This window comes from Drosophila mauritiana, chromosome 2L, assembly GCF_004382145.1.
Source record: "Drosophila mauritiana strain mau12 chromosome 2L, ASM438214v1, whole genome shotgun sequence".
Classification (NCBI taxonomy): domain Eukaryota; kingdom Metazoa; phylum Arthropoda; class Insecta; order Diptera; family Drosophilidae; genus Drosophila; species Drosophila mauritiana.
In genome coordinates, this window is record NC_046667.1 from 8,973,314 (window position 1) to 9,117,492 (window position 144,179).

Consider the following 144,179-nt stretch of genomic DNA (forward strand, 5'->3'; position numbering starts at 1 on the left):
AATTTGGCAGGGAATTTATATGTGAAGCTGCACTTCACATCTTCACATAGCGAAATCAATTCAACAACGGGTGGGTGGGCTTTTCGAGGATGCCACGGGGCGCTTATCCTGCAAAGTGCTTTCCATTCTTGTGGCTCGTGGAATTTTCCAGGACCACCCACAGTGAAAGCGAGAGCTAATTCCGTATGGAGTGGTGATGGGTGGGCTTTGTGGGGTGTGCGGCTGTGATCTCTATAATACCATTGCTTATTTAGTTGCCGCTGGTTCCGTGTTGTGTGACTGAAAACATATGCGTGCTTTTTGTTTTTCGAATTTAGTATTTGCTACATGCGCTTTAAATTAAGGTGAGCTATGGAAAAGTGTGAACAATTTATCTGATTATGGAATTTTTAATAAGAAAAAAGAGGCAAGTATTGATGGAAAGTACTCTATCCCATACAAATTTAATATTATTTCATATTTACAATTATTCAAGTGTTGAAAAAGACAAATTAACCAGCTTCTATCGGTGTTGCTAACACTTATTTAAAATGAAGTTGTTCTCATTTTGCTGTAATTCCTTAAAAGAATAAATTAAATAAAATCTATTAAGTTTATATCCTATTTCGCGAGAATTCATTAAAATATCTTTCCAAGCCATAGAGCTGTGATAAAGGCCTCCTGTTATCTTAAGGAATCTATCTGTTACATTCCATTTGATTTTCGTGTCCTGAAGGGTTCGGCTCTTCCAGTTGGGATGCTAAGTAGCTCCCTGGGTTCCCGAACCCAGCCCATTTGCCCCGGAGGACATCGCCCGGCACTCAGTAATGTGATTGGAAAGGCTTCGTCGGCTGGGGCTGCCAGTTGGATACCATGGCGGTTGGGGGGGATCACCATGGGCGGTTGATGGATTCCATTCACTGTGCCCTCTCGTATCCACTTAACTATTTCGATGGATTGGGGCACGTCGTTGTTGTTGCTACTGCTGCTGCCGCTGCCGCTGACATTTTCATTTTGCTACAGTAGGGCTACTGTTTTTCCCGCTGTCGCTTTTCCTTGTGCTGTATCATTGCCATGTCGTTGACAAATTGTCTAGATGGGTGGAAGTGTGGGTTCGATCCCTGGGATCCTGGCAACTCACTGAAAGTGGGAGAGGGAGATGCAGAATGGAGCCCTTAAATGTGTGTCAATAAATGTGTGTTAAAAATACCGTTAGGCAGTAGGGTCATGGTGATATATAAGGTTGCGAACAAGCGAGACTCCTGTTGCGCCCAACAATCCCAGGCGGTGGTCACCGCCTGCTCCTCGGAATCGCTTGTTCCGCGTCCAGATGCTGGCAAACAATTTTCAATTAAGCGCACAATCACGATAAATAAATCTCATTGTGCAAAAAGCCAGTTTCATCTACACGAGCTTAGCTTAACGTGGCTTTTCTCCCGATGTACAGCAATTTTCTGCGGTTTTTCTTGCCACTGCCAGGGCGATTTTCCGTGGGCGGTGGGAGGCAATAAAACTCCACCCAGGTAGCGACTTCATTGCAATCTTCACAAGCTTTTCCTCCAGCGATGCTAACACGCTTTTGCTTCTAGCTGATGGCTAATGCTCTGCCACACAAGCGGGTTTGTCGGTTTTAGCCAAGGGATTTAGTTGGTTGGTAACCCATGAATCAAACAATTAATTACTGGGTTATGGTGTGAAATCACATAAATTTATTCAACATTTGCACAAGAGGTGAATGCAATTAAATGAAATCAAACTGAATAATTGTATTATATGGAAAGGTTTTATTAAAAATTAAATATGCATTTTAGCACAATTTCGAAAGACATTTTCACACAGCCAAAGAAATAGCTTACCAAATATTTATATTTTTTTTATTTATTATATATTTAAAAATTCAAAACAGCAATAATAAATCATTAATACATGTTTTGTTATTATTTTGAGTTATTTGTCATAAGTGCGTTTGTAATTCGCATTGTTTTAGCCACTTCCCCTGCTTGTTTACGTTTCATTTCCTAGCCATAAATTCTGCGGTTAAAATGGCAAGTATTGAGAGAAATTGAGAGAAGCGTAGCGTTAGTGAGCAATATGTTTTTATAATGCTTGCATCTCAATTTATGGGCTAGCCCACAAATATTCATCTAACCGATTGCTGCGTGTGGTCCAAATTGACAAAATACAAGCGCACATATAATGCTATAAACCAGCGGTAGAAATAAAATAAGAAAATGCAAGCGCAAATTCAATCAAGCGAAATTTAACAAGATTTCCGTGAAGCGGCTGCCATTTCCCCGCATCCCCCGCCCCTCACCCGCCTAATGGATAGAAGCTGCTCATCCCCGGCCACAAATTAAGCAAAAGTTTATACACCCCCTCCGGATTTCAGATCCTCATAGCTGCCCTATCAAAGTATAAAGGCAGCCGAGAGCCAAACTTGATTTCGCTGCAGGAACATATCTTATAAAGTAAATAATAAATCAGCGACGAGACGATATATATATGAAAATGAAAGAAGTGTACATAATGCTGGGATTCGCACACATGCTTTTCGGGGATTGAGATGCTGAAAAGAGAGGCTCCTAAAACCTACCCATAGAAGATTTAGTGGCTTCGTCTTCTGGCTCTCGTTGCTTAGGTAGCTCGAAAGGAAGTAAACAGGATTTGAGCTTTACCAGGAATCTTTTCTTTCTTATTTTCGTGTTTTTTGGATATATATATATTTTTTTTTTTTGTTTTTGTGTCGTGTTGCCTGTGTTTGTTGTGTCTTTAACCTCTCGGACATTAGGTACCAAATAGTTTGATATTTGGGGGTCTTCTTCTCCCTTTCGGTTAGGATGGGTCTTAGCTTTGCCTTCGCTGGTATTTACTTAAGGAAATTCGATATATTTAAATATGTATATTATTTTATGGGGTCTTTTCTGCTGCTGTTGGCGCTACTCGCCCGGGGGTTCTCTTAATAAATTCTGTGAATTTTAATAAATGATAAGACTCGTGTAATTTGAAGACATTGTACATAATTTCTGTCATTTTTTCCCCCACTGTTCATGTGCTTATGTGTGAGAAAATTTTAGAAGATTGGTTTGGATATTTATGCGAACGCTAATGTATATTATTTTGGTTTGTATACAAGAGTCAGTCACTTGATGCCCTTGTTTCGGAGAATTTATTAGCACTAAAATTGGTTTATAAAGGGGTTTTCATAAGCGGAAACCCTAAACTTTATTTATTCGGCTAAAAAAAATTATAGAAATAATGTTATTATTATTTGTTGTAGCTAGCATAAGTGATTTTCTTCAAGCCAACTTAAATTTAAGCTCTCTTTCCTGCTTTTATTTTGCCCTGTTAATCCATTTTGAATTTATAATCACATTTTATAGATACGAGAAAAAAATGCAATAGGGGTGGCATTCCGCATTTGATCAATTATTCATTAAAATGCACTTTGGACTCGGTTTTTATGGGCATTTCCTATTTACACCTATCGTGTTGTTTTCGGTTTTCATTTGCCAGCCATCCATGCTTTTCTGCACAAGTGAGCAATTATTTGTGCAACATAATTAAAATTTTATTAATTCATAAACAAATGCGCAGAGAGCGTACACAACTGGGTTCCGAAGGGGGCAGGACTCCACATTGCAGTTGCCTTTCAGCACTTCATCAACGCCAAATGTTGCTGCACTTGCTGCTGTTGTTGCCTCTGCATCATTCATAAAAAATGCCATAAATGCAGACAGAGCAACAACATCAGCACGTAGAGTAGCCTCACCTCACCTCTTCAGGTGCGAATTTGCCACTCAACCCTTCGCCCTGCCCCTCCTGCCTCTCTCCTTGCCATCGGCCCCCAAAAGCCGCCTTATCCATCGGCCTCGTCACCTTGTCAATTTTACATGTAGAGCACGTGTCGCTGCTCGTGCTCAGTTGTTGCTGTTGCTGCTGCTGCTGTTGCACTTGCTGCTGGCAATGGGAATTTCTTCCTCGACTCTAATTAAAGAGCTCTTCAGTGGAGCTCCTTGAACCTGCAACACCATCAAATGAGTAACTGCCATATAGAAACTTTTAATTTGATACGAAAAAACGAGCAAAATATATATAGAAAATTTAAGAAGTCGATAATCTCGACTATAAGATACTCGTTACTTATCTAAAGATAATAGTGAAATCTCGACGGCAATACGGACAAACATAGGGACAGGATGGACACTCGTATACAGCTAGATCGCTAAACAGACTTCAAAAACTCCATAATAATTCATATTCAAAGAAAGTACTTTTTTAGTAATAGGTATAACGAGTACCTCGACTATCAGATACCTCTCACGTAGCAGAGGAGATGGCGATGTGCAAGCTTATACGTTTCTAGTACACCCTTACACTCCACATATTAAAAGCACAATAAGACATAAATACGCTTTTTCTATCTTTCACGGTTGCAACACCTGTCGAATTGTGGACATCAGCATAAAATAGAATCCAAATAAAACAGAGCCGGAGGAAATATATATAGTATATGAATATATTAAATATAAAGCTCGCTGCGAGAGCAGACACAGAGAAAACCCAGCAAAAAAAAGAAAAAAGAAAATAAAAAGCAGCGAACACCGCAAATACGAGCCAGAAGAAATGCACACAGCACAATATTAAACAAACGGCACGAACAAAATATTAACAAAATATAACTCTCGAAAATAGGTGAGAAAAAAAAGGATAGAAAGTCGAAACAAAACCATGTGTGCTGAAACTTAGACAAATACGAATATAAGCAAATAGAGCGAGATTCAATATTTACTAAATGCCAAATGGAATTTTCTGTCAGCACGAATTTGATACGCATGTGGGAAACAATCGTTTGAATAAATAATATAAAATAATTACATTTGACATTTGAAATGCAAGATTAAAACAACGTTCAATTGAAGAAAAGAAATATTGGTCATTTGCAGACTTAAAATTAAGAAATGTTGAGTCTGCACTACTTTAAAACGGATATTTTGCTAGTTAAGTTAAATTATTATTATTGATTATTATACATATTTGTAAGTATGTGTCGATTTTTGCCATCTAATATCCATGAAATAGTCCGTTCAATGTTTTCCGCAAACAAATTCAAGGCAAAGGCCCTGGCAAACAAACAATCAAAAAATAGAAACACAATCATTTTCGCATGAAGTTTGGCCAAAACGCCTTCGTTTTTTGGGTTCCCGGCTTTGATTTTAATTTTTTTTGCTGGTCTATCGTGGCCAACTGATGTGGGTCTGCGAGGGGGGTTCAAAAGGGGGGAAATTTATGGCGTCACGTTAGCAACTACTGGTTTTGATTTTTATTTTTAGAGTTTGCCTTCTCAGGCGCTCCAACAATTTGCGGCTTTTTAATTGCTTTTTTCAAATTCACTTTTTTAGCTGCTCTTTTTTTTCTGGGCATTTTATACTGGAGTCGAATCAGGTAAATGTTTAGATCAGGGCTAGGATCTACGAAAGCTTGAGGAAAACTAAACACACACCTTTCTGCACTCCATTATTGTTTTGAGTCATTTTGTATCTAATTGTTGGCCACATTAACAGAATAAAAAAGCCAGCGTAGACATAAAGAAAATGGCAAGTATAAAGTTTTTAAAGAGTCAGCAATTAAAGTAGCTCTTCATGTTGCTGACAGTTTGGCAATGGTTGATATTGTTGGCCATTATGTGCATAAAATTATTATTAAACAACATTGGGAGGTACCAGCGAACACAAAACGTACAATTGTCATGCATAATTACGGCTCGGAAAAATCCAAGGAAAACCTCAAGTGTTGACAAAAAGAGTTAACGGGCACAAGCTTTGCAAGGGTTTTTTCCAGAGGGCAAAATCTGAAACTCGCTTGCCATTTTCTCGGCTTATAGCTTCATTTCTAGAACTTTGAAGCTAGGGAATGCCAAAAAAAAAGTATCTAATGATGTCATTGGCAAGGGCAGTTAGCTCCATTTTCTGCTCGGTTTTGGCAGCGTTCTATTCACTTAAAAATTTTTTATAAAAAGTTTACACATTTCTGAGATCTGAATCTTAAAGATATTCACGAAATAGAAGTTTTACAATAAACGGAGGGGTATGGTAAATATAAATGCGAAAATGTGAATATATCACTTGTTAATATTTTAACCAAGAAACGTATTTATGTATGTAAAAGATAATAATGTACAGAATATATAAAAGTTCATGGAAATTAACTAATACTTCCCAAATACATACATATCTGATTTTTAATAAATTATCTTCTGTTGGGTTTTAGTTTGCAAGATTAGGAATTACAAATGAAATAAATTTTATGGACACGATTTGTTTACTTTTTTCAAATTTAGGAAATAAAAACCAATTTTTAAGTGAAACTAGGCACAAGAAATCCGTAAAAGAGCCGTAGAAGTAGCTAAGTATCTGCAATATATATAAGCTCGTTCGTGCAGATATACGTGGTCGGCAGTCGCAGAGCTATCTATATAGGTATTTGTGTAGGAACAGCTCTCTAGCACTGGCTGCTATTGAAATTGAAGGCGACAAGCTTTGCCATCTTTTTCTGTTTATTTTTGTGCTTAATTTTGTTTTGCGTTTTGCGCCGGCTACAAAGCTACAACTGAGAGTCCAAAATCGCCGCTCTTCGCTACTTTTTTTCTCTTCTTTGCGGTGAGCCCCAAACACAACATGTGTTTCGTCATCAAAATGGGTTTGTTGTGTTGCTAAAAAATCAATTTTTTATACGAATTTTATAGAAGTTGTAGGTGGTTCAAAATGTTTGTAATAGCAATGTAACAGTCTTGTTAAAAATTAATAATTTAAAGATAGTTTTTAGAACCAAATTTGGATATGTAATATATAGAAAAGTTGGTCACTAAATTTCGTTAAGAAGTATTAAAAAAACATTACATTTTATTAGCTATAGTTGTTACTTTATGCATATACATATGTATCCACACATTATATTGATACTGAATAACAATTCGGTAAACAAAACAGTTAAGAAATTAATTACTGTTTTGTTACTTGTGTAATAAATAAATTCAATTATTTAAAGACGTATAATCAGGAGTTTCTGAAAGTTTTATTCTATTATATGAAAAACTGGCATTATTAAAATGTTTTTACGAAATTTAGCACTTATGAATTTTGAGACAGAAACGTTTTTTAAAAAAAATTCCAAAACTGGGATCGGTTGTGGTTTGATTTCGCCAATCCGCCATTAAAAGTCAAAGTTACTTTTGATTTTGTTTTTGTGTTTATTTGTGTTTTGTGTGTGTTGGGGAGCCCAAGCGAAAATGCCGGCAGTTGAAAGAGCGCCAAAGAGCGCGGCCAGGGCCGAAGGCCCAACTAGCCGTCCCGTTCTAGTGGGGCCGCTCCCCGTCGGCTGAGAGAATGGGCCGGCAACAGTGCGATACCACGGTCTCCCATCTTGACACTTGACACAGCGCAAAGAGAGGGCGAAGAGAGCGATAAGAGCTAATCAAAGAGAGGGCCAGGCACGTCACACAGCTGGTGGATATGGATGTGCGTATCGGTGAGATGCATTTCAGTTCGAGTTTGTATTTCGTTTGGTGAGGTTCACTGTTCGCTACAGTTCGTTTTGTCCACTGTCGACGTGTCTCTCTCTCTCTCTCTCCGTTCGCCTCTGTTCGCCGTGCGTGTCTGTCCCGACTTTATTTACCTTTTAACTCACGTTTCACGAAGAATAAAGATCAACTCAAAAGTTGTAGCCATAGAAAAGTGCGTAGAAAAGGCACCGAAACGCAGGGGAAGAGTTGGCACAGCCCAAAAAGAAAGAAGAAAAAAGCAATGCAAAGTGCGCGTGTGTGTTTACGTGTGCGTCCGTGTGTGTGAGTGCGTGTCTTATCCGTCGCTCCCATTGTAAAAACAAAAAAGTATCTTTCAGATACACGACAATTATCCAAGACCAAAACAGCAGAAATCTAATAATCAGCTTAGGTTCTCCCGTTTATTTTTTTAACAATTAGGGTTTTGAAGAAAATTTCCTCGTTTCGTTGCGGAATTTTTGTGTGGCGTTCCATTGCCCAAACGTTCCCCGAACTCTCTTTCGCGCTCGCTCTCTTCTTCTTGGCTCTCTCGTGTCGCTTTGCCGCTTTCGGGTTTCATAATTTTGTCGCTTTTCGCTTGCGTATCTTTATTTATATTTTGTTTCGTTTCCACTGCGTTTCGCTCAGTGTGAATCTTAATTGCCCACTTTTTGGAAAATTCAAAATACGAAATTCCCCCCCACCACTGTCAAAAAATAGTTGAAAAAGCACACACAATATTAATAGTTTTACATTCTTCTCGTCCCCCAGCAGTTTCTCTGACAAAATACTATATGATTTACCCGAGATCTTGGTGTATATATTTTGTGCAAAATAAATACAAATAAAAACCATAAATAAATTCAAGCTAGCCTTGGTGAAGTCATTGAAAAAAAATATTAAAGAAAAAGAAAAAATACATAAAAAAAAGAGATAAAAACCAAATCGATTTAAAGATATATTTATACACACAACGGTTTCACTTTGCGAGTTGTATACAGAGTAAATAATAATGTAAAGATAAAACAAAAAGCGATTTACAGTTATCGACGCAAATTGTTTAATTGTTTGCCTCACGGTCTTTAAAAACCTCTCAATATAAAGTATAATACACAAAGAAGTGCAAATCAATGTGCAAAATCAAATTATATATTCAATAATTAACACGTATAATGCCGCCTAAAAAACTAAACAAACATGGATTAACGCATTTATTGTAGATTGTTATCTATTGGATTGAAGTCAACGAGAAAGGTTTGATCAACGTAAATCATCAACTGAAAGGTATTAACTAATTTTGACCTTAAAGATTTATTTTAGAAATCTAGCAATTTGTGTGGGAAGTGACATTTCTTAGCTTCTGAAAGCGAACCCTATTGGATTAAGACAACAAAGACCCTATAAGATAATTTTTTCAAATTAGATATTATTTCAATCCTAACTTCGTATTAGAGATTGGTTATATTTTCTTGAGTACATTCGTGTAAGAAACGCATTTGAATTGAAATTCAAAGCTTTCGTAGCTTTTAAAAGACTAATAACGTACTCATAATCAAACGGTAAGCGTGACATTATCTGAAAGATTTTCTTGGTTCTCCGCTGACTCAGCAACTGCGATTAATTCTTTGGAAAGGTAGCCATTTGTCCATTTGGGTTTCCCAACATTTCGTCATGAATCGTCTTTTGCAAGAACACTTATCAGAACTCTGGTTCGAACGGTAGATCGCCAATGGAAATAATAGTCGCAGTGTACAGAAGTGTGGAAGTGCAGGCTGTTACATAAGAAAACGTGAGTCGAGTCGCGCTGCTCGGTTCAGTTAGAATTCTTTTGCTAATACACGAGCAAACATTGTAAACTGCCTCGGTGTTTGTCATTCATTCTCGTTCGGTGCGATCCGATCTCTCGGCGGCAAACAAACCCCAAACTCAGTGCCCAAACGCAAACCAAAACCAAAACCAAAACCGAGACCTAAGCCCAAAAGAAACTTATATCGGTATCACCGGGGAGCTGAGAAAACCGACTGAAAATCGGCTCACACGAATCGAAAAGGTTTATTTTATTCTCCGTTGCGTTCTTGGTTCTTAACTCTGGTTCTCTCTTTCAGCGCTACGTATCTCACAGATACATTTGTCAAGCGAGCGAGTGCGTGTCGGCTGTTTTATTTTTCTTCTTTATCAACGCCAAGTTTTGCATATGATATTGAAATATTTATTTTGAGAACATTTTATTTATACCGTCAATGAAAATCCTCAGCTATTTTTACCTAATCACTCTCTTACATGCGAGAGAAGCGAGCTCTTAGAACATTTTGCGACGTATTTTGGTTTGATTTAATTAGTTTATTGTTGCTAGACTTGGTGTTTTTGAGTTTAGCTATTAACTGGCTGTCGGCAATTTGGTGTTTTTGTTTTGTTTTTTTTTTTTTAGACTGGTTAAACCAGTTTTCCTGTTTGGCGGCTCTACTCAAAATTAAGAAAAAGAACAGAAAACACCTCAAACATGCCACATTATTTCATAGTTTTAGATTCGTTCGCTGTGTTTCTTTTGGATTTTTGTATTTGATTTTTGGGCGCCCCTCAACCTAATCTTCGCTGCTCATAATTCAATAAAAGAATGAGGAAGAAACTAACTAAAATTGCTGCGCTTAGGCTTATCGCCGATGCCCCCACCGCTCACAAAAACCAGCAAAGAACCCCACACACACACGCAGATAGAAACGCTGGCAGTAAAGCGGCGATTAGATAATGGCATTTTAAACGATGTCTCTACTGTACAGTAGAGTCGCGAAACACACACGAGCAGTGACCAACCAACAATGGAAATGGACTTTGTTTTGAAAACTGAAAACGGCTGATAAGACAGCCCAATGCCCACAGAGACAGCCAAACTGAGAGAATCGGAGAAACCGAGAGAGAAATGGGTAATCAGTAGTGCGGACGAAAAAACCTATACAGAGGTTTGACCAATTCTAATAGACTACGGAGAGGAAATAGATTTTTTTGACATGGTGTGGTTGGGCAAATGCAATCTTGATTACCTCCAAATGGATTGTTGTAATTTGGGACCTGCCAAATAATCGTCGACTAATTTATGTGGTCAAATTATAGAGATTAGAGAGCGAGCAGGAATAAGGTTAAGTCTTAATTGGGATCAGTTTTGAATGTGCTTTATGTTGGATATATAATAAATTTAAAGAAATTAACAAAAACTAATGCAAATCTTAAACAAAAGCATAAATTTTCTACAATGTATTATTATTTTAAGTGCTCTTTATATCTCAAAACAATAATTACTGGACATAACTATCATATCCTGGAATATCTCAACTTTTCTGACTTTTTTTTCTGTGGGAAAAAGTCGCACGTTTTTTGGACATACTTGTGTTTCCCTCGCGCCAAAGTTCCTGTGAAGCGTAAATGAATTTGTCCCTTTGATGTTTTCCATGTTAATTGGGAAATTAAGCTTGACCATTCGTTCGCTTCACTCGAAATCTTCGTCGTGAATATAAGACATTTTTTTGTTCAACTTCTTTTTATTCTTTTTGTATCTGTTTTTGTTGTTTTGTATGTGCTGCACATGCTTCTTGTTGGCCGGGACTACGTTTATAATTACGTTAACTTCAATTACTGCTTACGTACAATATCAGACCAATTTTTGTTTCTTTCCAGGTAAAACTGGTTTCTGAATGCCTCATTTTGTTCGTATTTTTTTTTTGTAATTTTTTTCTGTATCTGAACGTACCGCTGCACGAGTTTTGCTATAATTTTAATTTCTTTTTGAAGTTGTGCGCAAATGTGCTGAAGATCTCTTAACTGCTATTTAAATAGTAGTTAAGAATTTTTTGCCATCTTGAAACTATTTCTGTTTTAAACTCATTACAGTTGGATACGCATGGATCAAAAATGTATTTGGAAATACAATTTAAGTTTAAAATAAGAATTTAATAAACCTAACAAAATAACACGTGATAATAGTTCAATCTCAAGAAATCACAATCAAACGAAAGATTAAACACATTTTCTCATGCAAAACCTAACAACAAATACGCTTTAAATTGCATATGATTTTCGATTGGAATTCACAAAAGTCTTTGGCAGTTTTCTTAGCATGTTAGTGCGATTGACATTGTTGGATATTTTGATATGTGGTTCTCTATTTCCTCCACACATCCACTTATCCACATTGTTGTGTTTTTTATTTGATTTTGCCTGCGCTTTTTTGTGTGCCTTATTTTGATTTGTTTGTTGTGTTGCTTTGCCGACTGCTCCTCTTTGGGGCGTTTGCCGCATTTGAATTTCATTTTTAGATTTCAATTTATTTTCGGCGTAGTTTATGCCAATTTGGTTTTTGGGTGCGATTTCTTTAATATTATGTATGCCATATATTGTTCCCCGCTTCTCAGTGTGTTGGTATCTGCGTATCTGTGTGTGAGTGCTTCTTCAAGCGAATTTGTTGAATTGATACTCATTTTTCTGTGCACCGTCGCTGGCCCCTGTATTTGTTGTATAATAGGTTAACCGGGGAACGCAAACAACAAAAAAATTAAATAAAATAAGGCCCATTAAATTGCAGTTTTCTGAGCCATACTGTACTTGACCGAAAGAAACGTGTGATCTATCGAGTTTTCTTTTCTTGTCATGTGCTTGGTTGGCTTAGTCACAGTTGAAATACTGAAATACAGCGAACCAAATATCGCTTGGCGGTTCCTTTTTTTAAAAGCATATTAACTAATTGACGTCTGTGTTTATCTATAGGCAAAAAAAAGAAACGAGCTTCCTCGACCCACAAATATTTGACGGACTGACATTTGGGACAACAAATGTTTCAACTCATTTCGGATATCCAACCATTCATTGAGGTCTGCACTCTTTTTCCCAGATCGCGCATCACTTGCTCGAGACCAACTATAATTATCTTAATTAAAAATCTAAAGTCAAAGTTGGCCCAGTAGTCGAAAGTCGGAGTCAGAGTAGCCCAGCCGGCGATTAGCTCATCTGGTTTTCTGGCGAATTGAGCAATCAACGTCGTTTAAATGGCATGGAAAAGCTTGAGACAATCTCGGCTTTTAGTCGAGAAAGAGCTCCTTGGTCCCCCCGGAAGCCCCTCTGACCACTCGTTACTTGCACATTGCTCTGTTGAAATTTGAATATACGAAATAAATAATTTTCAGCTGGCTTTTTTGGCCGAAATAATGTTGATGTCATAGGTTCGTTGGCTGGGCGTAAAAAATCGTTGGTAGGCATTCAGTTCGAAGCTGTGTGTGTGTTGTGTTGTGTTTTGTGGTGTGTATGTGTGCGGCTAATGCAAGCATCCAAAAGACAAAAAAAAAAAAAAAACAACAACATTTGAAAACGACTCAGGAATGCCCATTATATATGCCAAATATTTGTTTTGTCAAAGTATTTTTCTGGTTTGTTTTATGGGTATTAGTTGATTTCGGAGTGATTGAATGGGCCAACAGGAAGGAGGGTAGTGGGAAGTACGAAAAGTAGTGCCTATAAACTATAGCTTCGACTGATTAGGAAGTATGAGTCACGGATTCGAAAGCAGATACCGAAACCGGGTCCCTTGTAAGCCAAGATAACTGCGCATTAGTTTGAAGAGTTTGCAAACTTTTCAGTAACAACAATGCCAGAAGAGCTTAAGCTATAGCTATAAGCTATATTTTGTGAAAAGTTAATTAAATATTTAAATGTTTATCACTATTCAAAATTGGATTCCCTAATATGTATATGTGTAAGCTTAAATTACAAGACAACATAATTGTGAAATAAATCAATTTATGAGTCATGCTTTTGCATTTATTACCAAATGGTAGTATTTCTATTTCTAAGGGTTCGAGTTCCGGTTTTAACTGCATTGATATCGCTCAGATAGGAAGCCCCCCGAAAAGAGTACGTTTAACTTCTCACCCATCAACCTACCTACCTGTTGCCTAACCCCCAATCGAAAATCCACACACATAGCAATTTTGGGTTGCTTGGCCAAAGGCTTTGAACCAAAACTCTATTATTACCAGCACAAAAAGAAACCGAAACCGAAACCAAAAAGATGCCATAAAGCGTGAAAACAAGAGCGGCGTTTGACCATCGGAGCGACCACCTTTTGCCCAGATACTCTCGCACACTCGCAGATACTTTGGGAACCTGGGGATCTAGAATAATTATTATGTGCGGTTAGCCCATGCTCGGGGTCTCCAGAGAGCCAGAGAGCCAAAGAGCGAGAGCGAACGAGCTCCAAGACTTTACCTAACGCGTTATAACGCTCGATTCTCAAAGCCCCCTACGTGTGTGTGTGTGTGTGTGTGTGAAATGTAGGGGAAACGCCAGCGAGCCTGTGTGTGAGTGTTTATAAAGTTGATTGCACTCGATTTTTAGATAAAGCTTTTCAAGGTCATCAACGAAAAAACGACGAAACGTACCCAAAAAATAAAAGGCAGCACCATCCGAAAAAACGCGGGAGATTCTTCCAGCAGAATGAAGAATCTTGATCCTTCGTCTCTTTCGCTCACAGCTAGGATGGCTTTTAATTGAAAACTATGCGCTGCTCTCTTCAATGCGACACATCTCACCAAGTTATACAAATATATAAATCAAAACAAGATTTATGTCTGCGCTGCGCCGCTGTGTATTCAAATCTGACAGTGGAAAAAAACAAAAAAAAATGAAAATAATGCCGAGGAAGCCCCACTACACACACACAATAATTTGAATCCCGAGACAATGAGAGACGCCGCGTTTCGGTTCTCCAGATCTGCAGCCTCTTTACAAATTATTAGACGACAACGGCGACTCGTTTGCTGGCTCCTCGTCTTGTTTTTGCCTCTTTTTGGCATATGCGAAAATAAAAACACACATTTTCGGAATGATTTTTTGATTGTGATGGGTTTGCAGCTGTTGGAAGTGAGCCGGTTTGTCTTTTCCTCTCCATGGCATCGAATTATTTTCGGTTGTGGCAAAAGGAACCTGATGAGCTGGATTGCTGGTCAGATATTGGTATCCTGTAAGTTGAGAGCAGTTCTTCAAGTGTTGTATATGGATTTTTGAAACATTTCTTTCTAGATGTGTTATGGTTTTTGGAGTCATTATTACACATTTATATTGCAAAAATGTGTTTATTTATTGATAGTTATTTATAGATATCTCTTTTTAAGCATAAATGACTCAAATTTTGTTTATTTATGTTTCGGAAACTAATTACTCATGCGATCCAGCTCACTTTAGCTGAAGTAAGGTTGTGAAATACCAAGAATCATGTTTTCTGCAGACAAATCAGTTTCACACATGACTTGAGTTCAATTTATTGATTTTGACGAGTGTCCATGTAATGGCGCCTCAAAGTATGCAATTAATGGTGCGTATTTTATTCTATTTCGCGTCATTTCATTTCGATATAATCGAAATACAGGACGTTGTATACGCCCTACTAATCCGCTTTGAGCACTGAGACTGAGATGTGTAATTAAATTCAGCAACGTCCAGAAATAGAACAATAAAGGTAGGGCAGCACAACACCTGTTTGATTGAGTGGTAGCTCGATTCATTTATTTACTTTTTCTTCTGGCCCACAATTTCAATCAAATTTTGGCCTGGAATTCCGCGTGCCAAAGTGATATTCAATTAAAAATGTATAACGCGCAATAAGCACTGAAAAAAGTGACTATCAAATTGTTAATACCTCGCAGATGAAACTTGCAAACTTTATTATTAAAACCAGACTTTACTCATTGAGTTTTAAAACATGCACATTTAAAAGCGCTTTAACCCATTTATTTTTGGTAAATAGTGTTATTTTTTTCGCTTTTTTGCATACAACTATACCTTACAAAAAATATAGAGCAGATCGCCAAGCGAAAAGTATCTGTGCGCGAATAAATATTTCTGTGCGTCATCGCGCAGCTGAAGTAGAAAAAGAATTTGTTACTTTTCATTTTGATGACCATCCAACGTTTTTGAGAACTGGCGACGTGGTTCAGTTTAAGTCGAGTGCTCCATAAAATAAGTCCACACTTATGCAGCCATTGCAAATGGATTCGGATTCGTTTGTGTGCATATATATCTTGAATATGTACATAGTATATATAGTATATATACATATAAAGCATCCGCATTATGCAGAAAGAAACTGGCTAGAATCGAAAACAGTTTGGGCATGGAATTTTCTGCGCCATTTCGGGCACAAAACTAATTTGCATCCAAGTGTAAACAATGTGAAGATATATATACGAATATGAAGAGATATATATATAGACCGCAATTCGATTGCCTGATTAGTATCACAATATTGGCAATCTGAAATTTCCTTCGATATATTTTCATATTTTCTCACTGACCTGAGCTTTCCGCTTTAGTTGTTGTGAAATTGATTGTATCTTTAATAGAGACATCTGCAGTCTATAAACAAATGCCTACTTAGCTGCTCTTTGTGGTGGGCCTGTCTGTTATTTATTTAGCTTTTATGTAAATTTTATTCGATTGCTGAGTATTTTTTTTTTGTGTTTCTTGCTTACTTCATAAATTTACTTTTTGTTTGGTGTCCCATCTTGACGTTTAGCAGTTGGAGATGGCTCTTTTATCGAGGGCTTGCTGTTTTTTTGTGTTACTTGCTTGAAAAGTGAGTTATTTACGTTTTCAAAGAATGGCAATGGTTAAATGATGTCAGACCCGTGTAATTTATGATGAATGTATTCCTAATTTAAGTGAGAAATATGGAAATATAGGACTGTGATTTCTGTGAAATATTTTGGCCAACATATTTACATTTAATCGTGTTTTATTGCTGTATATCATGGTATGCATTATAATTATCTCTGTTTCCTACCAACTCTAAAACTTCTGGGTCATTTCCTGTAAAATGCTCGCTTGACTTACCTTCTAAATGTTGCCCAAACTAATTAAGTTTTATGACTACAAGTTAGCTGGCTTTAACAACGTTTCCTGATCCTTTACGACATTATTGTTTATGACAATTTACACACTCATACGTCGGAAAACATACTTTAATGGCGAACTAATAAAAATTTCCCGCAATGTTTACTGAGGGAAAACCTATAAAAATGTCGCTGATAAATGAAAGTTTCAAGCGTATTCAGGACAGGGAAAATGCGAGACACCTAGAGATAAGTATATATACATAGGAAAACTGTGCCTACTAAAAGGCACAAAAAAATGAGAAAAACGTGCATATGTATAAATATCAACACTTCGGTTTTGCTTCAATTTTCAATTTTAACGACCGAGACTAATTTTCACACCAGCAGCTAATGTCAACACAATCGTTGACATTTTGTCAGTGAGAGCAACTAGCCAATTTGAAAAAAAGAAAAACATTTCAATTGGCAAGCCAGCGAAACAGGAAGCAAAGTGCCCAAAAGGAAAATGAGTAATGGAAAATTAGCAGACAGCTCCTAGGTGAATCGCAATCCCGCGCTCCCTCCTCTCGTTTGATTTGATTAATTACACAAATTTGACATTAACACGTTTCGGGGCGCAAATGAAGCAGAAGGCAGCGATATAAACAGCAGCCTCGCCAAAGAACAAAAAACTCTTGTCCAGATTCTCTGGACCAAGTGATTAATGAAATGATTGAAAACAAAACGCACAGCAGTAGAATCTCGCTCCGTTTTGTTCTTTCCTTCTTTTTTTATTATCTCTGGACTTGGACCGAACCGAAAATCTGACCACCAAGGAACTAAAACGCTTCCGGGCATTTGTTCTTGAGGAGTTTCGTCTTTGCTTATCCAAATTTCTCTTGGGAAGACGGATGACAAAGGGAATAGAGAACCTAAGTTTCATTTGGTTAATTGATCATTTAAAGCCACTTTAGTAAAACATAAGCATGATTACCTAACTGGATTTTCAATGGTTTCATATATAGGTTTGTACGGGTTTGATGTTTCATACTCTAAGTAAGAACATGAAAAGATATTTTTCTATAATATTTGTTGTATTTCGATTTGTTTAAAGAGCATGCCCAAATTCGTCAAAGTTCTTGAAATATTATTCTTGTCGGATTTTCTGTTCTGTCCGTTGGATGGTTAATGATTCTTGTAGCTATTCGGCTTGCATGCTAATAAGCAGTTTAGGCCCGAACAAAATATATGAAAATTAATGCTTCGGTTTTGCCTAATATACGACCTAATGTTCCACACCGTGTCGAGGGGAATTTTCGTGGCTTTAACCGTATTGATTTATGCCAACATTGTTGCTGTTGGATGGGTTAACCTAAATTGATCAGTTCGGTGGTGGCGGGTAATTCCCACATTTGTGTTTGCTCAACTTGAACGCACATTTGGCCAAGTGCTGAGGATAATCTCGAGCTGCATATGTATGTATTTGGTGTCTTTCGTCGATCGTCGAAATAATACCCATGTGTATATGTTTTCTTTCGTCTTGCTGGCTTATCAGTGGCATTTAAACAGCTGCGTGGCAACTATGGAAAACGCTTAGAAACGGACTTCAAATGGTTCATTTTGCGGCTAATACATTCCAGGCACGTAAACCCGAGCATATGGATTTTGGCCACTTGTTGAAAAGACTCCACGGGCGGGTGTAACAGTACTGCTAGTCGAAGCTCTCTCCCTGCGATATGCAAAGCATGTGTCTGCGATTCAGATAGTTTCGGTTCGGTTTTATGTGGCCAGCCCCTATGGAACCTCCTCATTACTTCACGGCCCACAGCATTTGATAGCGGCAACATATATGCACATAAGTGGCTTCTTGTGCAATTCTCCCCATGCGGAGGCACTTTCCCAAAATTGATAAACTTCATACCACCCCAAACTACATTTGAAAATTATTTTAGGGCTGTTGTTTTAAGCCCAATTCGCAAACAACTGATGAAAAATGTTTCTTCGGGATGAGATCTTTCTAATTTCCGAAAATTCTAGTTATCAGAAAGAAACAAGATATGAAAATGGCATAGGTAGTCATCATATGATGATCTCTGTTGATCTTAACTTAACATAACTTACGAATCTTTTCGTATATGCCTATATTTCATTTGCCTTGACTGCCTATCGTGTGTTGATTTTATTTTCGTAAATTTCTCTATTTACTTAACTTTATTAATGTGTCATTGTTATTTTTGCTTTTAGCTTTACTTTTTTTTTTGCTGTACTTGTATTCCTTATTTGGGCCACACATTTTTGTACGTCGTCTTGCGTACGCGACAATAAAATAATTTTTACGCCGAATGTTTCTTTTTTACTGTTTGTGTGCACAGCCACGAGCTCGGCAAAAAATGAAAAAAATACGAATAATGAGTTTATGTATTTTAAAACTGACCTCATTATGGAGCAAAATTGTTTTTGCACACACAGCGTGGAAGGAACAAGTTGTTAACAAATGGCACTTTATAGAAGTTTTGGATAGCCCAAAACCAGAATGCCTGACACACAAACGACCGAGTACAGTAATGTTAATAATTATTCAGGGCGATAAGCTAACAAAACAATCGGAACCAATAGCTGTAAGTTAACTGGCTGATAAAGTGGGAATTTCGCTTATCGCGACACCCGATTCGAGGTCTTTTTTATCGTCAACTTCGATTTTATTCGGCAAACCGCATATCGGTTTGGCGCGTTTCTCGTTTTATGCTCGTGGTATTTTTGCTCCTTAAAGCCCAGGAGAAACCAAAGACTCAATTAATCAAGTGCTGAAAATCTGTTTATCTTTTAGGTGCAGAGTTCATAACTTACGCACGATTTACGGTACAAGTCTTTTCCGTTTGTACTTATATAAATAAATTTTATTTTCGTTTATTTATTTGTTTGTTCTGGTATCGGAAACGTTTGAAAAAAGTGTCACGTATTATTTGTGAAGTGAGTTGCAGGGAAAGAAGGTATTTTTGTGGTGTTAGGAGAAGCGGAGAGTCATAAATTAATCAATTATAATAAATTAAGAAACTGAATTATTGCACAATTGTTTTTTGAGTTTGAATGTCAAATGTGTGACAGGAAATGTGGAAAAGTGTTTTTATTAGTGATGGAGTTGAAACTTTAATTTCATCTTGATTTAGCTACCTTTTGGAAATTGCGAAGCCGCGGCATTATCTCATCTCCATCGACTTTTGCCCCAACTTTTGGCACTCACTGTAATTTTAATTTAATTTAATTCTAAGCACGTCTGGGAAAAAAATATAACCAACAACTGTAATTACGTTTTTGCAAAATGCGAAGCAGCGAAGAAAAAATGCTGAAAGAGACGAAGAAAAATTGGCAAGAACGAAGAAGCGAGGAGAATTCTTTTGAAATCTTTCCTTCCTTTTTTTTTTTGCCACGAGTTGGAGTCTTTCTTGGCCAAAACCCCGCCCACAACCTCCCCCTCGCAGCTACAGCGTCATCTTGGCGGTTTTCTAAACGGTGATTTAGCCATTATGTTAACGGTAAAATGTGCAGAATCTCCTGGCCATGCGAAATGGAGTTTCTTGTCTTCTCTTCTCGCGATGTGGCTACAAAAAAAAACCGGTCTTCAGGTAAAGGGGGCCTTTGGGCCGTTGGGGCTTTGGGCCTTTGTCGTCGTTTGCTTTGTGCAACTGATTCGCTTCTTTCGTGTGCGCGAGTGTGTATGTTGCATAACCCGCGTATTAAGTTGCCTCGTTGTCATCGCCATCGTCTTGGCCAAGTTATCGCGTCTCTGGGCTTCTGTTGTCACATTGTTGGAGCGCTTAGCACGGTTCTAAGCTGGTTTTCCAAGGCGAGGCGGCGGCTAATTTGCTACGCTGCACTCAATCACTTACACATTTTCACCGACAGTGGCGGAAATACAAATAAATATACTGTTTACTTACAAAAATCTAAAGGCTATAAATAAAAATGTGGAAAGAAGGAGAAAAAGAAGGAACGCCAGGGAAGGAAATGAAGATAAGTGAGCCAAAAGTAACATTTACCATTATCACAAATTCATTATTTCTTGTTTACATTTCGCTCTCGCTCGCTCTCCACAGTTGTGTCCTTGTCTGCGCTGATAAAAATAAAGTCCAGTCCACAAACAGAAAGAATTTCAACGCGACGCGTCGACAATAAAGTAAACAAACTGAAATTGTTTTCCTTCGTCATATTTTCCTTTCTCTTGTCGCGTCTGCGACTTGTTGAAACTATTTCAAGCGCAGAAATCAACTTAAGCCGCAGCTCCCCAGCTCATCAATAACATGGCAACGTCTCTGGCGTTCAATTAACATGCTTTTGTGAAAATTTATTGAATCCCTTCTTTAATGAAGTGCCGAATGTCCGAAGGCTGTTACTTCCCTTCCAGCCAAACGTGTTCATCGATTGGAAACACGGTTTATATCAGTTTAGTTGGGTGCTGATAAACCTAGATTCAGAATCTTTAGAATTACACTTTCTTGTGTAATTGCATTTTCTAAATAGCTGCTGTTTTGTATTATTCTACTGCCCAAATAATGAAAATTCCCAACAAAAACATGAGGAAGGCAAGGATATTGCTTCCTTGTTTTAATCAATCAAACGGCAAGCGGACTGGAAGAAGTGATATCAGAAATGCTGTAAGTTGTTTTTGCGCTCGCAGTCGTCACTTGACGTATCTAGCAGATACATGTGTATCTATGCATCTGCTAGGCTCGCACAAAGCAACAATTATAAACAATGACAAGAGCAGCAAAGCCAGCAGCAACAACAATGAAATGCATTATTATTATCAGCAAAAATACATGACAAAAGAATGGGCAGGCGAGAGGGATTTTGATGGAGATATATGTACTCGTATAGGGAGAGAATAAGACGGGAAGATTATGCTTCTGCTGCTGGCTTTTGTGCCACGCGTACAGGAAATTATATAAACAAGTTTCTGGAGCCCGAAAGGGGCGACGGCGACGGAGGGAAAAACAATGAGAAAAACGCAATGCAGTCGCAGTTGCTGCAGTTTTATCCACCTAAGTGTGTGTGTGTGTGTGTGTATGCGTGTTTTACATGCATATACATATACATCAACACATGCATATGCATGTACTTCGTATGGCAACAGAAAATGTTGTTGATGTTTAAAAAGCAAATACAATAAAGCATTCTCCTCATGCCACGAACACTTGCATACATGCATAAGTATTTCCCGGCCGAGAATGCTACATGCGTGTGGAAAACTCTTTTGGGTGGTGGCTGACGAGTTGAGTATACGACACGTTGGCCAAGTGAAGAATACGAACACAATAACAAAATAGCCGAGCGCAGAGAGAGGCAACAAATGAAAAATGAAACTTTAATTTGCGCAGAGTCTGCAGATTATATATCAGCTCATGGGCTTATAGCAGATAATTCTGTTTGTTTACAAGAAGCTTACGAAAAGAGTTCGCCAGGGGTAAATTTGATTTTGTCAAAGGATTAGCTAGATAGTTATTAACAGTTTTCAACTGTTATATAAAATGTCTAAAAAGATGCATTTAAAGATTGTTAGTAACAGTTACAGTACAAAAGTAATGAGCTATATTTTTGGTTTATCTATTTTTTAATATTTAACATATAATAGATACTTGTTATAACTGAAGAACGAATTTCGTTGTCTTCAGCCCCTCATTTAGGCTAAACCGTAACCCTTGCTGGCCGAAAAAAGCTCGGGGGAAATGGTGAAGATAGGGAACTTACACTTTGCCCTCGGCAACACAAAAGGGGCCTCAGTACCTGCCTCGTTTTTTTGTAGCCCCATTTTCCCTTCACCTTGCACAGACACACACTTGGCGCCTTTTACTCATTTCATGTCTTGGGTTTTGCTAGGGTTTTCTTCACTTTTTTTTGGGGGTTTTCATCATCAGGCGGATGGAGGGTGATGATGATGATGACGATGATGGAGATGGAGAAAGGGGGCTCGGCTCGGCTTGGCCCTAAGTGTTTCTTGTAACTTGAGTCTTCAAGTGGCCAGCTGGCATTTGCTTTTGCCAGTTTTTCTTGTTTTCTCGGGGTCCCCCCTTTTCTCTCTGTGTGTGTTTCTTTCAAGTGCGGCAACTTATGTCAAGCCTAGCGTTTTGTTTGAAATAATACTGTAAAATGCCCGAACAAAGCGAGATGTACAAAAATGTTAATAAAATTTTCTTTTATTTTCCCCTCTCTCTTTTTGCAGTGTTTCATTTACGTTTCGTGCGCGAATTTTATGTGTGTAGACATCAAATAAACGAAGGCAAAACAAATTAGCAGCATCATCATCAGCGGCACCAGGAACAACAATAACCACTGCAACAACAACGAAGGGCACATCTAACGCTGCGGCTAACAGATGAGCCCCAACAACAGATGTCAATTGCTGCAGCCGAAAATGCAGGGTAAGTTTGTATGGAGGGGATACGGATGTATCTGCATGGGGATCCCAATCCCGGAGGGTTCGAACTTGTGCCTTATGGCTAATGAGGTAAATTGGATGAAACAGAGGCAGTCGAATGTGGAAAGATCTAAGAGAGCTTTATTGCAAAGGGAAATCTTTAAGGAGGAAACTTCTCTTACTTTAAAAAATGTAATAATTGAAATTAAATATTCTAAGTGTGTAAGACACATTTCCCCATAGATTTTTGTTTTTTTGAAGACCCTCAAATGTTTAGTATTTGCAGACATGACTGCTGCCAGCCAGATTTCAGTGCGCAAAGTGAAAAAACAGCCATCATTTATCACAGAGGCGATAGCTTCTTATGTGCCCTGCCCCCCCTTCGGTCTGTCTGGGCTAGACATTTAATCTAAAGTGCTATAACTGGGGTCCTAACACTCATGTGCCAGTCATTAGGAGCTCATTGAATATTGCGACATCACGCCCCGACAAAATCATTAATTGCACGCTCTGGTCGGCGAATCTCTCGGATACAGATACAAATACAAAGATACAGACACAGAAACCAATATACCTCGAGGCATACCACGTAAAACTCGTGCTCTCCCCGAAGATTGCATTCTATCTCTAAGTGACCCCTATTTCCCCCGGTATTCCCCGTATTTCCTATAATATTTGGCGCATTTTTCGGCATTTGATTTATGGCCTCCCAATTTGCTGGCTGCTTCGTCTTTGGACTTTTTTGTGATGTCTCCGCTTTCGTTTCTTTGCTTCATAATTTCTCGCGTTTTTTCGGTGGTATTTATTTTACTTTGGTATTTTGATTGAAATTGATTTTATTACTCTTTTTATTAGTTTAACTTGACTTGAGTTGTGTGTGAGTGGGAATTATGTGGCTGGATTTTTATGATTTTATTTTCGCCCTCGGCCTGAGTTTTACTGTCGTACGAACTTGTTTGGTTTTTGGATATCCGAAGTGGAATCTATGACAAGTGCCATTTGTGATTTCAAAAGCAGTTGGGTCTGTAGAAAGGGCGCCTGGCAACCATGGGTTAATAGTTGGTTTTATCGAAGCTTTGGGTTAAAATTCCAATGCAGCCCAATAAGTCTTGCGCTATCCACTGACTTTCCAGGCAACTTACCCATTTTTCACCCACGGGTTTCCAACTTTTCCCTCCAATTAAATCCAAATCAAGAAGCACTCATGCAAATCATATTATATGCAACCGTTCAGGCCCAATAACTAATTAAAAGTTTTCCATATTTAAGTACAGTTACTCTTCATTTTGGGGAAACAATAATTGTAACACTAAACAGCTGGTAAAAAAAAAACAATTAAAATTATATTATTCAAAGCTTTGGCTTGCAATTAAAATGAGAAACGTGAATCGCTGTGGCTTCAGCTTGGTGTTTATGTTTTGTTGCCACTAATTGTCATTGAAAAAAAAGTGAAAGTGAGCAATAAGAGTGTCGGTGCGATACTTTTTTTTGTAGTCTAGTGTAGACGCATCACTTGAGAGCGAAAAAATGGCCACAAAAATGGGAAATCCATCAATGACTACGTTGCGATGAGCAATCGCCAAACATTTTTCTTTGCCAACCTGGTCTAAAATTAACTTTTTGCCTATTGTTTTAGTTTTTCTTTGCAATAATTCGTAGGCCTATACAATATATACGTATTTTTTTTGGTCTGTCAGTGCAGCAACCATGAAATGTAAAAACAACTTTATTTCATTGTCAGTGGGTCTCTCACATCATGGCTCTCTGGAAAACCGGCTCAAAAACGCCTGAATATCAAAAAGAGAAAAACCAAAAATGATTACGCTTGTAAGCCGAAACTAGAAAATGAAAGTGAAAGTAGGCCAAACTCATCAGCATGCTCGATTCCCCGACTTTGACTCCGACTTGAGCTCATCGGGTCTCCGTGTCGGTAGGCCTATCTAATATCTCCATGTACATGGACGCAGAAAACAATGCAATCACTCCACACCATTCCAATCCCTCTACTCCACTCCGCTCCAGTCCACATCCATATCCACATCACTCCACTCCGGTAACGGTGGCTTCGATGGTCGCTGGGGATTTGACTTTGCTTCACTTTCGTTTTCATCGCGTCGGCCTATGAAGAAAAGTGAAAATAATTTAGTGAAAATCGTTTCTTTCTGCGCCGCAGCGGGAAAGCGAGTTTGGTTTTAAGGAGCGCGTTGGTTATGAAATTGCTCTGCTATGGGGATTAGTTATAAAGGGATGTATGCATAACACATATTTGGATAATAATAAAGATTCTTTTGTTTTTATACCCGTTACTTGTGGAATAAAAGGGTATACTGAATTCACTAGCCGACTCGATCTGTCCATATCCGTCCGTATGAACATCGTGAAACAACAAAAGCTAGTCGAGACTTAGCATGCAGATTCCAAAGACATAAACTAAGCGCAAGTTGGTTTTCTGATGTGGCCACACCCACTTCCACGCCCACAACCCAACAAAAGACCACTAGACCATCGGTAATTGCCTAAGTGACCCCAGTTTTCCCACCATACCCAGTGATTAGGTCTATGCTCTAACCCGGCTTAATCCATCCTCTTTTCCAAAAGAGATCCCAAACTTTTCTCACAGCCCAAGTGAATTTGTTACTTTGTCCACTGGCCACAGAATAGGACTAACTACGTGCGACAGGCAAATAAATGGAGGGGGGCTACGATGGGCAAAAGGAAATGGCGGAGTGAGGACTGGACACACCATCTATAATTTACTTTTTAAGCGCCTGAAAACATACTTTTTCCATTTGGCAACAGCAATTTTCAGGGCAGCTTAACAACAACAACGATGAGCCATAGTCCATAGCTGCCCACACACAAACTTAACATGGGAAACGGCAATCGACACTTGGCTACGCCCGACAACAAAAATTAAATTCGTTTCCCCAACATCCGAAGACAGGCGCTCTCTCGGCGAGAAGAAATTATAAGCCGCTTACATAACAATCAATGCGACTAAAACGGCAGGCCCGCTTTTCCATATCTGCGGTCTCCATGGGGACAGCGGCGTCCTCGAAAAGGGGTTAGGTACAAACCTTATACCCCACCAAAAAATATATGTAGATCTTAAGTTAAAACATTCAGAACGGAATATTAAATAGTTGAGATAGTTTTGGGTCATATTGGGTACACAGATTTCAACTAATAACCTTAACTTGCCTAATTTAAGCATCATTACGATGGTTCTTCAGCACAGGATCGATAAGTAAATCCCCCATGGAGCACCTATGCGAACTACGCCCCTGTTTCGTAGGCCTCCAGTTGAGTGTGAGAATGTTGCGATGGTTTTTTGCTCGCCCTAATTGTGCTGGGCGTGGCAGGCAAATCAAATTTGTAAACAGATTTCGTTGCCACGGAAGGGGGCAATATATAAAGACCCTCACTGCGTTGTCTTGCTAAATTTTCCCTTGTTGGATGCAATCAGGCAACTGGCTTGAGGAAAATTCCTAACACACAAAAAGCGAAAATACCAAGAAAATGGGAGAGAGAGAGAGCGCTCGTCGTCTCGTTGACGCCTCATAGGAAACTTTTTTTATGACTTAAGCTTTGTTGTTGGCCAGATACTTTGTCATTCCGTAGCTGAAATTCTCCGGATCCCCCATAACCACTTGCTCCCCATCCCCAAACCCAAATGGCACCCACAAACTGTCCGTTCCATGAAAAGCATTGGCGCAAAAAGAGAAAAAAATTATCGCATTTTATTTTCATCCTTATCAGACGCATTTTCCCTCTGGCTCCACTGCCTTTGTGTCGCCTAACCAAAATTTATATGCAGACAGCGCGATATTGCAGTTTGCGTTCCTTTTTTCCCTGCTCGTACATTTTCCGCTGTGAGTTGGAAAAATAATTTTCGCTTCTGGTGATAGCATACATAGCTCTGTTCTTTATTTCTGCCTTTCTTCTTGGCAAATTGCTTTCAATTCCTTATAGTTTTTCCAGAATGCGTGTGGTGAAACTAGACAAACACTAGGCTACAAAAAACCATTGCAAATTGAGAAAAGTATGCTGCCAGTACTCCTTTTTAAATATTTCCTCAACATTTTTTTGACTGCAGCTTTTTAATGCATATAGAAAATAAATTCGTTTGTGACTCATATAATTATACTGGCTTTGTTGTAACTTCTATAACTTTTGGTTGCACAAAAGGCAACTAACTGAGCATAGCTTCTGAAAACTAACAAATTTTATCACACACATTTTCCATGGTGTTGGCATCCAATTGATTGAAAAGTTACATCAGAAGGAGCTGAGCAGCCAGCCAAACAACATTTGATATACAATCCGTCTATGTCATTAGCCTAATACAAATATAATTATTTTTGGTGAGAAAAACCTACACAATGAAATCGAATCTTATATATATATTGCCTCCCATTTGAGAGGCGGTGAGCTGCTACATGATAAATATGTCAAAATATTAATTACAAGCTGCTGGAAATTTGTTCATGCTGACAAGCAGAAAATTTGTAATGTGATCCTCGTTGTTTGCAGACAGTCAGCAGACGAGTTGAAATCCTTCAGGTGGAATGAGCTAATTACCCAAGCCAAAGATTTCCAATATTTTTCCCTCTGTTCCGACACTTAAACGATTTTCATGGATTTTGTTCAAAAACAATCATTTGTCGAAGCTCACACATTGATTAAGCTCAATCGAAACTGCAAAAACGTTTAAATATTAAACAGTGGCACAATTTGAACCCTTAAACACCTTACACTTCCGCAGGCCACTTTTAAATTATTGAATATTTTGACTTGAGTTACTGCGGTTCGACGTTGTATCTATCGATTTCCAACTCTGCCAATGCAGAGCATTAATTATTAATTCAGGTTTGCATGGCTAAACGGATAAATAGAGCTGTTTGGGGAAAAGTTTTCATTTAATTTGTTTCGAAATGCGCCGATGGGAATTGTAAATATTTAAGTACATTCTTATGTCATCCTTGGAAAGCAAAAAATATTGGTTAGCATTGGATAGAATTAAGCTTGGCATACTGAGTCACAGCTATTAACTTAAGAAGAGTTAGTCGGGAATCTCAGTCTAAGATTAAGCTTACCATTTGGTCTCTTAATGATCTTTTGTCCTTGCATTAAATGTCTCCCCGTATTTTTGCATGCTCTATGCTAATATTTACCTTTCCTTGGGTAATTTAGAAGGCTCGGCTCAACCTCAAGCCCAAGGTTTTGTGGCCAAGAGTCTGCTTAATTACCCATCGAATACGTCAGGTTTACTTCTCCTCGGTACTCCATCAGTTGGCATTCCTACCTCAATAAAGACAACTTCACCTTCAAATCCAAAATGTTTGCTTGTGCTTTTTTTTCTGCAAATCAAGTTTAAGCCCAAAACTAAAAAATAAGTTTTTTTGTCGTTTTCGTTGCGCCGCCAAAGTTTTTGATGTCTATAAATGTTGGTTAAGGTTGGTTTAACTTTGAAATCAAGTTTAGACTACCACAGCGAGCGACCGTTGGTGTAGTAGCTGCTATTAAATTATGGTTTCGTTTGAGGTTTTTTTCTGTTTTTTTTTTGGGTTTTTGAGGGGGTATGAGGTGGTTTTGGGTGGCAGGTAGCAAAACATTAGCTACACTTCTGTGCTGCTTCGTTTGCCAGTTGTAATTTAATGCCTTTGTCTTTATGGGCTGGCTTTCGTATCCGTGAGTGCGATCTTGCTGCCATGTTGGGGTTTCATATGGGATGTACTCTATAGCGACGTGGGTATAGATAAATATACAGATATACAGATGGTTCGTTTTCGGTATCATTGCCGGCATTAGACACGGTCTGATTATTTGATAAATGCACAGATATGTAAGCGATGGTATTAATATAATAGCAAATTATGCTCAAAATGTCATGCGTTGCAGTTCTTTTTAAATTTTCCATTGTTTATACTCATTATTTTTCCGGAAGAACGTCTATTTAAATGGTAAATCACATTTATATTATTTTCATTCTCTGTTAGTTGCAAGATTCAAGTTTCTTGCAGTTTTCTTAGTGCAAAAGTTACATTATCTCTTAATGGATATTTATCCATTGTGATTCACAGGACATGTTATGACCGAGCGGTATTGTCTTTGAAACTAACCAAGATAAACACATTTCTTGGCCAGCATTTCGGGAGACAAAGGTTCCTTCAGTCGTGTGCTGTGCAAACTTTGTTTTTATTACCGTATTACTCATTTATTGCTCGCTGCAGTTTGAAACAATGAAGTTGGGCATATGGGGGATATCGGGGTGGAAGGACTGATTGGGGAACGGAATGCCGTGGCATGCGTACATATATAACTTTACGGCTTCATTTCGGCAAAACCCAACCCAGAAAAGAGCGGAGAAGCCCAGAGCGAGAGTAATAATAAAGAAAATCATATAAATGAAAACGAGGGAACCAACAAAAAAGTATATATATATGGAATCGTATAAGAAGAAGAAGAAGAAAATAATAATAATTTTTGCCTTGGGGTAGGTCATGTCTCGTCTCGGTCTCCATCTTCTCCATCATCTCCATCGCCGCCTGCTGCATCCACACCAGCGCAACCATATGTAATAAAAGCTAAAAGGCATCTCTGAATCTCTCCACACAGACACACACTGCATTCTGAGCATCCGTATCTGTGTATCCGAATCTGCGAATGTATCTGTATCTGTGGATCCGTCTGTCTGTCTGTCTGTCCGACTGCCGCTTCGTTTCATGTCTCATCAACGCTCTGAAGACTTTTCGGTATGCATCAGCATCTTGGGGCCATTGAAAGCCCCAAGTCCGCAGTCCCTCTTCTCCCCCAAAATCCCAAAATCCCACCCATCGGTGCACATTTCGTTTTCGTTTATAATAAAAATCCATTCCATTCCCCTCCCCATTATCCCCATCCATAAACCGACAAAAACTTTTACGACAATGAGCCAGGCATTTAGTTTTTATTGTGACATGAACTTTCGAACGATAGTACATATATTACTTCAATATTCGATATGGAAAAATTAGCCACTTCTTCGCCAGGTTTGACTTTAATCTTGGTGACCATTAAAATATTAGTCTCAATTATGCAAATGGCAGCTTTCTGCGTTGGCCGGCCATCAATTAATTTAATGGTAGCAACAATGAGTTTTTATTGCTGCATAAATTATTATTAAATAAGTAGTTGACATCGTTAAAATCATAGCACGAGTCATATGTACATTTCGCTGAGTGCTACAAATATTTAAATAAATGTTTGTGTATGCAAATTAACAATTCATGAAATAATAAACCAATCATAAAAATAGTTAATTTAAAATTCTTCACTATTGCTAGTTTTTGGGGCACAAATCAATCAAATTTCCTCTGTAAATCAAAGTAAGTTTGCCAAAACTATAACAAATTGATAATAAACACCATGAGAATCAATTAGCTATTAACTATGAAACAATTATGCCAAGTAATCTATATACTTAACTAGAATTAGTTATAAACCATTCAACGCGCTTACAAATTGAAGGCTGGAACAAACCAGTCGATGTTCTCATTATAAGCAGTATTAATTAGTGTTTTTTTCAGAACCAAATCATAAACTAAAAAAAAAAATAACCTTTAATAACAAAAATTGCTATTGCTAATTATGAGTGTTTTATGGCCGATTTTTGTAATTTCATAGTTAATTTATTTATAGTTTCTTGCCTGCTTTTTGCCACATTTATTTGAACATTCATGTTAATTACTGCAACTTCCGTTTCACAGAACTTTCAAGTTCGACTCATTACCATTGTTGGTCTTTGTTCAAAGTTTTCCCTGTTTAATTTCAGCGGCGGAAAAAACAAACCGAACAAAAAACTTTAATGAAAATGGCATTTAATGCGAATTAAATTATTAATTGGATTTTAGCATGTAAGGATACTTTTGTCTTTTGTGACTGAAGTTTTCAGTCTTATTCAGAGCATTTTTGGGTGCGGTTTCATTCATTCCCTTTGATTAAACAGCGGGAGGTGGATTTTCTTTCTGCTATCCCCCTCGCGCTCTGGCTGTGCATTGAAATTTCCCCATTTTCCATTTTCCAACTGCACTTTGCTGCAGCTGTTTTGTGTCTTTCAGCTGTGCGCGAAATTTCATGAAAATTGCTTCTGTATTTTCTCTCCACCGTGGCATTGTTTGTTTGTATGTTTTTTCATCGTTTTTTTTTCGCGAGCGTTGTTTCTTTATTGCAATTAAACATGCAATTTGGGGCCAGACCATAAAGCATACATAGGTGCAGTCTGCCCATTGTATCTCAATTCGAATGAATGCGGGGAATGCGTTTCGAGTGATTCACAGATTTTACTTTCATTGTGAAATAAAGTCAGCTTGAATTCTATGGTGGGCATAGAGTGCTAATGAATGAAGCAATGTATAAATTTGAAACTTGCTCGCAAAACTTCATAAAAAATTAAATTATAATGTAAATTATCTCTTAAGTACTTTTTTTGAACTAAAATATGTCAAACGAACTTAAGAAACAAAACAATTAATTGCCTACGAATGCCCTATGGAATGTTACCAATTTAAATTTTCGAAGAAATCAAAAACAAGCGAAAACCAGTTTGCTGGGAAGAATGCCATCTTATTCTTCATTATAAGACCTCCTTTTTTTTATAAAATGCCAAGAGAATTCCTTAGTTTGTCTGTAAATTATTAGAAATGTGGCCATTGCCTGCCAGCTCTTTCAAGCGTCTGGGTCTGGGACACCACGCTTCAATTCCCGACTGCACACGCGGCGTATACGCAATGGCGAGCGGGGAATGAGTTCCTCTTGCGGATTTTGATGAAATGTCTGTGCTGTTCGGCTGGCATGATTTATGACGATACTATTGGCAAGATTATGGACACACGGAGACCGAGACAAATGTGCGGCAGAGCGACGACAGCTGCAATTTAGAAATTAAATTTGCCATGCAACATTAAAAGAACTTCAAGTGCGGGCAGCGGGGGGAAATTGTAGAAATTGGGGGAAGAAAAGACAGTGATTCAAAGTTCCTAAGAACTTGCAACGCCTTCGCCTTCTGTTGCTGCGGCTGTTGCACGTTGCATGTTGCTGGAGGGGCGACACATGTTGTCGCTTTGTTGGCAGTGCTCTAATATCCGGCAGATACAGCCCGAGATTCGGGATAAAGATACTCTGGCTGTTGCCCTGCTGTTTTTCGCTAATAATTCATTATCGCTGGCGCTTTGTATCTGTATCTATGTATCTGCAGCTGGTAGGTGTTGCCATCCAGAAGACGAGGCGAGCGCTCCCCTCCTCCCGACCAAACTTTTTACGTTAATTAAGTGCAATAAACTGTAAAGCTAAGACAATGAACTTTTTCGTCAGGGGTTGATGCGTTATTTTTCTGTTTTTTATCTCATATATACTTTTTTGTATATACCCCGCGGTGACGTCATGGGCGCCACATTCATTTGCTGACTTTTTGTTTTATCAAAAGGCGCAGAGTAGGTGGCTATTACGCTATTAAAACTTCAAGTTTAATGTCCTCTAAGAGGGCATAACAAAGGTGAAATATTTCTCAGTAAATTGTAATGTAATGTAATTTAATGGTTAGAAATATATATATCTTTTTGAAGAAAATCCTTACATTTTTTAAGAAGCTTTTTAAGAAGAAGAATTTAGTTCCAACGAATTTATTAGAGCTGCGATTGAATGAAAAAATAAATGCAATGGGTCGCAAAGTGAGCAAGGAAAATTTCTCTCGCTTGGCAACCGTTCAATCATAAGAAAAATTGAATTGCGAAATTCAGTGTAAATCTTTTGAATTAGCCAAACATCATGTTTCACTCAAAACGGCACGAACTGTAAAATATTCTAAGCAAATCGACAGAGTGAGTGTGGAAAATGGGGAAAATCGGAGCTCAGCGAGGACAGCCATCGAACTGACACAGCCTCAAAGCTTTTCGTGTTGCCATTATTGTCAACACTTGTGGAGCCTTGTTGTTGCCGCCGAACATGTTGGTCCTTAATTTATGCCAATGCCAGTTGTTGTTGTTGCTGCTGCTGCTGGCCAGGCCATCGTGTCCTTGTCTGTGTGTGCCAAAGGATTTTCGAGGGCTCGAGCTCGGGCTCACCTTCGACCCAATAACAATGCCAGGGACCAGGCTCCAAAGCCACCTACCAATCGACCACCCCTCCATATTCCAGTCTCATTGTCAACTTTATTTTTCATTTGGCCGCATTGGCAGCGTCTTGTTTATGATAATTTTTTATGGCTTATTGTATTTGATTACACGTGCAGGTGTAGGGCGAACAACAATAACAAAATCAGCCAGTGGCGACAACACCAATGTCGGTACTTACGTATATTGGTCTGTGGCTATTTGTGGGTTTCTCATTGTTCGGGTGCCTCTTCCAAGAGGTTTCCATTTCTTTAGAATTGTTTTCCCCCAACGCATTGCTAATTCAATTTGGTTTTCTTCTCATTGCAGGTATGTATCGAATGAATTCTAATAAAGTAAATGTTACCGTGATTAGTGTAAGTTCGTATAAGAAATCAATGCTTGGAGGTAACACTCTTAAAAAATATGGGGTAACTATTTAACTTTAGTTTTTAGTGTGGACTTATACTGCCTTTTCTGCAGCTTCAGCGAGGAAGCCTTAAATCTTTTTTGAAGTTTGTGCAACATTTCCTTGGCTAACTTTTTGGCCGCAGGCGAGGAACAAGTTCCGCCAACATCTGTTGGCAAAGCCGGCCAAAAGTTGTTACCAACTTTCAACTGGCCAATTGCTCTTTGCCGGCTGCGGTTGCTGTTTATCACAACTATAAATCTAAAATGGCATTTCCGTTTTTCATTAAGTATTGGCTCAACAAGAACTCATTTCATTCGAATCGCCCCCGTTCTTTGCCAGTTATCGGCGCTTATTAAAAAAGTTGCTCCAACCAATGCAATATGGGAGGAGCACAAAGATGGATATGGATACCAAGGCTCGGACAAATGACGTTATTTGTATTTGGTATTTGCATTGGATTTATGACGCGCGCGAAACTCTGAAAGAAACTTTGCAGAAAGTCATGCAGTAGTACTCTAAAAGTATCAGTGTTAAAAAATTATATACACTTTTTAAACATATTCCAAATAATATACCTACCTACACATATCTGAATATCAAATAATATCCCCCTGAACTTGGACAAAAGATACTTTTTGGTAAAGTATCTTGGGCAAGCTTGTTTTGATAATTGTTTATTGGACAACGTTTAAGTAATATTACCTTTAATTATATGTAGTCTAGGCAAATTAGTTTACTTATAGTTGTTGATGAATTTGCGTCCGGAATGGTGTTATACCCCTTAGGAGGAGAGAAGCCCCAAAGAGGACTACGCACACATGCGAGTCCCCCGTAATCCCCACTTCCCCATTGCTTCATTCCACACTCTCTTACACACACACACTCATACTGGCTCCATTCCAGAAGTCCACGCTTACGTTCGTCTTATTTTTTCGCTTCTGTTGGCTTGCATCGCGTTCCATTCCGGCGTTCCGCGAGAACAGTTCTGCGTTCTGTGGGCAAAAACACAAAACTGCGACGCAATTCTGACGCTGAACTGTACAGTGGAGGACATTGACATTTTGCATTTTCGTTTCGTTAGCGTTTTTCGTTCGTTTCTCTGAGCGAACCGGTGAGAGAGGGGAACGCTTGGGAAAGGCCAGAACACGTTGCCTTCTGACAGTTTTTATTTTCCTTATTTTCCTCTCATATTTTTATTTCCTTCCAGCCATAGAACAACTCATTAAAGTTGTGATAATGCGCGGGTTTCATGTTCTCACTTTTGAGAAATCTCGACACTTTTATGGAGCATTTTGTGGTGTACACTTCGTAGTGGGGAAGCTGTTAAAATCCTAATCCTCGTTTATTTCAGACTCATTCCCCCGATCTTTTTATGCGAAATTAATGGTATTCCTGTACAGATCCCAAGATCTGCGGAAATCCCTGAAACCAGCCGCAAAAATACTATATTCTATATAAAAAATAATAATCCTTAGAAAGATTTTGGATTTCTTTCTTAAAAACAGCTGTGTCCTATAAATTTTGCTGCGCCCACAACAAAAATTTCGTTAATCGATTTGTTTCCGTACTTCGTTTTTATGGTAATCAAAATAAACACCAATCCCCTAATGTGAATGTGTGAATAAATAATACCCATTTGCGTGCCTCTCCATCCGAATTTCGCATCTGAAAAATTCAGCAAACTATTTTCGCTCAATTGCTGAAAGCTCTCATTCTCATCTACACTCGTCAGTTTTGTGTGTTAATTAAAAATGCGATCTCGGGTGTTCATAAATCTTGCGGCTTTCATTAAAAAGTCTTTTACTTGATTTTATTGGCCCATTGAGAGATTTATGAATGGGTAAGAAATTGTGTTTGTAGAACATTTAATTAGTTCCTCGCTCTACCCACTTCATAATCGTGTGGTAACCTTATTTTGAGTGTACTTTAGTTTCCACGTTGGGTTATGATTGGGTTACTTGTCGTTTTTCATGTTGATAAGCTCATTGGCGGGGAACAAATACACACCTAATGGTTGTGGTTACATGTACATATTCGTATCTCAGCCGCAGATCGCCAATGTTTTCGGTTGCGGAAACCAGTGTGCAGTTCTTTGAAAGGAAACACATATTTATGATTATACGAATTTCACGTTTTAGACCTTCAAAATGACCTTCAGCTGTGGCTTCACTATAGCTCTAACCATTCCTTGCATTAGCATAAAAACAATTTTGTAATTTGTAATTTGTGCTTCGACATTGTAACATGCAAATAATGGACTTAAAACATATAAAAGTTTCAAAGAAAAACTCATAAGATGGACGCAAGTTTTTAAAATAGTATGAAAATGGAATAAAATACATTTTAAGAAGATTGCAATGAAAATGGTATAAAAAGGAATAGTAGAAACCTAAGTAATTACAAGAAATTAAGAGGTTGAAAATGAGATAGACGGATAGAGGGAGAGGTAGGGACAGGGAATCCCACATGGAATTGAGACCCTATCCCAACCGGCGTTTTCTTTCTGCTTTTGATTTTGCTAGTGCTGTTGTTGCTTCTTTTGGCGTCATCATGAATGAGGCGAGATGACAATGAAACACACTGTGAAAGCTGCACGGCGACAAGGCGACACAGCCACAGCAGCTGTTTGGGTTCCCAAAGAAAAGCTTTCTCCGCGCAAAGAAAATACTGGCTTTGCAAAGGCAAAATGACGCAAGCGACAAAGCCACAAGAGCGGGACAGAGAGCGAGAGAGAGCGAGCGAGTTGCTAATTGGAGCAAAACAAACACAAACAAAATGGCAATGGGAATGTTCCAATATCCCGCTTCCATTTCGTTCCCACTTTGTTGACGTAGTTTCTGTTTCTGTGTGGAGCTTCTCTTCGTTTTTTTTTGCACTGTGGTTGTTGTTGTTAGGTAGGTCGTTGCTGATAAATTGTGAAGGTGCGAGTGAGAAGGAGAGAACGTGGAGGTTGTCTCCACTGTTTTCAATTTATTATTTTTTTATGTTGGTCCTTACACAACTGTAACTGTAATGCGACAGGATTTTATGCTGCTCTTTCGGGACTTACACGACCCCCGCTCTTTGTTCCTTTCTTTTTGCATAGTTTTTGGATTCTCTTTCGCCATCACTCTCTCTTCGTTCTTATCATTGCATTGATCTCGCTACATTTTGAAATGAATTTCAATGTTTGTCTGCGGCTTTTACGGCTCTCTCTCTCTTTCTTTTTCTTTCCCGCCTTCCTTTTTTTTTGCCGCCTTGTTTTGATGATATTACGTCACGTGGGTGTTGCTTCTGTGTGTGTGAGTGCTTTGCATTGTCGTGACTGTTCAGAATCTTTTAGATGCGTTTTTTATCTTCTTAGGTAGATTTCTAGATATATCGTAAATAAAATCGTAAAAACTTTTTTAATTAAGCGATCGACAGATATATTTTTAAATAAAATACACCTTAAGTCCCAAGTTTCAGTACAATAAATAAACGTCCTCACCTTCAACAGCTAAAAAGCTTCCTTCGTTTCTCTAAAATATTAAATTATACTGCCCTCCAGGAGAATAAATCGCATTTAAGTCACCTTCGACTTTTCTCATGCAAGCAACAAAATAAAATCCGATAGAAAGAAATAGAAGCAGCGTTGCGAGGCCCCCAAACTTGGCCAAAGCTTTGAAGTTTAACTTTATCGACAGGAAACTTCATTATAAACGACATTGGCACACACACCACAGCCCGACTAACGGCAATTGCAGTGGGGCAAAGCGGCAACAACAATGGCAAAAAAGCGCCAACAACATGGGCAACTTCAACTTGACTTGGGGCTGGCTGTGTGGTAATAGGCCGTCTGCATTGTTGCCAGGGGCAGGTCGGCACCTACCTAGAAAACAGGCACTGAAAGAGATGGATAACGATTGAAAGAGAAAAAGAAAGAGCTACACGGACAGAAAAGAAGTTTCTTTTTGCAAATTTTATGTATTCGGACGACACAAAATGAATAATTTGATCAAGATAATGAAATTTAGTACCTCTATTGAAAATATCAAAAGTTACAGTACCATATTATAACTTCATTAAAATTTTATCTGTACGTAATCCATAACTATAACCCCATTGAAGGAAGAATTAATATCTGTTACTTCAATCCATAACAATCAAATCAAAAATAAAGGAATTTATTGTGATAAATTAAGACTGCTTTTTAACAATATTTGCGCTTTTTATTGCCGTGTAGCTGGAGAAAATAACTGTGTGAAAAAAATTATGGTCTATGGGCGCGAAGTCGTTTGGTTGCCGCTAGTTGGAGATACAACAACGATTGCTTGGGTGGAGGGGGCGGTGGATGTCTAACATTGCAACGTGACCATCGCGCATTGCCTTTGCACTTGTAACATGTTGTTGGGTTGGAGTCGCGTTTTTTTCGTTAGCCCGGTTTTTGTTGGCTTTGTTGTAGCTGTAAACTTGTTCGCGTTGCATGCCAATGAGGCGCATTCGACGTCAGGCGGATTTGGTAACACAGAAACTGGATTAGAGGCAACAACCAATCAACCAAATGAATGAAAAAAATCTTGGAACCCAAAACTAGACACTAAGCCATGAAAATTGTGGGAAACTAAGTATTTACTTTATGATTCAATAATTATACCTCTTAAAAAAACTGGTTTTGGCAACGTAAACAATTTGGTTTTACACAAATTGTAATTTATGTACGGTACTTTTTAAGCAAAAAAATACCTTTTTCATTGTAAATGTTTTTTTAAAGATAAAACAAGTTTATTTTCTAATAAAATAAATAAATAATTTTTTTAAAAATGTGTGCTAAAATCCAAGTATTTACTTATTATTATGGTTATGTAATTTGCTGAGCACCTGCCCACTGTGCGCACGTCATCGGTTTGCAATTCCTTGTTGTTGTTGCACACTGCATTTGGGGGTTTCTTGTGTTTTTGGTGTTGCATGCCTGGTGGCATCCACCACATCACTCTATCCCCATCTCGATTCGGACCTCGTTGTCGTTGCCGTTGTAAAATGGGCAAAAGTAGTGAAAACTCGTTTTCATGCACAGCTAGCCATATTTTTTTGTTTTTCGTTTTTCCAGCGCTTTTCGACTGCTTTTGCGTCTTCTTCTTCTTCTTGTCCGACGGCTTTTGAAGTTTAACTACTTTTGGAGGCAAGCGAAACAGCGAAAAAAACTCTTTATGGCCATCCCGGCTGTTGTTTTTGTAGTTGTTTCTGCTCGTTTCGTATCCTTTCAGCCAATGACGCACCACCCCCCGCCGCCCGTTTCCCCCCACCGCTTTTCCTTTGTTTTCCCGCCTATTTTCTATGCGGCAAGAGAGTGTCCGGCTTTCAGGTGGGCGGCAGGTGGAACAGGGGGCGAGGCTGGTTTTGGCCGTTTGAAGTCAATGTAAAGTTGCAGAGTAGGTCAGGAATGCAAACGGTTGTTGTTGCTGTTGTTGGTTGTTGGTGCTGTAAGTTGTTGTCGCTCGTGTTGCCAGTTGTAACTGGTTGTTGTTGCTGCCTTGTTGAACAAGGCTAAAAACAACGAGACGCGCCTACTTTGCGACTGCACTTGCCTATGAAAAAAAGTGTTGTGTGTGTGTGTGTGTTTGTTTGCATTTCTGTTTGTTGTTAGGTATTCATTTTCCGCCTCTTTCTCACTCTTCTCATATTTATATTTACCGTTAGAAGCCGCTAAAGTTTCTCGTTTGACTTTGCCAAGATGGCTCTTTAGTTGTTGCCTTTTATTCGCTGGTTAGGGCCACCTCATCGACCAGCTTTTCTTTTTTCCATTTGACAGACTGTACAAAGGTAGTTTTGGATGTGTGCTAGTTGTTGTTGTAGTTTCAGTTATTGTTGCTGTCATGTCATAAAATTAAATTAACAACATGGCTTTTTGTTATTTTTAGAAAAGTGTTACTTTTTTCATCCTTCTTTTTCGTGGCGTCAACTTTGCATGGATGTGGAAATGCTTGTTGTTACCACTTTTCGTTGATGAATGGCAGTGACAGTTTGACATATTTTGAAAATGGCGGGTAAGTTTCTTCGTTGCCGCCATTTTTAGAAAAAAAAGAAAGGTTATGATGTTACATAATGAATGTATGTACTACCTCATGTTTGAGGAACATTTGTTTAAAGAGCAACACAGTAGCTTGGTCTCTAGTTTTCCAACTGATTTAATTACCCTTAATCAAACTACCATTTCAACTTCTAAAATCCCAGCTAATCCAACTCATTTGAATTTTTGCGACTTGATGGGGGATTTTCTCCCAAGGCACATCAAAACGAGCTGTGACAACTCTTCCACGCCGCTTGGCAGGCCATTAGTGAACGAGTTTTTGCGCTCAGTCATCTAACAGACACATTTGTATATCTATCTGTCTATCTATAGATAGCTATCCAGCACATATGTATCTGCACATGTGCATAGATTTCTAACAGTAAGCCGCAATCATGCAACATCCCATGCCATTCCGTCGAAGTCGTTAACTTGTTCTTTGGCGACAAAATAGCATGAAAACATAACTGGCCATGTAACTTTGTATCTGCTGGATTCTAGCTGTATCTTCTGTCGACTGTAATTAGACGAAACTAATTAATGTTGCATGGAATGTGTGCCATGTTCACGGTGTACGACCAAGTTATTAACATCCTTCAAGATTAGCGGCGCAAGAAACTCACTTCACCTTTCCCTTTCTCCTCACTTGCAATTAGGTATTCCGTAGATTAACCTAAAAGTTATTAATTTTAAAGGAAACGTGGGAGAGTGGGTTAGCTGATGACTACGGCTAATTAGAGACTTTAATATTTGTTTTACTCTTAAAGATTTATCTACAGGTATCTATTTGTTAAGGCTGAAATACCTGGTTTACCATTTTCTAATTTTCAGCACCCAGATGCTATTGTTGAATAAATCATTGGAAATGTCTCAAGTACAGTTGTGCTCTTTGCTTGCCAATTTTCTGCTCAGCTGTTGCTTTAACTGTCGAGTTACAGCCATGTAATATTCCATTATCAAATAAACTAAACGATTCAAGTACGTGTGTAATTTTCTAAAAAATAGAAACCCATTTTGGACCTTCCTAGTTGCCAGACGTTGTCGAAAAAAGACGAAAAAATTAGCATAAAAAGGATACGACAATGGTGGGCGGAGAAAAAAAAACATTTTGTTGCGCGGGAGGTGCCGTGTAGATTTTCTTTTCAGCACCATTTTCTCTTGACGTTTTCCTCTTGCTTTGCTTTTCGGCAGACTTTGCAACGCGTCTCAAGTTCAAGGTTATTCGAGGCCGCTCTCATTTGGCCATATTCTCTCGCACGTTCTGCTTTTCGCCCAGTTTTTGGGCGTGAATTTTTTTTTTTTTTGCAAGGATGTCATGTGCTTTTGGGCCAGGATTTCAGTTTTGGCTGCTACTGCTGCTGTGCTGCTTTTGCTTTTGCTCTGCTTTTTCAGGGTGTTGTCGCCCAAAAAAGTGAGCGCCCCAACATCAGTGAGCGAGCGACAACTCAACGCGTCCGATTCGAGGTTATTTACCCAAAACGTAGAATTCGTTGAACTTGAATTTTTATTGTTCGCAAAAGGTTTTAGCCTGCCAGCCCAGCCCCTCCCACTTTGCTGGTGGGCGGTGGCAGCTGCTCGTCGGTTTCCAAAATAAGAAAACTGGGCAAACAAATGTTTGTTGCCCTTTTGCCGCTGCCCAAATGTTTACTTAAAGCCTCCGGAATGCTCAAGTTTTCCATGAAACAATCAATTATGTGGGCGTTTTAAAAGGGATTTGGGTGACCTTTTGCAATATTGGTTGGAAAGTTGATCAAATCTTTGGTTAATTGAAGGAAATTAAAAAGATATATGATATGTTGACAACAACAAAGTTGTTAGTTTAGGAAACCTTGTTCTTATCTGTTTTCTGTGTTTTGTGAAGCATGTAAAATATTATAATATACAGCTTTTTGCACTGGTAGTTAAATTGCAGTCAATTTTTAAATGTGTGATAAATTCGTAAAGTGTTTCATTTAATCACCAACAGCCCTTCCACAAAACTGAATGTGGCATCCTTTGATAATGTCGAAACCCTTTTATTTCGGCACAGCAAAAGTGTCCACAGTCAATTAACTTGGCCGAAAAGTCCCTTAATTCGGCCAAGACGCCTCAAAGTCGACCACAAATTTTCATTTAATTTGACGGCCGGCAGGGAACTCAACTGAACTCCCAACCCACGCGAATTAGAATAATACCCTGCGTAAAATACAAGATGTCAAATTATTGTTTGACAGCCAGGCGCCGCAAGTCGCCAGCGAAATCTACCCGAAATTTGCAATTTTCCAGCCAGTCGACCGAAAAGAACAGTTAAAAATGTGCTGTGAACATCGGGCAAAAAACAGCGCGAATGGCAACGAAAACGGCAACAGTAACTAAAACAATAATAACACAATGTGTTACGCAGCATTACAAAAGCAATGCTGGTGCAAAATCGAAGCGCTTTTGGGACGCAGTTGAACGTCCGCAGGTCCTGAGTTCATTCACCGTCGAAACCAAAATCAAGATACAAAACGGCAACTGCGACGCCGGCAGCGCAGTCGTAAGACGCAGCGCAAAGCCAAAAGAAGTAAAATGCAAAAGGAAAAACGTACTAAAACGAACGCACAAATACAAAAGTACACTGAGAGAAACAATCAATTCGAGAGGAAGAAAATTGTAATCGATGCAGGGAAGAGTGCATAGATACAATATAAATACACAAATAAGTCTATTGACTAACACTTAAGAATATTAAAAAAAATGTATATAATATGTTTATTATACATTTTTATTATATGTTTATTATCTATATTTTATTACAAAAAATACCAGGATACTGCATATTACAATCCTAAATATGCTAGTTGTACGTTCTGCTGTATACATGAGAATATGTTTTTAGCTCAGTGTAATACAAAAAATAAATAAGAACAAATGGCACGATAAACAAAAATACAAAACAAAAACCGAAATCGAACAAAAGCTTTTAACGCACTTCGCGAGAAAGTGAGAAAGAGATAGTGCGACAGCAGGGGAAAGAGATGCAAATAGTGCGACCGCCGTTTGTATGTGTGCGTGTGTGTTGGTGTGGGCGTAAATGTATGCAAATAAAATGCGTGTGCGAGACTTTTGAAGTGGGTTAATATTAAAACAACAAAAGCAAACCCAAAGAAAACCCCTTTGTACAAAAAAAATATAAAAAAAAGCGAAAACAAAAAACAAACAAATTCCCAAAGAACAATTGTTGAACCACATGAAAACACTCCGAAAAGGAAGATATCGAAGGACAGGAGATCATTGACCGCAGTCAATGAAAAGAAACCGCTGTTTTGGTCAGTCCATCGTGGACGAATGGCATAAATATGTCTAAATCCTATAACAGATAAAAACGCCATTTGATTCCGCCCAAGCAGTCAGTCGTTTGAAAATGAATTATGCTAATTTCCATGCGGGCTTTTCCAACTGCCCCGGGGAAATATGCTGCACTCCGCAGCGCCTAAAAGCAGGCAATAAACTTTTCACTGGATTAGTATGTCTACGAAGGACAACAAAATGATGTTGCTTTGAAGTCGACAGCCAGTCTAAGTGGAAAATAAATTGAGGGTATTTCAAATATTTTTTTAAAGTTTACATTAAGTTTCAAATATTTTACAAAGAACTATTTATTAGCAGAACATTTTCTATCAGTACACAAATGTTGTAATCAAAGTAGAAAAGTACAGATACAATCTAATCGTTTTCTGCTCCAATCTCAATTTTCCGTGAAGCGACAGGAGCGGCAAACAAGCGATGTCCTGCCGCGGATAAGGACACGCGCACTCATAATTACACAATTACACAACAACGGCAACATAAACCAAAAGCAAACACAAACAAAATACCGAATTCGAAGAAGGACAGCCGAAGCAATGTAAAAGCAATGGGGATGATGAAACGTTGCTCACATGTCAGTGATAAATGAACAATTTATTAAATCACCACGTAGCCAAATAGAAATCAAAGCAAATGGGGCCACAGCAGAATGAATTAGATGGATAGATGGCGACACCAGTGGAAATGGTGATGGAGACAGATGGAGCTGGCATGCTAAGCTGGATCTCCCAGTGGAAAAGTGAGAGTAGTGTGTGCCTACCGCTGATTTATTGTTCGAGCCAAGTGCCTGGAAAAGTAAAGGATATCAGCGTGGGGAAAATGCCGACAAAAGCGCAGCACGGAAGTTGATATATTGTTTGGGCATTACGTGCACATGTGAATCGAAATATTTTGTTTACTTTCAAATTGAAACCATGAAATGAAACTACAAATACTATATGCATTACTTTAAGAAATATATTACTTATAATAGTATTTATTTCATGTTGAGAATTACTAGCAGTTGTCCAAGCTCTTTCAAATAAAAAAGCAAAACTCAATTGGAAATCGATTTTTCCAAGTACTCGAGGCAAACGACACGCGGCTATAATAATTAAATCGAATTGAACAGGAGGCCAAGAAACTGTCGACTGTGGATTCGACTAAAACCAGTCCAAGAACAAGTTGGAGTGCCTCCACCACCCCCCTTTGCTTCCTGCTCCATTTCCAACGCTTTTTGGTTCTGTACGGGCATTTCCTAGGCTCCCAGAATGACGTCAGCGCATAAATTGAACTATTTTTATAACCAGCAACGTGTAGGAGCCACGCATTTCGAATAAAATGTGGGCATGTTTGGGACATTTGTTCGTGGCTTCTGGCCGAAACAGAATTTTGTCGTACTCTAGCTGTTTTTCTTGGCACACACACACACTTCATTAGGAGTTCAGTTCAGTGAACCCGAAGTTCGTTAGCAGGACATTAGCCGAAATCCTTTTTCGACTTTTATTCTAATTGGTTAGCCCTCCAACTGGCGCTCCTAACACCCCCGAAATGGAAGGTGTTATTTGTGCGTGGTTCTTATCTAATCATTTGATAAGTTCTATTCAACACGTGTGCCCCCTGCTTCCCAAAAAGTATCCAACTCTTTTGAACTCTGCGATATCTTCATTCATTTGCTGTGGTTCATTGGCATTGGCACCTTTCTTCCGCATTTCTCCATGGCGGCTTACTTCCTCCATAGCTCTCCTTGCCTATATATGGGATACATCTGGGGGTCTATCGCACAATTTGATGGAATAAACTGTCAATCGAATGTGCGGTTCGTTCAATTTGATTGCATGACGCGACCACTTTTCAGATACTTTTCAGATTATCAACCAGTTCGAAACCGTTAAAGAATATTTTATACGTAGCTCGAATCATTAGGGATTAATTGTGGAAATTGGCTATCGTAGAACAAATATCTTTTTCTTTATCAGATGCAGTTCCTTAAAAAGAATGGAATTATAGCGACAAATATGGCTGGATTTTTTATTTTAAGCATACATTTTTTTAATTTCAAGTTTTTGCTTTTGCTGTGTGTATTCACGCTCGATTGGCTTACTTAACCCTGAAAAATCGAGCTTAAATCTATTTTTAACTAACCGACACACAAACAAACACGAGTGCAACAAAACAGATTCATCAAACCAAGAAATACTTATTTTTTTCGGCTCGAAAGTTGAGCATTATTTCAATTCACTTGCCTCGCATGTTTACCAAAAACTTTGTCCGATCTGTAGAAAAACAATTTGCTGATGGCCAAGTGATAAATCATTTTTAATAAGTTCAGAGACAAAATGTTTATATGTATGTAAAGCCAAGTACACTAGTCTGCTTAAGCCAACTAATTTAACTTATTAAAGTAAGTTGTCTAACTCAACTAACTGAATATAATCCCTTTTTTCTTTGCAGGTAAGCAAACTTTGATATGCATCTTCTTTGCGAGTCGCGTAAGTTTATAATTATTTTCAGGCTTAAAATGTTATTTATACACTTGCCCTGTGTTTTATCTTCCATAATCCTTTTGAGTTTTTGCCTTCGTTAGATGATAAATTATTGGAAGGTCTAATGAGAGTTTCCAAGATGTTTCTGTCACCCCTCTTCAAATTATGTTCAAAATAAATCAAAACTCCTTTAAATGGTTTATGTCAACACGATTTTCTAACCCCGGAGAGCAAAAATTTGTCCCTTATTCGCAATTCGTGCTGCTTGATTCGTGTTTAATTTAGCTTATTGCCATGTAATGAAAATTAATTGCGGTCGTAGCAAAAGCATTTTATCGCAGCTTCGTTTCGTCTTCTCTTGGCTTTGATTTTGCTGCTTTTTCGGGCATTAAGAAAATTGTTTGTCCCAAAGTAATGCCACTTTTTCTTGGCCAGCTCCACTCGTTTTCGTGTGGGCGCCAAATACGTGCGGAATATTTACCCAGCAGATTAATTATTTTGCTTATTTTTTTTATTCCGCGTGTAATGGGCGATGTAAATGCTGATAGATATTGTGTGGGCAGACTTTTGCTGGAAAGGGTCTATTGTGGGCGAGACAGCGAAGATATATGGTCTGAATAGCAAACAAAAAATAAAATAACAATTAGCGTGCAAAATGAGATATATGTACATTTAAAGAACTTATTGAACTGCCCTCGCATCCTTCTAAATAGATCCCAATCCTCTGTACAGTACATTTTTCCAGTAATCAAACACTTGTGGCTACTTCTTTTCGAGTTATTTCCATTCTAAACCCACTTTCGCTGACTTCGGTTTTATTTTCAGCCGCTTTTATTGGGCTATTTTCACTCACACCTACCAATCCATTTCCCTTTTTATGGACCATTTCCAGCGAATGCACTTCATCGATGGCCAAGAGGAGGGTGGGGGAAACGGCTTCTGGCTAAAAAGATATAACACTTGCGGTCTTACGACCTTTCCTAGTAACCCAGAACAGACATTCGTTTTACGACCCACATACTAAAATTTTAATTACCCAAACGGGTTGACCAAGTCATCTATACATACCACGTTTATTTGCATCCCTGCAATATACCATTTACCATATTATATATCTTGTTATTCAACACTGAGTCATAAGGGATCACATAAACATTTGGCCAAGATTTGTTTGGTGCGTCCAAAAAAATGGCGCATTTCCTTATTGCATATTTACTGATACATTTTTTATTTTGTGTTTATTCTTGTTATTTTTTTGAGTTTTTAATTTTCTTGTATTTATGTTCTGCGCTTTTTTTCGGCGCGTGCGACTCAAATGCAAATATTTGCCGATGAGGCAGTTCACTTGGCTTTGCGTACATTAGTCATAGAACCAAAGGTTCGTTGGCCTCACTGCACAGATATTTATATTGTATATATATCATTTTGATATTTAGAGTTGTAAAGTCCGTTAGTCGAATATTTGTTTGCTCCACATAAAATGGCACTCTGAAACACGCGTTTTTTTCCTCTTTTGTATTTATTCCGAATTAACGAGAAACATTTTCTTTATAAATAGCAAAGACCTTTGGTTGACTTCGACTTCTGGTTGGCCCCTGCGATAATCTCCATTCCCTTCAAAACCCCCTTGGGTCCACGATCGCGGATCGGAGAGCCAACTGTGCTCTATATAGCGAGCTGATTTCGCGAATATATAATCGAGACTGGTCGAATTTGACGTTGTGGGGAGCGAAAAGGAAAATAATTTGAGGAGCGTGTTTGCAATTAGTGAAATGTTTGTGCAGGTTTGTCGACGGGGGGACAGGGCTCGCAAATCGCTGGCAAAGAATGCAATCCACCAAAATTATGCACCCGAGATTGCAAAATATTCGTAATTTGATAATTTGCAGTCTTAATATTCAGAAATTCTCATTATTAGATACATCATTCAGATTTTCTATGATAATCAATTATTTCATAATTATAAATTAAATGAATACTCTTTTTTTTGCATAGAATATATTTAAGTAATCGATTTAAATAAATTCAAAACGTGTGTCACACCTGATTTTCCATTCTGAAGTGACATGCAATTTCCATGGCAATACACTGTTCATTTGCAGCTTAATTTTCCACTTGGTTTTAGTGCCTGCGCCGCCTCAATTTGCCGTATAATTCAGAAAACTGCCGTTGAATTTTCATGTCTGGTTTTTCCATCATAATGATAACTGTTTGTCAGTGGCAGGGGGAAATTACAGCGGTTGACAGATTTGCATGCGAGTTGCGTTTTGCCAGTTCGCATTGTGTTCCGTGGAAATCTCTTCTGCCGACCGACCTTATAGCTTATGGCTAAATGGGATTTACAGTTGCATTGCTGTTTGGGTCACAGTTCCCATCGCTTTTAATGCCTCTCACGCTTATTTCCGCCCCTCAAACAGTCGCCACTACAGTTTATTATTTGGCTAAATGTTGGCCCGATGGCAGCGATAACATTTAACATGTAGTTGAAGTCGTTTCGTGGCCAATTTGCATAATGGTTAGAAAGAGGTGGGTGGGATTTTGGGTGGCGCTTGGGATTTTTCCTTTGAGATCTGATGTAGGAATCACACAATGTTTGGAATCTGTGAGGTTTTTTCGTGTATTTTTATGGCAGGAGACTTTTACACTTTTACATTTCAGGCTCTTTGTGGTTTTGCGTTAAGCTGTTTTACTTTCAGAATTCATCGTAAAGTAGGGGAAACATTAGGTAACGTAATTTCTTATGGTCAGGTGCAATTTATTTCACTACTTAGTTAGTGAACCCTTTTTTCAACTCCCATATTTAACTTTCAGCCCAACCGATATGAAATAATTCAAATTCGAATCTCATTCGAGTTGTGAGGCGCTTGACAGTTCCTTGACATCTCCATGATGAAGTTACGCCTGCAACCCCTTTTGAGCTCGAGCTTCTGGCTGAATACAACTTCGAGAGTCCTTGCAAACATATACTGCCCATCAATCTGCCCGGCATCTCATTCCAATGCAAAACCACCATGCCCCACTCCCCTCGTTCATCCCTTCACATTCATCTTGGTGAAGTTTTAACATATTTTTGCATTTACGTCACATGGAATTACACTATGCGTGACAACCTTTTATGTGGCTGAAAGTGTGTGTGCCTGACTGCGAGTGTGAGTGTAAGTGAGGTCCTGTGAGCGAACATAACCTCGGCTAACGCAAATGCAGCGATGAAGATGCAAACTTCAACTTCAAAACAGCAGCAGCTTTACAGGGAAAACCAAAACTGCACACGGGAAAAATATTAGAATATAGATTAGAATTATTTTACCAACTATTAAATATTATTCAAAAATATTCGTAACGCGAATTCTTCAGTTGAAGTAATTTCCAAGGTACTTTCCTCATTTTAGATGTTAACTTCTCTTATTGGATTGATCATATGAGTTAGTGGAATGCAACATTAAATGTGCTGTTAGAATCTTATCATATGCAAAGTATCTACTCTAATTTTGGCCAGTGTACTTAGCGGTGACATATTTCCGCTATATCACCGCAGGCCAAGCACAAAGCACCAGCCGGACAACTTTTCATTAAAGAAGAAATGAAAGAGAGGGTCTGTTGCACAATTGAGAATTTGTTATGCAAGTCTTTGCCACTGCAGCTGCCGCAGGCTGAATGCATCATGTTGCATTGCATTGGGGTAGGGCTATGGCATTATATACAGCTTACTATATATATTTGGTACATATGTCCATATGTATGTGTAGCTACAAAGAACTTTTCAACCCTCAAGTGCGAATAATAAATTTGCGAAAAAAAGAAAAAAAAAAACCGAAGAAGGAAAGTAACACCGCTCGGGATCTGTCAAAACTTGTTGCTGTCGCCCGTTCTTCCTTCCTTCTGACTACTTTCTTCGCATTTTCCAGCAATTCTCCTCCGCCCATTGCCGTGGTGAATCGGAAAAAAAGCGAACCTAACGAAGCATAAAATTGCGTAATTTACTGCGCATTTAATTTCGTGTTGCGCTCTGCAAAAGAATAAAACGATACGAAACCAGAACACACCGAGCACAGAAAAGAACAGAAAGCCAGAGAAGCCAGGTAAGAATGGCTGATTCTGATTCGGAATGGGTATCTGTATCTGTATCTGTATCTGAAGCTAAGCTTTCGATTCGCTCGAAGCTTGAGTTCGAAATTATGATGGAGTCGCTGTTCAGACGCTTGTAATTGGATAGGACGACGATAAGGGAGGGGGGCCGTGGGTGTGCTCCCCCATTAGAAAAATAACCAAAAGCATTACAACAAATTACGCACCGGTTTGTTTGCTGGAGAAACGGAACAGTACTCGACTTTTATGGGTAGCAAAAAAAAAAAAGAACTGGCAACGACAATTGTCGAAGCAAATTACGATAAATTGGCTTTCTGAGTGGTTAATCATATTGAAATTGTTACAAGAGTATTCCGAATACAAATATAATATAATAAAAACTAGATACAACTACAAATGAAGATTTTTATTAAAGTGTGCTGCATTCCAATTAAATTTTACGCATAAATATCTGTGACGCCAGCGATACATATCTTTAAGATACTTAAATTAGCTATTGATTTATATATGCATTGTTTAAGCGGAAGCTAAAGAATAATCTGTATCTTAAACCTTAAAACTGGTTGTTTAACGAAGCAATTTAGCATAATAAGATATTTTATAATTCATTAATCATAATTGCCGAATTTCTATAACGACTCGTGATTTGTGGGCAGTTAAGCTTGAAATCCCCATGGCACAGTTATCGATAGCTGAGGAGTGAGGTGACCAGGAACTATCTTCAAGATTGAGATACCTCCTCAGTGCCCTCCCTTTTCCGCCGGCATTGTAATCGCTGATCGACAGCGACGATGGCCTTTGGAACCGGTAGACAAAAGGGCTCACTGCAAACAAAGGACGTCGGGCTAAAAAGCGGAGGTAGCTGCTAAAAAAAAAAAAACAGCAAAAAGCGTAATAAAAAACCTGGAGAGAGAGCACCGTAATAGACCTACAAACCTACAGCTAAAGAGTACAGCAAACGAGGCAGACAACTCGCCTCACCTGAACTTACCTCAGGTAAATCCAGTTTGGAAACAAAAAGCCGCAGCCAACAGCCAGTTTAAAGCTGCCTCGCAGTCGGGCGGTAAAGGGTTAACGGGCGGGGACTAAAGGGTTAAAAGGGGGACGCTCTCTGCATATAAAATAAAAAAAAATAAAAAAAACCAAAAAAGGTAGAATAAAAAATCTCAGCCGGCTCTGTTTGTTTGTACTACAAACGCCCACCCACTTCCCCCCGTTGCTTCTGCCCCAACCCTTTTTTTCTCTCAGTGCTCTCTGTGCGTTGGTGCAGCGCTCTGTAATTAATTTGGCAGCTACACACACACAACCACACACACACATCGCAGGGCAGGGAAAAAGAGAATTTTTAAAACCGGCGCAATATCGAATTACCATTGACGGACAGGCATGTCAGTCCATACAGGGTGTGCTTTTGTGCGAGTTTCTCTCAGTGTATCTCACAAAATTTAAGCTTTTATATATTAATAGAGATAATGAGAACTATGAGTAATTAAGTCCTATCTCTTTTTTCATATTTCATACTAATTTAGAACATAGCTTGAAATGAAAGTTGCTTGGAATTGTGATGTTTTTCCTATAATAGAAATATATATTATTTAATGTTGCCAAGCTTCTATATACTTTGTGAATCATGCTGCTCTCATAATAATAATATATACCTTCATGGTTTTCCCCTTTTTTCTGTAAATCTTGCTCAGTCAGGTGGGCTGTAGATGAACGTGGGCAGTTTTCACCAATCCGATCATAATTAAATTTCAACAACAACGAACACACCGAAAATAAGTATTGATAAGATTTAAGACTTTTCCACAGATCCAGTTGGATGGATAGTGTGTGAAAAGGTCGGTGGGGAATCGAGGGGCGTTGTGTAGCACGGCCCTAGGATTCGAGCTCTGTCCAACTTAATTACTTGCTGGCTGCTCGCTGCTCGGCTTACAAACAAAACAGAAATGGAATGAATTAAAGAGTGAGCTGTGTGGGGAAGGGGAAACGTTGGGGAGAGGGGTTTTGAAGCCGGAGAAGAAATCCATTTAATTAAATTTGCATGAGCACAACAACGCAACACAAATACCAACACAAATGCAAACAACGGAGCGGCAAACCTGCGAATGCAATCTGAGCGACGGCGTCAATGCCAGTTGCTGTCAAACTGTGACAGCCGACTGAGCGGCGAGCGTTGGAAAAGGGTTAAGGATTCGCGGCCAGAAAGAGAATATGGTAATGATGGCCCGGCCCGGCCAGAAAGTTGCAGCAAAAAAATGAAGTGATTTTTATTGCCCACGTCTGACGAGCTGAAAGAACCGGAATTAATTATGCTGCTCGTTTTAAAATGACCGAAATAATTTGACATTTTGAACGTACTTGGCTTGGACTCTTTTTCAAGTTGTTAAATATTTTGAATCTGCTTACTTTTTATTATTCAATTATAAATCTATGACCACATCATCGCAATTTCAATTTCAGAAAGCGAATTGTTCTATATTTGATTTATTTTACCAATAACTTGAATCAATTCACACTTTACTCCTTTTGAGGTACAAAGTTTCAATTGTTAACATCCTTATTTGTAGCCCTTGACTCTTTCTGACTTTCATGTAATTGTTTACAAACCCCAACTCGAGCTGTCCGAGTGAATTCAATTTCAAACGCCGCAATCCACATTCCAGTGCCATCAGAACTCCGTCCAAGCAAATAGAAGACCTGCCACAATATGAAGGCTCTTCAATAACTGGACTTATTGCACCTGCCACAGCCATCAAGTCAAACAACTGTCAGAAACTGTGAAACCAATACGAGATTTTGTTCGTGCCAGTGTGTTTTTGCGGATAAAACCGGAGCTCAACTGATAATGGGAGTACCCACATACCATACCATACCGTACCATCTCATCCTCCGCCATTCTCGCCTACCATTATCGGTCAGCAAGGCAAACAGACACAGCAGGAAGTCGCATGAGCGGAAAATTGGAAAAACTCTGGAAAAATACTGAGCGCAGGATAGGCGAAAAAAATACATATGTATATATGTATATCTGAAAAAAAACGTGGAAAGGAAGAGAAAAAAGGGAATAAAATGCTTGCTGACTGGCAACGTAAAGTGAAAAGCATACAAAACGCCGGGCAATTGCGGTGGGCGGAGGATATACGAGTATAGGGGGCGTGGCTGGCATATAGAGTGAAATGTTAGACAAAGTGGCAGCACACACACACACACACACAACGACCTGCATGCAAATCAGTTTTTGCCGCTGTAAACTTATACTTTTGTGCAAACAACAAACGAAGGCAACGTCAGAGTTGCCAGAGTTTGTCACATGAAGACGCACAATTACACGAGGGGGCTTAAAAGGATATGCCATGGCTCCCATGTGGGGCCCGAGGAGATGGGCTGGAAAAGGGCGGCGCGGGGGCTTGCCTCGTGGAACAATTGCAGCCGTCGCCGTCGTGGAAACTGTGACAATGTTCAGTCGTGTGTGTAAACAATTGTAATCCGGTAGAAAAATCACAAGCACCCCATCAGCCAAGGGACAAAAAAACACACGAGCTCAAATCCGCCCATTCCCAAGTCCAGATTTAGGTCCTGAACTAGGACTATGACTAGGCCTATCTATGAGCGGAAATGTAGTGGAATGCCAGACAGCCAGACGGGCAAAGTAGCTTTAATGATTGGGTCAAACACAGCGAATAGAGTAACACGATATAGATTCAATCTATCAGATACTTTGTAAAGGTGTTTTGCGCGAAATAACTGCATATATATATATTTATATATGTTTCTCTGCAGAATTAACTTTATAACATTGGCAAACTTGGCCCTCCTCAACACATTATTAATATGTATCAAGTCCGATAACATAATGCACCTTGCAACGAAGTGGTTTAATTCCCAACCCTGAACCTTCTACACTTTCATATTAATGCAACCCCTAATCTGGCTTATCTCGCAGCTTTATCAACCCTTTTCCACATGTGCTAATCGCATCTTTCTCCCTCTGATTACAGGTGAGTAATGCACGCGAAACGAAGTAGCACGCAACTGAGGAAATACTCAAATACTCAGACAAAAAGCTAAGAAAGTATCCGAAAAACATCACGGTTACGCTGCAACTAAGTCTACGTAGTTGAAACTCTTGCCTGCGACATGTAAACAAAATGCAAAGTGCGCAAAGCCAGCAACAAAAGTCGAAAAAACAACAGCAGCAACGGCATTGCGAAGGTTAGCTTAATACATTTTATTTACTCATAAATTAAATTTTTGCAGTCTGGCTGAGATTTCATTGAAACGCAGCCAAGACAGCGCGAACAAGGTAGAGGAAATCAACTTGAGAGATTGCTCAAAGATTAAGCACACTTGCACACACACATTCGATTATAAAGTGCGTTCGCAGTAGTAGGACAGCCGAAGGTTTTAATTAAATTATTTGACACTTCATAAGTCAATCAGATATCTGACTTTATGATGTCATGGAATTTAACAACTTGGAATGAATGCACCTTATGATGCAAGAGGAAAGTTTCCAGCACACTTGCATAGTTATAAAAGTGCTAGAAAAGATAGATAGATTCTTTAAAGATAATATTCTGCATAAATTTATCAACACACATTTTTTACCGAAAATTGTTTACTCCACCGCTCCAAACGATTGCATACAAATGCGCTGTTTACACCGAATGGCATCATCTATATGCATATGTCCCATATGTCAGCACGTGCAGCAATGCACTTGACCATTGCCACCATAGAATGCAGTATGCTATCGAAATCTTTGGGATTTAAACCCAAATACGACCGATAGCCAACTGATGTAGCTTCAGTTAAGTAGGACTGTGAGTCAGTTGGGGCTTAAACAGCTGTTTCAGCTGCTTATGAGCTAACCTTACCCACAAAACGTAAACAAGTGCAGCGTGGGGAGAACAACAACAACAGCAAAATGCTAAATCGACTCTGACCCACTGACATTATTTCGCCGACATAGACGGCAAAAAAAAAACAGCAACTGCGAAGAGTGCATTCAGTCGGCAGGTGAAACACTCGAAATGCGAGACTCAGAGCGGGGCATTACAAAAAGTGCCGGAAAGAGAGACTTCTGGTCTATAAGGTCGGTTCGGATGGGGGAAGTATGCATGTGGAGGTGGGGCGCCTATGGAGGAGGAAGGCCGCCGATTGCATAGCCGTTCGGCCGGTCGCTCATTAGATGTTATCATCCATGTTTTTGCCGTAGTTACTGTCTATTGAATCATTCAGTTACAGTTCTGATATAATAGAGCCCCGTTCTGGTTCACTCAGATCAAATAAATTGCCTGCCTGGCAAGTTAAATGGTGATTACTGGCCTGGGGAAATGGGCTTCGAAATGGTAGCAATTTTAGCTATTATAGCGACCATTTGATTGGTATTCTATTAAAACGCTGAATTTGTTTATAACTATGTATTCACATTGATTTTGGAATTTCTCTTAGGTATGCAAAGTAGAATTGTATTCATTGTATTTAGCTTTAAAATAAATCAAATTAAATTAATTAAATTTTATGTACGTTTTTATGAATTAATTTCATTGAAAATTCGTGTGCCAGCATAATTTCATAAACCGTTCAATTTTACAACTATTTTTATTGCACAAATGGGCCTTCGCCTTTCACAAAGTTGTTTAGCAGTGTTATTTTGACGCCGTTCAATGGAAAGTGAAAACTGTCAATGCCTGAATTGGCAATTAGTCAGTGAAAGTGTAGCAGATGGCACGAGTCTTTCGCCGCCCCCTTTCTCGTGGCGCTCTTTGATGGGGCAATTAAAGTGGCTAAACGCATAAGCGAAAGACATAATAAAAAATAAATAAAAAATAATTTAAGTATGTGTCACATAAATCAATGCCAATTAATTGAATCGCTCGATTGAAACTGATTCATTGAGTTGAAAATAAGCATTGAACGAGATAAACTAACAAACTGAATTGCATATAATCTTGAAAAAGGAACACACATTTTTCAAATATTTTTATATCCTAATTGGGCACTTAATTTATATACCGCAACTTTGTTTTCAAGTTCAAAAATATTGTGGAAATAAATTTAAGCTGCTCCCAAGCGAAATAGACTACCAGCCGAAACCTGAATCATACAATTTATCAAATATCAACAAAGTGTATATAGAGAAAAATATATAAAAAATCAGCAAACAGCCGCAGTAATAACAACACCAACAACAACGGCGAGCGGCAATCGAAATACACTTGAACGTGAGTGAAACAAAATTCATGACCCACTTTATAAAACGCTTTTTCTTTCATCCATGACCCACTTTATTATTTGTAGCAATGACTGTAGCCGAGAGCGACCCACAAACAGACTCAGACTGAGAGCATTGTGTCTCTCCGAGCGGAGAGACCCGAACCGAGCGAACATATGTTTTATTCACACCATTCACACAATTAGTTTGCTAAAAATGCAGGCTTACCCACACAGAAGTCTGAAAAACACAGCAGCAACAGCAGCAGCGGCAGCTGAGCAAATGGGGCTTTCGAGGTGTACGAGACGCGGTGGGGATGTCAGCTAGACCAGACTAGACTTAGTTAACTTGGCTTAAACAAGTGCACAGGTCTCTGGTTATGGCGAACAAGGCAGCGCACACAGCTGAGACCAGTCAAGAAAAGCTATGGCGACAAAAAAACAATGAAAGACGAGTTAAACTAAAGCTACATGTGCTCAATTATTTTAGTTAAAATACAATAAAACACTGGATCAGAACTCACAACTTTAAATGCAGGAAAACTACAGATATGTGTCAGTCATGTTGAAAACCTTCGGGAATTCCCAAAATATGATAACCTTACTTCGAAAGTCAACCCGCACATTTGGTTAAGTCAGAATGAATCAGCATTTGTGAGCAAGCTGCCACTTAAATGCCATAGAAACTTCATTCCGCATGCACAAATAAGCCGAAAAAAAATATTTACAAATTGTATTTGTTTTTGAGGGTGATATCAATTTGCAATTGATGTCAAGGATACTGTGCGGTATGCGGAAGTGAATCAAAATGTGAGTCAGGTAAATGAGATAATAAACCAGTTAAGGGGACTCAATAGAAGATATTCCAGGACGAGATCACTTATATGAAATACTCAGTCAATTTTTAAAACAAACTGCATGTTTCAGCCAAAAATTCACTTGCTTGTAGTACTTTTTTTTAACTCAAGTATATTCCTCTTTGAATTCCAAATTCCAAGTTTGAGGCGACAGGCCAAACATCACGTATACCTCCAAAAACCCATAAAAATCAAAACAATTTTTTGAGCTTTGCCCCCGAGCTACGTTTTGCACTTTCTTCGCTTCCCCGGCTTCATGGCATACGTATGTATACGGTGCGTATGAGTGATGCGATTTTGAATTGCACAGCACACTCTCCATAACAATCATCATCACGTGAGTCGTGACTCAATTTGTCTAAGCTCTCGCATAGGTGTAAACAAAAGCTTCGAAAACGCTGAAGCCAAGATCCAAAACTCTGGCTGACATAATGATCAACATTAAATGTAATGAGTAATTTGTTTTCTCCGTATATATAGTCTGCATTTTGTTGGCCAACACATTCGAGAGCTGTGATTCATGTGAAATGGAACGACCTTGCCAGTGGGCTTATGTCTCCTCCATTGGTATGCAAATTCATCATCAATGAGTTTGAATGGAGAGGAAGGGAGCAATCGTTGCCAGAACTTTCGGGAATCATTGCTGCTGACAGGTTGTTATATGAATTCAGTGAAATTTTATTGACAGCGGTGATAAAACGCATTTATTTCACCATTACGTAAATTATTGAGTCAATTCGGTTTGTCTTATTTTGTTAAAAAAACACAATTAAGTGATACAATACAATGTATCCTTAAGTTCATTAAGTATGGAAATGTATAAAAATAGTTCTTAAATGTTTTGCTTTTCCCAAACGAAATAAATACATATGTATGTAGAAATTTCTCCCCGATAAATTGCCGCAAATTCACTTTGCAGTCAGCCGACCCATTAAAATCTGTATTATCCCAACCACTCAATTTTCCCGATGATCAAACAAATGCCGTTCATTGTCATTTCAAGGCACATTGTTTGTTTTCTTTTGGGGCGAAAGTATTGTGTCTTTCTGTCTCTTTTGGCCACCCTCTCACACAGTGAGTTTTTGCATATATTTGGCTGTTTGTCTATAAATACGATGTGTCTCCCCCAGCTCATGACGATAAAATGGCGAAAATAGCAAAACACAGAGGCAGATTGAAAGCCCAAGCGGCAAAGTGCAAATTGATAAGCCCAACAAGAGCGAAAAAAAAAATAAAAACAAAAAAATAAAAGAGGAACTGAAAAAAGCAACGCAAACAGCGCGAATAAGTCAACTGACTTACTGCATTAATTGTAATTTCATTAATTTACGCTACTCGCCACTCTGTTTCGCTCTTTTCTGGCTGCCTTAATTAAGCGCGTCAATCATACGCCCTGTGTGGCAGGCGAGCGGCAGCGATAGAGCATTGGATGGGAATGCGACCGATGTGGATGATTATGATCATAGCGGGCTGCCACATTTAAGTGTCGCCCTGTCAAAATAGCCAACAGCGAACAGAAGCAGCAGCAGCGCAAAGAATTCGCACAATTATATCGCTCGAAGCGGCGAGAGAAAGGGGACAGGGTATCTGGTAAGCGGTACGTCAGTCATTTTGGCACATAACAGCTCACCCACATTCTTGTATACCCTCACACAGGTAGTTTAAACTTGTGCAAATCAACGAGGAATTAAGTAATTCCCTAAAAAATAAAATATTACTAATCCGCTAGTCTGCTTATCTTAAATAATATACAATAATTCAAGTTGTTGATATACTCATTTTTATTGTTCTTTTACTATCTTTTCAAAACTTTTAACAATGATAAGAAACAGTAGCCAAATGTTGATCAGTTTTAAGAATATGTTTTAAAGTAATATATTTTAGCTATATTTTTTCGTAGTAGATAAAGTTTCGTAGCTACAGTAGCTACCTTATTATGCCCGTGTTTTCCCTATTTTTTCGTTCTCTGCGCTGATTACATCTCCCCATCATGTCCAGTTGCCTGTAATTATTTGGTTGCAGTTCTCAGTTCTTGCCCGCTCCCCAATCTCTGGGGTTCTCTTCATTATGCATATAATGTAATTAAAAAAAGTGGAGGAATAAGAAGCAGTTACTGCACCACCGGGTGGTCCTCAATTTGGACTGAAGGTTTCACGCTCAACTGGTTGGGTGAGTCTCAGTGGCAAATGAGGTCCATGAAAAGGGGGATACAGATACATAGTTTGCTGCAATCGGATTGATGAGCTCGCTTGTTTTTTGATTAAACATATTTCCGACAATTCCATATATTCGTTTCCTGGCCCAACGGTTCGTCAAGCGACACACAGATTGGCAAAAGTGTAATTTATTCCGCATTTTAAGAGAGTAAAACAAACAATTGATCATTTAGCCAAATGAAAACTGACATGAAAGAGCCCAAATAAAAATGTTGAATGCGGAGGGGACACGACACCAGGGCAACAACAAGAGTAATGGCCATGATGACCAGTTCAAGTCCGGGTTCTAAGCCAGCTGACAACATTAATTTGACTCACGTTGCGTTGGTAACCCAAGGACCACCTCCCATCTCCGAAATACTTGCTAAAATTCCGGCTAACAAATGATTAAGTTTGTGCGGGAAACAAGTAACACATCTCAATATCTTTTGAATTGGCTACCATTGTGCAAACTGAAGACGTCACATTCCACCGGAAAATAGTAATTTTTTGGGAAAAGCCAATGGAATGCTATCCGTGGAAATAGTTGAGATTGTAAAGTGAAACCGCAACATTCACTTGTTAAATTGTTGTGACAACTTACGTTTTAATAGAAATAATAATGAAATAAGTGTAAAATCTCATATATTATCATATTTAATATATATATTAATAATATATATTTTATATTAATAATAGCATTTCTTTAATAATAATATAATAGTAAAATAGTATATTTAATATAAATATGATATTACTTTAAAGTAATCATATACTAATTTTTGTCGGTGCTTCTGGCGCTGCTCAAATGCAAATTAATTGGGCAATAAAGAGTAATTTAGGCAGCACATTACCCAAAGTAATTCAAGTTAAATATATAGAAATAGAAACACAGGGGCCTAGGAAATTTTACATTCTGATAAGAATTCGAGGCCGAACCACAAAAACCAAGTCTATGACCAAAGACAAGGTCATATACAAATGGTTTGCTCGTACTTAAAAAAATGTTTTGATAAAACATTTGATATGGTTGTAAAGAAAGGTATAATATTATATTTATTTTTAAATCTATAGCACGTATCTGAAATATTCTACTGCGTTCTTTCAAACAATTTCATTGCTAATTTCAACTTTGACCTCTTCTTTGCAGGCTTAGCCCAAGTGACTTACCAGATCATTGGGCCTCAGGTACATCAAATCCATCGACCTCGACCAGCAGCAGCAGCAGCAGCATTAGCGCCAGCGGCAGCAACAACAGCGGCAACCACAACAACAAGTACAACAGCGGCAACATATCGGTCTGCAACCTGCCGCGCTCATCGCCGGCCGCTGCAACAGCAGCCGTTACACTATCGTCGGCCGCCGGCGGTATTGGCAGCAACTTGTTGAGCGGCTTGCATCACGGTCTGGCGCCCGGTACGCATCCACTGCAGCGCGCGACGGCAGCCAGCGGAGGCGGAGCTGGTGCTGGGGGCGTGGCAGGCGCCTCAACAGCAGCGGCACTTACACTCCAGCAACATCAGCATCAGCAGCAGCAACAACAGCAGCAGCAAGCGCAACAGCAGCATCAGCACCAGCATCAGCATCAGCAGCAGGCGCAACAGCAGCAATTGGCCTACCAGCACCAGCAACTGCAGCAGCAGATCATCTCGCATCGTTCCATACAAAACAAGGCGGCGGCCACCGCTGCCGCACAAACGGCAAATCTTGCTGCTGCCCTGCAGCGATCGGCTGCCATTATGAATGCGGTGGCATCGCCGATCTCAGCCAACTCTGCCAACTCAGCGACGTCCGGCCGAAAGATACGGCGCAAGACGGATTCAAAGGTCAATCTGGTAAGTTTCGGCCGGGGAAGTACCTGCTAACGCAAATCATTAAGTTTCTCTCTTAACGAGAAAGGAATTTCGAACACCCTATAAACCTATAAATAGACATGCGAATATTAAGTATACGCCACATGGACATTCCTATGCTGGTTCCAAGGCATATGTTTTGCTGCTCAACTAAAATATAATTTAATGATTTATCTAAGCACTAATTAACATCTAAAGGATGTATGTATTTATGTTAGGAAATAAATATTTGTGTCTTTATCATTTTATCACTCCAATGCAAAATGAAATGAAAAGATTATTAATATTTATAAAACCTTTTTATAAAGATAATATGCAAAAACATGCAAAATTGGCCATAAACTATGCTTAATTGAGGGCTCAGACTTTCATAAGTATTCATATCTTAAGTGGTACACATTTATTAACAACATTGTGCTCTTTGCAGCCCCAATCACAGATCAACAAATGCAACAATGAGAAGCGACGTCGCGAGGCGGAGAATGGCTATATCGAGCAGCTGTCGGAGATATTGACGCTGAACAAGCGTGGAGATATGACCTCAACGAAACCGGACAAGGCGGCTATACTAAACCAAGTGGTTCGAACGGTATGAAATCTATTGATACGTGCGTACATTTGTTTATCCACTCGCCCCCCCACGCATACAAGTTAATTACCGACAAGACTCCAATGCATAAGCTCATCAAACGAAACTAATAAAGCCCGAAACGCGACCAACTGCAAAAAAAAAAAGCAATACAAGTTGTTATAACACCCTGGGAATGACTGACTTGGTGGACTTGGCCAGTCGATTCCACTGGTCTGTCCGGAATACCAAATGATCAATTACAGCGCAAAAACACAGCCCAGTGAAATTCCCCAATGTAATTTCCATGCAGTTTCCCCGCAGCTCCAGCTTCGTCTTCGTTCTTTTTGATATTTTTCGTACAGAGAGAGAAAATGGGTGATATTTTTACCACTTTGATTACCACATTATAAATGTTTATCTCAAAACAAAATATTAACTATGAGTACTTTATAAATAGGTTATCATAAGAATTTTGTAATTTTCTTCAAGATCATATCACAAACTTTCTTCCAACTCACGTGAGTTTTCTCTCTGTGTATTCGAAAACGCGTTCCAATTAAAAAGCAATTAAAAGCTCAGCCGAAAAAGAGCTTAAAAGAATTTCGCGAAAGGGAATACGAGAGGTGCAGAAGCGGCTATGAAGAGTTGGCTGACGTAATTTGGCCCCCGTCGCAACACGATTTAATTAATATTTTTATTTAATTTACATAAATTTATTTATGTTTCAATGGCCCGACCCGACTTTATGTTGTTTTAGGCATTATTATTGTTGTTGCCGTATTTCTTTTATTGGTTTCAGGTAGCCTAGGCACTTTATTATGCAAATTATTTTCGAGCCAAGCGCCACGCTTTGCCGAACATCCAAAAAACCGACAAAACCCAAAACCAAAAAAAAAAACAAACAAAAAGTGGAAAAAGACACAAACCAACAAATGGCTTTTTAAATGAAACGCGGCACACAGCCAACGCCAAAATACATAATTTTATTTTGTAATCCGTGCGGGCAAAAACAAAACAAGTCGTCGGGCAGTGAAATGCAATTAAAGGGTACAACAAGCTCACACATGAGTTCCGCACATAATAAACAAATTGAATTAAACGCGTTCGTGTCATGTTGGTTTTTCCCTAATGAGAAAAGCCAACGAAGGGATCGAACCGAGACAATTTTCAGCGCTAATCCAATTGCTGGACCCCTCATGACATATTATTATTCACTTGGCAAAACACAACTCGATTAGCTGGCTGACATGGAAAAAGATATGGTGTGGAAAAAAGATACATCCCGATTGGAAAGGCCCCGGCGAGATTCGAACTCACGATCTCCTGTTTACTAGACAGGCGCTTTAACCAACTAAGCCACGGCGCCACTTGCCTTCCCGCGTTCTATAAATTCTATTTGGCTTGCTCGCATCGCAACACCTCTACACTATCAACTGATTGGCTGATTAGGTTCGACGAGGTGTGTGTGGTGTTTATTTTTAGCCCCCTTCATTCAAAGTAGCAATACTAAATGTTCACTCTAATATGGAAAAATTTAGTGGACTAAATATTCGATACTTATATTCATAAGCTATCGAGCTCGATTTATATAAAGGTCCTTAAAGGACACACTAATGAAAATATAGATTAGTTTCTTTAAAAATATATAACATCTGTCTTCAAATACTTGAGCTGTAGAAAAACAGGGAAAATTAAAAACAAGCCGTACATAGATCAGCAAAATCCTTAGAATTATAATTTAAACTACACTGCTCCGATTAGTATGCTACGAAATATTTATAAATACGATTAAGATCTAATAATACAAAATGCAAAAAAAGATTGATTAAGTCATTTTGCTTAACACCACACACCCTTGAGTATTCAGAACCCAAAAGTATCTCAAAAACTGCCATTCGCCTCAATTAATTTGAATCGGAGCTTTTTATCCCTCGATCGCGGAGATACGGGTGTTGACAAACCCCTTTTGCGTTGCACAGCTGCCTACTTTTATCTAACGCTCGCATTTTACCTGATTTGATCATTTTGGCAGAGTCTATGGGTCACAGCGCGCCAAAAATGAAGCATAAGACGTTTGCGAAAGGGGAGGGGTGGCAAAGAGATAAAGCCAGACACGTTTTGGACATTTTCACGACTGCACGCGCCCCAGGCTTTGTTGTTTCTTTTTTGCAACGGCTACCGTTGCTCTCATTGTTGTTGTTATTCTGATGTTTACTTAATCATTTGACTGATATTTTTCGGAGTGCCTTCACCCCGATATTCGTGCTTTTCCTGGTCAAGCTTCCCTTCCTTCCAATTCCAATTCCAAACAACAAAAGCTCGCTCTCCATTTTTTGGGAGATCAACGAACTGCTTTGAAATGCTTTTGCACCGATGACGTATCGGCTATTTGCAATTTCACATAGTTGCGATTGCGTTTCGTTCTATATCGTTCTAAATTGTTGTTGCTGCCCCCACATACACACACACATACGCCCGCACAAAACAGGTGCACAATGTGATAACACACACACACAAACTCTGCCGCCATGCAAGCCGGTAAACAAAACTGGAAAGAGAGAGTGCCAGAGAGCAAAGCTTCCTTTTTTTGGCAAAGAGCGCGAAGAAGCTTCGTGTTGCCATTGTTGTTCGTCTTCGTGTGGTTGTTGGTGTTGCTGTCGTTGTGCGTTTTTTAACACAATTGCATTCAAAAAATGTGTGCTTAGTATTTCGGCAACTTTGTGACTGCGCGAACGTTCTGTGTTCTCTGCTTTTCATTATTTCTGAGATTTTTCGTAAGTTTCTGGCCCGAATTGAGTCACACATTTAGAGCCTAGACTGCGATAAGACCCGAAAAAATATTAAACAAAAAACGCAAATAAGGGGAGACACGAGAAACCAAAACAAAAGTGAAATGCCATTGACATTTGTCCATGCGAAGTTGAAGTTGACTGACCTTGAATTCCCATGTGTGAGAGCGAAACTGTTTCAAGAGAGCCAGTGAGAGCATGGGGAGCCACTGGAAAGTGGGTGGCAGTGGGAGGCGTGCTGTGGAAATCCTAAGGAAAACGAAATCCTAACCATAACAATAATATTTGAATATGACGAGCGCTTTTCGCGTATTTTTTCGCAAATGTCAATGACTTTATTTTCAAACGTGCGCGTAAAAATAACACAAACATAGAACCCTTGCACACACACGCCTTCGATAAAATGCCGTTTATTGCACTTCCATTGTGTCAATACAATGATATTACACATATAATAATATTCCCGAGTTTCCCTACTCTCTGCCATACTCACTACTACTCCACACAAAGTGTGCCGATCTTTGTGCTATAATTATTATTATTATTACTGGCTGTGTGTCATATTATGCATGAGTTTTTGCTCGGTATGCTTCCGCATCATCGCCAAATAAATAATGCCCGCGTTTTAAATGTCGCCGATAAAGTGGGCGCGATATGAATGAAGTTTTTATATTCGAATATGTATCTCACAGATGCGATCTGAGCAGATGATGTGTCTTTATGAGGCTCGAGGCAAAGTAGAATTTAAGATGAATATTTCCAGTCGGGAGGCATATTCCCATTGCATTTGATTTTGTCAAGTAAATTATATTTTCATAAGATCTATTTTTAATATTTAAACATTTTTTATGTATGTCCCATATTTAAATGTATCTAAAGCTCTAATATTTACCACAATACCCCATTTCTTTCAGTATCGTGAGATTTGTGACAAGGGCCAAAACCGTGATATATCCTCAACGTCGACGAACAACAACAACTCCACGACAACGACCAACAACAACACGAATAGCAACAATAACAACAACACCAGCAAATCGCAAGCAACCTCAACACGCTGCAGCCGCTGTGCCACGGACAACTGCTCAATCCATCCGGTACAACAGGGCGAGGTCTCGTCGACGGAACCACCTCTTCCAGAGCCATCACTCCTGCTCGGCCAGGTGCCAGAGATATCGGCGTACTTTGAGGCACTCGAGCACTACATCAGCGGCGTCGGCTGGGTCCTGCTGCAGGTGAACGCCAACGGCATCATTGAGTCCTGCACGCAGAACATCCGCGACCTGATCGGCTATGAGAAGCAGGAGCTGTACCACCAGCCGCTCTACATGTACCTCTATTCGGGGGATCACGCCAAGCTAGAGCCGATCATCAACACAATGTACAACAATCCGAATGGCGGAACTAGCAATTCCGGCAATAACTCTGGTCCAGGTGGCAGTTCTGCTGGCACCTCAGCGGGCGTGTGGGGCGATCTCGAGGAGCTGAACAACGGCAATGCCTCACAGGGCTCCAATTCCAGCGGAGCGGGCGGCCTAGGCGGAGCAGGTGGCGCTGCGGCCGGCAAGAAGCGCAGCATCTCCACCAAGGTGCGCATGCTAGTCAAAGACACGCGCACTTCCACTCAAACGTCGTCAAACTGCGAGGAGAAGCCACTGAGGCAGTCCGGCCATCAGGACAAGTACGAGGAGGTGGTCCTTATAGCGGCACCAGTCAAGGGTGAGTACTAAAACACAAATAAGCCGGTTGAAACACCCTATAAACCATATTATTTTCAGACGATGCCGATGCCAGCAGCTCGGTGCTGTGCCTGATCACACGACCGGAGGATGAGTCGCCCTTGGAGATCAACATTCAGCAGCACGTGCAGCAGCAGCCGATCGAGCAGATGACCTTCAAGCTGGACATCCACGGCAAAATACTCACTCTCGATCCCACGGCACTGCGGGAGCCGTTCAAGCAGCACCTGCAGACGTGGGTGGGACGCCTGTGGCAGGACCTGTGTCACCCACACGACCTATCCACTCTCAAGTCGCACCTCCGCGACATACAGGACTCGGCCAGCGCCAATTCGCCGGGTGCTGGGGCAGGTACCAGTGTGGTATCGCGACCGTTCCGTCTAAGATTAGGAGCACCGGATGTATACGTGCATGTGAAGGCAAACTCGAGACTGTTCCTCAACCAGACGCCTGGTGAGGGCGACTTTATAATGTCCGTGCAGACGCTGCTCAACTCGGAGAACGACATGAACAGCAATAACACTGGAGCGGGCAGTGGAGGACTGGGCTTGGGTCAACTATGCGCCATGGCACCGAGTCCCTCACTTGCCAGCTCACTGCTCAGCAGCCTTTCCATGGATGGTCTGCACGGAGGAACCGGTTCGGGATCCTCGTCTTCGCCAGCGGCCTCTGGCATGTTGCCCACCCATCTGCTGGGCGGACTCGTGGGCGGCGGTCAACAGGGCGGCGGTGGCAACAGCACGCAGACCACAAGCGTGGGCGGACCGCTGATGAGTAGCGCGATTATCAACGGCACCGGACTGCAGCAGCAACAACAGCAGCAGCAGCGATCCGGCGCCAGCTCATCGGCCAGCTCCTCCGCGAATGCGCTGGTTAACGCGTTTACCGCTTCGCCAGCGGCAGCGGAGCACAGCTTCTACGGAAGCGATACCTTCGAATTCGACATTGCAGCACATTCCTCCTCATTCGAACTGGATCCCAGCGGCGGTGTGGGAGCCTGGACGGATTCGCGTCCCAACTCGCGAGCCTCTGTGGCCACGCCCGTTAGCACGCCGCGCCCTCCGTCTGGACACGGATTTAGTCCGGCTGTTTGCGCTTCTCCGGCCACGCCCTATCAGCTCTCCTCGCACTCCGCCGCCAGCCTGCCCTCGCCGCAGTCAAATGCCAGTGCTGGCGGAGGCAACTACGGTGGCTTCAACTTCCACTCCTTCGATTCAAGCGATGTAAAGCCCGAGAAGGATGTCCAGCAACAACAAAACCAGCAGCAGTCAAACAACAATAGCAGCAGTAGCAACCCACTATTGGGCGGCGGTTTGCCGAATGGAGTGGGTGGAATGCTGCTTTCCCAGCAGCAGCAGCAGCAACAGCAGACACCACCGCAACAGCAGCAGCAGCAACAGGAATCCTCAGAGCGATTGCGCCATTTGCTGACCAAGTCACAGAGCATGGCCGGCGGTCTGGGAGGACTGGGCGATGATGAGAAGGTGAGTCCCAATGTAAGATTTAGGTCAATAACTTGGACTTGGCTAAAACAGGTTTTGCACATGAAATTTGCGGATCTATACTAATGCAAGTATAATTATTTAACAGTACTTCAAGCCAGAGGGCAGCGAGGAGGAGAAGCACACCAGCGGTGGCTTCAAGATGGGTGGCCAGACCGGAGGGATGGGAATGTTTGGACCCATGGGATCGATGGGGCGTGGTGTCGGCAACTCAAGTATGCTGCACAAGGCAGGCAATTCCCAGAACCCCATGCTGCTCAAGGTATGATTCTAATATTGCGAAATCGAGCACCTTTAAAGTTACATATTTACTTGCAGCTACTCAACGAGAAGTCCGAGGACGATGATGGCAACGGATCGGGTGGTGGGCCAGGTTCTATGAACAACTCCCGGCAGAGCGAGCTGATGCGCCAGCTGAAGAATCCGGATGGTGGCAGCCATGGCATGCACCGTAACAGTGCCAGCGGCAACATGAGCACCGAGGATCTAAAAGCCATGCTCAAAATCCAAAGCGATCCATCGCTGAACAGAAAGCGATCGCTAAATGAGCCCGATGATGATCCCTCTGCCAAACGGTCGGAGGACAAGCCCAGCAAATTGTGCACGCAGAACAAGATGTTGGCCAAGCTACTGCAGAATCCGCCAAAGATACCCAAAGCACCCAATCCCGAGCAGCCACTGCAAGTGAAGACGCTGCCGGACATCACCAGCTCCACGGTGAGCAGCACGCTAGCCGCTCCGGGTAACCTCATTAGCGCTGGCAGCACGGGACCCAAAGCGGCAGCCAATCGCAACCGAAAGCAGCAGCAACAGCAGCAGCAGCAACAACAACAGCAGCAGCAGCAACAGGTCGCCGGCATTCCTTCCCAGCAGCAACAACAGCAGCCAAACGATGTCTACCTCAGTCAGCAGCAGCAACAGCAACTCCAGCCGCCGCAGCTGGCCTTCCAGCACCAGCAACTGGCGACCACAGCAACTACCTCAATTACCACAGCGGCCTCCACTTCGGCTGCAGCTGCGGCAGCGGCGGCCATTCTGGGCGAAGGCGACTCGGAGCTGTCCAAGTTGCTGGACAGCGTAATGGAGTATTATCCAGATGATACTCCCATCGTGACCAATGCCCCATCCGAGGCCTCGGCAATCAACGACATTCAAAAGTCGCTGATGCTAGACGTGGAGTCGGCGGCCTTTGGAAACGATCTAAACCAGCAGCTTATGATGAGCCAGCAGCAACAGCATCAGCAACAACAGCAGCAGCAACAGCTGCTGGCGTTGCAGCTTGCCCAGCAGCAGCAGCAACAGCGACAGCAGCATCTGCAGCAGCCCCCTGCCTATCCGGGAATGCTCAACATGCAACAGCAGCAACACCAACAGCAACAACAGCAAAATCAGCAACACATCATGCAGCGTCTGGAAGCCATGCGGAATCAGGGCAACCAGGGTTTCCAGCGACCTCCACCCATGTATCCCGCCCGCGGTCGTGGACCCATGAATGCGGTGGCCACTCCGGGAGGCGTCGTGTTGCCTGCCCAACAGCAACTGCGGAACATGCGGCAACAGCACTTGGCAGCCGCACAGCAGAAGGAGCGTTTATTGCAGCAACAGCAAAAGCAGCAATTGCTCGTTCCTGAGAATGCGAGTGAGTATTGGGGAATGTTAAAGCTCTAATTTACAATTTACAAATAATCGTATTGTGTCTAATATCTTAGCTGGCATGAATGCGGGCTTGAACAACATTGGCTCGCTTCTCAACACGACGGGAGCTCCAAATGTGTCCCTATCCCGCACGAATCTGCCCTCAGATGCCCAGCTCAGTCCAAACTTTGCTCAGACCCTGATGCAGCAGCAGCTCAGTCCCGGTCGTAGCGCGCCCTACAGCCCGCAGCCCAACCAAGGTATGCTGATCATGAAAATGTCATAGCATTGATGATAACTTATGATGGATTTGGATTTGTAGGCTATGCCCCTCAGTTCCCGCAACCTGGCCAACGACTCTCCCCGCAGCAGCAGCAGCAACTCAGCCAGCAGCAACAGAACAATGTCCAGCAGCAACAGTTGGCCTACCAGCAGCAACAGGTTGGCGATGGCGGACGGTCCAACACTCCGTTCGGCTCGAACTCGGGAATGCAGTCGCCGGGCATGCAGAATAGTCCTCAGCAGTGGGGAGCTGGCGGCGGAGGAGGCGGTGGTCCCGGCGGTCCACTGCCGTCAGGCAATGCCGGTAGAACGCTGCAACAACACAACCCGATGCTCATTGCACAGCTGCAGGTGAGTGTCTGAGAATTGATCCAGCCAAAGCAGACCCACTAACACCTTTCCATGGCCGCGCTGCAGGGCGTGAGTCCGTACAATGCGCGTCAATACCAACAGAACCAGAGACGAGGCCTCAATTCCCCAGGCGCAGTTGGACCCGGCGGCAATCCGGCGGCACAAGCGGCTCTGCAGCGGCAGAACTCGTTCCAGGGGCAGGGCGGTGGCGGGGCCACAACGCCCGATGGTTCCGGCGTGGGATTCGGCGGTCCACAGTCCCCCTACGGCAGCAATGTAAATGTTTTCCAGCAGCAACAGTTGCAGCGACTGCAGCGACAGGGCAGCGTGCCACAGGCCACCCAACATTTGCCAGGTAAGGAATGGAACGGGGAACAATGCTGGATCAACAACCATTGAACTGAAAGCTAGGCGTTTAGTTTACTTATGGCGAATAAAAAAACATTTTTAGGAGCAAGTAAGGGGGAGTACAATTAGGATATCAATATTAAAGTACCTTCAATTGCCTCTAAAAAGTATGAAGAACAAATGTAGTTGATATATCTATTGTGATTTAAGCACCCCTTAATCCATATACTAAACATTAAACTACATACTTAGACAGCTTTACACACACTCACACATAGCACACACACACACACACACACACACTTGATGACCTGAACTAGTTTTAATCAAAGCCAAACGAAACCAACCAAAACCGCTTAACCAAAACAGGCTCGCCACGCTTTGGCTCCTCACCGGGCAGCAGCAGCAACACTGATAGTTCAGCTGCCGCCGGCAACCAGCAGCAACAGCAGCAGCAGCAACAGCAGCAGCATCAGCAGCAGCAACATCAGCAGCTGATGAACGGGCTGAGCATGTCGCCACATCCGCATACGCACCCGGCGATGATGGGCGTGGGCGGCATGGGCAGTGGCGGTGGCAACGGCATCATTGGCCTTGGCGGCGGGGGCGGCAACTATGGTGCCACCCTTGGCGGCTACGGGCAATCGCAGCAGGCGAATGATTTCTATGGTCGCGCGCAGACCGGTAAGCCTGTGTGCTCTTCTCTCTCAAACTGAAACCATCATTTAAATATCTCACGCGATCGCTGTATAAATCACCCCGCCTTGAAATCTGTGTATATATATGTATATATAATATGGCTGTATAATCCATTGCCACGCATCGTAAAGCAATCAAAATTTTGGGAGCATTCTGTATATACATGTCAAAAATCTACATTTGAGCTGGAAAACACACACGTATCAACACCCCTAACCCACACATATGCGACTATATCTTTGTATAACTCTGTACGATCATTGTAATTAACCCAATATCCGCCCAAGAAGTCAAGTTGGTTGAACTGTACATAATATCTAGCATACATAGTTGCAGGCGCTGCACCCCCACGAAAACATTTGGTGTACCTATAATCCCCCTACAATGTTTAGCCCTAAGAACACATTTCGAAAACCAAGACCCAAGTTTTTTCTTTATCAAAAATTAATTATACATAAACAATAGATTATAAAAAGCAAGACACTTTCGAAATGCAAAATTGAAATTGGTCACTGCTGTAGGAGTTTAGTACGTTTATCGGTACCCACCTAGCAAAATTAATTCCCAATCCCAATTTTCAGTGTGCCTCAACCTTTGTGTTCTATGTTGTATTTCGTTGTGTATGTTTTGTATTTATTTTATGTTTTATGTTTAGTATTGAGCCAAACCAATGTGACTAAACCCTATATTATATTGTGGCTTGGAGCCCAGTGTACTGGGTCATAGACCTATAAGCGCTTAACTGATTCCCTTTCAATCTTTCAGCTGGCGGTGGTGGCAGCGTAGCCGGTGGTAATGCCAACTCCGAATTCGTGAAGCAGGAGCTGCGCGCGGTGGTCAGTGTGCGGGCCCAGCAGGCGGCTGCGGCAGCCACCGGAGGAGCTGGAGTCGGAGGCGGCGTAGCTCAACGAGGACAGACGCCGCAGAGTCCGCTGCAGCAGGGCTCAGTGATCGGGGGTGGCGGTGGCATTGTGGGCGGAGTCAACAGTACAAACACCATGGGCAACGTCACGCCCACGGGCAGCGGCAATGTCAGCAACTCCATGCTCAACACGCCGCCGGACCCAACGCTGAGCTTCAGCTTCGAGACGCGTAAGTACTGGCACACATATTTATTTTGGTTTTAACTTCAAAATTCCTTTTTATTTCCATAGCGGACTTCTTCACCAGCAGCGCTACGAGGTGACCCTAAGGTGCCTAGTTCAGAACCAAGGATCACGTACAACCAAAACTTCTCTTGCGCACGCATTTATGGCTCTAGATACGAAAAACAATAGGAAATCAACGGATGGAAGGCGAAGCATGTACATCTAATTAAGAATATTAGCAGCACTATTTAAAAAATATATACCTAAATATATTTATTTTATAATACTAGCAAATATTAATTTTAAAGCAAAATGGGAACCTCGTCTAAAAGAAATCGCGAAAACATAAATACCAGACACAAGCTCTAGTTAAATATTTTGAAAACAGCATAATAACTTCAAGAGAAGATGCAAACATGATATAAGTAATGCATATTTATTACGTTTAAAGATAAAGCCTAGTACTAAGAGCTATATATACAAAAGAATGAAAGCAGAAACAAAGCAAAAACATAAATAATTATGCGTTAAGTGCTGGCCGTTTCGAGGTGTTGTTAAATTGATATATGTATATTTAAAGAGAATTAACATTAATATTGCATAACATTTGGAGAGGCGTTGGCAACGGCAGCAGTTGGCTAAGCTCTAGTTATAACGACAAGCGATTATATAATGTATACAATTGGAAGGGAAAGCATGTAACATGTAACACACAAAAACACAAACTTGCTGTACATTTAAAAAAGTAGTGTTGAATTTTTTCAGTGTGATAATTTGTTGAATTTTATGTACTAAATGTTGCTAATTTGTTGCTGCAAAAGCACGAGGACCACGACCTCCAAAGGCTTTGCTTTATGTATACCTTCTAAACCTTTTCAATCATCTTCAAAAATGTCTTTTCAATTCACCAATTGACCAATCAGACCCAAATATATCACTTTGACTATGGTTAGAAAAACTATCCCTTTGCTGTAAATATTTTCCCTGAGTATCTTTTCTAAGTTGAGCCGCCTTAAATTTTAAATTGTAATTTAGTTAATGCTCGTTTAAATTTATTGTAATTACTTTTAAATACTTTTATATCAAAGCGAGAAAGCAAAGCGCGCAAAGCAAAGTTGGCGTTGCAATTTCATGTGAAGGCTATTTTACAGGTTTTGTTTAAACTAATATGTAATTTTAACCATTTTTATATTAACTATTACACATTAAATATACAAAATTGGAATGTATGATTCAAAACACTTTCAAATAACATTTTGCAAGCTAGAGCTAGGCAAAAACGTTTCACGTTTTCTATTATGTAATTTTTTATTGATTTTTGATTTTGTTTAAATCTTTAAGTCTATTAAGTTGGGTTCAATCGTTATAAATATTATTTTAAAGAAGAAACGATACAAATGCTATACAAATATTATTGATATAAATTTAGTTTATAATTTTATTAAAATACTGTTTAAACTGCAAAGCCCTAAATAAAAATTTATATACAATATTTTAAAAATTTCATGTTTTCTTTATTTTAAATCGTCATTCTTTAACACATTTTGACACTGAAACCGGACGCAAAAACAACGACAAACAACACGAATAAAAGAAATAAATAATAAATGGAAACGGCGATATTAAAACTTGGGAAAATAGAAATACCTCTCGTTAAGTTCAAAAACGTATGAAAAAAATACAAATTTATTAAAAAATATTAAACGTAACCGAAAATTCATTATTAGATATTAAGACAACTATGGTAAATTGTAAATAGATTGCAAATGGTTCAGATAAAATTACTTCAATATCTATTAAAGAACAAATTTCTAGACGCTGCTAGCTAAATTATAATTGTCACACTTAAAACTAGCTTAGGACGAGATTTTCTTTAAGAGGCTACATTTAATGCAATTAAATTAAAATTATAAAACAAAAAATTCAAAGATGGTGGCCAATTTTCGGCCCCCGGCTCTCCCCATAGTTTTTATACTGACAAAACCTCAAACCAGGAAAGTATAAGTATGACAAATGAATATACACAAGTATACTGCATTTAGCATTATATATACACTATATTAATAGTTTTAATGCCAGTTATTCATATATACCAATTCATAAATATATATATATATTTATACGGGGTAAGGATATAGCAAATTTCACACACAGCAACACAAAAAGTACATATAAAGTGCATTAATGAATTTAAGCATTTAATGAAATTAATTAATTTATAAGCATGAACAAATATTGGGTTTATTTCGAATATATTTAAAATAAACAGATATTTACAAATGGTATAAACTTCATGGAGTATACTAGGAATTAACTAAGTACTACACATAAAGCTAACTAACCCAATGCAAATAATATTTACGTTAGTGCAAAGCGGAGTTAGTTTCGATAAGATTACCTACTAAAGTGCATATATGATTTGGTAAGTTGTTCTGTTATCACGCACGTTCAATCGATCAAGTTGTGCATACATTTTTGTAAATACAAGCATCTTAGAATTTTATAAGCAAAATTAATCTAGTTTTATACCAGCTCTCGATCTAAGCTTTTTTGTCGAATTGAAGATACAAATTGGTTTCGCTGGACACTTCTGATGAGAAAGTTAATTTTTTATTCCGAATCTGACTAGCGGACGTCCCTAACTAAACCGTACTTATTTGTTCATACTGTACAGTCATAATTCAATTTAATTTATATGCAACCTAGTACCATAAAATTTGTACCAAATCACACACTGGCGATTTAAGATATTAGCCGAGAATGGAGATGGAATGAGAATTACAAAACAAATAATGCAACGCCCTGTACCCGTGCATAATGCCTACAAAGATTTGTTAAACTTGATATTACAAATAAAATACTATTTACTAAATACAAAAGATGCCCTGAACCGCAATGAGTAGTGCCCAAACATAAGAATAACGAAATACAAACCTAATATATAAACTAGCATTTAAAGGTTATAACGAATTCTAAAACAACAGCCTCAAAAAAAATAGTTTTTAAACAAAATAGCGAAAATAGCACAATTTTGTAAAAAAAAAGCGAGTAGAAATTTGTACGAACTCAAAATAGAACAGAACCGCGAGCAATATAACAACAAGTTTCACGCAGCACAACTACTCAATATTTATATTAACTTCTTTTCATTCAATGCAAAAATGCAAAAATAGAGGAACGAAAATATCGGTTTGATGGAAGAAGGCATCGTTGATTGGCTGTGTTACCAAGTGGAAAAAAGTTGAAAGACCGAAAAACGTACGACGAAATAGGCCTAAAATTTGAAATTGAAAAACATTTTCAAAAGTAGCAGATGGGTTTAAAATAGTTGGTCCGAGGTTAGTGTAGTTAGAGGCGTAGGAACCGAAACCGATATTTAAATAGGTTGGTTTTGCCACGTATATAGGAGGTTGGATTAATGCTGAATTTATGGAAGAGGATCAGATCTTTAAGAGCAGGCAACTTCAGTTCAAATTGTCACATATGTATGCATCTAATTTTGATCACTCATCAACGATTATTTAGCGCTTAGTGAACACATAATCGGTAATTTGGGTGTGCTAGAATACGTGATTTGGAGGGAAGACTGTACTGAAGAAAACGGCAAGTTGTTTTAAGATTATCATGAGCACTTTGATTGGATTATATTCGTTTATTGCTGGTTTTGAGTCAGGGCGACTGTTCATCGCACTACCCGTATGTTTAATTCTTTGAAATCGTTTTACGAAAACTCTCAAACCCTATCCACACAAACATAATGAATGTTAAAAATCTGAGTGTTATGTTGTTGTCATCTGTCACTGTTTACACGTATCGATTGATTGTCCACATATATGTTGTCTTTGTCTCTAAAAATCGTATTGAATAATTCAGTGAAAAGAAGCGTATTTTAAGTCTCTATATATGTACCTTTTGCTATGTATTGTATTTTTATGTATCTGTAACTATATAAACGCGTACGACACGCCCCACTCCCACTCACATTTCACACTCTAATGGGAAGCCCAAAAAACAAATGCTAAATTTAACACAATACACAATAAAAAATGATAATTTTTAATAACTAAATCTGTATATGTGTAAATGTAACGTTTGTCTAAGGATTCACACAACTGAAAGTAAAGTTGAAAAGTTAGGAAACCAAGTAAAGTTTCACTTCAATTTTCATTTGAATGAAAACACAATACACTTTAATTTAACTAAGTACTATACTTACAAGCATAATTGAGAATGTTCACCCACAGACACACAAAACACACACATGCAACACAATAGAAAAATGTTTAAACAATTAAATTTAATGTTAGTGGAGACGGAATTCTGTACGCTATGTTTGTACTTACAAATCGATATATATATACATACAATTAATTAAATTTATTAATTAATTATACAACAAGAAGCAAGCAAAAAGCAGCAAACAGCAACAAGAACAACAGACACGTTCACTTAATGTTTAACAACTGAACAAAAACATTGAAAATGAGAAAATGAAAAAGACTAAATAAAATATTAACGAAATAAGCGTAATAGATGTGTTCTTGAAGTTTCCTCTGATAGCTATTACGGTTTCAATTTTCCCAGTTTGTTGGCCATGTTCACGATCAATCCGAGATTGGCATTCAGTGTCTTCACCTGGTTGAGGGTGTTCTCATCCAGCTGCATCAGTACTTCCCGCTTCACGGTGTTGATCTTGTGCGGCTTCACGGTGATCACGCCGCCCTTGGTGGGAATGTGGACGTCCGCACAGCGATCCGGACGCACCTGGACGGCCAGCGGGCTTCCCGCCTTCGAGAGCACCATCTCTCCGGCGCGGGGCCATCGCACAAAGCTCATGGTGTCGCCACCCAGAGCCCTGTCCACCGAATGCACCTGAAGCCTCGGTAGCTGGGCATTCTGAGGAGTCCGGGTTCGACCACGACTGATGGACAAACTGCGAGTTGTGGGCGGCTTAATAGCTGGGAAGAAAGCATTACAAAAAGAACATTTACTCTTGGATTGCCGACTGTTAAATTGAATCTCACCGGCCCTCTGATGTTCGGCGAAAGTTTTAAACCCGAGAGCCAAGAATTCTGGCATCTTCATTTGCAGCAGCTGCTTATCGGTCCTTCCACGGATCAACTTAATTTGGTTGTCTACCTCTTGCTTGTAGCGCTTGCTTATCTCATCGATCTTCTCCAGAGCCGAATCCATCTTGATTTGGGACAGGCGCACTTTCTCCTCGCGATCAGCTTTCTGGCGCTGGGCCTGACGACGAGCTGAAATCTTGGTGCGAGGCATATTTCTAACGATTTATGTATCCAGTCAACTAATCACCTAATTCTAACAAAGTCAAAGGGCTCTTTGGTGAACAAACTATTGAATATGTACGTTCGAAAATACATTTTAAATATTTTTAACATAACAGAATTTTATTGGCTACGTTCTGGAATCTTGGAACATAAAAGCGGTTGTCCCTTATGCAATTTGCAGGGTTCTAAGAAATGTACCTAAATAGCTAAACAAATTAATGAAATATCCAAAAATGCAGAGCATAAGACATTATACATTATAAAAAAGATGTTACTTGGAGGAAGTTTTTTTGCTAGAGCCATAAAATCCGACCACTTCATCTGCAGCAAGCGAGCTTCAGTCCTGGCTTGAAGCAAACCCAATTGATTGTCCACATCCTGCTTGAACAACTTGGCCATCTCATCGACTTTATCCATTGCAGAATTAAGTTGGATTCTCACTTTTTCATCCTCTTTCGATTCTCCGTCGTTTTGCTTGAAGGCGAGTGACCATCATTGAACGCTTCATTTTTTTTTTGGTTAAGCATGTATTTAAAACATTACATTTAAGTCGCCGTACACTTGGATATAAACATGTATTGAAATTTATGTAAATACGATAGATTTTTATGAATGAAAAATACTTGAACTAAATGAGTAAAATAAAAAATGAACTTAAACGAAACGTACTAAAATATATGATATAACATTATATCTAGAAAAGCGTTTAAAATGACAGTTACTTGAACACCGCCTGGCTGGCCTTATTAACAATCATCTGCAAGTTCTCGTGCAGCGTTTTGATCTGGTTAAGGGTGTCCTCGTCCAGGTTGTCCAACAGATTTGACTCCACCTCGTCGGCATCCAGTTTTTTGGGCCGCAAGCTAAGAACTCCGTTCCGAATGGGTATGTTCACGTTGGCAAACTTGTCGGGCATTCTATCGTGTGGGAAAAAGGTTTTAACAAGTTGGTATCTACACGTATGTGATGAAAACTTACACTTGAGCCACCATGGGGCTGCCGTACTTGGATAGGGCCACCTCGCCGGGCTTGGGATAGCGCAGGAATGCCATCGGCGGTGTGGTTGGCGATCCGGGGCGCATTTGCTTCTGTTTCAAAGGAGTGCGGTCGGCACTGAAAGCCTTCGCACGCGAGGCCATTGGTGTGCGCAGCTTGCTGCGCGAATTGCGGCTGCTGCTGCTGCTGCTCGATATGGACGGCGGTTTGGCCGAGTGCAATATGTTGAGATCCCCACAGGCGGAACGACTACGCCGGGCTCGACGGGCCCTCGCCGAGTGCAGTGGTCCGGGAGTTCGCATGGCCTTCGTGGACCGCAGCAGGGAGCCTGTGTGGGCGGCCAGAATGCTCCCACCGCTGGCACCGATGCTACTGTCCTCTGTAAGGTAGCCTAGATACAGTGACCGGCACAGGATGTGGATGTGGGGATATGCATTTTGCGTGCATTGAAATGTGCGGTGCGGAGTTAGAAAGCAAAGTTGAGTTAGTGACAAAGCCGGGCACCAGTTAGATTAAAATTAAAAGTGAAAATGGCAACAAGAAGGCATGATGAATACCGAATATGGATTCATATTCCATTCCATACTATGGAATTTGACAATTTTGCGTGTAAAACCGGAATTCCTTTGTAAATCGGGTGGTGACATCCTTGCCAGCAGATTGGTATAACAACATACATATGTATATAGGCCCCGTGGGGCGAACAAACCTTCGTCATTGCGACTCCCAGTGGTGGAGGGGGCGTGCCCCTCGGTAGCGCTGCCACTCATGGACATCGAGGCGAGCAGCTGCGTCTGATCGCTGGCCTTGAAGTCGCTGAAGCGGTCCAGTTCCTCGAAGAGGCGCAGCACCTCGGGCATCTTGAGGTTGGCCAGCTCCTTCTGCACCTGGCCCAGCAGTGTCTTCACCTGGTGGTCCACGGCGGAGAGGAACTTGGTCTCCAGCGAATCGATGCTGATCAGGCGGGAATCCATTTTCAGCTCGTACAGGCGCACCTTCTCCTCGCGATTGGCCACCTCGCGGTTGCGTTTGGAGTTCTTTGGTATCTTGGTGCGCGGCATCGTGGCAGCGGCCTTTGATTACACGTCGTTTTCTTGTTAAAACTGCTGGGTTTTTGCGAGGAGTAACTATTTTCTTAGCAAGCGTCGGCTTTTTGTAATTTCTTTTCGAGTTTGTCCGCTAAAATTCAAGCGTCATGGAACAGTGTTGCCAGATGGCTTTGCACTGCCCAGTTCTCGACCGATTAAAAATACTAGAAACATTTTTCAAGATGTAAGTGTAAAATGGTAACACTAATGCGCGGTAAATTCAATTAAATAATTCGAACCTAACTTAAGTCACTCCAAAATAACAAATTGAAGTATCTATTATCTATATTTATTTATCTATATTTTTATTAATTTGCTCATCGACTGCACTTCATCCAATGAGATCTGCAACTAATTTCGCTCAATGAACTAGTTCCCTACATCATAGAGATCGATATTTTTATATTTTTATTTTCGAAAGGCATACGGGGAATTCCGACTAAAGTATAGTCTAAAGAAATTTTACGGCTTTAAATCAAAATTAACAAACGTAACGTAAATATCTTATTATTATAACAAATTACAATATTGGTATGTATATTAGTATTGTTGAATAGTAATACTTGGAACAACTGAGTGTATAATAACGTAAGTGAAAACTGGAGATATAATTTTGCATCGTATTTGCGGAGGTATCTGAAATGAAAAGCCCCAAAAATTGGAGCCGCAATCCTATTAGTCCGTTTCCAAATCTCGCCCCTGGTCATAAATTGCGCTCTGCTCCACATTGTTGGATGTTTGCTATCTGTCTCTGCTAGTTGCACTTTGGCTGCCACAATGGCAGGATTCTAATAAGCGTGGTTGGGTATGGGTGTGCGAATGGCCCACAAATCAAAAGCATTTTTGTCACCATTTGGGTGGCTTCCTTGGGGAGGGGCGTGGCACTGGCCGCCCTTATTTCTGCACAGAACGTGGACACGTCATGTGTGTAAGGCATTTCGAAATACCAAGCACCGCTTTCTGTGCACTTGATGGTTTGCTACAAAAGAAACCCCATATGAATATGTGGATTGTCCTGGTTCTGTACTTAAGGGGAAATATTTGAATTTCTATTACCCAATAATCTTAATGATCCTCTAAGAAAACAGTGTACTTCATATTTGAGTTGTCAATATAGATATCAATCATGTCCCATCATAGTAAAATAAATATGACAATAGGCTCATAACTTTATTAAAAGCTGACGGTTAATTGCCGAGATGCAAAATGAAAATAACTTAATTAATTTATTCGCATTCGCATTAATCCCACTGCTCGGCTTGACATATGAACAAATGCGTGTTGAAACATTGTTCATTGTACATTTTCTTGTTGTATACATTAACGCAATCGTACTTATTTGCCCTTTCTTCTTTCTTCCATTTAAAGAACGGCGGCGGTCTGCCGGTGAGTGATGATGCGAAATGGCCGTTCTTGAACATAGCACTGATATCTATCCAAAAGACACCGGCCGGCGCTCTCGAGAAGATCTCATTAAACTCCTGCTCATCCTGGATGGTGGCTATGTGACCGCCCAATCGACGGCAGGCGTTTGAGGCGCCAAACCAATTTTGCTTGTTTTCCTTCTCAATGTAGAAGCGTCTTGTGCCTATTTTCTGGAAAAGCGCCGGATTGATCCTGTGCGAGATTCGTAGTTTCTCGAGAGTCTCCACGCTCTGGTTGCCCATTATGGTCTGCAGCTCATGCAGTTCGTATGCCAACTTGCTTTGCATGGCCATCAATCGTTCTTCGATCGATCTTTCGATCCTCACAATTTTCTGTTGTATTTCACTTTCCTTCACCGCATTGTATGTGAACCATTGTTGCTGATTTATAGCCAATTGATCAATTAGCAGCGGATTTGCCGTTTTGTTAGCAAGAACCTCACGAGAAGCCCAGGCTAGAATGACGACAACAAAATAATACTTGCACATATTACTGTGTATGACCTGCTAGTCCAAGTCTTTAAAACGGACTGGTTCTGGATATTAACATCTGTATCACACGGCTTAATGAAATAATAATGCGCATCTAAAGGCATTTTGAAGCGTTAAAAACTGTTTACAACTTCTGGCAAATAAGCAGGTGTATAATTAATAAAATTTATTAATATAATTTATGGCTTGCCAATTAGGAAAATCTTTCTTGATACCTTACCATAATATCGGCCTTTTGTTAATTAAGTTGATGGGCTAAAAGTTTTAATTGGCTTGATGCTCGTGCTCGCCCAAAGCCGCAAAGTGGATGAACCAAAAGGTTGGTGGGTTCTGCCAAACGTCATTACCAATCGATGGCTGTGTTAATATCACGCGGAAAAGGAATATATCCGAGGCATTCATCCGGACATCTATCTATCCATCCGTTTATCTATCCATCCATCCATCCGCGAGCAGATATTTCAGCAGCAGCAACGACAACGAAACTCAATTTGCGCCGGCCAAACGATGCGTTGAGCATATAAAATGCAAAGCGGAAGCGACGTTCATGGATAGATTACACAACTACTTACAAATGTGCGTTTAAGCACCCAACACACACCACCTACCACCCACAGCCAGCCGTATTTCCCATTTCCATCGCTTTTCCTGCGTGTCTGCAACTGTTGCATATTGCAGTGCGTGCGCTGCCTTTATTGTCCCGATGTTAATGGAAACACCTGCGGAGAAGTCAGCCCCGGAGTCCGTGAACGAGTGCCAGTCATTGTCAGGGGAATCTGGCCGGGATTGCGGGGTGGGGCTGGCTGTGGAGCTGGTTGTGGACCTGGTGGTGTACAGCCGCCCTTAAGCTGCGTCATCATCTCCACGCCGGATGACAGCAGACGGACCGAGAATGGCATCTTTTGGGAGCGCTTTCAGGTAATGCCGGCGAGAGATCCATTTCACAAAGTGCAGCTAGTAAAAGTGTTTCTGTGTCAGCTGTTGATGGTGCCCAGATGCCCTGCTAATGTAAACGAGCCACGAGGGACACAAATTATAATTATGTTGAACTCTGATACGGCATATATGGGAGCTCAAATCCAATTCAATATAATGACATAGCTTATAAGCTCTATTGGAGTACTATTTCCATAATATATATTACAATTTTACATTCGTGCTTTATAATATTAAAGTTGCTTAACTTTTCTGCATTTTTACGTTTTCAATTAGAACAGCTAGCACGTATTAAATGTGTTATCTGTACTACCATTGAGTTTATCGATGCTAGCTTAGAAACTCATAAAAACCGGAGAAAATGAAACAACATGTGCGTGGGATAATATTTAAAAAAAAGGAACCCTAGGGAAGTTCTAGAACAGCAACTACCCTACGAAAAAACCAATGCAATCGTAACTAGTTTATGTCCCACCGATATAGTTCCAACCCTCCAGGTTAATGAGCTCCGAGTGGGGGAGCGGTTCAATTGAATTGTGTGCCGTAAGTTGGACAAACCCAATTAAAATTTCGACTGCCCGTTTTTCCGGCGATAAAGAAAGAATAGGGCTACCCAACCCCATTTACACCCCCCATTGCACAGGTGTTGCACAATTCCACTCGTTCCCGGGCACTCGACAGTGCACTTTGCACTCACTCAAAATTTACTCCAGTCTGGCGTGTTCCACTTTCACTCGTTCCGCGTGGACTCAACGTGCGCCTTGGCATATGCAACGCATTCAGTCGCTTGTGGGAGGCAGTTGCATTCGATTGCCAGCATTTTCATCAGCGGAAAAGCCAGAGAGCAGCGAAAAGCCGGACAAGGAGTGAGAAAGCGAGAGCGGAGAGGGAGAGGCAGAACACATTCGCTGGTTGGTCTTGGTCTTGGTACCACTCATTCGACACATTTTCCTTCAGTTTTCCCTCGGCAGCGATACCAGCCGTCGCTTACTTTTTCGTTATTCTGTTATTGCTGGCCTTTGTTTATTAGTGCGTGTCTTCGCTGCGAGCGGTTTTCGTAATTGAAACGAGAGCGACATAATTAAATTAAAATATACTCGCACTCAGTAGCGCACTAGCATCGATAGACGGGCCAACTAATCACATTACCAGCCATCAGCCATCAAGCCACCAGCCATCAGGCCATCGTCAGTCGGAAACCGAATCGCAGACCCGCAACACAAGACTCACAGTTCGCATTGCATACTTTTTGGCGCGCATCGAAATAAACACACCAATACGTACACCAATACAACACACCAACAAACACCATCAGGCTCGATTGCTGCGAGTGTGTATGAGTGTGCCTGTGTCTGTGCGAGAGTGCCTTCTAAAGTCGCCCATCCTGCGAAGCGACAAAATTCATCAACTCTTGTGTCTGGTGAGTTGACATAAAAGACAATAGAATTGCTGGCAATAAAAGGCAAAGCTTGAAGCTAACAAGAAAATTCCGGGAAAAGTGCCTCGGGCTGGTTAATGTTTTGGCAATGTTGGTGTGAAAATGTCAGACTAGATCGTGATCTTTAAACTACTGATCATTAAAGGTCTTACATGTTATCCGTGAATATATTTTTAAAAGGGATATTAAGTGCGAATAAACAAAGTTTTCGGAACAAATGCCTCGGTGTTTAAAAATATGATGAAATCATGAATATTTAATAATAATCCAATATGCTGTACAGTACTTTAAAATAACGTAGAAACGTAAAATGTGATTACACACAAATAATACCATTATTCTCATTTTATATTAAGAATTTTTCTCTCATCATTGACCTGCGCCATAAACACTTTTATATCAACTTTTACAAGATATTTTTTGTGGCTGTTTTCCACTTGAGTGGTTTTAAGTATCTGGAATGAATGTCCCTTTCATCGTATTTATTAATGCGATGAATTTCACAGAAACGCTATGGTCATCGAAGGTCCATGTCGTTAGAAATTTTGTAATTTGGTAAAGTAATGGGATTTTTCGATATTATTTCATGCTAGTAATAATAGTAATGCTACTCGTATAGTTGAGAAAAGGAGCTTCACAGCGAAGTGCACATAGCTACTACTTTTTTTATGTCCTGTATAGAATCCTAATATACTCTATTCAGCTGGACGTAATGCCGCCATTAAAAAAGTTCTCTATTAAGAGAAAGGAATATTCAAACTTTGTGAACCAAACTTCCGGAATGTCTGTGTTAACATACAGAACTCGGTCATATTATTAATTTGGAAAATATATAACGTATAATGGTCAATGATTATTGATTTTCTTTCACGCACATTAATTGCACGATTTTACTTAACGATTAATAGGATTATGATACAGAAGACGGAGGATAATATTAACCAGAAAATTTCCTTATCGAAGTGAAACAAGTGAACCGAAATTGGCATTCATCCGTGGCCCACTGAATGCAATCACTTAACCGACACCACCCATCCCACCCACTTATAATTCCCGCCCATCCCTGACGATCCAAACGCATCTGTGGTTAATGTGCGACAATTGTTCGATTTCGCTGCTGCTGTCTGCAGTTGCAATTTACTGCGCTGTAATTGTTTTACGTGCATGCATTAATTTTTTGAAGCACCACTGCAATTATGGGTAGTTTTTTTTACTTTTATAAATTTAAAAATCATTTTGATTTAACTCCATGTACTCGTTGGTGTTTGGTTAAATTGAACACATCATTCGTGTTTGCATGCTAAATTGAATGATTTAATTGCATGTGCATTAAATACGTGTTGTTTTACCTCTTTTGAGGGAACTCATCCAACAACCCATCGAAAATCGACTAAGGCAACGCAATCACATTCGCTCACAATTCGCATTTGTCGCGCCTCAATTATAGTGGAAAATATTTGCATTCCAATGCATGGGACGCGTGTGGGGATAGGGATATTTGCCTACGTGCCATTCGAAGGATATCCCAACGAGGTCCTTTAGGTAGGGGCTTTGACGTGGGCTTTTCCATTTCGCATTGTCCACGTTTAAACGCGGAAACGGGAATTATGCATGTTGCATTTAATAATTCATTAAATGAGTGAAAAAATTAAACACGATTGCGACGTATTCATTTTGGTTGGTTTGGTGTAATGAATGAATAATATTTAATGGCATTTTTTATGCAGCTCGTCCTGCTTGGGGAAATTCATTGAAATGGAATTTGCAAATAGCCAAGCATTAAATAAAAACAATACATTTTTTCTATTTCTATTCAATTTTAAATGGGCTTTTGATCTGATAGAACTTAATGCTTCAAAATTTATTGTTTAAACGGCAGTTTCTTCTGTGACGTTCGTATACACGATAAGAGGAATGTTCACTCTACGAAATTGCCAAGAAAAACGTATACATAATTTAATATAATATTATTTTCTGCTGAGACGGCAGATGGCCACTGGTCGAGCCACAATAATGCATAGATAATGCGCCAGCCGGCAGACTGCGTCTCCAACTAACCTTCCCGATTTTCCACCGCCCGCTGTCGTTGCCCCGAGTGAGCCAGATGAAAAACTGCATTTTCCCGGGTTCCGGTTGCTCCTGCATCAACGAATTATAATTGCAAGGGCTCCAGATTCAGCTCCAGCTTGGCCGGCAGTTTGCATAGGAACAGGAATGGAGGCGGGGCTGGTCAGTTTCAGCGTGCGTTTGCAAAAGTCATAAAGAATGCTCCATCCTCTCACCCGATGTCCTTCTAGCAGGGAGTCGCCGACAAGTGCCAGACAAGTTGACGTTTTTGGTCCGCGAGTCCTGCTCCTCAGCCTGTTTTTCAGCCACTATTTTCTCGCCGTAGAAAGTATGTTAATAAAAATTTTAATTTATCGCCAGGCATAAAAAGTGGCAAAGTGCTGGGTGGGCAGGCCCTTCGTTTTCCCTGCCGTTTTCCTTGCTGGGATATTTTCATATTTTCCATTTTTATATTCCCTCTGTGCTTTAACACGCACAAAACGCGTTCGTTGGCTTCGCCATCGTTTGAGCGCTCAATGGCCTCTGCACTCAGAAAAAAATATAGTAATCTACAAAACTGCCAAGAAAAACGTATTATATTTATATTATTACATAAATATTTAATGATTTCATAAGTACTCTTCTTTTAAACTATACACTAATCGAGTGTTATTTTCCGGCTTTTGAAATATGTTCGCTTATTCCAATAAAAACGTGATTAATTACCAATATTTTAGAGTGCACTTCCCTTTGTCGATCGTATTGACGGTGTCAGTGACGCCCTCGTCCACTTAGGAATAGCCGCCCCACTGAACGGGCGCCTCATCGATAATAGTTTCAAGAGTTTTTCGGCCAAGCCAAATAGAAATGCACGCCAAGTTCCGCCCGCAGATCCCTACCCCAATTGCAGCCCCCTTGAAGAACGCCCTCCAGTGAAAGTAAAGCAATGTGGGGCGTGGCGGCGAGGCGTCCACTTCAAAGTTCGATTTTCTGTATTGAAAATTGGCGTGCATTAGTTACAGACTTTCCAAAGAGCTTCTGCGGGGAGATGATGAAGGAGTGCTTTCTAGAGGGCGATGGGTGATTCGGGTTAAAAAAAAGTATATGTATACATATTTCGATTTTCATTGCTAATCCTTCAATTAGTGGTGTATCTTAAAGATAAACAAATATTTTTGTAGTTGGTTCGGCAGTTGTAAGCTAAGACGAAAAATTAAAGATAAAATGAAAATCATAGGTCTGCTTTATAAGCCGAAGTGATGAATCAGCCTTTGAACTCGTTTGGCTTTTAAGATACAATCAGTACATGTGATCAATCATAGCTAGCCGCACTTATTTGTACGTTTTCGTATTTCCATTTGCCCAGATTAGCATCACCGCTGTTTTACAAATGAAATCACAAATCAAATCACATAAATATGCCCCTCCATCCGCCTGACTGCACACATTTTTGCCCAGCAGCCCCATCAATGTGCGGTGTACATAAAACCAAACGTAGTAGATAGGTCCTAAAATTGTGTCAGCTCGTAAATCGCACTGGCTAATAAACTCGTGCTGTTCAGATGGCCCTGTCGCATTATAAATAACACACGCGACATGGTGGCTGGATTTCCAGCCACGAACCGCATCAACAAATGCAACTATAAGCGGAAGTGCAGGCACAGAATTTGCTCCCTCCATCCGGTTTCCGTGCGGTGTCTCTTTCTTCGCTGCGTCTGTCTCGCTCTGGCCCGGGTTCAGCGTAGCAGAAGTTTGATAAATTAAATTTTACAACCCTCGACTCGAATTGCGACATTTCGTGCCGTATTTCCTTTTCTTTCCCAACCAACTATTAGAAAATGTAATAATAAAATATTTAATGACCTTCTCTTTGGGGCAAAGCAAACAATCGTGTGCGGTTCTCGATAAATGTTGAATGACCAAGGAAGGGGTTCTTCTTTTCTCTATTCTTAAGGGGAAACAAACAAAATGCTTCCACTAATGAAAATTTATCAACCTATAGTAAACTGAAATCTTAAAGGTTTTGCTGTTGTTAACTCGGTTTAGCTTTCAACTTAAAATATCAAATGAATTTTGTTGATAAGCTTAATTTTCGTTACCCATTTATTTAATTTCAATAAATAATTAGATTTGCTAACAAATTAATTATATCCATTGTCATCCCTTTTAAATAAACAATTTAATCCGTCGGAAAAGAAAACAGGGATTATCGCTTCCGTTTTAGTTTTACTCCAATTAAAACCATTAATTACGCCTGGCTATAATATGTTCAATTTGCCTGTTTTCCGCTTAACTAGATTTTTAATTGCTATTTGTGCAACATATTAAAAGAATCCACCAACACTACCATACAGCCAACTCGCACAGGCAAACGCGACTGGAGGTGCAGACTGGCAATAGGGTGAGAAATAGCAGCATAATTTAGCATCAACGCCTTTCAAAGTAGGCCAAAATACATAATCAGGGGGCGTGGCAGAACATGGCAAGCGGAAAAACCCAGAAATTGCACCGAATAAAAATTGCAAAAATAGCGGAGAAGGAATGATTGTAACTGGGAATAGGAAGGAAGTGAAAAAAATCGGCTGCAAAATTATACGAGGCGGTGCTCGCACACAGCTGCAATTTTATTTCTTCTCCACGTGTATGTGTGTGTGCAGGTGGCTCCTTCGTGTGTGCGTGTTTATGTGTGCTTGTGTGTGTGTGGGAGGCAGGTCCTGGTCTACAGATAATTTCTCTGCCTTCACCAGTGCAGCGCCGAGCATTTTCCCAATGTATTTTTCGCAAAGTTTCCGGTACGCTCGGCAGCAAATTTATTGAACCATGAAATGTTTGTGTACGTGTCCTGGCCGAAGGATAGAAACTGACAAGCGGTGTCCCGGGCACGGGGAGTATTCCGGTCCGGATCGGATTCTGCTATAGAGTCACCTACGGAGGGGGAAGCTGAAAGGGCGATTTTGGTGGGTGGAAGGGCCACAGTTACCCTGTAAATGGGTGCCTATGGGAGACCGCTAATCAACATATGGGTTCAGCTACAAAACATTTCCGTTTATACCACGATAAATATATTTTATAGATTACCTAATGGTAGATTTGTAAATAAGTAAAAAACTTTGCTAAGATAACTAAGATTACAGTGAAAGTTGTATGTGATAAATCCAGGGTATCCCCAAGGCAAATACCCTGACTTTCGCGAGACTTTTCACTTGTTAGTTGTTGTCTTATTGCTTATTTGCTCAAGTTCTTTGGTCTGTCCCAACTTCTGGGGTTTCTCCGTGGCTCGTGTGCAAACTTTGCATTACTTTTAGCGATGCCCCTTGGAAAGTAACGTCCCATATCACCCACCTTTCCCCAAATGGAGAATCTCAATCTCCTGCACGTAGCTGCTTTGTTTTTTAGCTTTGAAAAATATTTAGTTGAACTTTTTATTTAACGCATCAATGGCCACTTGGCTTCAGCTGTGGAATCGACGTTAAATGGATCCAGAAGCTTCTTTTGTTGATTTCGAGGGGGGAAACCGAGAAAGGGTCGCAGTTATTTTGTCTTCTTTCCCCGGACTTGCCATCACTTTAAACTGCTTTTGCGGAATTTGTAGTTGTTGTATCTGTTACTGCCGCATGGCTCATAATTTTTCATTGCTGGCGGAGTTTCCCTCCGGCTCCGCTTTTCCATGAAAAATTGATGCCAGTTTCGATTTGATTGGATTTGAAATGCTATCGAAGTATATTGAATTGCTTTTGCCATGGGGTTGGTTGCTGCAATCAGGGGTTAATAGTTGCTGGCTGACATTGAAGTTTCTCCGATTTTCATGGCTTGGCGGTAATTGTTCTATGGATTTATTTAAACGTCGCCCAAGGAGATCTGAAGCTTAGATCATTCGCAGGTCATTAGTTCACCTGTACCTGGGGTGACCATCATTGCATCTGCATCCTTTGAGTGTCCTCTTGTTATCCAGAATTGCATAATAAATTGCAAGGCAAATGTGCATGCAAATTATGTGCTTGTTTGTGTGTAAGATAGGAGTATCTGAAATGAGTGACAAGGTGTGGGCAAGTGACAGGGTCAAGTGTCTTAAACGACTGTCAATGACACCCTGAGATGAGCTCTGAAACTATTTAAACGAGTGCTCTCAAAGTAATTCAAGCTTCACTAAGTTTTAAGCACTCCGCTTAAGGACCTCAATAAAAAAGCAGAGCAGCGAACTCCATTCATTAGCAAATCTCAGCTGGCCGTCCACTTTGAGCAACTCTATTCAGGCCAGTGCAGCTTGGCTAATTCAATTAACCACCTCTTTTGAGGCGCGTTTTGAACTCAGCTTGGCTTGCCCCGGACTTGTTCACCTATTGATCGCCCATTCAATTATTTGCGTCGTCATTCAGCCGTGGTCTTCCTCGGGGGCGAGGGACGTTGCTGGGCTGTGGGTGGTGGAACGGCCTTCAGCCCGCTGTGCTGTTAACGAAAATGCCAGACAAAGGCGCCAATCCCGACCCCGCCAAACCATCCGGATAATGCAACTTGGCATTTCTATGGATGCCTCGACATCGCTGCCGTGGCATTGCTTGGCACTATATCAAACCCACATCACCCCCTCGTTGCCACCCAGCCACCCAGCCACCCAAACACCCCACCGCCTACAACCACGCCCCCTGTGCGTTGCGCTTTTCGGTTGTTCCAATTTTCAGCTTTCGGCTTTTGGGGGAGCGGGAAAAGCCGTTTGGGGATTCGTTGGCCAAGGGCCGAAAAACTGCCGTAAACTAAATTCAATTAGATTTTTTTTCGCTATCTTCCTCTCTCGCTTCCACTCCCTATACCTATTTCACTCCCTCTTCGACCTGTCACAATGGATTTGCATAGTCGAAATGGTCGAGAAGGAATTTGGGAGATTGGCTAGCAACATTTGTAGCATGTGTAAAAGAGAAAATTTGATTTGATTAAATGTTGCCCGGCAACAAGTGTGTTCAATTATCCCATCCCCTCTCGTACATCCCCCGTGGGCGCTAAGTGATTGGGGGCGTGGCACCGTTTTCGTACAATCACTTCAATTGCATTGTGCGTGATTGACTGACTGAATGAAATTGATGGGGAAGGATTTTCACATCTGACATTTGCACATAGAACAGCCAATTTGCGAAATGCTGTATGAGGATGGATGGCCATTAGAGCCAAAACCAAAGTTCGTAATTGTTTAAAATTCAAACTCATGGATTCCTTTTAAACAAACTTTTAGCCCAACTATTAGTTATTATTTAATAGATGATAGCATGTTAGTATATTAGGACATTTTGACCGAATTCGCAAACAGCTGTATACTATACTGTTAGTCCAGCAAACAAATTTAGTCACTTAATAAATTCTGAGCTTACGAGCATATCTAATATTGAAATGTACCTGTGGAAACAAGGCTGCTAGGAATACTATCTCAGTAATTGAAATGGAAATCTCTGCACTAGCTTTTATTATAGTGTTCATAGGTGCATCTTTCTTCATCCTTGGTGTGGCAAAGCTCTATTAATTACATTTGAAAATAAATGGATACACACAAGCAAGAAACAAGGATAACACAAAATTTATTTCTTATTTCCTTAAAACTTTGGGGCTCTCAATTAAAAATGCACAAAATGCTCTTCCAGGCATCCTTGAGCTCTAAACTAGAATCAAAAGACTGTTCATCTGCAGTCCGTATATTTTTTTTTATCTCTTTCCCCCATCCTCTATCTGTTTCTCTCTACAAAATTTATGGCTCAAGCTTTAAGTAAATTGTATCGGATTTAAAACTAAGCACTCGACAGAAGACGACGAACCACTAACTAAATGGCTCTCTGCCTGTGTGGATGTTTGTGTGTAGGAATTAGGATACATGTTTCGAAAAAAATTATTTTTTTGAACATCACTAATTGAATAATAGGATTATTTTGCATGTTCCTTCGAAATATGATTGATATTGCACCCTCTTGTTGCTTTTGGGCTTCGGCTTTTTAAAAGGAAATGCTGTAAATCTTGTTACAGTATCATATACAAACTAATTAAATTGGTTGCTGTGTAGGTTCGTGAGCCTGTGTTTTGACGTAGTGTGTGTTGGGTAGGAAAACACATCCAAATCCGAAAAGTAACCAGACCGCGCAGCAGTTTGTTGTACTTTGCTGCATACTTTGTGGCGCACTTAAATATGCAGACACACACACACACACACACAATCACCAGCTCGCACAGTCTGACACGCACACAGATGCAGAAGCCGAGCTGCAGTGTGCAATGTAATTCATTTTTGACATACGTAACGCACAGAACTCAGAGGAAAGGAGAAAGAGGAGGGTGAGGAGTGGAAAATCGTTTTTCTTTTAATATAGGATCTGTGACTGTGGTATTGCGTGTGATAGTCGATATAGCAATATCCTAGTCTTCAATCATTTAAGATTCCATATGTCAATTCATAAACTAATTTTCACATAGGATTGCAAGAACTAGGCTAACTAACCATTTCAATCAACTTTTCTTTAGAGTTAAAAAAAATGTTTACATATACTTCTAAATCAGTAGCACGCTTCAATTTGTAACTAAAGTAGAGCTGATAATACGAGTCTCCTTTAATATACTGATGTTAGCGAACGAGACGTCAATATACCCGACATCTTCTTGAATACTGGGTACGAAAGGGAAGAGAGCAGAATGAATGAGGAACTCTCGGCAGCTGCGAACACTTTTACATATTTACAACTTAATACCTTGCCCAATGTTTGCCAGTGTGTGCGGTGTGTGTGCGAGTGTGTATGTAGGAGAGCTTAACTTTGCATGCTGCAAATAATTAAAGCATAAAAGAAGGCGCTGCAGACAGGAGCCGACTAGGATTGGGGGAAAGGACGAAACGGAAAGCCAGCAGCCAGCAGCCAGCTGAGCAGCATGTTACCATGTTCTGAAAGTTACCATCGTGTCAACCGTTGGGCGCCATCCTTTGAAGCTCTCAAGGAGCGAAGGACGAGGTGCGGGAAGGCTTGGAAAAAGGGCGGGAGGAGGAGGGGCTGGCCGCAGAAGCAACTCCTTGTTGAATGTGCAAATGAGCTTGTCCTGGTTTGGCTGCTACCTTCCGCACTGGTGGCATATAGCCCAGCCCTGTTCCTCGCTCCAAATTGAATATTTTAATGCAAATTTAATGGAGGTTTTTGTTTTCTGCCCGGCATCCCATTTAATTTTGTCTCAAGTTGTACTTTCAGTTGCTTTGTTGCTGCTCTATGGCAATGGCTCCCCGGGGGCTCCTTCCGGCTCACATCCTCACATTCCGGCCGGAGTGTTGGGGGATATGCATGTAGTTTTTGCGTGTCGGTAGTTTGCCTGCATCTTGAGCAGGAAATTTGCAAGATAATTGCTTCAGCAGTTCGGGTAGGGTATATTTAAATTCGCTCTGGGCGGCGAACTTATCTAAAAACTATGTGGTTCCCTGTGGGAAATGGTCAAGTTTTTTATCTAGGGATCCCAAAAACTGCCTTAAACGTACGAAACTTGCAGTTTGTTTAGGACTCGTTCAAATAGTTCTTCATCCTTGGTCTTTATACTTCTAAGTTTGTAGGTATATTTACCATTAGGCATTTGAAATTCTTCACTTGATTGACTTTCACTGAATTTGCAGAATACTGATGACCCAACTAAGCTTAAATGGCATTTGTAGTTCCTACGCTTTGCCTTTGAATATCACTCATTGAAGACAGTTTCCCGATGAAAAAGTGTCATTAGTGCTGCACTTCTTTCTTTCCTTTCGACCCCTGACCTTTTGTTTCGTCTTACTGTGCACTCAGTGAAGCAGTTAACAGTTATCGCTTGTCCGTCGTACATCTCCATCTTCCGCCTAACTATTCATCATTGTGCTTGGCAGTGCAATAGGATATTGGGTTCACCTGCAAGGGCCGTTTGAAAAAAGGGAAAGCCATCCGACCATTAACAGGCTAGGCCAAAGCCAAACAAACACGGTCAACAGAGTGAGAGAAGAGGGGCAGTGATAGTAACTGAATTGTCACATGAAACGATTTTAATTGCATTTTTGTAGCCCGTTTTTCTTCCTTTGCTTTTTCATTCTGCACTTGGCATCAACGGTTGGCAAACAAACAATAAACAAACAGGCAGGCAAACGAGAGATAAACAAACAGAGCGCCAATGATACGGCTAAAAAATGATGGTACTTCACCAACGATTTTTGCCTCAGTAGTCGGGTAGTAAATTTAATAGCCTCTGGGCCTGACATTTGGATCGTTTGATTTATGTCATTTTAAGAAAGAAATACTGGCCAAGTTTGCCAAGTCCCTTGCTAGCTTTAAGGTGAAATTCCTTTAATACGTGATGCAATGAAATCCTCATTAGGGCAGCCATACCTGGGCATTGAAAAGGTGAAATTTGGGTGGTATTGTGTAAATCACGCATACGCCACGTTGTGCGTGTAACGGCATGTTTGCGTTAGACGTGCGATGTTGTCTTATTTCTAGCTAAATATATAACGCTGATTTAAAAATAATTACTTAATACTAATACTTAAGAGAGTATTTAGAATATAAAAATCTTTTAAAGCGTATGACATGTGTTTTTCATCTCAATATTTTACTACATAAAATTTCATATCTACTGCTTAATTCAGACAGCACTGCTTTAAATTGTCCCCAATTCCGTACTTGCCCACGTCTGTCGACTGTCCGTGTGAATTATGTGTACATTTGAAATTGTTGGCCATAATTTAACGCATTCTAAGCCTGCTAATAAGCCAGGTTAGTCCAGGCATTCAGCGACTTACCCACACAAATGCCAACAGATTGCAAGACCCAAAAACCGAACGTCATTATACCGTATTTTAATCATTAAGCTCTGCAAATTGATTTAGCAAAATGTGCGGGCTAGTTTGTTCAGTTTGTTGGTGGCGGTGGGTCCTCTGCATCGCACTTCATCGCGGCTCCAACAACTCATAGTCGGTCTGCTTGTTTGCGGTTCTTGTTAGTTGTTGTCGACACTCTCGCAAACCCAAACCTCTCTTTAAACCTGCGCCAAAAACTTTGCCCGTTGAAAGTTCTTTGGGACAAATTGTTGTTCGCATCGCTATAGACGTCGCTGCAAAACAGTGAGAAAAAAAATTACTATTTTTTTTTCGAAAAAGCAGTCTTCCTAAATTCCTAGCTTAAATTCGGACGATTTATTTGTAAATACTTTCATGGGTATCTAAAATACCAATTTGTATAATCTTCCGATTATATATGGATTTTTCTTAGTGCAGCTTCGGGTTTTGTTTCAGTTTTAGCGCTAGTTGGTTGAAGTGCTTGCAACCGCAAAAAGGTAACCGAATGAAACGTCGCTAATGACTGGATAAATATTTGTGCTTCCATGTTTGGATTGCTTCTTTAAAACGTGACAAGCGCGATTTGGACAACATAACGAAAAGTTTTGCCAACTTTCAAGTTATAATTAAATGAAAATGGGTTTAGATAATTGTGATTTGATTACTGTGGTGGAAAGTTGAGAAGTGGCAAAATGTTGTGAAAAATTAAGTGACATCAAACGTTTTTGTACAATTTACTCTTTAAGCTTTCTAAAGAATTACATAAAATACTATACCAAATCTACTTTTTAACGGGCACCCGTATTATCAGTAAGGGTTCCGCTCGCCTTTCCGAATCCCTTCCCATCCAATTAGTGCAGTCTGCTCCTTTTTATGCATGTTAATTCTCTTTACACGCTTTTCTTCAGTGAAATTCTTTGGAATTTTAGCCACCTTTCAATTTCTTGAGCCAACAATGAAAATATGCCCTAAAGTATTTCGTGTCGAGCGGAAAGTTTCCGCATTTAAAATTAAGCTAACAAGCTGAAATCGTTTCTCGCACCCCAAATGGCAGCCTCAGTCAGTCTGAGGGACATTCTTGGCTAATGCCAATTATGGTAACAATATCGGAGGGAAACAGGCTCAAAGTGGGCCCGAAGAAATGCCCAAATTGGTGGAAAAATGGCAAGTGACCATTAAAGGGGGACTGGGGCTATCTATTAACGAGCACATGGATGCTACTACCATGTTCATGCCTTTTCAGATTGAGTAACTTCTCAAGCAGAGCTCACTATTTGTATGCCTTATCGGGGGAATCCTGGGGAAAAAGAATCACTTGACTTGTCGCAGTTGTCCTTGTCGCTTTCAGAGACCCTATTTTATGAGGCGTGGGGGTGGATGGCGGTTGGCCGGAGAGGGGGTGCCAAAAAACTTGAACGCCTGTTGACACACACGCGAAAAACTTAAGCGCCAGGGGCGAGTGGGGTAAATACTTTGGTTTGTGGCTGCCGCTTGTAGCCGCCAAAAACATTTTGCTAACGATTTATGTCCGTTGCATGCTGACTTTCTCAACCCCTCGCCGCCCCCGCATCTTTCGCCTGCAGACAAATTTCTGCTAGTTTTTCAGTCGAGTTGGGTTGCTCCTGGTGCATCGGTGCTTAATGGCGCATTGCCATCATATTGGGTTTCAGGACAGCCGCAAACGGAGGGCTCAGGCAGGGATAGTCGATGGCGGCAATAGCTCGAAGCAATTAGTTTAGTTTTACGTTGAAGATTTGCCATCGAGGCTAAATGGGGCTCTTCGGTGACAGTTTCCTCCCCAAACACCACACTCCTACTGTCCCTTTCCGTTTGGTATTGCACTTTAAGTGGTGGCGATGATGTCAGGGATTAGTTGGTGACTTAAGCAGCCAGGGGATAAGAGAAGACATTGGATTTTGCTGGGGTAAACTCCTGCAGAGCAAAGTACCTGTGTAAAGAGAACCACTGAGGCAAACTGCACTTGATTTAATTCATTAACCAAATAAGGAAAAGTTTTGAAAAGCAAATGCGTTTTGAACTTTCCACATTGCACCAGCTTTATGTTTGCATATCGCAGGAAATCGTGATTAAGTTGGATGAATTTTTGCAACTGGATGCTAAAATTATTGTCTGGTACTAGCCAGTATACTTTAAAGAAAATCTAAAAAACATTAAAGCTCTATAAAATAAACTGGCTACACAGTTTATATATTTGATTGGAGTCTTTAATTTGTGAAATGTGTAAAAGCCACTCATCAATTATCCCGAACTTTGTACTATTCAACCAGCCAGCCACATTTGCACTTTCAATCCCGCCCCCTTTACATCGAATCCCTTTGGTGGGACAACTTTGAAAAGTTTTAATTAAACCAACTTTAAAGCTTTTAGTGTTCCTGCTGGTCAGTGCTGTCAACATGTGCTAGGACATGCCAGATGGGATGGAGAGGACCATGCTCCATATAAACTTCCCCGCTGTAACTCCGCCACATAAGCCTCCAAGACCTCCACATGGGCTATATTAAATCTGAGCTGTTTTACAACAATTTTGCCATTAACACATTTGGCCAACAGTGTCACCAGACACTGAGCTTTAAGCTTTTCTGGAAAAACAAAAATTGCAAACAACCCGCAGGTTGTCGAGAGGAGCAACTTTTCCTCGAAGCGGCAAAAGCAGATTGGGTTAAAGCCTAAAATCCTTTAGCAACCTGACAGCTGTAGAAAAGCGAGGTTGGTCCTTTGGCGGAAAGAAGAGGGAAATGGAGAGCGGGTAGTTGGCTGGGTGAAAGATGCAAACAAGCCGTGTGAAGGGGTCCATAGACAATGGACCGAGGACTCTGGACCTGTGTCAAAGTTGCCCATCGAAGCGACAAAAAATGATGTATCAAACTGGACAGGAAAAAGGCAGCTGAGGGGGGCGCGTTGGGACTGCCCAGTTCGTCCTTTTTGTATTTAAAGTTACACCTACAGAAGCGTCAGCTGTGCTTCGGTGTCATCCTCATCCTAGGGCTGTCATGTTGCGTCTTTAGACGGTTCAGTGGGTTTAGCGCAGGTCCTGCTCCTCCTCGTTATCCTTTTTCGTTTGTGATGTGGCCTATATCGAAAAACTCATCCAGTTGTTGCCGTTTTCTGCGGCTTTTTATTTGTGTGATTTTATTAGATTTTTATCATGCATTGATAATTTTTTTTATTTGTTGGTAGGTTCTAATTTTCTTAAATACAGATCTTCTAACGCTTAACATTCTGTTATGAAGTTGAAGTGCTATTTCTGTTCTCGCATGCGATTTTGGATGCCTGTTAATGCTAACAACGTCTGTAAGGGTTTGTGTCCTTGCTCAAAGACGACTGTAAGTTATCTTATACTGTTATGCTAGCTGCTATATAACATAGATGTCACTTGTTCTTAGTATTAAACAAGATGTGTAACTAAATATTAAATTTAAAATTTATAAAAAATGTTGTAAACTTTCAAATAATATAGCCCATTAGCCGTTTGCTTGATTAAACCAGAAACTTGAATGCCCATTTCCTGGAATGGCTTCTTGGTTAATCTCTTTCGCCTCCCTGCCTTTATTTAATCATCCCCAAAGTATCTAAACTTTTGCCCTTTATCTCACCTATTATCTCCATCACTGTCCGAATCCACCCCCCAAAAGGGCTCTCTTTAATGCCGGCCCAAGTGTAAACACCAAAAATTAATTGTCTAAAGACACGCAAAATGCTTCTTGGTTTTTCGCCCCGCATTTTCCGCTCTCTGGCCCTTGGCCAGGGATATTTATGGAACACGAAAAGGAGCCAAACATCTTTAGCTAGGTAAACATGGTGGAATGAAATTTTCATAAATTACAACACGTAAGCCGGTCCAAACTGACGAAAATGCGTGGAAGCGAGGGATTTTAGTGGGCAGTGCAGTCTCAGCTGTTCGGTTTTCATTTGCATTATGAAGTTTTTAGCTAAGAGGGCGCGCCCTTTTTATGCCCTGCTCGATTTCCGTACTTTCCCCCACGCTTTGCGGTTGTAAACAAACGCTTTCCACCCTGTAAAAGTCAACAGAGTTTATGGCAGCCTTGTAGGCGGCACTGTTAGCCTGCATAACGTGCTCCCAAAATTTCTCTCTATCGATTTGTTATGCATGCTCTGCGCAATCGCCACTCGAATTTGGCTGCAAACTGGGACCGGGAAATGTTTTTTGGGGATATAGGGTGCCGAACTGCGGCTCACAGCGCCCAAAAGTCACCCTATCACCGCTCATCTCATCAAATTAGCACGCCGAAACGAGAGACAGCCTTTGCAGCTTTTTATGGCAAGGGCTCTCTCCTCACAAATACCCCCAAAGTGGCGCTCTCTCACGCTCTCTCGTACAATTTCATCTTTGCAGGGGTGGTATGTGGATAAATTTTAGCCGCCATGGATCCCAGTGCTCTACAAAACATGGATCGGGACGCATTAAAGAAGCAAATCGAGAATATGAAATATCAGGCCTCCATGGAGCGCTGGCCGTTATCTAAATCCATAGCAGAGTGAGTAAAAATAATGCAAAGAATATTAACAAAATATTTAAACATCAAGTTGTGAAAGTTGTAGAAAAGTCGCAAAGTGCTATTATTAAATGGAATTCAGATCAGAAACTGTTCTATTTTCAGTGTCTGTGCTTGTATTTGTGAAAGTGTTGGTATGTGCTTGGTTTGACCTACGACCCCATTAGGCATTTGCATCTCGTCTAGACTGGAACCCAGTGCAAATCTGAGTTTTCCCAGATTCGTCAAGTGACTGTCCGCAAAGTATTCTCACACGTGTGCTAAAAGCCAACACCTGAGTTGGCCAAGAATTTTTGCCGCTTGCTTGCTAAATATTTACACAAATATAAAGCCGTCGTGTTGTTGTCGTTGGCTCACAGCTTTTTCGAATGACAACGACTGCTACGTCTCAGACTCCCTTCTATCGCTGTGTGAGTGCGTGTGGGTGTGCGGTCCATCCATGTGTGTGTGCATGTCCTTGTGTAGACATTGGCTAGACATGAGCGGAGCCAACCCTCCTCCGATCACCCTACACGGAATAGAGGAAAAACGTCAAGTGAAATTCTTACTTTGCTACAAGAAATTACTCAGGAAACGGATTGCAAACGGGTTTTGCCAAGGTGCGAAGGATTTAAATGGTCGCCGTCGGTAAATTACTTTTGCTGGATGACAAATTCCTTCCTTCTGATGACTTTCCTGCCATTGACTTTCTTTTAATTAGCAATTCAGTGGAACGAAGAAGGCTCACTATAAGAAGCAAGAAGCTTTGCTCAGGAGTATATATAGAATTCGAGGTGTTTTTCTTTCTATGAATAGAATTTCTGTCATTTGAGTTGTCCTAGCCCATTTTCGTTAGTTGATTAGATAAAATCAGTAGAACAAATTACACCGCACATCTCATTTTAGTTTTTAAAAGAGGGTTTAGCTGACGATTGTGGAAAACAACAAAAAAGCTTAGTGATTCATGTGAGTCGGAGATTATGAATCGTTTACCATTGAAACATACCATCATATACTATAATTAAATATGTTAAAAATAAATAGAAAAAAGATGGTATGTCTCCGATGAGTCATATGATTTGCAAATGCAATGTTTCCGAAGTAAAGAGAATAAAAAAAGGTGGTGGCGATGAGTCATATGAATTGAAAATTCAATGTTTTTGAAGTACAACAATCGTGAGATTTCGTTCTTAGAGAATACCTATCATTAAATTTCATAAATTTAAATACCGCTTAGCTTTCAAAATGTTATACATGTTGTACTAAAAATTATTACTTAAAAGTGATGGAGAGCATATTTCTGAAATATTCTAGGCGAAATGTTAATTAAGAAATCAAGATAAATTGCATTTTGTTTTCCGTTCAAACGCATCAGTTTCACTAAAATATTTGTGTTTTCTAGGTCTCTTTTCGTTTTGTTTATTTATGTGGTCCATGGTATTGCAAATAAATTTTGCAGCTATCTTTGCGGAAGCCGTATATTTTATTTTAAACTTTTATAGGCGGGAACGAAGCCTGCATCATAAATCACAATTAACACTGCTGCTTTCTAATGGCCGGCTTTTAATTTGGCTCTGGGCCCGAAGGCAAATACCCACCCACGTTTAGCCCCACGGATTGCGTTTCTAATGTCATCTTTTAAATAAACACCCAACCGAGGACCGAGCGGACGTCCTCTGATTTAGTTAAACATTTAGTCAGCAGCTAATTATGAATAATTAATTGGCACACAGTGAGTCTGCGCCCTCCGCTCCACCGTTCTTACTCATTCGGCTTGGTGGCTCAACTCCGACTTAATGTGGCCCAAGCTGGCTCCAAGTGTGTGCGTTGGTGGTACTCGCCAGCGGCTTTCATAAATAATTTAACACCCGACTTTAGACTCGCTTACCGCCGCCTTCAGGCGCTGTTCGGCCACACCCACATACGCCTACCGCCAAAGCCCCTCGGATTTGCCAATTTACAGTTGAGATTCTGTTTCTGTTTACTAATTTGCAATGCGTCGAGATGGGGCTCTTTTCAATTAGGCGAATCTGCTCACGCTTCTCATTGCTCTCAGCTTATTTGGCTGCATAATTCCCTCTTTTTTGCCACATTCAGTTTTCAGTTTGCTACTGAGTCACGTTGGCTCATAGTTTAGAGGTGTTAATTACAGAAACGTACAAATCTAGAATCTACCAGGGATGGGTGTAAAGTGTAATTAAGCGTAATGCTATTAAATGTGGCCACATATGTGCTAGATACCGCAAAGATTATTTTTCGCAACAAAATATTATAAAATGTACGCGTTTTCAAGTAACGAATTATACAAAATGGAAATTTGTGTTGAGTACGAACGTGTGGCATTCTACAAACTAAGTTTAAAGACTTTATGTGTAATATACAAAGAGACTAGCAAGTATAATACGGAATCATATTTGTTGGCTTAATTTGATTTTCAAGCCACAATTTGATGGAATAATCGCCGGAGCAAACTGCCAATTACAAAATAGTTTCAATTATAAAATGTCAAAACCGCAAACTCTGTTATTGTTTCGTTTAATATTCTAAAAATGAAGTGTCGCCAGTTTGTCGCAGAAAAGTTGATAAACGATATGTGAGAGACAACAAATATCAATGTTGAAGTGGCCAAATTTGCAAATTTGTTTTATCTGGTATTTCATGATTTTTGTTTATTCATCGTACTCCATTTCACAAAACAGCAAACATTTGCCACTTAATCAGCTCACAAAGGGGGCAAAATTAGACGGGTCATCCGTCATTGACATATGTCAAACTTTGCAAAATCAAAGTCAATTAAATTTTGAGAGCGGTATCGAGCGTTCCTGATTGATGGTCGCAATTGCACAAGACTGACCACAAAGTGGAAGCCAACGGATGGGGGATAGTAGGTGGCTGATTGGTTGGGTGGACGAAGAATGTACTCGTTAAGTGCAGCAAACACCGCACATTACGCCGATTTGTTGCAGGCAACGCAGCAACGAAATGGAACCCGAAACCGGCACACACACACACACTCTCACCAACTTATGTGGAGTCCTGCAACCCATGATTGATGGACGAGCATGGGTTTGTGTTGGAACCACAGAAACCACCGTGCGTGACAAGCTTCTGCCCGCAATTTCCCCTCATCCCGTTCCTGCCGCTCCAGTCGGTTCCGTTCTGTTTCGTTTTCGTCCTGTCGGCCGTTCGGGCGTCGTAGACAAAATGTTGCATACCTCCAGGCGCATACATTTCACCTTAATGTTTGGTCAGGACGCATGTACGCTGGTATCGTGGGGCGGTTGCCTCGGGTGCCTCCGGCGCCTTTCAGCAAAACTTTGCCATGGATCGCAGGTGTCCAGCGGAGAAACTTTTACTTTACATCGCCTGAAATGAATTTCAGTTCACTTCACTCGCAAACTTCTTCCGCTGCTGCATATAATTCTTGGCGCTTCGCAATTTATTTGTGGCTGCTGGTGCTTTTTTCCTCGCTCATGCAATGTGTGGCGTATAAATAATGCAGAATGAGACACTGGGCTACAAAATATGGGAAACGCTTTGGAGCGCATTTCAAGCGGAAAATTATGTTACTTTTGTGGCTGTTTGGGTTTGGGGCTTCTTGTTCGGAATGTTCCGTATATATCTTTATGGCATTTCATATTTTACTGCCTCTCACTGGCGGTTTATGGCCGCCCGCCACGCCCCTTTTTTCTTGCGGTTTATTATGCGCTGTAAATTTTTCCCGCGGCAGCGAATGCATTTTGCTTCCTCTAATCTTTGTTGCATTTGGGCTTCGGTATTGCGAGGAAAGTACTTTGCAAACATAAAACACAATAACTCCATATACCCGTCGTTCTTTATTCTCAATTAAATCAGTAGATTTATATCAATTTACTTACGTCGCGTATATACAAATATGGGCAATCAATTGGGAAAGTGCCCGTAAATCAACAGAAATATTCATATTTTTCTTGTATTTTTTTAGGGCTTTCGATTTGTAATTTTCGATACCAAGCACCATAAATTGTTTGCTGTCAATAATTGGGGCTGCTGATGTCCCAAGATATTAGTAGAAATTACTTGTAAATTGATTACTTTTGGATATTTCGAATTTCTTTAATACTACAAAAACTAAAATAGAATTCAAATTTCTTTGATACTACAAAAACTTATATTGCTACAAAAAATAAAACCTATTTTTTTGCGTTTCCTTCAACCCAATGTGGATACCCAAAATAATGCAGTATCATCGCAGCTAAAGTGATGAAAAGTTTGCCAAATCATTGGATTTTCCAGCTCGCAACGATCTGTTTTCTTCCAGTTCTTGTTAATTCTCCATCGATGGCGCACAACTTTTCAGCTTTTTGGCTGGCTGCCCCGCCAACTGACTTTCTTGAAAAATGTCTGACAAGAATGAAAGCTGCGACAAAAGGAGCACAAACTTTGATTAAGCCAGCGAAATGAAGCTGAGTTGAACGTGGTACAGCGGGTACAAATGGAAAATCCTCTCTGGCATTTTTCCCCAATGCCCCATTACGCGCGTAAAACACTCATGCAGGCATTAGATGCGATTTCCAAAATGGCAGTTTGGAAATGGTCGAGTTTCCATCGAGCGGAAAACGTCTCAGAAATGTTTCGGGATTTCCAACTGGCCAGGGAAATGTCGGAATTTCTATTCGTACGTTTAAACTCTAAAATGGCTGCGTACGCAAATTAATTGCCAGTACGTACGCATAATGAAAACAGCAGGATGTAAGTGTGGAAACTGCTGCTTTCGGTTGTGGTTTTGGCCACCTCTGGCTTGTGGCTTAACCTTTGTTTGTTTGTGTTGCTGGCACGCCCACATGGCCACCACCGCCCTCCGGTGGACCACTGAATTGGATTAGCGGCTTATTCAATTTCATTTAAATGCAAAACATTCGAACAAAAGGTTTTCGGTCAGTGGGACAAACTTTGAAAGTAAAAGTTTAAACAATTTGTGGTTCTTTTTCTTTTGGGATTCTTTGTGAAAAATGACAGAGCATTCCTTTGCATATTTATTATTTTTGAAGGGTTGAAATATTTTAAATTCAATTTGTATTGTAAAATATATAACTAAAAAAGCTTGCAAACAATGTTTGCGATATCTTAAATAACTATGTTTATGCCGGGAAAATTTTTATTTTGTTCCAGCTCAACATGAAATTTTGCGAAAGAAACCAGTTCTTGTCTTCTGAATTTTTCGCACATTTTTCAAGTCTCCAGTCCAAACACCACCCCGAAAACCAATTGCCCCACCTCCAAAAGAAAATAAACCGACCTTATATAGAGAACAATAGCAACAACCATCAGCTATGGAGAATAAATTACACCGGCTAGCGGACTGTGTCCTGGAATATGACAAACACCTGCTGATTGCTTTATGACTACGCAGTCTTCCATCCACCTTTCCCCGCCTTTCTTCGCCTTTCTCCAGCGTCTTGGCAGCTATTTATGAGAGCTTTTCGCTCTTATATTATTTTTGCTTTGCATACAGCCAAGGAGTTCCTGCTTTTCCGGCTGTCTTTTCTGTTGTTGTTGACACTTTTAATGCTGATTAATGGTTGCGAACGTTGCATGCCACATATAAATGAATTGTAATATGGCAGTGCCATAAAATTGGTTGGGGAAAATCGTCGGAACCGTAGCAGTCCTGAGTTGGCGGCATTCATCTACCATGAGTTATGATTATTGGGTCTAATTGTATGTTTGGTTTGCGATACAAATAGAAACTATAGCCGTGGGTTAAAAAGAGATAACAAGGAATGACCTGCGGCATATTATTACTGAAATTATGGATAAAGATATTTAACCATTCATAAACTAGTTTGTATTTTAATTGAGCTTATTCTTAATAATATGCACTTAAGCAATTACATCCAGATATAAGAAGACCGTAAGGTGTATGCACTTTTATAAATTCTTTCGAAGCCAACCTCTAAGTCAACTCTATCGGCTTTATAATGCTTAGTTGCAGCTAAGAATTCAAAGAATGTCTGAGCCTCAAAGAAAATTCTAACGTATATACTATCGAGTGGCACTTTAGTAAAGCAACTGCATTATCTGCCGCATGCGTTTCACTCGCCACAAAAAGTCAATTCCGAACGGTATTTTGTGGCAGACACAAGTGCATCAAAGCAGCCACAATGATCAGCCAAAAACATTCAATTAGCTAACCCTAGAAATTCCACAAGTGCTGGTTCTTTGCTCCTCCACCACATTTAAGCAGGAGCAGCAGAAGCCAATTAAGCAGTTGTCTAATGAGAAAACCCTGCCAACGAAGGCCACGCCCTCCAACTACAAGCTGCAATTACCGCCCTCTCTTTTCTCCTTTCGCATTCCCTCGCCATTAGCTACCGTGGATTAGCCCAATGATTGAACAATTGGCCCGAGGGACAAGATGGCTGTAATGTTGGCCATAAAGATGACGACCGCCAGTCCATCAGCATTGTCATTTGCATTAACGTTCTTTTTGTTTTCCATCGTTCATTGTAGACTTAATATGGTTTTGATTCTCGAAAAGTAGGCACATTCAGCTTTCCATTAAGCCCCAAATTCGGAGTATTTTACTGCAAGTGTGCAATAAATATAGTAACTTAAGTTTGTTATCTATTTTGAAATATTAAAATTAGAAATACTTTTTTGTCAAGGAACGACTTAGGCAACCTAAACCTTTTTCAAGATTTGATATCTCTGTTGCAATACTTATTCGGAAACATCTGAATCTACCCTCGCGCTCAGCGCGTGGCATTTCAAATATTTATGGCATTATTTGTACAATATTATTGCTTCTCTTGCTGTTTCTGCTTTTGTTGCCGTTGTTCTTGCAGCGACTGTCAGCTTTTTGCTGCTGTTAATAAAAACAGAAATTATGAACACATGTAACGAGGGGAGACGGTGGAGATGATGGTGCTTCTCCTCCGCTCCTGAATTGTCCTGGAAAATGGCAATGCTTTGGCGTTTCCATTTTTTTTATTGCGCGCATTTTCCCCATTGACACATGAGGGGTAAAGTAAAAAACCGACGGCTGCCGTGTGTTCTAGCATCGGCATCCGCACTGGCATCCGCATCCACATCCGCATCCGCATTCGCATCAGCGATGGCAGCACACATTATTGACATAACTACAAACAATTTATGGGCAAACAACGGTTACGTCTCGTTACCCTCAACTGTTGGCTGCCATCGAGGTCGTAATTGAATTTTGCTGCAAGCTGCCGAGCAGCGCCACAATTTCTGCCGCCCATTTTCCCGCTCCACGGCGATTGCATTTTTGACAGCCCACAGTTCGCGGCTTAAATAATAAATGAAATGACTTAATACCGTATTAAAGCATTGGCCCCGTGTCCCCGATCCAATGAATCATGCACGTCCTTCTGCAAATCCCACGGCCATCTATGCTAACATTCTATATATAGTGGAAAGGTCGAAATGTTTTCGCTTCTCCGACTGTCTGGGGAATTCTCTTGGCCCGGTTCCTCCAGTTTTTGGCGGAAAACTGCCAGAATATGGTACATGATGTGTGGTGGTCGAGATCCTACTGCGAGAATGTTTTCGATGGCCTATGAAGATAGGCAGTCTTTGGAGGTTGAGGAACTTTTTTATTAATCTACAACTCATAGAGGCACTAAGCTCCACAAAGTTTGTGCTTAATCAAACTTTAAACTTTAATTCACTACCAAACGACATCATGCGATTCCCCTATTTTCCTCCTCACACTCAGATCAGAACTTAGATGAGCTTTTTATGGGCAATTCCCCAAAGCCTTTTGCATATTTCCCGCCTCGGCTGGCAAATCTCTTGGTCATGGTCGTTTCACTGCGCTGTCCCTTCCTGTTTGCCAGCATCCTTCCTTCACGCCAGCCCTCAATCCTTTAGGTCTTCCATTTTTTTTAATTTGTTAAATTGTGTCTGGCTGGGCAAAATGAGCAGAGTGAAAGGAAGGGTAAAAGTTGCCGGCAGACAATGGAGGAGCGAACAAGAGGGTGGTGATTTTAATTTTAAGTGCAGTCATGACTTTTGCCAGTCACTGTGACTGCAAATGTGACTGCGACTGTCGTGGTAGCCTCAACGTGCCACTTTTCCACGCCTTTCTTACCCGTTCGTCCTCGTTTTCATTTGCGAAATTAAATTTTGCATACGTAATGGTGGACAGTCACGTCGAGAGCCTTTTGTCGGTGACTGTACTGGACCAGGACCTTTCCCTCACACATACATACGCTGTACATACTCACACTCAAAGCCATGCATTCATGCATGGAAGAGTGTCAGTCGGTTATTAGGAGCAGCTGAAACGGCAAGACGTTCCGCCTCCGTCTGAGTTTGATGTGCCATGTTCCAGTAATTAAAACAACTTTTTCCCGGCGATGGCGTCTCCTTTGGATACTTTTTGCACATGAAATGTGCGCCATAAAATCTCTGGCTGTCTTCCTGCATCATTGTCCATAACAATGAGACAGCGTTGCTCTCCAAGCACGAATGTTCCCTGGTCGGTAGGTGGTATTACGATCACACTGAGAAAAAATGCTAGAATCTATGTTACATATCTACATCATATGTATATGTATACGCTTATGCCACCAAATGCTCATAGCATTCTAATTGTGTCTAGAAATTCATTGTATCCATTATACATATTTTTCGATTTATTTTGGCTAAGTGTAGTTACACACAGATACACAACAGATTCGAGCACATGTGTGTGCTCCATGATGGCCATTTGGGCTTCATGGCCCATGGATAAAATCGCTTTGTTTCCGCCGCACCCAGGTGCTTCAGCGCCAATGTGGGCTTAAAATTAAATTATTGGTTTATTTATGCAGCGAAATGGTCATCAAATCGAGATTGTGATTGCAGATAAAGCGAGGGAATTGCTTTCTATGGAGAGGGCGTTAAAATGCCGACTCACGCTTGAGTTGGAAAACCGAAAAACCATATAAAAAATCTTAAACAAACATTGGTTTATTTATTTAGTTGTTTCACGCAAAAATATTGAGAAATAGGAAATCGAACGTGTATATATTTAATATTACTTATAAATATTTGCACTGTTTGATTGATCAGTGGAAATATATTCATTGTTATTTAAACAGCTGATAAAATTACCTACATATATGAATGGTAAATTTACCAGCTTCGAAATGGTGTATTTTAATTCTTGTCCATAGATATTAAATTAAAGCATGATATTTTTTTACTTAAATGTGTGGCTTTTGAAATGCTTGAATTTTATTTACCAGAAGTTGTTAACCAAAGGCCAAAAACTAATTCCCACTTCTTTGCACTTCGTCTAGAATTTGACAATTGAAAAACCAATTTACGAGAGGTCTTTTGTTTAGTTTTTTTTTGTGGTGTCCTTCAGATGCCAGCACTTCGTGCCATGTGCCACCCGAACTTTTCATCCTGACCACGCGGCACTCATTAAGCTGCCTCGACAGGACTTAACCTGCTGTCGTTTACCAACACTGCCTGCTGGTAAAACCGCAGCTAGAAGTATCGACAATGAAAAAAACGTTAGCCACAGAAGACGATGGGGGAAAAGCAGAAAAGTTTCGCAACAAATGTCCAAAAGCCACTTAACGGCGAATTAGAGCGCAACAACAACAAGAATTGCAACTGGGTGAGAGCGAGTTGAGAGCAGCGACAACTAACTAACAAAAAAGTACAGTTAACGCTAAAAGGATACGGCAAACTTTTCAAGCGTACAGAGCAACAACTTTGTATCCTCGTTTGCAATTGACCATCGGGAGAAAACCGCAGGATGCCAGAAATGATGGACACCACCTCCCCACCACTAAAGTACCACCCCCTGGCTGGGAGGTACAGTTGTGTGCGCGGTTAATTGATGATGTCCCATCAAACTGTAACAACTTTCGGCTTGGGCCAAACAAATTGTATCCTAGTTTTCGGCGGATATTGGTGATACGAACACACAACTCACACACACTTTTGCTAACCAAAACGAGGGACAGAATTAATTGTTGCTGTGGAGAATTTGCATTTAAAAGAGCAGCAAGCTGGGCTGCTAAAAATTGCATAACAAAGTGCGGAGAACCATCATCATTTAGCTTGCAAATTGCTTTTCGGCTCTGGACATACTGGCCCACCCATGCTTTCACCACCCACTCATCCCTCCACATCCTTCTACTTCCTCGCAGGCAATTTGTCAGGGAGGGCATGCAAAGCTCATCCCTTTTTTGGAGGGTTTGATGGTTTAGGAGGTCGGAAAAAAAAGCAATGCGGAAAGTTTAATTAAGTTTTGCGTGCCGATTAAATGTGTATAAATATTAATAAACAAAGTGCGTGACGAACGAACCAGAATTTGTGGAGCGAAGTGTCTTAAACGAGATTGTGTGGTTAAGGATTTTCTGCGGAAGTGGCGTGTGCTAAGCCTCGAATAACAAACTTGGTTTTCTGTGGGCTTCAGGCCTCATTAAACTCAACTTAAACTATCAATCATGGCTTTTTCGCTGACTTGGCCATCTTTTTTCCGCATCAATTAATCAGTCAGCGACAGGCTTTGTCTGAAAGTAAATAAAGCCAAAAAATCTACATTATATTGTTTCATAGTCTACTAAAGCTTAAGCCATTTGTCATTATTTGATGATTGCCAAAACTTTTTGTTAAGGCTTAATCTTTGTAAGTTATATTCGAAAAACTGGTTGTGACTAACCATTTGAGAAATTCCGATCTATTTCCTTAAAGAACAGCCTACTATATAGATTTTCCAACTTAACGCTCTTTCAAACTAAAACTGTTGGAAATTAAATTATTCAAATTTTCTAAAATCATAAGATGGTGGCGTGTCTCCGATTTGCATGTGTTTAAGTTTTTAGTTCGAGCGACCGAAATGAGATTCATTTTCAACTGTTCCCAAAAGTGTATGACATGTGTGGCAAAGACACAGAATGAGTTAAAAGTGGAGGCCAAATCTGGTTGCAGCAGCAAAACTGGCTCTGCTGCAAATCAAATATGCAAATACACATAACAACCGAAACGGGGACAACAAAAACACTTGGGTAACCATTTTTGCATCAAACACACACGTACATTGTATATATGTATGTAGTGGCACGGGTATTTGGGTGCTGGATGGAGGCGGAAAGCTTCCTTCCACACCGCTCGACAAGTTTTTGATAGCAGGAAATTTGCAATTTCTGGCATTAAATTTCCGCCTCAACATTCACTTCATCAGCAGACGAGCATTATGCATTTGCATTAACCGCCTTCCCCGGGTCGTGTGTACATATCTAGAAGCTATCCGATCTGTAATTATCGAAGTGAGCCCAGGTATTATGTACTTAAGCTCTCTTAAAATCGAATCCCCCCCACCCCAAAAGTTCCCCCAACAATTGTGCGTGCCAGGAATGGTAAATAAGCAAACAGCTCTCAGATATATGTATGTACGCACATGTGCTTAGCGTTTCTGTTTCAGTGCCTTCGATTTGTGCACAGTTCTAGTTAAGTCGGTTTGTGGTCGTGCGATTGGGCGGTGGAAAATGCAAAATATTGCTTTATTCCACACTCAACTTAAGTCTGTCTCCTCCAGTCGGCACATAAAATACGTGCGGGTTGAGCTTAGCCTGTTTCCATTTACCATTGATTTCTGTTCTCCCTCTGCCCGGAATCGGATTTCACCTGGAGAATTGCCTGAAATTGCATGTCAAGTTTCAGTCTGAAGGATTTTGTGAAAATTGGGATGGCTATAAACTCTAATGAACGTCTTAATTAAATTATTATTTATGTATTATTCCGTAGGAGACGTGTGTTCAGTTAAATCCGTAAATGTCTTAACCTAAATTTTATTAAATTCGTGAACGACCCAATTATAAAATATCTTAAATAAGATCAAATGAATTCCCAGTAAAGTATAGGCTTATGTACTTGTTCACTGGAAATTTAAATTGATTAGTTCCAAAACATCTTTAAGTTGAGAATCAGAGACGGAATTTTTATACCCCTTACTCGGAGTAAAAGATTCGTATCGACCTGTCCCGCCGACTCGCGTTCGCATTCACACTAGCGAGTAATGGGTATCTGATAATCGGGGAACTCAACTATAGCATTCTCTCTTGTTTTATGTCACTTTAAAGTTAGATTTTCTCGTCTCACCACACTGAATGTTCATTCCTATCGATGTTGTTGACTTTTTATCCTTTTATTTATGTATATTTGCGAAGGTGGCCTTGCCAGTTGAGCCAGTTATTTGTCAGTGCCTATTCAGAGTTGCTTTTCGCATAAATATCCTTGCGGACCGCACTTGTCACACGTCATTTGATTTGCTACTTTTGAAATGAACAAAAACGGGCTACAATTCCATGGCCTAACCTGGGGCAAACTTTGACAAACACTTGACGACGACGTTGAGAACTCTGAATCGAAAACCGAGAAGAGCTCGGCTCAAGTGTTTTTTGCACAATTTCTTTTCAATTCAACGAAAGTGGACCGGCCGAGCCCTTTCCTGCCAGCCATTCCTATGCCCAGTCCAACCACCTCCCCCACGCTAAACATCCTTTTTCTCTTGCTGCTTTTTGTTTTTAAGGCTTTCATCCTCGTCATCGTGCTCGGCGTAGTTTTCTATGCATAGAACTTGCGGCTTTTGCCCGTTCAGGCTATGGACCCCGACCTCCGGAATCCTACAGATCCTAGAATCCGGCGGCAGTGTGTGGGGCTCGGGCTGGGGTGTGGAAAAGATTTTGTCTTTTAGCCTGATTTGTTATTCATGAAAAGGCAGTAGTGGCTGAGGCTGAGCCTGGGGCCAAAAGAATGCCAGCGAGCCAAGGAAATGGTTAAGAAAATGCCGAGCACACTTTTGTGGTGGGCCAAAAATGAAGACGAGAGGGGCTTGGATGTCGGCTAGTGCATAATAAAGCTGTTTCTTAGTGGAGCGAAAGCAAATGAAAGGGGGAAAAAAGGATACCCTTCACTGAGCGGATCAGGTAGGGGGCCATCCTTCTGGCCCAACGATTAGCGTTTTGTGCATTTCGGTCTATATGACATGGACAGATTGGATAAGGCGAAGCCCACGAAATTCCCCGCTCACTTTCTTGCCAATTGTGAGTGCAAACAATGACCCAGTCAGACGAACGTCTGCTAACAGTTGTTCATTCTTGACTTGGCGTTTAGCAATTCACTGCACAATTCGGTGTTTTGTGATTCTGATTGAGTTTTTCTACCTTTGGAAAGCAGTCGTGACTTGCAGTTTGCTTAAAGCGAACCGTTCTACTCAGTAATCTATTAAAGTCCATGCTGTTGACTTTAAATATTTAAAACTGAGCTATGAAAAATGCACTCTAAGCTTATAAGAGCGCTGTCCATCATATATTTACACAAGTTTTATTATAGCTCAGCACAACCGTCATGATTTGTGCACACCTGGCAGAATCCACCCGTTTCACTCCATCTTAGGTATGCAAATCTCGCCCACAGCTTACCTAATAAAATGCATCCACATACATTTAGCGTGTGTAACAACGCGAATTTGCATATCCCACATGCAATTTATTTATGCTAAATAGATAAACAAACAACGACAGCGGAATTTTATGCATATTTCTGTGTTGCAAGCACCTGAGAAATATGCAATGGGCAGCTAAATAATGCGCATTAAAATGCAATTAGCTGAGAGAGTACAAGAGCATGGTGGCTTACAAATACCATAACAGGCACTCCCATACACATGACCGCACACACACACACATATATATCCTTGTGTATGTAAATTATGGAAGAAGACCCTCAAAGTTTTGTCTGCTGAGTTTTAAGTACCATTTGCGTTTCTTCGGCGCTGGAATTCTGTTTTTCTTGCTGTGCCGCTTAAAAGTGTGCTAAATTTAGCAGAAGGCCGCGGCACACACTCGCACACACACACACACCTTGATCCGGATGAGAACGGGCACATGTGTGTGTGAGGGTGAAATGAGCTAGAAATTAGTTTATGGCGAAGGTCGTGCCAAGAAACACTTTCTAAATATGAGTGTATGAAAACTAGCCGAGGACATGAATATTCTATTTCCATAATGATACTCCGAAATGCCCTGCTTCGAGTTTATTTACATTTAGTCTTGGCGAAAGTTCTAATACATTTTTAGAAAATCATAAACCATTTTGTTTTGATAAAACATTTATAAGAGCATTTCCCCATTTGTACACTTTAAATGAAATATATTGGATACCTGATGGAAGGGCAAAGCAGTAGGAATGTTTTCGGATATCCCCCACCGTCCGTGGTGTGTAAACAATTATAATAGGCTTCAAATGAAATTTTAAGCTTTTCATTTCTGTCACATGCGTGGCAAAGATAAACAATGTGTGCCAACCCAATTGAATCGAGGGGCTGGGGCTGAGATAAAGGCGAGCAGACAGAGGAAAACACAAGCAGATGCAAATTGACATGTGGCTGACGCATTTGTTTACCCAAGCTGAATGTGAAATGTATGTGGGAGCTGTGACAGCGTTTGGGGCTTTTTATGGGTTTCGGGTTGAGGTGAGCTCTGGGCTTTTGGAAAAGCAGGCAATTCTAATTTCTAAGCTGCTGGATCTAAGCTTAATGCTTTCGAATTCGACCGGCCTCTGCTGCTGCGGCTGCCATCGATAAATAATGCTTTTTGTAGCATGCTTTCGGGCGCTTAAGATTGCGTGTGATTACGTATACGCACAGTGGCATTTGCGTGTGCTTGTGGTTGTCATAAATCAACATTTACATCGTATTTATGTTTTTTTGTGCAGCTGACAGACCGGAACAAGTAGAAAACTTTCAAAGGTAAATGATTGCTCGGATGGTTTCGGTCGAAAAAGGGGAGGAATACCAAATGTTGATTTCGCATTTAATTATAGATCGTGCGTGTGTCTCTCATTCCGCCGGGCTTAGATTGATGTGGGTTAGCTAGACCATAAAATCGAATCGAAGTTTTTGATGGGAGATATGTAACACAAATTACTTCATTAATCGAAATCATCAGCATGAATTCAACGTACATTTAATTTCGGTTCAATGCCAATCAGATAACGGTGCCTGGTTTTCTGTCAATTAGGGTTTGATTCCAATTCCCTTAGAGATTACACAATATTAAATTGACTTTATATTTTTAATTCCATTTTTATAGTATCAAATTATTTCTCTTCACCCCATTATATGCATTCAATGGTATTGTGCAAATTAATAATTAATTTCTCCTAATGCATACATCCGGCGATTTCCATTATTGTTTAATTTTCATCATCTTTTGACGTTTATGGATCGATCTTCTGTTCGTTTCATTGTTATTCGCCGCAGAACATCAATCGCCTAACCCTAAAAGCAAAATGTTGTCAGGAACTCAGTGATGATGTCGGAAAGTGCGTCCAAATGACTTTTCATTCCAGGCTCTTACAATTATTCACTTCTGAGCTCCATTCCGCCCAGGAAATACATGAACATGTAAAAGCAGAATGGGGAATGTGAGGCATTTCAATTAGCACATAAAAGCCCAGCATGGTCGACATGGCCATGTGGGGCTTGAGGTTAGTAAAAGGGGCTCCAGACCTGATAGGGAACGACTATGGTCTTGCGGTCAACATATTAAATTAACGGCTGCTGAATTAGTTTTCAATGTGTTCGCCGCTGAATGGCAGTTTGAGAGGCAATCAACTTGTATTTGCAAAGGCATGATGTTCGGCAAAGTCACTCAAATTAAATGCAGATGACGAATAAAAGTTTTTATGTCCCTGTGGCATTTCGTCTACTTTTACTTACATTCCCATTACCTACTTGTGTTATGAGAAAAGTTCTCCAAAACAAGGGAAACTCATCACAGATGCTAATGATGTCATGCACTTGTGGGTCTGAGCAGCCCGAAGGCAAAAGGAAAACTCAAGAGCGAAATTCTAGACTATTTCTTGGCTTCTAACAAAGTTAGGGAAGCCTCTATGTTGGCAATATATTTTAATTGCTCTTACTTCATTTTTGCGTCTTTTTGATCTGAATTTGTACAGCAGATATTCCAGGGGTCCCATGTCATTGTTCCTTGCCCTTTTCAATCCGCTTTGATACTCTCATTAAAAATGCATGTTCAGCAACACGCTTACTAAAAGGGTTTATTGATAAGAGCCAGGCTGGAGTCTATATAACCTTGGGTCGGCAGAAGGTCCAAGTTCCCTAGGTATTTTCCAAATTTACTCTGCGGCTGCCAAATATCCAACGTCATCATAACAACTTTGTTTACTGCGCTTCGACCTGGCCTTGACTGCCAAGCCGAATCTCGAACCCCAGAAAACCCTTGGCCTTTGTTTACCCTTAAAAAAGAGCAGAGAAAACAGCAGAAAACCAAAAAGAATATTTCCTAAGCTCTGTGGATTTTCATCTTTTCTTTTCTCCAAGTGTGTATGTGTGTGTGTTTTGAGTTTTCCCGCTTGCACGGGCTGAAACCGCAAAGTCATAAGCCCATTAGCCAGGACGAATAGGAAGGAAAATGGGCAGGGGGGCAAATCGGTAGGCAGCGGGCATTGTTTTAGGCAGTCCTTCATGGGACATATATCCCCAACCGCTGGCATGACATTGCCTTTTGCTCTGTTGATGCGGAAAATGAGCAAGGAAATAGAGAAAATCCAGAGCACTGGCATGAGGATAACGACACCGGTGTAACAAGGACATCGCTGCCGACGACACGGTCTTGTTAAGTTAAATTATGCATGCATGCCACGCCCACTATTACACGAGGGGCGTTGCCCACCTGCACACCCTGGCATGCGATAATTGAGATCCATGCAGTAGGCATCAGTGAAACGGGGTTGTTCGGAACAATCAGCACCACTGATGGCAAACATCTAAACACCTCGCCACATGCAATGCAAATTAATGGATTTAATCGAACAAACACGACATCAAAGTAAACCCACAATGTTTAAAGGCATTTTGCGGTCAAATGAAAGGGCACACACAACCCCAACACACAAATAAATTTTACTATAATGCTGCCAAGTGGAAAGGGAAGTTTAGAGGCGAGGAACATCTGCAGGATTTGGTCAAGAAGCCAAAAGAAAACATTTGTCCGATAAATAAAGCCACAAATAGCTGCCGCTTCTGAAATATGCAATTTGTTTGCCGGAAAGTGCAGAAAGCAACCATGGCAAATGGGCAATCAAAGTATTTATTTACTGGGACTGGGGATGGGAAAAGTGCCCGAGGCATTTTCCTTTTTCTGTTAAAATAAGATTTCACCAGCACAAAAGAAATCGTTTCTATGAAGTGTGGTATTCAATCGAAATTTTAATCGAAGCCAAAGTAAACTGTTTGAGAAAAATACTTTGCTTCCTTGAAATTAAGTGTTAAAATATTTGTTGCTGTTCATTCATTTACTACGGTAACTAAATTGGATTAACTTAATATGCATTTTACAAATTTATGAAAAATTCTACAGGAAAGTTTTCTTAGGTACAGGTACATAACTTCTGCTCTTTTAATTTGAGAACTTCCGAAAAACTCTTATTAACAAGAAAACAATGAAGTAGATTTTCCAGTTGAGAGACTTACGGAAAAAAGGTAAAAGTAAGAGACAGGAAGATACGAAACTAACAAATTGAAATGCAAAACTCATTCCCAGTCGACTGTCTCTCAAACTGTCTATTTCTTGGCTGCCAAAGCGAGTGCCTTCAAGCTCCTTACTGCTCCTCGCAAACACTCCCTTTAAATAAATAAATTTTTGCAAATATTGCAAATAAAATAAAAGTGGAAGGGAAAAGAACGAAATGTTTTGTCTTGAGAGAAGCAGCAGGGAAAACGAAATAAAAATAGATAAACAGACCAATGGGAAGGAGTCTGGCAGTCAGACAGAGCGCATAAAGTAAGGGACTAATGCAAACGGCAGGGCCACCATTTTTATGGCCCAAAGGATAAGCGTATTACACAAAAAAAAAAAAAAATAAATAAAAACAACAATGTCAAAATTTATATGCGAATATTTCGGCGAGCGACGAAGGAACCGAAAGGAGCTTTTGAATTGTTAGTTTCCTCGGCGCGTGCAAACTGTTCAAACATTTTAATGTCCATCTGCGTGTGGATTAACATAAAATCTGCTGTCCTCTTGCCATTCAGACACGAGTCCCAACCTTTTCCACTTCAAAAGTGGGGTATTTACCAGTTTATGTCCGCTTAGCTTTAAGTGCGGATGGATGTCCCCTTTTGTATTTATACCTTTAAAATGTCTTGATTTCTAACAAAGACCAGTCACACCAGGAGCTTACACATTTTATGAGCTTTAAAGCACGAGATTACCAAATTAAATTGCTGGAGCTCAGTAAAGTTTTACGGTAAAGGTGAGCGAAGTCGGAACAAATTTATAAACTGTTCTTTAAGGTATTGAGTAAACTGCGTAGTAAGTTTTCAGTAGTTATAAGAGTGGGTTATGAATAAAAGTAATTGTAAATAATAATATTTAACTTACATATCTATTTACTTACTTAAATCTAATTTATAAACAAACTTCGTTACAGAATGCGCTCGTTCATCGAGGAGAACGAGAAAAACGATCCGTTGATCAATGCGCCGGATAAGAAGAACAATCCGTGGGCCGAAAAGGGCAAATGCGTTATTATGTAATATTATCGTAAACCACAGAAATACCGCCATAATTATGATAACCAGCCAAACAATAATAATGCAACCCATTCCACGACTCATACCACAACAACAAGAACAAGAACAGCAACTGGAACAGAAAACAATCCATATACCTTTGAGGCACAGCCTCAACTTCACCAGCAATTAGATACCCCTAGCCGATGTAGCAGCCAAGTTTTGGGGCAGGATTTGGGTGAATCCCCGGAACTGGTGCCGGTAGAGATGCAGCACTACAACAACAACTACTACTACTATTACAACTACAACTTGAGCTATGAGCCGCCGGTCGATCGGTCGCTGGGCGGCGGGGGCAAGCGGAGCGTTCAACGTCTGCAGCAACTGGTGCGAAGGACGCGGTACGAGCTGCAGCAATGGCCGCTACTGATGCAACTGCTCCTGTTCGTCCTTTGGCTAAATGCCAAGTTCTGGCAGCTGGTCAACGAACAGGTGACCTACCGCCGCAGGAGGTGGCACTGAGGGGCGAAGGACATCGGGTGTTGCTTGGTATGAGTTCGATCTAGGCTTAAGTTGTGAAAATTATGCCCACACTCTTACAATCTCATCTCAATAAAAATAATCAAAATTCGCTGCGTAGTGGAAGCAGCGAACTTCAGCCAATGCTTCTGTGTGAACTTAGCCTCCCGAAACGAATGCAGAGAAAACAGAGAAAATCATCCTGAACACCCAGAAAACAACGAGTACGGGCACAAGGTACTCGCTACTCGTTACTCCATCACGAACTCGATTCATCATCGTGCGCTCCTCATCGTTGTCGATCTTTCGTCGTTCCTCTCTCGTCGTTTTAAGCTCGTCTATTTTACTTCTCTACAACTCTACTCGCTCGTTCATCTCTCTTCGTTCTTTCTAGCTATCGTACCTAGTCGTTTTTGCATGCCATACATTCTTAGAAGTTTCTGTTTTATATCGCTATGTATTTCTTTGCACACATTATCATCGACATCGCATTCCATCATCCAATCCCACCCGAACCGAAACCAAACCAAAAACAAAACACAGTAGTCGACAACGCTAATTCAATCATATCAGTCATAAACAAGAATATGGGCACGCGCCTTGATAAATGTAACCCACCCATCATCAGTAGAGTCAACAAGAAGCCTTAGAAACGCCCTCGAATCCCATGCGAAACCAAAAGATCTACCAACTTTTATAAAGGGTTTCTCCTGCAAAGCTTGTCTAAAAAACTACCCCCAAAACGGTTAATTGATCGAAATAGATAATACTTTGTTTAGTGAAAACTTTTTCACCATTCAAAAGAATGCGATTAAGATCAAGGGCTAACTCTTTAAGTAGATTCGTATTTTGAGTAGCGCTTTTTTATTTGGTAGCCAGGCAAACGCTAACCAAACAGAAATTCAATTGTTTTACTTAATTAAACATATAGTATATACGAATATATGGATATTATAATTTTATATACAACATACTTATAGTTATATGCTAGGCAAACGAGCTATTTAAAGGCAGACGCTGTAGTTACTCGAGGATGATAATATTATATTTAGTTTTAACAAATATGTTTACGATCAACTAGCGGGACATTATTATATACGCAGACAACATACACAAACACTTAAAAACCATATAAGAACAACTAACTATGAAAGAAGACCCAAAACATTTTTATGGATCATAGATGAACCAGCTCAGTGAAAACTTTAGAGAGATCCACAAAAGTCAGCTGAAACTTTATATGTCATATGCGAAACGCGGAATGGACTTGACAAAAAAAAACGAACAAGAGTAAACTATATTATATTATTAACTATTATATACAATATAAAACGGGCGAGACCCAGTGGCGGTTCCCAAAAAACAAGGCGCTGTTCAGCTGTTTGAAGAAAATTCATAAAAATATCTAGCAAAGACGATTTATGAGTTTACGTTAATAAAATACTAAGTTCAGCTTATCGCGATGATTTCCATTAATAAGTTAAACATATGTTTTACCATTAAGATGAACAAGAAGATGAAGAGAAAAAGACAACAATCAAAACACTTAAACACAATACATTCAACACGATACATACTTGAAATTAGTGAAACGACAAACTGAGGTTAAAAAAAAATAAATGAAACAGAATCTTAATGAAAACACTTCAATTATATAGCGACTAAAATGAACAGATTAAATTATAATGTTAAGTTGAGAAACAATGTAGCAAATTGAGCAGTGAGCGTAAAATTAATTATAAGTAAGTCGCGCAAAAGTCTACAAAAACTCCAATTACAACAAGCAGAAAAGGAAACTTACAAATAAGCAGCAAACGATGCAGATGAAAGCCATCGTAAGGCGAGAAAACAAATGGATGAAAAGAGACGAGAAGTTCCGCAGAGAATAAGATGCATCAGAATACAATAGCTTACGAAACAGATGTAAATCGTAAGGAAATCAAGTCATGGAGCCCAAGTTCCAACAACGAACCTTTTGGCCGACAAAACGATGTGGAAATGGAACACGATTAGGATTACAAACAGCACAAAGTAGCAATCCGCTACGTCAAGATCGAACATCAGACCATCCGAGGGCGAAAACACAGAAGCTGCATCCCAAAATTGAGCAGAACAAACACACAAAACTAAAATAAGGTATTGGTGGTTACAAAAAAAACGTATATAAAGCGATATATTATGTACTCATTCGACGAATTGGCATATAGGGAAGTAAATGAAATGGTTTAGTGAAGTATAATCAAAAGGCTTGAAGACTGGCAATGACCTAACACCATTGCCATGCTTCACAGATCGGTCGAATGCCATTGGATGTGAAACAATCAGTGTGGCCAGACCACATTGCATGCTTCATATCCTTCAGGTGTCTACGTCTGCTTGGAAGTTAAAATCAAAGCATGAAGTTCAAGTTGAATATATAAATAAATATATATAAATATATGTATAGTCGTGTACGCAAGAGGAGTTCAGTTTTGTGCCCCAAGCTCAGTTCAGACTGATGACTTTTAGCCAGTTCGAGTTAGGTTCCACGCGGAATTGTACATGCGTTCAAGAGAGCACTAAGCACGCTGAGTAGCCGAGCATGGAGTCTCGGTAAAATGGGTGTGAAGGTGTCGCCAAAATTGAACAAGTGTCGCCGACCAGATAAGGATAAGTTCTTGAGAAGTTTCCTTCGATTAGATAACATACGATTTTCCAACAGTTTCGACTGGGTATGGGGCACCGAAAAAGCTCGTTCGAAAGGTGTTCTCGCACTTTGACAGTATTTAATCGAAAATCGTTAAATAATCGCATTAGAATTAGGCAGAAAAATGCAAGCCATAGAAAAATTAATGTTGAGGGTCATTTGTGAAAGGATAGACGGAATGTTGGAAATGTTAAGCAGAGGATAAATTTAATCATTTTCCAGCAAGTTTAGGCATTATCATATGCAATTATATAAATGTTAAAAATAAAATTAACTATTGAAATCTAAATATATAAATATATATGCAAGAGAAATATTACACCAACAGTTATTGCAAGTTAAATGAATCGACGCGAACTCAATTACTGAATCTAGCAGATAAGTGAAGGCAGTTGACAATTGCACAGGGGCAGAAGTACAGTATGTGCCAAAAGCTGCGATTACCGCGTGCTGTCTTGAGCAGAGCACTAGCGATGTCAGGCCAAAGTCGAACTAGGTAAATACAAAGAAGACGATTGTCTAGGCGCTAAGTTGACGTTACAGTTCATTGAAAGTGTTTAAATTATATATGGACAAACAAGTATATTATCGATTAAAGATTAACTCAATATTTACGATACGCCTTATGGCAAATATTACTATGTGTATTTATTAAATGTGTGTACTATTTACCAGTAAAAAAAATTATTGTTACAATTTAGGGTATTAAGTGACGTTATTACTAAGATATATGGACATATAGATTACGATTCTAAAACTTATATGATATGATTGATTCTTAAACTTGTCGAATTGCGAACTCAGACAAACAAAATCACGGTGCCGAATTACAACCAAGGCGAAACCAGAAACCAAAGCAAACCAAACAAAACAATTATAATTTAGAAAAGAAAAAACAAAAAAAACGAAAGCTAAATCTAGTTAGTAAGAGAATTTTAACGCAGCCATGCAAAAACAAACCACACGAATGGGTGAGAGAAAGGAGTACACCGGAAGAAACCAAACACGAAACTCAAATAGTATGATATAACGAACATGTATTTAGCTGTTAAAAACATCTACTAAAAACCACAGTAAGCAAGAGGCAAAAGAGCTAAATTGAAAAACAAACCATAAGTATGATTATCATTAAAGGAACTTCTCTAAATAAAAGTAAACTTTGAAAATCCTTAGCGGAGAAAAACTACCCTCTCTATAAAAAAAAACAAAAACTACAAAAATGTCGATTGTGTTTTATTTCCCCCAATTTCCCGTCAGCCGATGAAGCTTTCCCGACCGTGCTAAGATCCTCCCCCGACTTGTTGATGTTGATGATGATGATGATTGTGCTTTGATAATGATGCTGTTGATGCCTTGTGCTTTCCCTATTCCTTTGCCATGCTTTGCCTAAGTTCCCTACTTATCGTATTCAGTTGGTATTATTTCGTATATCTGCTTTTTGGCCTGTACATAATTGCGCTTGAGCTTCGTGTTGAGCAAATTTAAATGTATTTCTCCAGATTAACCTCGAATTCTCAGCGAATGCCGAAAAAACTTTGGGCTAAACCTTATTTCAGCATTCCTGCCCTGACAATTGCTCTTGGCGTAAGTATAAAAGGATATCACGGAATAAAGAGCAGCCGGCGACAGTTTCTTAAACTGCATCTGTTGTTGCCAACTTTTGCTTCTTACTAGTTTGCCAGCTTGCCAGCTTGCCGGATAAGCATAAAACTTTCAGCCGAGCCAAGTTCCTCTTTTGAGTTTCATCAAGTTGTTCAATTGTTGCAGAAAATGTTTCAAGTAATTAGCAAACGGTGCGTATGCGTAATGGATTATCCATTTAGTTGAGTCCATTGGGCTTTACAAAAAACCCATTTCCCCTCTTTTATGGGAGAATTAAATTTAAACACCCAAATGACGTCGCCCAAATAACTCACGATGAAGAGGGATCAAATAACGCTTTGGCTGAGCAAATCAATCGGGAGCCAATGACCAGCAAAGCCTGGCATCTAAATTCGTTTAGAAAATGGATTGGTATTTGCTACTCGCCTTTGTCTGCCAGAAAACAATGAGTCATGCGCCTGATTATCGCTTGGCAATGGCTGGGAATTGTTTCAAACTCAATGGGTTTGGGAAATGTGTATTATTTCAGAAGCTGCAAAAATAAATAAAGATTAAATTAAACACTAAACATTTTTGAGTTTACTTTTAGTGAATCGTTGTCACTTCAGTTCTGTTACAGACTTAATTTCAGTTAGCATTTGCCTTTAAAATGTTGCCTTAAGTGGCTGCCTGATATTGCGCACAAGTGGCTGTCAAATATCTCCATATTTAGACACATTTCATATGCAAATTGAGCTGGCTACTGAGCGGACCGAAAGAACCGAAAAATTTCGAATTTATATGCCAATTGCTGGAGTGCGAAATTAATGCCACCCAGGGGCCAAAGGGAAAATACAGAGGAAACCCGGAAGTGTTTAAATTACCATGAAGCGATAAAAACGGACAGGAGGCCAGAACGGAAAGGTATCCTTCTTTCTCCATCTGTACAGTAGTCAGGGTATTTATTGCCCATCTCTGGTTTATCAAGTATTTATTTCCCACTCTTGTAAGGAGCACGGTATGCGGTCTTTTCAAAACAGATTGCAAACCCTTTCCCAGCTGGATACGAGTACTGTGGGTGGTACCGAATGATATTGAGCACGGTTAGCGTTCGAATTAAAGGGTTTAATGCGAATCTGAGGTCGGTTTAACACATTCAAGAGAATCCCCAAGGCGCAAAGCATACAGAAAATTTGTCAAATTTATTTCGCATACTTGGATGTACAATCAAATTAGCATTTCAATGCCGCAGAATGCACTGACAATTGCTGAAACACAATGGCCGGCCAATGGATGAATATGAAAATGCCAATCCCCTGGCAGCGATTATAAATTGGCTTTTGTGCATGCAAATCAGTTCAGTTCGATATTTTAGGCTTTATGACAATGACTTAAATGTGATTAATAACTGTATGTGTGAAATTGACTGATTTTGCGGTAATTAAAGCGCATAACTGCAATGCATAGACTTAAAGGCAGATGAAAAGCACACTTTATTCACCCACAGCTATTCACTCTCTCGACCAATTTGTTATTTGCTGTTTGCCATTTCAGCGTCTCAGTGTCGCCATTTTCTACGCCATTTGCTCGACCAACCCCTGCTCCTCATGCACTTTCCCTACATTTTTGCACCCCTCTGCAGTGCTCATTAAATGCAATTTCTAATGCAATTGACATGACTTGTTCTGCTGCGGCCTTGGGTTTCGGTGACTTTCGCTTCTGTTTGATTATGAAAATGGTTTTCGGTCTGCGGCGATGCTGGTTTTTAATGAGACCCCACAATATGGCCGGAATATCGTCAAGGCCTGTCCTCCTATCCTAATTAACATGTCAGCTGGGGAATGCTTATCAAGTATACGCAGCGTATGCCAGTGGAAGCTCTATCTCTGTCGGCGTTTTTCCACCGCAAGGGGATCGCTCAGGTGAGCGAACAGGAGCCGCTAAGGCAGTCAACGAACTGTCAGCACTGGGATTTATCAGTGCTCGGAAAAAGCTGGAAAGTGCTGGGAAATCTCACCATGAGGAAAGCCAACTGTTTGACAGTCTGGCTTAGTTACCGCCCGGCTGTCTTTTCCCTTTCTGTCCAACTGATGGACGGACTGGTGACAAGTTGTAACCTAAAGAGCACTCAGAACACCTCCATTTTTACGCCTTTCCCCTCCTAAAAAAAACACATGGCTTGATTTATATTTTATTTAAAAAGCGACAGCAAAATTATCAGGATTTACTTTCGGCTACTTTTTTCGTGAGGTTCTGTATGTTTTTTCCGTTGGTTGGGCTTGCATAAAGTTTGTTTAACGTTTATCTTGCGGTCGCTTTGCGCTTTTTCCATGGCCGGCGAAAGTTTCTTTGGGCGGTCGTCTGGTGATAAAAACAGCAAAAAGGAGGCCACCAGGAAGCTGGATTTAAACATGAATAATGAAAGGAGCTGTAAATTGGCTGAGGACCCAACCACTGAAAGGTCACAACCCCTTGAAATTAATCAGAAATGTAAAATCACAAGTTCCTTCTAAAGTTTCGAAAGTTTTTCGGGTAGTGCTTGGTTAATTTACATGCTAAGTAAATTTCCGTGACCGGAATGTAAAAGGGGTCAGACTTTCGCCTTCTTACTAACTAAAAATTCATTTGGAATTAGTAGTTTTTTGACTAAGCTCTCCTGTAATGCTTTCCTAATTTTCGATTAACAATCCAAATTTAAGGTAAGTCATTCCCCTTTTATGTTTCCTACCCATTTCAATGGCTTTTGATATTCTTTTATAATTTACGCTATTGGGCGTTTGGTACTCAACCGAGTGGAAAAAATATGGCATCCAGTCAAATCTTATAAGCATTAATTCTCATTAAATTTAATTGCAAGCGATTTCGGGTCGAGGGCAGTCAGGTGGGCGACCGGCGTATCCTTACATCCTGTGACCCGTCAGTTGGCCCGTGTTTCTGGCACAATTATGCAAATGACTTGCGGGTGGATCCCGCCGAGGACCGAAGCCGATTAACCCCTTTTGTGTGCCGAGGTGTTGAAAGGTTCTGCACTCAATTACGGATGAAAAAAAATGATCACCTGCTACCCGAAAACGGTTGGTAATGCCTAACATCCCACCAATTCGCAATGAAAGCAAAAACACTTAGCACTCAATTGTTGGCAAGTTCTCGGAAAAGCGCCAAAAAGTTCTGAAAGCTAAACTAAGCTGGGGAATAAAGAAAATTTGTTGAGCTACATTTTGAAACGGTTCCAACGACGGAAGTCGAATTAATTTCAAGAGCCAAGTGGGCGACCGGCTCATTCCACCTCAAATCAATTAATTTGCCAGCTGCCAACAAAGAATAAGAGAATAGTTTGGGGGCAGCCTTAATATGTGGTCGGGTATATTTACACTCTGCGGTTCGAGTTTCCCTGCAATTTGTTGAGTGTTTCGCCAATAGTTGAGCCCTATTCAGGAAAGTTCTCTTTGCGGTTGCGGCATTGCTAGAAATAATTATGCAAATGCGTTAAGGCGGTGAGTTTGAAACAAAAGTGTGTGATCCTTTGAGCTGCGAAAATCCTTAATGACTATCTCACTAGTTGAACTGGATTTTGCTGATTTAAAAAAAAAGATACTGGCTGCTCAGCAATTCCGTCAAATCGGAGATTACAAAGCAACAAAATTGTTACAATATATTTTCAATCTCCATCAAGGCCTAAAATAATATTGGCATATATTTTTTAATCCCATATTCCACTCACACACTCACGACCCAGTCGAGTGTAAAGACACCCCGCACAAAATCCGATTTGCACACGGTAAAAATAAACGCATGAATGAAGGAAAAATTCGCCCACAGAAAATCAACAAAAAATGAATAAATTCAAAGTGACGTGTAAGCAAAAACTATTCACGCATAAGCCCAGAATTCCTGCAAATAACAAAGGCAAAAATCAAGAGCGAGCACAGACGATGAATACGTAACTAGAGCGTCGCAGAGAATGCAACGAAAATGCGCCCAAATATAGAAACAAAATATAAAACGTGCAACGAAATTAAATGCAAAAAACTTGGCCAGCAGGGGTGGCAAAAAAAAAAAAAAAAACTGCATGACATTTTTAATTATCTAGAACAAGTGCATTTAGCACACATCCACACAGACACAGTCATGCAAATAGAGACGCACACACACATACACAGCACACAGGAATGGAGATAGTGAGGGCCAAAATCGTTGCATACTTTGCGGGCTGTTGGGCATTTAAATGAAATTTCGTTTGCTAACTGCACACACAGTGCACAGGGCGAAAAGAATGCGAAAATGAGGCAACAGATGATGTCAAGGGGGAGCCGTCGAACAGTCAAAAGTTAAACAAAATATTCGCCAGTCACGCAAGCATTTTTCACTTTCGCTCAATTAAAGCGAGAACTGTTCCAATTTCATAAATGTGTATAATATATGCCTATACCTAATACCGGGCGCTGGAAAAATGTTTCACTCGGGTGTGGCTGTACTTTCAACCCCTTTCGGCCAGCCGTTTTTGCACTTCCAAGTGGTGAAGAGAAAGCCAATAAAAATATGTTTTTCTTTTACGGCCAACTTTTGTTCCGCCCTGCGAGTGTGTGCGTGTACACAGATTTATTAAAATATATCCCGGCGAAGAGGGCAATGAAGCAGACTGAAAATCAGTCTGCGTTGGGCGAAGCGGCTAATACTCTCGGTGAAATCTTAACATAATTTCACAAAATGATATTTTATTAGTGATTAAAGCGCTAAAAGAAATTCTAAACAAACTTGTTTCAATGCTTTTTTAATTTAACAAATAAATCAAAAATAAGAAAATGTTATAGCAAATTTTGTCAGATTTGTCAGGTAAAGCTTAGTTAACTTAATAAGTAACTGCATAAAGATGTGCAAGATACTCACATTCTCCGTTATTCGTCTACATGTTCAAGTTAATTATCCTCATCAACTGCATAAAACGGCAATCATATACGTTTCAGTAGCAGTTGCTTTATTAATAACGCCAAAAGGTTTCCAATTTCTGCATCGACTGGTGTTACGTGGTGCATTCACCCTTCTGGAGCCGGAAGAGCCATCAGGATCTACAGATTCTGCTGATATGTGGGCTTTTTTCAGTGAACACGGCTCGTTAGCTTGCACTTTGCACACGCAGACCAAACAGAGTGAAAGAGTTGGTCTTAATAAAAGCAAATATAAAGCTTTTTAATAATATTAAAGCGGCTGGCAGCCATCGAAAGCTGTTGCCGTTTTGGCTTATTTGCCCAACACTTTAGTCGTAGCTTACTTTTGGCTCTCCGCTCGAGCGGCAATAGTGAAAGTAATTTGTTTATTTATTTGCCAGGATAATGGTCGGGGCTTAAAGTGAAAAACGGGAAAACGTAGAACTTTCCACGCGTATTTGTGCAGCACTCGAATTTCCATTCCTGACGTTCAAAACTTTCGGCCAGAGCAGCTCTCTAATCAAAGTCAAGGAAGAATGGATGGCAAAGGACTAGACAATGGAAGTGATAACTTTATCGGCGTCCGGATTTTGCATACATCGCTGCGCTCGAGGGGTGACCTTTTCGTCCTGGAGAGCAAAGAATATGTTAATACGCCCTCAAAAGGGCAACAAAAGTGCACAAATAATGTTTTCGAGCTTTTCTCGAACTATAGAGAGCACAGCCCACCGCCCGACCCACCTCATATGACACACATTTCCGCCCATTGTTTGTCCTTGGCCTGCCTGCTCGCCTGAATATGTTTGCTCTCGTGTGTCTGCGCTCTGTTTATGTTTGTTGACATGGAAAAGCCTAAAAGTTATGGTTCGGCATCATGGTCCGGGACACGCCCACTGGGGCGAGTACCGTGCCAGACATGACCATCATTTGCCTGCCTGCTAATAAGCGGCTCAAGTGTTGGCCCGGAATTAATGCGATCTCTCCCCAATATCTATCTCTCTGTTCCAAAAGGTTACACTAACCGGACATCAGAGTGTCGGTGTGTTTGAGTTTGGTGTTTTTGCTTGCCGAGGGCTTTGTTTGCAGTCGTTAACATTGCCCAAGGCCATATTTGTTAGTGGACTAGAGTGTGCTGGTTAAGTCACCCATGGTTACGATTTGCTAATGAGCTGGATAAAATAAAGTTGCCACTAAGCTGCATGATTAATGCCAGAGGGGATGTGTGGGAATGCCTAATAAACTATATTACTAAATTAAATATTAATATATATATTTAGGCACACGTATTCCTGTGCTATAGGCACCGAAAGTAAATTGTGAAGTTTCTGAAATTTAAAGGCCTAAAGCAAGAGTAAAGTATTTATTCTTCAAAACCACATCGTCTAAGTTTGACTTGGAATTAAGCATTTAAATGGTATAATCTGGTCCTGCTCAGTTATGCTTCCCGTTCAGCCACATCCTTTTGCCAGTCACCCTGGGAATGAACAACAACACCTCTGCTCCTTGGTGTCCTAATCTCCCCCTTCGTTGTTTTGGCTTTTAACGACCTCTTACTGGCACTGCCACTTGGAGTCCGAATCCTGCGCCGCCGCCTCCGATGTCACTTACGCATTCCACTCGAATAACAAAAGCTTTTGATTGATAAGCGGCCATAATAAATTTGTTATTAGTGCGAGAGCCAGGACCAAATGAAGCATGAACGAGACAAGGATGTCGAGGTGTGGGTGTCAGCGCGCCCAGAAATAGATCGCCATTCGTAATGGATATTAGAAAAATAGGCTCATTTTTTTTTCGTTCGCAGAATGTAATTTAATGCGCTTATTTGTGTGTAAATGGGAATATTTTGATGAATGTTCCCGCTTCGATACTCTTCAATTCGTTTTGATTTGATTTGATACGACAGGACACGACAGGAGGTCCTGGTGCAAATTCATGGAATGGAAAAGGGAAATAGTTTCACAAGAAATGCTGCCCAAATTGCCAACCCCGGTTCTTATTAGGCTCGTCCAATTTGGCGCTCGTCCAGCAACACGCCCACTTCCGCCCACCGCCTGAGGCGCCACGCCCACGCCCTTTTGCAATTGTAATTATAGACTGGCAGCCCACGGCATGAAATTCAGCCTTTCAGAGGTGGAAAAGCCGCAACAATTTTGCGGTTACTGGTGGAAATTTCGAATGCTAATTTCAATTAAAAATTTCAGCCGCGTTCATTGGGCGAACCATCAATTTCGACTCCTGTTGCTTTCGCTGATTGATCGAAGCGGAGTTCAAAGAGGTGCCAAATGCTGATGCTCTCTAAATATTTAAATTGGAATTGAAAGCTCCGCTGACGCAAAAGACTCTTAAGTCAGAGTTGGCCTAAACAAACAGGGCACAAAGCTGGAAGCACTTGTGCCTCAACGCTCCAATTTCCCCTCCACTTCATGTACAGTTGACAAAAGGACTGGCACTGGCATTATATTTACCTTCTGTCTCGCGCTCCATTGATAAATATTTCCCCCGTTTATTTGTGTGCGGATGTGAGCTGGAAAAATAAATACAATAAAACACAATACTCGGCAAATTGTAGGTGGCATCGTGACACGTACTAGAAAATATATTTTTTCTTCCGAATTTGAATGTTGGCTTAGCTTTGGGCTAAAGAATTATACTTTTGAGTACGTTTATTTAAATAGTTAACATAATACAGTTTAGGATTTCTTTCTCCAGAATCAATACACATTAACTAAGGCATGGGAGTGAATCTCACACATCCTCCACGTGTCCCAGAGCACAAAGAACGCATTAGCCTCCCTTTTGGCCCACTTCTTTTGCCATTTCAGCCATTGTTGTTCCCAGGCACTATATCGTTTTGTTATTTAGGAATGGTCAGCCATTGAATTTGCTTTCTTGGCTTTCGATTTATCGTTTGATTTGAGCCCGAGTTGTCGTGGCAATGGATCCTGCCCATCCTTCAGTTGCTCCATCATGAACGTTCGTTTGATGGTTGTTTTATTGAAATTGATTTCCTAATTGAACCAATTTGTGCAGTCAAGGGATAATCACCATGATTTCTGCTACAATTCAACTGAATCGTTGTCAAATGCTATTAAAGCTTGTTGTCATCTGATAAAAATTCTTTTGACTATCTGAAATGAATACGACAGTCCGTAAAAAGCTTATGTCCACTAGATTCCCGTGTGAAATGCATTAATTTATTATTAACCATTAAGCGCATCGTCAACATAATCGACCCCAAACATCGCCATCGCCATCGTCATCATCATTTGGAGCAGCTGAATAAAGCTAAGTCCACAAAAAGCCGCATAAATAATGAAACATTCTTTTATGTCGACGCCAACACGAAATGAAGGTCGGGGAGAAAAAAGTTGAAATAAAAATAAAAATGAATGGCCATGAATGACCAGAGGCGGTGCGTTTAAAATAATTGTTAGCAAAGGGGCTCTGTTGGCGGTGGCCACAAAAAAAAATATTTATATATAAATTAATATAAAAAGACCGTGAGCGAATTAAGTTTAAAGCCAGCTCAAAGAATACCCTAGAAAAAAGATTTTAATCTTATCTAAAGGTATTAAAGAAAAATAATAATACAGTGACTTAACAAATTAGCAGAATTTGGAAAGGGAAGCTAATTAAAAATGTTTGTTAAGTTGAAGTTACGTTTAATTTGATCATTAAAATTGTTACTTTTTTGTGATATTAAGCATGAATGTATTCCCTTTCTTTCTCCTTTTGAGTTCATCTGCGACTTAAAATTTTTAAAGAAGTCGCCTTGGCAGCTATTTTTTACTCCAGCATAACGAGATCCGCTTGATTTATGCGCCATTATGTGGGCTTCTTATTATACATATTTCCTGTTTCCGTTGCGTTAATTTGCTGAAACGACGTATGCAAGTTGCAAAGTTCGACGTGGTGAACGCTGCTGTGTGAAAGAGAAGGAAATTAATGCGAGAATGAGTAAGAGTTTTAAATTTATAACTTTTACTTGCCTGCGCACTTATTGCACTTTTCCGACTTGTGTTTATTTTTTTGTTCTGCAGCAAATGGCTTCCATTTTGTGCGCGTTCGGATATTTCTTCTCTTTTGGTTTTCCCGCGAATAGTTTTAACAGGTCGCGGTTTTTTTTATTTTTTTAATATATTTTCGTGAAAAGTTTGGCGTGTAATGAAAAGCTCTCCGCGAGACTATTTCATTTCGGCATTTCTGTCGGCGATTTTAATAAAAGTTCAACGCGATGGACATGTCAGATAAATGGTCTTACAGCCAGCTAAAATGTAGAGTGGTGCATGCTCTTTGGCGATAAGATAAAATGGTTTAGATGGTTAGTGGTTGGGAAAGTTAATTTGTTTTTTTGAACATGGTGTAAATAACTAAATCCTTTAAATGCAAAGTAAACTAACTAGTTTTCAAAATTTTTCATTTCACTTAATGAAAACGGTCGTCCAGTTTTTTAACATATCTTGCAGGGGTTTTAGAAGAAGTGCCTGCTTTTGACTTGCAAATCAATCTCAATTTGCATTATGCTTATGCATATCTTTTTCTCGATCGAAAAGCTCTTGCTCTTTGTCTGCTTTCGAGGGTCCTTTTTAGGCTGTCCGAAAAGGACACGAAAAAAACAACGACCAGGCAGTTCATTAGCATAGAATTCAGAACGGGGTCAGTTTGGTAGACTGCCATCCCCCAACGCCCCGTTCTGTATGCATAAGTCCCATCGCTTTAAGTCTCAAGTCTACTTACATTTCACTTTGCGTTGCATTTTGTTGGCCCTTTCTTCTCCGTTTTTTGCGACCAGGCTGGCTTAGCTTGTGGGTCACTTGGCGTCTTTATTTCTCTGGTGTTGCACACTCAGAAACGCCCACATAATTATCGCACATGGAGAAGATCCCATTGTCCTTTTATCATCGTGCAGAGCACACACACTCGAGTCCTTGCATATCGTCCTCTTCCCCTGGTGATAAATGCGTAATGCGATAAAAGAGTCCAAAAGTTGCCTAGGCCTTTGATGAAGGGATTTGGTACATGACAAAAGGCGTTTCTAAAGTGAGACATCATCATCCGCTGATTAATTGAAGTGAAAAATGTTCCTTGGCCTTGTTGAGTCCTGATTGATGGCACTTGCTTTTAATTAGAATTTATTGCGGCATACTTTCAACCACTTCAAATTAAGTTTGCAATTTTTATGCAAACCCTACTTAGGGAAAATCCCCGCCTCGGGGCAAAAATATCGAGCGTAACAAGAGTTTCCTTTTCTGCCTTCGACATCCCCGTTTTTGTTTGCCATTTGCAATTTAGTTAAATGTTTTTCCGGCTTTGCCTTTCGGGTGTGTGCGCCTTACTCGATTTTCATTTCGTTGGGCATTATTCTAAAAGCTTTTCCACCCGAGGCCGGTCGGTCAGATGGGGATTTTCTTTTGCATACAGGCAGGCAAGTCATTCGTTCATTCACTCATCCACTGACTCGTTCAATTGCAATGACAATGAGCTTTTCTGGCCGCTGCATTGTTGCCGCTTTTCTGGCAAATGTTACGCTGTCAAGCGCCTGTCGGCAGGCCATGTTTTTCCTCAGCCACCCCCCCTTCTCACCCATTTCCCACCTGCCACATGTCTCTGAGGCATCGACATCGCCATCGGCATCGGCATCGGCCTCAGCTCATTCATGCCCATTATACACACATTCCGAATGAAGGAGGAGCAGCGGCGAGCTGACAGCTCTGCACTTTTCCTTTATTTTCCCTCGGTGCTTTCTTTTTTCCATTCACTCGCCTGACAATCACATTAAGATTCAAACACACGGTGGGAAAAATAATATAAATCTTTCCGGTTTTTTATTAACATCAAGTTCATCGATGTATGAAAAAAGGTAAATATATACTGGAACCTTTGATAAAGAGCTCAACAAATAGTTATTTAGATCCTGCAGGACATTCAATATATTTGCGCAGTGTAGAGTGGACTCGACAGAGGACTCAACTAACCATGATTGCAATGACTGTGGGCAGGATCCGCCGCAGTCAAACTGTGGCACTAACCGTAATTGTTGACTACGAATGCGAGTACGAAGTCTCCTGCTGTCTTCCTTTGTGCCCGCTGTCATTTGTACAATTGACAATTGTGATTGCATATGTTATAATGCAGTGGCTGAAGGTGCGGCGGGTGAATTGGAATCGTGGTTGGGGCAGGAACTGGGGATGCGGCTTCCACGGTTGCTGGTGGATTGACATTGAGCTGGTGCGTAGTTGCTGCATTTCTGCTGATTACGGATTGCATCAAGCGATGAGCGGCGGGTGAATGGGAATGTCAATCTAATGAACGCGCACTGATTTGAAGTCATGCACACTGAGCACTTATAGAAATAGGTTAAGTTTACTTCATAGTTAAGATTAAATGTTAAATAATAATCTAGATGGACTAGGATTACCATGGACATTATTAATTCTCTCGTATTAAACTTAATAACATTTTTATTACGCAATATCCTATCCTTGAACTTAAGTTCGGGCAATTGCAAAATTCCTTAAATTCTCCTTGAATTTGCATGAGTGCGAAGCGCTTCCGCCCTGCTCACATTTTCCATTCATTTCGCGGCCAATCCCTGGAGTTGGCCATTGCACGTATTCCAGTTGCCGCTCTTTGCTGATATTTCATTTGGCCATTGTCCCGCAGCAAAGCTTCGACTAGTTGTGAATGCGTTTGGCGTTCGGAGCTCTGGCTTTTCCAGAGCGTGCCGCGCCCAGAAAATGGATTTTCCAAACTGGCTGCATTGGCCAAAACTAAGGGCTGAGGACCGAGCCCTACAGGACGAAATGGCAAAAGTGTCGGTCTCTGGGAAAGAGGATGAGACGCATGAAGGCCATAAACCAACTGCACTGTTTGCATACTTTTCGACCGAGCCGAACTTCTCTTCAAAGTGCAATTGGGTCCTCATCTGCGGATGAAGGCTATCGAAAATTGGCGTCGTCCTGTGTGCCCCATTAGAAGTCCCCATGTGGAGCCACGTTTCGCAATCAGCGCGTTCACACTTTCAGGCGCAATTATGCGCAAAAGTTTGGCTTGGACCGAAAGCACTAACTAAGCGCATTCAAGTGGCCCAAACTGGTCAATTGATTTCCGTTGTATGTCTTTGATCTCGGCCATGTCATTGTTGCAGTTGAAGCGTGTCGAAGTTGATTTCAGTTAAGCCACATCGTGTTAGCAAAGCAGAACACGGAAATTATAAAAGTTGTTTAAGGAATCGTGACCAGATGGCAAATACCTTAAATTTATCAAATCGAAGTGCTTTGATGCTTTTTAGCGTGTTATGGCAAAAATGTAATACTGGAAAGAATTTTATATAAGTTTTGTAAGGAATTTGTAAGCTTTGTAAATTTCTTACAAATATCACATTTTTCTAAATTTTTACGTGTATGGACAGCTCCAGAGAAGGGATACAGCCAAAAAGCTAGTTTAGTTTATTTGTTCTGTCCTCAGTGTTGCTTTTGTTACTTTATTCCCACCCAGCCAGCCAGCCAGCCACCAGCAATTGAGCACAGAATTCTTGACACATTTTTGTTATGGTCATGTAAAAGTCAACGGCTATGGCCAAATAAAGGACGACACGCTGCCCCGCACTTCGAAGCCCCCGCGTCCCGATCATAAGCTGGTGTCCGTAACAAGTGGGCCGCACTGTGCCACAAATGCGATTACGTATACGCAACGTGTGATGCTGTCGCCGGCCATTTGCTGGTTCAGATGGGAGGGCAACTAAACGCTGGAGAATGCTGAGGAGAATACGGAATGTTGTGTGCGTAGGAATAAAGTATACGGCTCGTTGCCAACTTGGGTTTTATTTGTGGGACACGCGGCGTATGTGAGCTGTCCTGTCTGCTCCGAGTTCGATTCAAGGATTCTGTAGTTCGTGCCTGGCCACCGGCAAGTCTGCGGTGCACGACACGTGTTCGTCTTAAATATTTATTTTTGTGCGGCAGCAGGTTCGCCACAAGAACTGAGGCATAGTGGCCCAAAGATTCGACAAACTTTCACCGCACTCAAAAATTTGTCAGCTGCTCAATCTTCTCTCTAAGCAAATCGCATTAGCGTCATCTGCCAGCAATTCGACTCTAGAATCCCGGCGGAGAAGTGAAAGTTAAACACAACGAAAATGAAAGAAAATTTTGCCGCAAGTTGGATTAAAAGCGACTATTAAATCAATAGTGTGGCAAGGGAAATCAGAACAGAGGGAGAAGTCAGTAGATTGTAACAATTGCCGGTACTCTACTTAAAAGCAATCTATTGAATACGCAAACTCTGATGCCCTGCACTTTACAGTCTCGTTCGCTTATAATCGCAACGGACTCTTATTGTTTAACAAGTGGAAAGGCTAATAAAAAAAAATGGGATAGGTTTACAGGGGAATACACAAAGCGAAATGCGATAGGAGAAATTGAATACATTTTAATAATATATATTTTTCTAGTAAACAGGAAGCTAGTAACGTACTTATTGATTTCTTTCATCACTCTCTTACCAGGAAACAATACCGAAATACCTCAGGCTTAGCCTGGCCCTAACCTTTGCGTAATCTCTAGCGATGCAAAATACATTCCCTTTATTCAAAATATTCTCTCACCTTGGCATTAACTTTAAAGCGCCGCCCATCAACCAATTTCTTATCGAAGGACACAAAAGAAAGCTGGCAATCCGGCACTTCCTCTGCAAACACATCCACACAGACACACTCGCAGGCAACCCATTGAGCACATATGCCAAAATCAGGATGCGACGAAGAAAAAGCCAAAGGATGCGGAACCGAAAGGGAGCATAAATCGCCCTGAAATCTGTGTCAGCTCTGGGAGAACGAGCTTCGAACGCAAAACGATTCGGAGCATTCGCAGCTGGAGCCGTGGGAATCCGGATTCCAACCGCTGTTTGGGGGTGCCACGCCCAGGTTATGCCTGGTCCCTTCTCGCAATCCTGCCACTCCCGCTTGCCTCACCACCGCCGCAACAGCCGCCAAATGCTCGTCAGTTTGACGCCTTGCAGCTGCTTTTGGCATATTCAAATGTGGCGAGGACACTTAAAAAATGCTGCATACCTTATGGGTCTCGCACTGAGCCACAGGTGCGAGAGTTGACATTAAAAGCGGGGAGTAATGGACTGACTAGTAAAAGCAGTCGTCGACCAGCGAAATACCCAAATCATTAAGGACTTAGCATTTACCGACTTGCCGCAAAGCCAACGATGACAGTAAAAATGAAAGCACTAAGAGAGAATCCTTCATAGTAAATTGAGAATGTGATTGTTAAAAATGCCTTTAAAATGGAAATAAACTTTAATTGAGACTTCATCATACCCCTGGATACCCTCTATGGAAATGCAGCTCTCATGATGACGATGATGACAAAGCCCCGTGAAGCAGCCGATGCGAAAGAAGAACCTATCCATATCGCAGTTGCATTTCACGTGGATGTTATGCTAAGTGAAATGGAAGGTTATGAAAATGGAATGGGGAATCAATGTATCTTACATTGCGAAATTCCAGCTAAAGTTGGATGTCTAATAAGGCCGGTAGAACGGTGTATTTCGATCCAATACTGACACATTATTGGCAGCTTTAATATGTCTCCACTACTCCGACATGTGGAATGCATCTCATTTTACGGTTGAATGGCACAAATCCTTCCAGGGCATCATTAAATTTAAATCTGGTTTATATGCGTTGAGATCGAACTGGAAAATGTGACGGTAACTGAGCTTTTAATGACAGAAATTTACTGCATCAGTTTCATAACTAAAAGGATATACTTTACATTCATTTTTCATGCAACGTGTGCTTTAATATTAATTGGGTCCAATTAACGAATAATATGTGCTGATATTTACAGCTAGGGAGTTCTGTCCTGTCTGTAAGTGTTTTTAAAAACGAGTGAAAAATACCAAAAAGCTGGTAGTCATCATGTTATTTCTCCAGTTCCCCGTACACATTTAGTCCGAAGGGCAGCAAAATTGAGTTAAAGTTTAAAATTTCATGGGCCACTTTGGCTGGCAAACGGTTGTCAATTTGCAAAGGGAAAGTAACGACATTAATTGTCCCACCACCCATGCCGAATCCCTAACCTCCGGCAATCAAGGTTACGCAGTGGGGGCGTGTTTGAGTGGGTCCGCACCTGCCCACCCCTGCGCCGCCATGAAACTGCCAATTGGCGACGACATTGAGGATTGACCAGGACACGAACAACATCAGGGGGCAACTACTACATCAACATCAAGGAGCCGGATGTGCGGGACCTTGGCGTTCCATTTAATTGTTTTGCAGGACGCACGTGTTTTGCATGCCAAAGGGATTGTGGGGCAAAGCTTCTAATTTCTGTTTGCGGTTACGTTTTTGGCATTGCATCCACGTAGACGCGACCGCCTTTTAATTAGCCAACTCAGCCCAGTCCAATGAACTAGCCATCGACACCGCTGTCGCCGCCGTTTGCGTCGCCTCACTTAATTAGCCAGGTCCAGGTGTCGAGCTATGGGCCCAAATGCTGGCTCCTACCACTTCGCGTGGCAGCAATTCAATTTGGCCCGCTGAACACGTCAAAAAGTATGCGATACTAGGGGCTCGGGTCAAAGTGCAGGGCGGTTGGCAAACGAAAGGTAATTGTTCCGCTAGGGAAATGCCATCGATGTACAGTCACGTCAAAGAGCTGTTCACGCTGCGGAAGAAAGCAAGGGGTTAATGTTTTAAAAACATAACGATTTATTTAAATTTTAAATAGCTCTTGGTATTTGCTGTGTTTAATGAAAACGAACGGAAAACCTAGTTTAACGATAAATTTGCAAGTTAGGAAGTTCCTTTCCAGCTCAATTTACTTAATGCATATCTTCATTTTTATTAAAGCTGCGTAAGTTAGCAGGGTTAGTGGATCCGCTCTCCACCGGGCTGTGCAAATGGCAAAACTACAATGGGAGCAAAGTACAGTCCCGACAAAAGTACGCTTAAAACAAAGCAGTGCGGCAAGGAGGAACTGTTTTTGGGGGAGTGCCGCCTGGCAAATTGCATTCGCTTGACCTCGACGCGACTCTAGATGCTGCGAGGTGGTGCCCTGTGGGTCGAGGCGCCTATGTATTCTCTATTTTTGGTGGTGGAGCCAAGATGGCGATGGAGGGTTGGGCAGAAGGATGTGGGGGCGGAGGAGCAGGAGCTGCGCTTGAAGGCATCTTTTGTGGCATGTGTACTCAAAACTGCGTGAAAAATTAGCTTCATTGCCAGTTGTGCAGCAAGTGCGCGTGTGTTTGTGACTGTGGATGTGGCAGGCTGTTGCCGCCCACTTCGCTCGTGTCCCGAAACTTTCTCACTTTTCCTTCACATTTTTTTTGTTTTCAATTCCTCTTTTTTTTTTGGCTGCTCTTTTGTCATGACTGCACGCAGCAGCTGGGAAAGCTGGGAAAGCGCTGGCAGAGGCTGCTAGTTGCCCCACATTTTGTGGCTTTGGCATTGCACCACAATGTGCTGCCTCCAAACGGCTGAGTGGCTAATAAAATGCCCCAAATTGCGAGTGCGTGCTGTTTTCCAAGTTTTTTCCGTACTCTGATGAAGGCTGCAATTTCATTCTCACATTTTTATGGAACTAACGTTTTCGTCATACGGTCAGTGCCTTAGTTTATCAATAATGTTTAATCTATGAAGTTATTTACCGTCTTATAAATTATATATATATTTGTCGGCTGTGAAATAACATGTGTCATTGTGGTCAAAAAGTTGATCTATCATTTTTCGTGGAGCAATCCTTGTTCCGTTCATTTGGAAATATTTATTGCCTCCAAAGTAGATAAGTATCTCAAAACTTTTTATTATGTAAAAGCAATTTAAAATCAACGAGCAACTTTTGCTGGATTTTGTAAATCCCACACAAGCAATCGAACAGAAGGCATACACAAAATCCAACTCCTTTGAAGAATCTCCCTCCAGAGAAGGAAGATTGTGCAGGAAACTCTTGGTGCCATCTCCTGAGAATTTTAAGAATTTCCCCGTGAAATCTGTTATCTGTCTGAGTGTGTGCATTTTCGTGTGTGTGTGTGTGTGTGAGTGTATGCTGTTTTTGCATTTGTCATCGCAAACGATTTTACTGCTTACGAAGCAGCCAATTTGGATGAACTCTGCCCCGCAACATTGTAAGCGCACTGAGAAAAAAGCTTGCGTTTTTTAATTATTGTTAGGTATACGTTTTTATGATGCAATGCGGTGGTTACTTTAATCGATGTGAAGGCCTTATATCATTCCATATTGGCCGCGATTCCATTACCCATGCAATTGCATTTGAGGTTATCATGATTTCAATCATTCAGAGGCAGCAATTAAAACAAAATTTATTACTCTACCTATTTATTAATCTACGAGTAAAGGGAATAATAATTTGTAAGTTTTTGTCCCAATTTATGGGGGTATCTCTGCTAAAAGAAAAATATCGCACACAAACAAACGAAGCAGATAATCGTAACTGAAAATTTATTGTAAGCCACGTGCGATTGAAAACGGCAAACAAGTGCAGTGCCTTCAGTGTGTGTGTGTGGATGCTGAAGACGGTTGGAGGAGTTTTTTGGGTGGCAAAGACAGGTGAGCCAAGGGATAACCACAGGAGAGAGATTTCGGTAGAAAGTTCAAAGAAAGAGAGAGAGAGAAAATCGTGCCCTTGGGCAAATTCAATTAAATTGTGCTGAAACGAAATTTCGGACATCTACATTGTTTGGGAACGATATGCGAAATACGCCCGAAATTTGGAAATATTAGGCATAAGTTACTGAATCTAAAACAAACAATTTAAAATAATAATTTAAATGCGAGATCAGAAGTTATGATGCATTATTAAATTAAATTGTATTATCGTATTGCAAAACTATTTATAAGATTTCAAGAAGAGCTTTTTACAGTCTTATTGAATTCTTTTCTTTCTTCAAACTTATTTCTCCAATTTTGTCTGAAAGCTGTCCTCATGCCAATAGTTTGCTAAATTTGAAACAAAAGCATCACAAAGTTGCTCTCCAATGTTGCCACAGTCGCAGCTCTTGCTCTCGATTTTGTTTCCTGGCTCTTTGTCCCAGTTTGATTTGGTGCTCAAATTGGAAACGGTGTTATGTGAACTAGATGGAGCATAGACATTGGCCAAAAAGGGGACAGGAGGGTCAGACACATGACCAAGTGAGACAGAGGGCCGCCGTAGGCCCAAGAGCACACACACACACACACATACAAAGAACGATGGAGAAGGACATGGCAGTCAGTCAAGTGTAAGAACAAAGTACTCGAGGGCATATCCCAGGCCCAGCTTAAAGGGGGCCATAATGATTCTGGCACCTGGGCTAGAGCTCAAGGGTTGGGGGTTGAAATTCGAGGGCCATCAGTCAGCATCCCGCCTGGTCCCAACCTCCCATATTGACACACATGAAGTAGCTTAGTGATTGACAAATAACAAATAGACACGTAACTAAGCTAAGCGCCTGGCTGGCAGGGCGGCAAACATTGATTTGATTAACTTTTGACAATGGGCCCAGGAGCCCCAAAAAGGATTGTACGGACTGAAATTGGATTAAAATGGGTTACGAAACTGGCCGAACATGGGAAATGATGCTCAAGGAAAACCGAATCGATCTCGACGGTTAAAGGTCGCTTCTTGCTGTTGATTTAATATTACAATTTAGCTCATCAGAGAAATAACAGCAGCCTGCATATTCGCTAATAATTTTACAGACATATTTTTTAAGAAAGAACATAAGTAAATATATGGATAGAACGTCAACATCTCATTTACTTTTACATTGCCCAACCAATTTTAAATTTCCTTATCTCACAGTTTCGCAACACGCACAATAGAAAGTTTGTGCTTCTAAAAATTAGCAATTTTTGTTATTACACCCGTTACTCTAAAATACTAGGGTTTATTAGATTCGCTTAAAAATATGTAACAAGTAGTATTTAGCATTCCCGAACCTTTATATATTCTTAGTTAGGATTAGTTAGGTCAATCTGGCGTACGCTTTGAAAAATAATATGATTTGCTGCTTTCCTATCTCAATCAATTTAGCGCTTAACCATCTGAATAACAGGTATCTAATAGTCGCGACACTCGACTACAGCGTTCTCTCCTGTTGTTTTGCTATTGTGTTTGTCTTTTAACTTGGTTGGTTGGGGAAGGGGTGAAGGTGCAGAGGATGAGTACCTAAGTTCGTGTGTGTGAGTCCGGTTGTGATTTTAATTCCGGGTGAGTGTATGTGTGCCTGCCTGATTGTGTTTGTATGCCGGTTGTGTTTGTGTGTGTTTTTACTTCGCATTGGCCACTTGGGTATAAATATAATTAAAAGCGGGATTTCATTTTGGATTTTCTTGCCGGTCTCTTTCTCGAAAGGGGTAAAAGCTGATTGCCAAGAGGCGAGGCAAGCGGAACCGAAAAAGTAGGGGGTGTGTGTATGTGATAGAGCCAGAATAAGCATCTTATGTGCGTGGGTCCCTGTGACTCAAATCTGCCCTGAATGGCTTCCGCAGCAATAAAGTGGCAGCAGTTGAAACAGTTCAGCACGAGCAGTTCAGTTCGCATAAAAAGTTTCGCCCTGTTTCCAGCAAAAAGAGATGGTTAAGACCGAAAGGGAATTGGATGCATGAAGACTAAAAAAAATTTAAGCGCTCCAAAGTAAAATTATAAACTGTAGCTCTGCAAACTAGCTCAAAGTGCTGTCGTCAACAAAAAATTTAAAAAGTTGCACCCCTTCGGTGTCTTCTTTTCTGATTTCATTAATTATATTTTTGATTGAAAAGTGCGAATAATAAAAGTTGTTCCTCTGAATACGTTATAATTGGTGTGTCATAAAAATATGATTAAGTAAAAAGGATGGAATGCGTGATTAGCAGATATCTCTAGTAAAGCTCTTGTTTTACTTTTAGTTTCGACTTGCATTTGGCCAAATAGCTCCGCAATCCGAGGAGGTCTTCAAAAAAATTCGGGTCAGCTAGCCTAATCTGGAACAGCATTTCCGTAGAAATGCCAGGCATAAATCATTGAAACGCACATTGAAACTCCAGCAACTCAGCTCCTGTCCCACAAAATCAGAGAAAGAGGGAAAGCGAAATGTGAATTGAAATTCAAAGAGCATTCCACATATTTAATGTTTTGCACACGCCATTCAAATTCTATCCAGGACGCTAAAGAGGCCCGGCTCGCAAAGGAAGCCCCGGACCAGGACATTCAGGACCTGTCCCCCCAAAAAACCGACCTGAACTGACAATTTATGCGCTCAGTGTGCGTTATTTATGATGCGAGCCATTTTAGGGGCGCTGCAAGATGCGAGATTCGGGCGATGAGCGGTGCTGGCGCACAAAAAATGGCACAAACTTGCTATAAAATAAATTAATCTGCAGCACAACACTTGTCAAATGGGCGTGGCACGGCCCCTTCCTTATTCGGCCCTTTTGTATAGTCTAGCTCATTTGGAGCGGCGTCATCATCATCATCATCACAATCATCATCTGGAACATCTGTGCTCCGTGCTTTTCCGCCTTTCCGTCCGGACTCGCCGCACTTTTACTTTCCTGGCTGCTATTATTAAGTTATTATAGAACTTATACTTAATAATTTATTTGTACAAGGTAAATTATTTTATTCTATGTCTTTAATAGTTACTGAAAATTAAATAACATAGAATGCTAGTTACTTCGGGGTTTTGTGTTTTGAATATCCAGCAGCTTATTAAATATTTAATTTGAATCATGAAAAATTTTGAAAAATCAATTTTTTATAGTCTTAAAATTTATAAATAATAATAGGGTATTAAGGAGTGTTTAAGAAAATGCCAGATATTCTAGTGGTTTTCATTTTCAAGGGGATTTCCCTTCAGTGTCAATGCAACCTTTGTTTCGCCGCTTCTCGTGATTTTTCTTGGTCTTCCGAGGCGACTCCGCTTCCCCCATTTCCCCGCTTTCCGCAACTCTTCACACCAAATGTGTTTACTTCTGCGCCATTTATCTTGCTTTGGCGCCTTGCGACTACAATGAGTGAGTGGGAGCGAGAGCGATGTGGTGTCAGAAAGGGACGGCTGAAGGCCTGGCCTTGCCGTAGCTTTCTTTCCGTTTCTATTCGGTTTCTTCCATTCGGCCGGTCCTCTGAATGGAAAAGTCAGCAAGGAAATTCCAAAATGCCGCCACTGCTGTCCCAGCCGCTCTTCTTGGCCCTTTCCTTCCGTTCTTGGTAACAATTTAATTTTTCCCCGCATAGTTTTCCCGACGCTGGCTGCGCTTAATGGCAGGCAAGCGTTCACCAGACGGATTATACATTTTGGCCTCGCGAATTAAATATGCAAACGAGCGCAGATTTTTGCTGATTACTAGAGCGAATAATGGAGTCTGTTTACTGAGATGTATGGTATTTTTTGGAGAAGTGACGTTATGTAATCTCGGTAAGCATAGACGAGAAGCGTCAGGGGTGGATGGTCCCCATACTTTGTTCATTAATAATTCATTATTTTAGTGATCAGTGTCATACGGACCATGTTACCCCATCATCCGGCCAAGAGTTTACCGCTCAAATCCTTTGGCACACAACTTGATGCTTGAGCAAAGACTGCCCGTTCAATAGCTGCCACTAAATCACTACTTAAACACAACACAAGCAAACTGCCGATTACTGCGTCCCAAAGCCAGCGGCAAAATGGATGAATCAAAAGCCACTGGATCGCGGTATTATCACAGAGTCCGCACTATAAATGCCGGAGTGTACGGAGAATAGTAATTTATAATGGACATTCTATTAGGTTTAAGGAAAGTTTAGTTATGTTATACACCTCCATTTTATGAATAATATATTATTCCTAATTAAATTTTAAATATGATGAAGTGTAGTTTCCTTAAATATTCAATTGAGAGAATGTATTATCTTTAATAAAAATATACATAAGCACATGTTTAAAATACAAATACATACAACGATTATTATATTGATGTAATTATTCGTTTATTAATCTATCTATTTGTAGAACTACCTTAAACTTCTTAAATTTTGATGTTATTATTAATAGAATGACCATCGAATAACCATTACTAAGCCGAGGCCAGCGTATACAGCGGACACTCCCTATTTCATCCTTCCATCAATCAGAAGAGGGCAGAACAATTTGTCAGGCAATCAGCGCACGTCAAATTTACCTTCTTGTCCCTCCGTTCGAAAAATCTGTCTAGAAATGTGAGCACCGAAATTCCGTAAATTCAGCAAAGTGGTTTATATAATGTTTTTGGCCGCACTACGCCACGAGCAGCTGGCGCTGACAGTGATGCACTGTCTATGAAGTCGTCGGAAAAATCCCGGCGAAAAAGGCTGCACCTAATGGCGGGGGCCGGCGCATTTATATTTATTAACTTGGCTGGCAATGGAGGCCCTGACCCGCAGCGTATGGGTCAAGTCAGCGGCTAGAACTGACCTTGCTGACGACAAATCTCACTTCGATCAACTGGGCGGAGCCGTGGGGTATGCGGTCCGGGGAATTGGGAGGAAATGCGGAACGGGTATCAATCAATAGCCATTGATTCGAGC

At 40.5% G+C, this 144,179-nt stretch overlaps 6 protein-coding genes, 1 non-coding gene and 1 pseudogene across 11 annotated transcripts; 4 read left to right on the plus strand and 4 right to left on the minus strand.

Moving 5' to 3' along the window:
* Nucleotides 1–7,514: 7,514 nt before the first annotated feature.
* Nucleotides 7,515–75,886, plus strand: LOC117147334 (neurogenic protein mastermind). 3 transcript variants are annotated; one of them, XM_033314199.1, is made up of 14 exons: nt 7,515–8,800; nt 22,586–22,784; nt 59,650–60,334; nt 60,780–60,941; nt 64,627–65,431; nt 65,491–66,935; nt 67,042–67,215; nt 67,272–68,592; nt 68,663–68,848; nt 68,911–69,221; nt 69,324–69,576; nt 69,939–70,253; nt 71,034–71,360; nt 71,423–75,886. In XM_033314199.1, exons 2-14 carry the CDS (start codon nt 22,756–22,758, stop codon nt 71,452–71,454), a joined length of 6,045 nt encoding a protein of 2,014 aa, XP_033170090.1. In that variant the 5' UTR covers nt 7,515–8,800; nt 22,586–22,755; the 3' UTR covers nt 71,455–75,886. The 3 variants fall into 3 exon arrangements, with proteins under 3 accessions (XP_033170090.1, XP_033170083.1, XP_033170099.1); XM_033314192.1 differs by having other exon boundaries at nt 7,516–8,800; nt 69,288–69,576; XM_033314208.1 differs by lacking the exon at nt 69,939–70,253 and having other exon boundaries at nt 7,517–8,800; nt 69,288–69,576.
* On the minus strand, nt 62,216–62,289 carry Trnat-agu. Its single transcript has one exon. It is a non-coding gene; the product is annotated as a tRNA-Thr (tRNA).
* Nucleotides 75,887–75,919: 33 nt separating the features above from the next.
* LOC117147370 (borealin) lies at nt 75,920–77,083 on the minus strand. Its single transcript, XM_033314239.1, has 2 exons — nt 76,381–77,083; nt 75,920–76,314 (listed from the first exon to the last, which is right to left on the minus strand). The coding sequence occupies exons 1-2, from the start codon at nt 76,634–76,636 to the stop codon at nt 75,920–75,922; spliced, it is 651 nt and encodes a 216-aa protein (XP_033170130.1). The 5' UTR covers nt 76,637–77,083.
* A 191-nt stretch (nt 77,084–77,274) lies between these two features.
* On the minus strand, nt 77,275–78,868 carry LOC117147354 (borealin). Of its 2 annotated transcripts, none has more exons than XM_033314228.1 (3): nt 78,353–78,868; nt 77,626–78,022; nt 77,275–77,564 (listed from the first exon to the last, which is right to left on the minus strand). In XM_033314228.1, the coding sequence occupies exons 1-3, from the start codon at nt 78,702–78,704 to the stop codon at nt 77,366–77,368; spliced, it is 948 nt and encodes a 315-aa protein (XP_033170119.1). In that variant the 5' UTR covers nt 78,705–78,868; the 3' UTR covers nt 77,275–77,365. The 2 variants fall into 2 exon arrangements, with proteins under 2 accessions (XP_033170119.1, XP_033170111.1); XM_033314220.1 differs by having other exon boundaries at nt 77,626–78,034.
* A 993-nt stretch (nt 78,869–79,861) lies between these two features.
* On the minus strand, nt 79,862–80,672 carry LOC117145222 (accessory gland protein Acp29AB). Its single transcript, XM_033310798.1, has one exon. The coding sequence runs from the start codon at nt 80,642–80,644 to the stop codon at nt 79,973–79,975; it is 672 nt and encodes a 223-aa protein (XP_033166689.1). The 5' UTR covers nt 80,645–80,672; the 3' UTR covers nt 79,862–79,972.
* A 678-nt stretch (nt 80,673–81,350) lies between these two features.
* LOC117137190 lies at nt 81,351–85,200 on the plus strand (annotated as a pseudogene).
* On the plus strand, nt 82,375–116,977 carry LOC117146300 (guanine nucleotide-binding protein subunit gamma-e). Of its 2 annotated transcripts, XM_033312336.1 has the most exons (3): nt 82,375–82,494; nt 98,246–98,387; nt 116,850–116,955. In XM_033312336.1, exons 2-3 carry the CDS (start codon nt 98,275–98,277, stop codon nt 116,953–116,955), a joined length of 219 nt encoding a protein of 72 aa, XP_033168227.1. In that variant the 5' UTR covers nt 82,375–82,494; nt 98,246–98,274. The 2 variants fall into 2 exon arrangements, with proteins under 2 accessions (XP_033168227.1, XP_033168235.1); XM_033312344.1 differs by lacking the exon at nt 82,375–82,494 and having other exon boundaries at nt 98,275–98,387; nt 116,850–116,977.
* A 199-nt stretch (nt 116,978–117,176) lies between these two features.
* On the plus strand, nt 117,177–117,594 carry LOC117146298. The gene has a single exon (XM_033312321.1). It carries the CDS (start codon nt 117,199–117,201, stop codon nt 117,451–117,453), a length of 255 nt encoding a protein of 84 aa, XP_033168212.1. The 5' UTR covers nt 117,177–117,198; the 3' UTR covers nt 117,454–117,594.
* The last annotated feature ends 26,585 nt before the right edge of the window (nt 117,595–144,179 follow it).

Bases quoted from the DNA above. Each gene is read 5' to 3' on its own strand.
- LOC117145222 (XM_033310798.1), bottom strand. From the start codon at position 80,644: ATGTGCAAGTATTATTTTGTTGTCGTCATTCTAGCCTGGGCTTCTCGT.
- LOC117146298 (XM_033312321.1), top strand. From the start codon at position 117,199: ATGCAGCACTACAACAACAACTACTACTACTATTACAACTACAACTTG.
- LOC117147354 (XM_033314220.1), bottom strand. From the start codon at position 78,704: ATGCCGCGCACCAAGATACCAAAGAACTCCAAACGCAACCGCGAGGTG. The intron at 78,035-78,352 runs GTTTGTTCGCCC...CACTGTATCTAG, and splicing joins TGGGAGTCGCAATGACGAAG to GCTACCTTACAGAGGACAGT. The intron at 77,565-77,625 runs GTAAGTTTTCAT...CCCACACGATAG, and splicing joins AGCCCCATGGTGGCTCAAGT to AATGCCCGACAAGTTTGCCA.
- LOC117146300 (XM_033312336.1), top strand. From the start codon at position 98,275: ATGGATCCCAGTGCTCTACAAAACATGGATCGGGACGCATTAAAGAAG. The intron at 98,388-116,849 runs GTGAGTAAAAAT...ACTTCGTTACAG, and splicing joins TTATCTAAATCCATAGCAGA to AATGCGCTCGTTCATCGAGG.
- LOC117147334 (XM_033314192.1), top strand. From the start codon at position 22,756: ATGTCAATTGCTGCAGCCGAAAATGCAGG. The intron at 60,942-64,626 runs GTATGAAATCTA...CATTTCTTTCAG, and splicing joins TAAACCAAGTGGTTCGAACG to TATCGTGAGATTTGTGACAA. The intron at 65,432-65,490 runs GTGAGTACTAAA...TATTATTTTCAG, and splicing joins TATAGCGGCACCAGTCAAGG to ACGATGCCGATGCCAGCAGC.
- LOC117147370 (XM_033314239.1), bottom strand. From the start codon at position 76,636: ATGCCTCGCACCAAGATTTCAGCTCGTCGTCAGGCCCAGCGCCAGAAA. The intron at 76,315-76,380 runs GTGAGATTCAAT...CTTTCTTCCCAG, and splicing joins CGCCGAACATCAGAGGGCCG to CTATTAAGCCGCCCACAACT.